At 35.6% G+C, this 144,179-nt stretch overlaps 10 protein-coding genes across 23 annotated transcripts in view; 5 read left to right on the top strand and 5 right to left on the bottom strand.

Annotated features, from left to right (window-relative positions):
- LOC109076873 (band 4.1-like protein 1) overlaps positions 1–31,205 on the bottom strand; it is a 60,032-nt gene extending 28,827 nt beyond the window's left edge. For 4 of the 7 annotated variants that reach the window (XM_042751094.1, XM_042751097.1, XM_042751100.1 and 1 more), the window contains exons 1-4: positions 30,868–31,204; positions 6,156–6,223; positions 5,829–5,993; positions 885–989 (exon numbers count right to left, since the gene is read on the bottom strand). In XM_042751094.1, coding sequence (XP_042607028.1) covers positions 885–989; positions 5,829–5,993; positions 6,156–6,206 — 321 coding nt within the window. In that variant the 5' untranslated portion in view covers positions 6,207–6,223; positions 30,868–31,204. Of the gene's footprint in view, positions 1–884; positions 990–5,828; positions 5,994–6,155; positions 6,224–30,867 lie in introns of all 7 variants that reach the window. The other 3 variants (XM_042751095.1, XM_042751099.1, XM_042751102.1) reach the window with 2 other exon arrangements.
- A 10,350-nt stretch (positions 31,206–41,555) lies between these two features.
- Positions 41,556–48,302, top strand: LOC122141928 (endothelin-1-like). Its single transcript, XM_042750771.1, has 3 exons — positions 41,556–41,712; positions 42,907–43,114; positions 48,017–48,302. Exons 1-3 carry the CDS (start codon positions 41,649–41,651, stop codon positions 48,294–48,296), a joined length of 552 nt encoding a protein of 183 aa, XP_042606705.1. The 5' UTR covers positions 41,556–41,648; the 3' UTR covers positions 48,297–48,302.
- A 9,969-nt stretch (positions 48,303–58,271) lies between these two features.
- Positions 58,272–63,459, top strand: LOC109076875 (probable tubulin polyglutamylase TTLL9). 2 transcript variants are annotated; one of them, XM_019092525.2, is made up of 14 exons: positions 58,272–58,641; positions 58,871–58,917; positions 59,448–59,540; positions 59,615–59,726; positions 59,817–60,002; positions 60,079–60,147; positions 60,258–60,348; positions 60,503–60,543; positions 61,146–61,233; positions 61,338–61,396; positions 61,489–61,685; positions 61,797–61,910; positions 62,004–62,125; positions 63,124–63,459. In XM_019092525.2, the coding sequence occupies exons 1-14, from the start codon at positions 58,627–58,629 to the stop codon at positions 63,192–63,194; spliced, it is 1,305 nt and encodes a 434-aa protein (XP_018948070.1). In that variant the 5' UTR covers positions 58,272–58,626; the 3' UTR covers positions 63,195–63,459. The 2 variants fall into 2 exon arrangements, with proteins under 2 accessions (XP_018948070.1, XP_018948069.1); XM_019092524.2 differs by having other exon boundaries at positions 58,273–58,641; positions 58,868–58,917.
- LOC109076880 (protein phosphatase 1 regulatory subunit 3D-like) lies at positions 62,004–71,027 on the top strand. 3 transcript variants are annotated; one of them, XM_042750413.1, is made up of 3 exons: positions 69,072–69,302; positions 69,603–69,612; positions 69,708–71,027. In XM_042750413.1, exon 3 carries the CDS (start codon positions 69,752–69,754, stop codon positions 70,535–70,537), a length of 786 nt encoding a protein of 261 aa, XP_042606347.1. In that variant the 5' UTR covers positions 69,072–69,302; positions 69,603–69,612; positions 69,708–69,751; the 3' UTR covers positions 70,538–71,027. The 3 variants fall into 3 exon arrangements, with proteins under 3 accessions (XP_042606346.1, XP_042606347.1, XP_042606345.1); XM_042750412.1 differs by lacking the exon at positions 69,072–69,302 and adding an exon at positions 62,004–62,125 and having other exon boundaries at positions 69,603–71,027; XM_042750411.1 differs by having other exon boundaries at positions 69,074–69,302; positions 69,603–71,027.
- On the bottom strand, positions 63,456–68,288 carry LOC109076874 (protein FAM217B-like). 2 transcript variants are annotated; one of them, XM_042750409.1, is made up of 5 exons: positions 68,093–68,288; positions 67,668–67,756; positions 67,481–67,586; positions 67,336–67,400; positions 63,456–66,094 (listed from the first exon to the last, which is right to left on the bottom strand). In XM_042750409.1, exons 1-5 carry the CDS (start codon positions 68,114–68,116, stop codon positions 64,753–64,755), a joined length of 1,626 nt encoding a protein of 541 aa, XP_042606343.1. In that variant the 5' UTR covers positions 68,117–68,288; the 3' UTR covers positions 63,456–64,752. The 2 variants fall into 2 exon arrangements, with proteins under 2 accessions (XP_042606343.1, XP_042606344.1); XM_042750410.1 differs by having other exon boundaries at positions 67,668–67,785; positions 68,093–68,286.
- A 630-nt stretch (positions 71,028–71,657) lies between the features above and the next one.
- Positions 71,658–95,749, top strand: LOC109076876 (synaptonemal complex protein 2-like). Of its 4 annotated transcripts, XM_042750784.1 has the most exons (47): positions 71,659–71,745; positions 71,847–71,874; positions 72,292–72,332; positions 72,468–72,608; positions 72,703–72,831; positions 72,919–73,023; positions 73,150–73,174; positions 73,258–73,343; positions 73,560–73,654; positions 73,807–73,841; positions 74,882–75,024; positions 75,130–75,182; positions 75,262–75,307; positions 75,410–75,514; positions 77,250–77,310; positions 78,771–78,919; positions 79,232–79,303; positions 79,428–79,559; positions 80,098–80,203; positions 80,466–80,632; positions 80,812–80,886; positions 81,092–81,152; positions 81,240–81,288; positions 81,422–81,525; positions 83,186–83,475; positions 86,929–87,041; positions 87,121–87,157; positions 87,464–87,537; positions 87,636–87,678; positions 87,778–87,815; positions 87,977–88,034; positions 88,145–88,307; positions 88,500–88,564; positions 88,857–89,030; positions 89,166–89,487; positions 89,698–89,927; positions 90,889–91,113; positions 91,207–91,261; positions 91,352–91,528; positions 91,995–92,132; positions 93,272–93,417; positions 93,567–93,661; positions 93,761–93,860; positions 93,975–94,033; positions 94,584–94,662; positions 94,791–94,847; positions 95,222–95,749. In XM_042750784.1, exons 3-47 carry the CDS (start codon positions 72,309–72,311, stop codon positions 95,291–95,293), a joined length of 4,773 nt encoding a protein of 1,590 aa, XP_042606718.1. In that variant the 5' UTR covers positions 71,659–71,745; positions 71,847–71,874; positions 72,292–72,308; the 3' UTR covers positions 95,294–95,749. The 4 variants fall into 4 exon arrangements, 3 of the variants coding, with proteins under 3 accessions (XP_042606717.1, XP_042606718.1, XP_042606719.1); XM_042750783.1 differs by having other exon boundaries at positions 71,658–71,874; XM_042750785.1 differs by having other exon boundaries at positions 71,669–71,874; positions 91,352–91,522.
- Positions 95,750–96,232: 483 nt separating this feature from the next.
- On the bottom strand, positions 96,233–128,113 carry LOC109108138 (phosphatase and actin regulator 3-like). Its single transcript, XM_042751488.1, has 12 exons — positions 127,782–128,113; positions 110,821–110,982; positions 108,389–108,544; positions 105,462–105,674; positions 105,158–105,377; positions 104,900–105,042; positions 104,505–104,658; positions 100,365–100,420; positions 99,294–99,355; positions 97,356–97,496; positions 97,049–97,125; positions 96,233–96,771 (listed from the first exon to the last, which is right to left on the bottom strand). Exons 1-12 carry the CDS (start codon positions 127,972–127,974, stop codon positions 96,756–96,758), a joined length of 1,593 nt encoding a protein of 530 aa, XP_042607422.1. The 5' UTR covers positions 127,975–128,113; the 3' UTR covers positions 96,233–96,755.
- Positions 128,114–129,255: 1,142 nt separating this feature from the next.
- LOC109108130 (GPI transamidase component PIG-T-like) lies at positions 129,256–136,423 on the top strand. Its single transcript, XM_019121311.2, has 12 exons — positions 129,256–129,688; positions 130,741–130,918; positions 131,043–131,170; positions 131,349–131,449; positions 131,534–131,620; positions 131,746–131,833; positions 132,167–132,264; positions 132,408–132,564; positions 132,709–132,909; positions 134,101–134,266; positions 134,450–134,533; positions 135,397–136,423. Exons 1-12 carry the CDS (start codon positions 129,307–129,309, stop codon positions 135,647–135,649), a joined length of 1,923 nt encoding a protein of 640 aa, XP_018976856.2. The 5' UTR covers positions 129,256–129,306; the 3' UTR covers positions 135,650–136,423.
- Positions 136,424–137,944: 1,521 nt separating this feature from the next.
- On the bottom strand, positions 137,945–139,887 carry LOC109110603 (perlwapin-like). Its single transcript, XM_042751489.1, has 3 exons — positions 139,523–139,887; positions 138,199–138,330; positions 137,945–138,039 (listed from the first exon to the last, which is right to left on the bottom strand). The coding sequence occupies exons 1-3, from the start codon at positions 139,617–139,619 to the stop codon at positions 137,945–137,947; spliced, it is 324 nt and encodes a 107-aa protein (XP_042607423.1). The 5' UTR covers positions 139,620–139,887.
- A 3,532-nt stretch (positions 139,888–143,419) lies between these two features.
- LOC109045562 (sorting nexin-21-like) overlaps positions 143,420–144,179 on the bottom strand; it is an 11,769-nt gene continuing 11,009 nt past the window's right edge. The window contains exon 4 of the mRNA XM_042750847.1: positions 143,420–144,179. This exon is cut by the window's right edge and continues 277 nt beyond it. Within this exon, the coding sequence (XP_042606781.1) occupies positions 143,692–144,179 (488 nt within the window). The 3' untranslated portion in view covers positions 143,420–143,691.

The raw sequence follows: 144,179 nt of genomic DNA, 5'->3' as shown, positions 1-144,179 counted from the left end.
AGTCTATGGGACAGTCACAAGCCTCCCGATTTTCATCCAAAATATCTTAAATTGTTTTCTGAAGACGAACAAATCTTTTACGGGTTTGGAACGACATGGGGGTAAGTGATTAATGACAAAATTTTCATTTTGGGGTGGAGTATCCCTTTAACACAAAAATGGCATTAAATAATGTATTGTGGGTATTTTCATTGACAAATGTAATTTTCGATTAATTAGATGAATTAATTACATTAAAAATTTTAATCGACTGACAGCCCTAGTTTTAACATGTCGCTAGCAAGTTTTAGCATGTTTTAACATGTTGCTTAGATGTTTCAGCACATTGCTAGCATGTTAACATTTTGCAAACATGAATCTACCATGTTTTAACATTTTGCTAACATGTTTTATTATGTTTAGCTGACATGAACATTACTAACATATTAGGTTGTTGACATGTTTTAACACATTGCTAATATGCGTTACAATTTTGCTGTTTTGAAATGTTTCTAGCATTATTTAACATAATGCAATGCTTAAACAAGTTGCTAGCATGTTTTAGCACTTTGCTAACATGTTTTTAGCATGTTTTGATACTTTTCTTAATAATTTTCTTGATGTTGCTAGCATTATTTAACATAGGCCTATTGCCACAATTTCCAGCATGTTTCTGACATAAGAAATACCAGTTTGCAATATCAAGCAGCATAGCAGCCTGTTTTTGTACAAGTAAAATAACTGGAAGCGAATGACACCAGAAGACTCGCACATTCAAGTTACACAAGGCTGGAATAATAAAAATAAAAAAGTCTCACCAATATGTGCTCTGTTAATTTAAAGCAATTATAGCAATTATATAAGAGAAATAGTACAATGGAATGACAAAACAGGTGAACTCTGACCTTTTGGCTCTCCGTGTCACTGAAGGTCAGGCCAAAGTAGTCCTTCTCCAAGAGGTTGAGATGTTCACAAACCAAATCCAGTAACACATGTCCTTTACAGAGTTTCTGTATAGATAGATGAACAAGTACAGAGAAAGAGCACAAGAGAAAAGAGATCGGTTTAGTGTTTGTCACTGCAGAAAATGCCACCCTTCGATTTTAATCCAAGTCAGATGTGTCTCTTATCCCTTCACTGGGACACAGTATCATTCCCTTGAGAATATGATGATACCTGGGTTTCCGTCATGTAATGCAAAGGTGTTTTTATGATTTTAAGACACGATTCAACATCATATTATCTGGCCAGGCTAACATTAACCAGTTAGAAGCTGATTAAATGCAATATTTGTAATGTTAAGGAGGCTCAAAAAGTCCCCAAATATGCTGTTAACAAGCATGATTTATGTTATAATGTAGTAAATCCATGTAGTTTCCATCCATTTGCTGGGTCAATGATATGGTGAACATTAGCATGTAAATCAAGTCAAATCAAATTTCCCCAAATCCGCATTGTTATGAAGCAGCTTTACAAGAAAATCATGATGTTGATGTTTATAATATCTTAATATCTTTGTGCCTTTCGAGCTCAGCAGATTAGAGCTGGACGATAATATAGTTTCTGTTTTTTCAAGAAATCAAGACTGAGATTTGATATAAAGTATATATCGCATAATGTGAGTGTACTTAGCGACAGTACAGCTTAAATTTTTGTAACAATAGAAACAATCAAGCAATTTAGATGTATATATATAACTTCTATATCCAACTTTATATAAAGAGCTGGGAGATAATATATAAAACAGTCTTAAAGATAAGAAATTGAAATAATGAAATCATCTGCCCTTTGTTACATTAAATGCTACAATGAACACTTACGTGCTGTTTCTAGAAAATCTCATTCTCATATTCTATATTCATATAATTTTCAGTCGTGGCTAAGCATCTGTGTGTCTTTCTGACCACACCCTGTCATTCTGCACAACAGAGTGGCATATGCAACATGCTTGAGACACTAGCTCTGGCTTTGCCTTTCTACAGAAACACTAAGCACTCGCTGCCCAGGGAGCCCGTTTCCCGCGGCGACATGGATACAGCACAGCTGTTTCCATGGCAACAGAAGTGGTAAGGTTTTATGTGTGTGAGACTGTGTGTGTGTCGCTTCCCTGGCCTCTCATTACTTAAGAGACTGTGTGTGTGTGTGTGTGTGTGTGTGTGTGTGTGTCGCTTCCCTGGCCTCTCATGACTGAAGCACAAGATTTTTTAAGAGGGAGAGAGAAAGAGAGAGTGGGTGTGCTACCATAAAAAGGCTTCTTAAGTTAGCCAGGGAGGCCCTCGATTACACCAGCACATTATATTTGTATGTAAAGGCAATTTCATAGTTTTTAGCTAACCTAATGCACTTCAAGGACTTAATTTTGATAGATCCCCGGGTGCAGAAATGTACTCCGAGTTCTGACTAACAATAGTACTGTCCTTGTTGCCATTTGTGATTTTAGGTTGTACAGTATGTTCACAACTTGCTTGTAATGAGAAGTGCTCTGCTGTGTTTATCTAGGGGATAGATTTTTAATATTGATGATGTGACATAAAATAATTAATGAAATGTTCACAGAGAGATCTCTTTTTGCCTTGTGATAAACTCAAGAATAAGCCATTGTTCCAGCGAAGACATCAGATTTTTAAAGGGACAGTTCACACATGCTCAACTCAACTTCCTTTCATCTGTGGAACAAAAAAGGAGATATTTAGCTACAGTTGTGCTCAAACTTATTCATAGTAAACATGAACAAAGAAGGATGTGGAAATAAGTCTGCATTGTTTATCCATTTGATATTTCATTCATTTTTTTTTTAAATCTAACATTTAATTGAAGTAAAAAAATAAAAAATAAAAAAGTGGAGGAAATTCACATTATGAAATAAATATGAGGAAACACAAAGGCCAAATTATCGTAATCATTCATCACAATAAGAAAAACCAAAGAATATATTTCTGAGCAAAAGATAGTTGAACTTTACAAATTAGAAAGTGGCTGTAAGAAAAGAGCTAGAGCAGTGAAAATTCCCATTTCCACCTTCAGGGCAATAATTAAAAATTTAAAATCAACAGAAAATGTTAGATTTTTATAAATCTTTTCAATAAAAGATCAAAAGGATAAATTAAACAAACAAATACCCAGATCCAACTATCACAACATTTACCAATTCATGAAACAGATTAATTTTCAGATCCTTCTTTGATCATATTTACCAAAGGTATGATCAATTTTGAGCACAACTATATTTGCATCAATTCAAAAACGTTTTTTTTTTTGTTCACTATACATTGAAAGTGAATGGGGACATGATAGAGGATAGACAATCTTTAAAAGGACAAAAAAGGCTGATGATTGTAGTAAATAAACTTCCTATCACAACTGTTACATTATATTAATATATTAAAGGGATAGTTTACCCAAAAATCTAATTCTGTCATTTTACTCACCCTCATGTTGTTCCAAACCTGTATGATTTTCTTTCTTGTGTGGAGTATAAAAGAATAGTGCCATTAACTTCTATTGTACATACAGAAAAAAACAAAGACATTTCTGAAATATCTTCCTTTATGTTCCACAGAAGAATGAAAGTCATACAGGATTAAAAATGTCATTCTTGAACTACACCTATACACACAAAACGGCATGTGTTGTAGCTTTCAAGTTGTTTTAATTAAGTAAAAATTCCTTCAGGTTTTTCATGAATAGTTCACAATGACTATGTTTTACAATTAAGTACAAATAAACAAAGTTAATAAGAAGAAAATAGCCTACAAACAACAAAAAAGCAGAAATTAAAACTAGGCAGAAAATCACAGCAGTAAAATAGTTTTTTAAGCCTAACTTTGTGTTGATTTTGATGGTTTATTATGGCTAGTTATTAAAGAAATTAACATGCAAACATGCACGTGAGTGTTCAAAAGCAGCTTCTTGTCATATTGTCACTATTTGTCCTTTGAAGTTTGATAAGTATAAATCTTTTTTATTATTATTATTATATGGAAAAGAGCAGCTTGGGCATTATACCTCCTTTTGTATTCTGTGGAGGAAATAAAGATTTAAAAAGCAAATTTTTTAAATCTGCGTGAACTTTAGCCAAGGTTGACAAACGCACAAGCCTGGCATACCCTCCTCTGAAAGGTGTTAGTATTATTTACTCCATGGGACCACTAATATGTCACCATTATAGATTTCCCATCCTCCTCCCCTTCAGCCAAACGTAGAAGACTGGAAGTATAGGCGGCCTTTGACCTTTAGATTGGACAGTCTGTCTCTCTCAGTAGGTGTTGCAGCATCAGTAATGGCAAAGGATGGGAGAAGCTACCAGAGAGCCACGAATAACACCCCAGAGAAGAGCCCTGTCTGAAAACACCCTGGAAATCCATCAGCCAGCAGACCCCTGGGGCACACAGGCAGACATGGCACTGATCTCAGAGCAGTATGTGGAGCTCCCTGGAGAGCTTCTAGTGTGGGAGTGCTTTTCACCTATCAATGAACACCCCCACCACATCAGCCCTCACTAGCATTCATATCCCATGTGCTGCAATTCCCAGAAGCACTGCGGCAGGCAACATGGAGCTGTGAAAATTCCAATGAGGGACTGAAATGTGAGGTTCAGGGATCAGAGGAACATCATTGGGATTTTTTGTTCGACACTATTCTAATATCTATGCATATTATTACTGTAAATCCAGCTGCTGGTTTGTATGTGTCAAACGTAATAGTTTAGTGTAGTCTTAATTTAGCACCATAAAATGCATTACATATTTGTTATTAAAGATAAAGTAAAAATACCCAACACCATTAATTAAAGTTTCGCACATATTCTCTTAAGTATGCGAGTGCTAAAACTGAGTTATTTCTATAAAAATTTGAGCGGATGAACTCAAAGAGGTGTCCCTGTGCAATTTTATGTTTAAAAATATTTTAGTAAATATAAACATATATATATTGTCATTTTGATGCAAATTAATTCTAATGATTAAATATGTTAAACTATATTAAGAAATTGTATTATGTCGAGTGGATTACTTCTAAATTATGCTTATCATTTCTTATGATTAAAAATAATTACACTTTTAAGAGAATACATCTCTGCAAATATATTACACCAAAAACAAAAAAAAAAAAAAAAGTAAAAATAAATAAATATTAATTACTCTAAAAAAATCTACCAAAAGGTATCAGAAAAATAATATAATTAATGTTTTTGAAAGAAATCTCTGGCTGCATTTATTTGGTCAAACGTACATAAAACCAGAAATATTGTTACAATTTAAAATGACTGTTTTCTATTTTAATATATTTTAACATTAAATATATCCCTGTGATGTAAAGCTGATTTTTCAGCATAATTACTTCAGTCTTCAGTGTCGCATGATCCTTCAGAAATCATTCTAATATGATGATTTTCTGCCAAAGAAACATTTCTTATTTTTGGAAATCATGATAAAAGTTTTTTTTCTTTCTTTTTTTCTTTTTCTTTTTTTGATAAAACAAGATATATTTTTTTTCAAATACACTCTCAGAAAAAAGGTACAAAGATGTACCTTTTAGCTTTTGTACCACAGATTGCCAATCCAGTGAAAAATGTATATTTTGTACCTTTTTTTTCTGAAATTGTAGAAATATTTTGTAACATTATATACAGTATTTCCTATATAATTTTTCAGCTACACTGTCTGGCTCTGCTGGAAAAATCTCAACTAATCTAGCTGTTTAAGCAGTCTGCAGGCATGTGGTTGACTTGACAAAGGAATACAGCACTACTGGAGAACAGAATGTGAAACCCTGAGAGCCCTCGAGGTCTGGGACCATGTTTCTACAGAACAACACAAATCAGTTTTAGCGCACGCCAGCAGCTACTGTACCTCCACCCCGGTCTCATAGGCAGATCCATCTAGCAGTGTGACTTTCACAGCTACTGTCTTTGGTCTTTTGGAGGATTTCTGCGGCGATCTAGACATCCTACTAGGTGTTTTCTCTGACGAATCATCCGTGTCTCTGTGTTCATCCGACATCTTTGAATCGTGATCCTGAATAGAAGTGATCAAAGTGTATAGTTTCAAAAAAAAAATGGTGAAGTGTTCAAAAGCAGTGCATGAAAGGATGTTTCATGAATGAATTTCAAATGATGGAAAGATAGTCAAACATATTGTAAGGCATAATATTTAATAAATGATAGATCCTAGGCTTACCGTGTAACCTCCGTCTGCTGTATTCTTTACGGCTGAACTTCTCTCTGACATAGCAATCACTTGTAGTCCTAAAGTAATAAAAAAGATTTGAACAAACTCATTAAACAGATTAAACTTTCCTCTTGCTTCACCATATTAATTTCACATTAACTTCTTTATAGGCCTAACAGGTCTAATGAACATATAAATGCTGTGTATTTGACTGCTGGCAACATATCGGAGCTACTTTTAAGTCTCTTAATTCACTTTGATAGCATTAAAGAGGTTTTTTATTCTTAAAGAATCTTTTACATTCCATAAAATATGCTACATGGGTTTGGAGCAACAAAAGGTAATTAAATTATTTTTAATTTAAATTTTTAGGTGAGCTGTCCCTTTAATATGATTCAATAGGTGAAGAACAAACAAACACTTCTGTTGGTTTATCTAATGAGCCGTGCTGCGATATGTTCATGAGATCTGTAGAGCAAACGTTTCATAATTAGTCACCAAATGGCCAGGACGGAGTCTGTTTGACTATTTCTTGAAGCTACTGAAGCTCCTGTGAAAGGACAGTGCAGGGAATGTGTTTATTGACATATGGTCATGAGAATCATCTAAAACATTACGTGTCTGCAGTATAATTAGCTAGTGATGATCTCATATTAATAAATTAACAATCTGTGTAAACAGATTCACTTTGAGTACAGTGAAAGCATTTTATTTATTGAATAAGCTATTTGTCTTTCTCCAAAATAGAAGTCTTTGTGATCTCTGTTAAATTAAGACAGATAGAAGACAGATGGATGTAGAAGCTGCACCTAAAAACAGTAAAACGCTTAAAACCTGCCTAAATATGCAATCCTTTTTTAGCAAATAAACTTCTCTGTGTTTAATGGTGTTTAGGTGTCGCAGCTTGACAGTTTGACTCCACTGTGAATATGCTAATCGCCTTCATTTCCATCTCATTCACTTGCACCACGCTGTGCTACTAAAAGCCCCAAACATCTCCCCCACAGAAATTCTCCAAATATCACTCGATATAAGCATCGCAGTTCAAACAAACAAACCTCCCCATTTGGCCATGCTCATTTTTATCGCTCGCTCTTTAAGTACTATCCGCAAATGTACCCGTGATTCAATCAGAAGACAAACAGCCAGTCCATTAAATGGCTAATCTATACATTTAACTCTGGTTGCTGACTTATCTCTTCTACCAATTAACCGGTTTTAACTGAAGCTCTGCATTTTGCCGTAATGGAGGACTTAATGCTTTAATTATTTCAGCTGAACTGTTACCGCCTTGAGGATTTGAGCTCTCTTGATGTACAGTATTTATTCATAGAATAGAGGACAAGAAATGATGGAGAAAAGATCAAGATCGTGAAACATCTCAAGTCAGATCTAAACAAACTGTCCATGTGAGCAAAACATACAAAACATAATTGATATTCAATGATAATAAATTCAAAAGATGATAACAAAACAACAAAACTACAATGTAAAAAAAAAAATTACTGTAAAAAATACGGTAGCAACATTTTGAGTTTTACGTTTTAACTTAAATTTAGTTGAATACCATAATTTCATTAACTAATATAATGTTAATATATCAACCTATTGAAGTACTGAAATCTGTTTTGTACCTTTGTAATACACTGATAATCACCAGATGCAGGTGGTGATGAGAAAGTCACATGATGAACCAAAGCCTATCACAAGCAGCTTTTAAACACTAACATATATAGAAAGTGCACAATGTCATTCACACAAATGCTAAAAACCATCACGGTAACACACATGAAACAACATTAGGTGTAACACACAACCCTAATATAAAGAAAGAAGAAACATAGTTATTTCAACAAAAAAAAAATGTAAAATTTGAAATGTATTGCAGTAATTACGGTCATTCACCGTATACAGTAGGGGAATTTACCATTAACCATATAACAGGTTTTTAGTGTAGTATTTTTACAGTCTTTTACCGTTAAATTCACGGCCATTTTTTACAGTGTAAGATACCGTTTAAAGAAATGTAAAGATGAAAACCCTGAAAGACTATATCTCTTTTAGATTTAATGCCAAACATTGATAAAATTCACTTTTATCATATTACACATTTAAAATTTACAGCGTTTTTTCACATCAAAATGGACCAAAAATATTGGCTATTTTAAAAATATTGGGACAAGCCTTTTGAAATGCTCCACCCACACTTCCTGTTTTAACAGCAAACATGGGTTAACGTATAACTGCACGCATCAAGCTATTTCAAATGGGCCAATACAGCTAATGTTACAATGAAATGAGCTTCACAAAATTAGTTTTAAAAAATATATATGAGCTTGTTTTGATAAAAATGGTAATTGCAATGTTTTATCTCATAATTCAGTTTTTTTTTTTCTTACATGGTGGGGGGTTCTGAATTGTGAGATAAGTTGCTTTTTTATATCGCAATTCAGTTTTTTTTTTTTTCAGAATGAGAAAAAAAGTTCAAATTGTGAGATATAAACTCAGAATTACAAGGAAAGAAGAAAGTCAGAAAAATAAGATATAAACTCTGAATTAGGAGTAAAAAGTCTGAATTATTAGATAAAAACATCACAATTATATTTACATTTATTTTTTTCTTCCGTGGCAGAAGCAAGCTATAGTTACATCTCATCTACTAAAAATGAGTAGAGCCGAATTAAATGGCAGCTACAGAAAGATATGAAGCACTAGAATAGTAACAGTCAGTTGCTTTTCCAGCTCCTTCTTTTTCAGTTAATGTGTGTTCAGATCAATATATTGATGAGGCCTTTTACTGGGCTAAGAAGGTCAGTTTATGGTCTAGAAATTAATTTATGTCTAGCCATTAAAGTTACCACAAATCAATGTTTGTATAAAAATAATTTAATGTTTTACTAAAATTATAATAATTATATTATAAAAGTATGACACATAATTTAAAAAATATATTAAAAAAACTATTTAAAAATGTATATAAGTGTATGTGTGTACACTGTTAGAAGTCTCAACACATAGAGGTTGAACCTTTGACATAAACTAAAGGCTCAGTAAAGCCTAAGGCTTAAAGAAACAAGCCTGTCTCTGCTGAAGACTCAGTCAACCCTGCAAACACTTTAATGTGTCCATAGCACAACATCCTGATGAAAACCACTAGAAATAATAATTAAACTAAATGAAATGGAGACTCATAGCTTAACATTATAATAGCATAATTCACCCAGAGCTAATGTAATGAAATGTGAGCCTTTTTTAAAAGTAGCTATGTAGTCCAAACACTCTGATTTCATTTCTGTTGCAGAAGACATATTAGAGGGACATCATCATTTCAAACTAAGAATTAAATTTACCAAATCTTGGATATAGGTTATTTGACTTGATGATCTGACTGAAATGTTATTTTTAATTTCTACACATCATCTCACCTCCACAATTGGAATTTCACAAAAGTTCAACACATTTTCCACTAAAAAAAAAATAAATAAAAAGTTCTGTGAAACAATTTTCGCTCAGAAGTTGCTAATAAATTTCACAAAAAAATTACAAGGAAATGGCACGGTACACATTGGATTGAATCAACTTTTAAAAAATCTCTTTTACAGTGTAATATGAATTTACCAGTCTCAGTTCTATTTGACACATTTTACCATGTTTAAATCTATTTATTACATTTTAAAAATGTCCAAAAATATATTTATTACTGGTACATATAAATGCTTTTTTTGACCAAAAGATGGCAGGCAGATTTGTTACACTTGCCCCGGGTCTCCGCTTGACTTATAATAATGAATAAAATGACTCTGATTCTGATTATGCATTCATTAAAAAGAAAAAGATAATGTATGCTCCTTCAGACATATGGGAAGCTTCAGAAGAAATACTAGACAGGTTTGAGGGGAGACAGGGGTGCAGTTCAGAGAACCAAGGAGTGAACACTTGCTTAAAAATGCCAACCAAATTATTGCTACCTAATAGGTGAGACTTTAATTCCTCTGTATAATTACATCTTCCTTGTAAACAGATGACGGATAATGTGGCATTAGTAACCATAGTGTTGAAAAGCCAAGATTAACATTCTACATCCAGATGCTTGCATTGGGATTTAACGCTGTTGAGTTTCGAACCACACGCATGCCAATTTGCACTACAACAAACATATCTGAGGAGATTAAAAAGACCAATAACTAAACACTTCAGAAGATGACACTGTGTGGATGTATATAAGTGCTAAAAAACTCCCAGTGAGAAATATTCAGGAAACTGCAGCTCTTGAAAAGAGCACAGGATGAATAGCAGAACATCTGGCCCACCGTCCCTTGTTCCTAACATTCAGAGAGCTACAGATCCTCCTCGGCTCAAATGCTACACAAACGCCGACACATCTTGACTGTAATGGGTCTCTTTTGAGTTCCTACTCCTGGGACAGTTCCGGGAAAAATCAACCTATTGTAAAGCGCCATCTGAGATCTTTAAATACTTCAGTTCAAAGAATATAACACAATTGTGATATGCAGCCTTTTTGATGATAGGGTTAGCATATTATACTGATTTGACTACCATTATTCTGAGATAAAGACGTACTTTATCAAGGGTATGACACTCGCGGTAGGTTCACACAAAGTTCAATAAAGAAATGCCAACTGTGCTTTTTTCCAAGTATGTGTTCTTTAACATCTCCCGGAAGTCAATTAACCTTAACCTTTTCCTAACTGTAACCTAGCTCTAGCATCAAAAGAAATAATAACGGTTCATAAGAATGTTATCTGAGTCTTAAAGAGACAGTTCACACAAAAATGTAAATCCTGTCATATTTTCGCTGATACAATGAAAGGTCAAAAACAGTTTCTTCAAAAGTTACACTGAAGAAATAAAGTCATAGATGTTTGGAACAACATGAGGATAAGTAAATGATGAAAAACCTATCAGCTTGGTGTGAACTATCCTTTAGCCCCAGACCAAGGCCTTCAGCAAGCTTTAGGAAGCCAGACTTCTGACTATCGTCTGTTTTAGGTGCAGCTAATTTTGGGCCAAGAACCGCCCACTCAGACAGGAATAGATTATCCGACTGAGACAAGAAAAAAACAATCACAGTTTGTTTTGTTTTAATGTGCGTGTTTAAGATTTCTTCGAAAATTGCCGATAACACATTAGCAGTCTGGTGTGGGAAAAACTTGTTAAAATAATTTCGCAGCAGTGTCCACACGTGACCAGCTATACACAAAATAAATTAGTTGAATTTGTAATCAGAATTAATAATATATACATCCAAAATTAAAAAAAAAAAAAGTAATTACTTTACAGATTACTTTGAATATACAATTCTACTCAGTTTACTTGCCACCTAAGAGCTTCAAGCTAAAACCTGTAGGTCACACTTTATTTTAAGGTCCAATTCTTGCTTTTCACAAACTATTAACTACGACTTTTGCCTCAATAAATTCTTAATTTGCTACTTATTAATAGTTAGTAAGGTAGTAGTTAAATTTAGGTATTGAGTAGGATTTGGGATGTAGAATATGGTCATGCAGAATATACAGTATGCTTTATTAGTACTAATAAACTAAAAACTTTAAAACTCATTCTATTTTAATAACAATCACAAAAGAATCAAATAAAGCACATTTTGTTACCTTTTTAAACTTGGAAGGGTTCAATTTAAGCAGATGATTTTACTATCGCTGTCATCTTCAGAGTGCATTTCCCCATTATATTCAGCATCTGGCTCATATTCCCGATTTCAAACATATTCTCAAAACTATAATTTTTAATGATTCAAAAACATTTTGCTCTCTATTCACGACGTCCACCATCAAATGACAGTGAATCTTATATTTCACTGCATACAGTAATTGCTCTGCATTAAAGCCATTCAAGCCAGTTCAATTTTTGCATATGATATTGTTTGTTTTATGCCTGTGATAATTACAGTACAAATGAAAATCACGTCACCATTGTGTTTCAAGCAGTGCCACTTTGAAGAAAAAGGTCCATTGCACATATTGAGTCATCAGACATTTAATTATTGTTGTGCAGGAATAATATACTTACACTATTACTGTACATAGCCTACCTCAGGTTGCTAGCGACCCTATACACCCTTAATAAACATTGAAAAATATTTCACTGACTATATATATTCACCATATATACCCTTATAATTCCAAGGCGACGAGATAAAATGCATTGCTTTGTCAGAGATCAGGCCTCTCAGTTAATTAAATAACATGCAGGAGATTTGTTTCTCTAATGTCATCTGCTTCACCCCCTGATCGTTATACATGAATGATTGTTCTGGTCAATACACACCTAATCAGCTGGCCGGGAGACATAATGAGGAATCCGACATGGGGCGGTTCTGCTCCTGTCTTTTTTTTTTTTCTTGTTTAGATGTTTCTCCTCAAGAAGTTTGCTCATATGCTTGTTAGAGTGTTAAAATTTGCACCATTAATGATGTTGTTTAGATCAATGGCATTTTAGATTTTTGTAAACTTAAAAAACAAGGTTTTTTAACAAGTGTTGCAAGACTGTACAGTAAATTATTTAGCCGATGGATCATCAGTGAATCACTTTGAAACTAATGGCAGTGGAATTTGTTTATGCTTAAAATATGCTTGCGTCATTTGTCTCATCTTTTGAATTATATCATCGTATGTGTCTAATTCACACAACTTTTGTGAATAATTTCAAATCTATATTACACTTTTTCCATCCAATTCACAAAATGTCAGAGCCAATCATAGCATATACAGTAACTCGTAAGCTGGGACATGTTGGAAAGTAGACTGATAAGCTACATTTATTTCTAATATGGAATTAAAAGCATAGTTCACCTAAAAAGAAAACTTCTGTCATCATTTATCTTACCCTCATGTCCTCCCAAACCCACATTACTTTCTTTAAACATGTGCTCTATTAAGGAATTCAATCTATCATACAAGACTTCAGTTTTTAAGCGGCTTGTCCTCCTGTCAGATGTGTTGTTTAATGCATTTCAGACTCGTTTTCATCAGCACACAGCTTGCATCATACAGTTGTACATTTTGAAAAAATGCAAAGTGAATCTTTGTTAAAATTCAGACTTGACTAAATTAGTGCCAGGCTGTGCATTCATGTCAAGCAGATGAAGCACAATAGAATGGAAGTGCAATAATTCTGACTAAAATATAACCTTTTGTTAAAATATACTGTATCCATAAGCAGAGGCATGTCAAATATCTTCACCAAAGAAGTTTTGTAGCTGGTTACAGTTGTAAAGTACTTTTTCAGTAAAGTGCAGTTTATTATACAATAAAAAATAGCTATTTTTTTCTTTTATCGAAAACATATTGAACCGTAACTTTAAAACCAAAGTTCATACAGAATCATTTTTGTGAAACCTCTATAATATACATATATATTTATTATACAGTTGCACCCTACATTTTTATTTTCATGGAAATAGAGCAGCGTTAACATTCTGCTAAACATCTCCTTTTGACATTTTGAGGAACTGTTATTTGTTCATTTCTCAATCATCATTTTATTGCATTGCATTAAAAAAGCTAAAGAGCTTTAATTATGAAAATACACATTTAAATGTCATCATTTATAAGATTTTATTGGGTGATATAGTGTTATATTATTACAACGATCTCACTGATTTACATTACAAGCTACTAGAATTACATCTTACTTTTTGGCCATATACAGGTCCTTCTCAAAAAATTAGCATATTGTGAAAAAGTTCATTATTTTCCATAATGTAATGATAAAAATTTAACTTTCATATATTTTAGATTCATTGCACACCAACTGAAATATTTCAGGTCTTTTATTGTTTTTAATACTGATGATTTTGGCATACAGCTCATGAAAACCCAAAATTCCTATCTCAAAAAATTAGCATATCATGAAAAGGTTCTCTAAACGAGCTATTAACCTAATCATCTGAATCAACTAATTAACTCTAAACACCTGCAAAAGATTCCTGAGGCTTTTAAAAACTGCTTCATTACTCAAAACCGCAATCATGGGTAAGACTGCCAACCTGACTGCTGTCCAGACGGCCATCATTGACACCCTCAAGCGAGAGGGTAAGACACAGAAAGAAATTTCTGAACGAATAGGCTGTTCCCAGAGTGCTGTATCAAGGCACCTCAGTGGGAAGTCTGTGGGAAGGAAAAAGTGTGGCAAAAAAACGCTGCATAACGAGAAGAGGTGACCGGACCCTGAGGAAGATTGTGGAGAAGGACCGAATCCAGACCTTGGGGGACCTGCGGAAGCAGTGGACTGAGTCTGGAGTAGAAACATCCAGAGCCACCGTGCACAGGCGTGTGCTTTTGAACCAGAAACAGCGGCAGAAGCGCCTGACCTGGGCTACAGAGAAGCAGCACTGGACTGTTGCTCAGTGATCCAAAGTACTTTTTTCGGATGAAAGCAAATTTTGCATGTCATTCGGAAATCAAGGTGCCAGAGTCTGGAGGAAGACCAGTGTCAAGTACTCACAGTCAGTGATGGTCTGGGGTGCCATGTCAGCTGCTGGTGTTGGTCCACTGTGTTTTATCAAGGGCAGGGTCAATGCAGCTAGCTATCAGGAGATTTTGGAGCACTTCATGCTTCCATCTGCTGAAAAGCTTTATGGAGATGAAGATTTCGTTTTTTCAGCACGACCTGGCACCTGCTCACAGTGCCAAAACCACTGGTAAATGGTTTACTGACCATGGTATTACTGTGCTCAATTGGCCTGCCAACTCTCCTGACCTGAACCCCATAGAGAATCTGTGGGATATTGTGAAGAGAAAGTTGAGAGACGCAAGACCCAACACTCTGGATGAGCTTAAGGCCGCTATCGAAGCATCCTGGGCCTCCATAACACCCTCAGCAGTGCCACAGGCTGATTGCCTCCATGCCACGCCGCATTGAAGCAGTCATTTCTGCAAAAGGATTCCCGACCAAGTATTGAGTGCATAACTGAACATAATTATTTGAAGGTTGACTTTTTTTGTATTAAAAACACTTTTCTTTTATTGGTCGGATGAAATATGATAATTTTTTAGGAATTTTGGGTTTTCATGAGCTGTATGCCAAAATCATCAGTATTAAAACAAATAAAAGACCTGAAATATTTCAGTTGGTGTGCAACGAATCTAAAATATATTAAAGTTTAATTTTTATCATTACATTATGGAAAATAATGAACTTTTTCACAATATGCTAATTTTTTGAGAAGGACCTGTACTGTAAAAATCAGCAACTGCATTAATTTGTAAGCTTCATATTCTCCTATATCATACAATATGAGGAATAAATGTATTGAAGACTTGAAATATAGTGCATAAGACATAAGGACTGCTTTGCACCCTACCTTTTCATTTTCATGGCATGGAAAAGAGCAGCGTTAACATTCTGCATTGTGTTCCACAGTAGAAAGCAGATTTGTAATAACATTTTATGGGATGAACCAAACATTTAAAACAAGTGATATTTTGAAAACATCAACTCTAAAATTAAAAGTTAAATAATTAATTGCCTGATGCTCTTAATGAACAGCAGTGATTAGATGCACACTTTGACCTTTGTGTAGTAGCTTTCATGTGAAGTGGTTCCTCCGACTAAAGCGCTCACCATGATCAAAACAGCATTTGACACAGACGATGATGGATAATTAAAATGCCCAAACAGAGATCAAGCAGCCTTATCGTGTTGCACTCGGAATTAAATCTGATCAGCAACTATAATGTTGTTTGTACATGTAACCATGTCTTTGTTTATAATCAAGTCAGAGGTCGAGTTTGATCAGGGATAATCCCAACTGCTCAGTGATGCTGTAGAAGATGACTTGGACTCTTATAATATCAGATAACTAGAGTGTGTGTGTTTTGTGTGTTTGCTCAGATGTAGTCAAAACTAAAAAAATGCTGCAAAATATCTATGCAGTGATCATGAGATAATTGAGAGCCGAAATTATGGAACAAGACTGCCTGAAGATGGCATTTTCTAGATTTCCCAGTTCTGCCATGATGCACATTGGGAGCGCAGTAGTGAGCTGGCACCGCCCCAGGCCATATGGACATATGGAGACGTGAACCTGATGTAACCAGTGACAAGCCGTACACTTTTATCAGTCGCATGGTGCTATTAGAACTGCAACCTTCATGTGCTGAAGCATAACAAACAACTCAGGAAAAGGAATTTGTTAAATAGTACATATATTTAGCAGACCTTTGTTGCATTTTCTGTGATGATTTAGAGGGGAAAATATGAAGAATTCTGTGGAAAGAACCGTAACCCTATAAAGCCTACTCTATCAGGCCCGAAAATGATCAATATGAACAAAATCTACTCCGACAACTTTTATTCCTTTTCACACAAAGAATGATTTACAGGTAGAGTTTTGATTTACAAAGGCAAATTTTCACACAATTGCTTGCAGAATATTATGTTATGACTTCAAAACCATTTTAACATCCTGCACGATTTGAAAACTGATACTTTTGAACGTTGTCGTCACTTACACAGCTTCATATGCATGAGTTTTCTGACTCAGTAGGTTTGCTCGTTAGCTTACGCGATACGGCATTCCACTTGAGAGATGAAGAGCTCCGGTATGAACCCCGTGAAACTACTGTTTGACAAAACAGCTCAAATCTGTAAAAGGATATTAAAACAGCACTGCTTTTTATATCACTTTTGCATTTGTTTACACTATCGGGTAGGTTTAGGGTTGGGTTTGGTGTAGGGGATATTTCCAAAACAAAAGAGCATTAACTTTTAGTGACACTCCTCAGATTTTTGAATTCTTAACAGCCGCAATACATACCTCAAGCAGTGTTATAAAAACACAGGAATACGTGCCTGTACCAACGTAATAAAAACGTGCCACGTATTAATCGTGTGTTTTAGCGCCACTCTCTGGGCATTTCACTTTGAAACTTACGTAAAATGTGCAGTAAAGTACATTATAACGGTGTTGCAGAAATGTATTTAGAGACACATGTTTCCAATGTGCCTGGGTTTGAACATATTGTTATTCAGTTTATGCCTCTGAATAAAACTAGGGTATTTTTTTGCTTCTCAAGTATATGCTTCATATTCTATACTAGGGTTAATATGGAAATGTGAATTGAACTTCACTCATATTGCTAGCTGAAAGCAAAATCTGAAATATTTATTAAACACACAAAGACCAAGGAATGTGTGGATTTCATAAATTATTTCATGAATGAAAGTTTTGGATTCTGCAGAAAAGGGTAGCTTTCTGATGGGTAAAGCAAAAAGGTGGACAGCATGGTAAATGCAGTTGCTATTGATAGCTGCGTTATTACGCTCAAGGACAACCAAATAATCCTAAAGCATGTATTGTATTCTATGTCAAAAAATTTTAAGGCAGACAGAGTTTAAAATTAATGTCCTGCTCTGATTTTCCATCTAACAATCCATAACAATCCCCCAGCTATACACTTTCATTTGTAAAGTGAAGTATATATACTGCCATCTGTATAGTCATGCCCTATACCCCTACACTAACACCACTCACAGTTTTTTAATAAAATGTAAAAATTTTGTTTTATTGACATACTGTTAGATAAGCACAGCTGCTACATCTCTTTAATAGGCTGACATGTTATCATAAGGTTGAAAATGGGGCAGGCAGGTTTTTAAGGGTGTTTTTTTTTTTTTTTTTTTTGCTCTCTTGCCAGTGTCAACTGGGAATACAAATGTCTTCTTCACCCAAAACATTTAAAATGTCAAAATGCTCACAAAATGATTGCAAAATGGCAAGCTAATTTCTCTGCATTGGCAATTATCTTTCTCTTCCAATTTCTGTAAGGCCAAATCGACATCTAAGTTCCAATTGTGTATTAACAGGATCATAAGGGGACAAAAGCTGGATCCAAACCTCTGCTTACTACGTCATCTTCTACCACATGCTACCACTGCTTACTGTGCTTCTATTATTTTTATCCTGTCACTTGCCATTTCACAATTAGCCTATCTCTTTATGTGCTAACTTGAAAAGTGTATTTAAAGCTAAAATTAAAAAAAAAATCTTATTTTTAACTAAGACACCATTCTTGTACATAACACTCATTAAAATCAAGCACTAAACCCTTTTTATAGCAGCCATTTGGAGTATAGTTCAGGATGCCAGCCTGCTTAGATAAATGCCCCCAAAGCCAGCAAAATGATGGGGAATAATTTCCTGCAAAATGACGGCCCTACTGTGCCATTTGTCATCGAGTATCTTCCCCTTCATTCTCTCCCTGCAGCCTTGCTGTTGGAAAATGGATCTACACTTGGCGACCAGTTCTCCGTAGCTCCAAGCACAATCACTCATCTGTAGTACAATCTGCTAAAGAAATCCATCATTTATGGCAGAATGCATGCTAGCAGAAGAAAGGCACAGGGCAGAGGCTCTAGTAACTCAAGACAAACATGTCAACAGTTCACACAAAATGATTTCAGGGAAATGACAAAATGTGCATGAGAAAAAAAAAGCAATGAGGGAAAGCCTCTCCATATTTTCTCATGCATGAAGACAGGAGCTATGGTCCATAACTTGGCAAGCTGTCTACTGCCTCCGTACACAGTATCCTAGGTTGCATCCAAACAACAATGGAAGCTCATTAGGGACTGATTCTGAATGTGTGTGTGTGTCAATGATTAATTTTAGTAAAGGAGAAACAACTGAGATGATGAAATACTTTAAAGCAGTGGTCCTCAACCTTTTTGACTTGTAGACCCCATATTTTCCAACACAAAAAAAATATTTCTTCTGGTATTTGTACAATGTTCTTTGTTTTGAAACTTTTTAGTGAAAAGAAACCAGGTGTGCTGATATACTAAATAAAATCTGATATGTTCTTCAATAAATTGAAATTGAAAACAGTAATTATTAAGGGGAGAGGAAGAAAAATAATTTCAGTCCACATTCTTGTATTTTTTTTTTACATCAGTTTTTTTTATGGTTCATACATAATATGGAAAAAAATAACATAATAAACAAGGATTAATTTTATTTCTTTTTTTTTTTTTTTTTTTTTTACTTTTTATTCAGAGGCCCAAAATGAGCAAAAAAATATACAATATGATACAGTTGCTGTACCTATACAGTTAACATTTTTCAAAAATTAAGTAAAAATATTTCTCAGTTTTGATCATATTGATAATTTAGAGGCATTAGAAATTATATATTGGGGTAAAGGCATTTTTACCCGAAAATGAAAAATCTACAAATACACTTTCATGTCATTCCAAACTTGTATGACTTTCATAGAATTCAAAAGAAGAAGATTAGTAGAATATCCTAGATGCTCTTACAATGAAAGTGAATGGTGACCAACTGTCCCAGTTCCCTCCCACCTTCATTTATTTTTTAGGTAACACATTATTTTAAGGTGTCCTTGTTACACGTAACATACTATTATAATAACAACAAATTACACATAATTACATGTAAGTAACCCTAAACCAAATCCTAATTCTAACCCTAACCATATAGTAAGTACATGCAGTTAATTAATATTACTCAATACTTAAATGTATAATTACGCTATAACAAGGACACCTTAAAATAAAGTGTAACCATTTTTTTATGTATCATCTTTTACAATGAAGAAAGTAATAACATTTTGGAACAACATGACTGTGAGTAAATGATAACTGACTTCCTTTTTGGGTGAATTACTCCTTTAATTTGCATAAATATTCATAGTATACATAGATTATTACTGATCATTTTCAGTATTGCATGAATTGTATTTATAATCATCATTTATCTCAAACTGTCCTATTCTCCAGCTTTGATTTTTTTTTTTTATATGAGCTTGTTGCATTACATTGCATTATCTCTACAAATGACAAATATGATACTATGGACAAGAGAAAGCAACATAATTATTTCGACTACATTTTGGATCAGACGTGCAATCTGGGTTATATGAAGCGATGGGAACACTTTTTGTAAGCAAAAAAAAAAAAAAAAAAAAAAAAAAAAAAAAAAAAAGGACTTTATTCAAAAATAACGACTTTATGCTGCGTATGCTCTTCTGTGTCATCCGCGCCACAAGGATGCGATGTTTTCTTTCAAATCAAAGCTAAATACACGTAGAAACAGCGCATCCTTGAGGCGCGGATGATACAGAAGAGCATACACAGCATACGGTGATATGAAGAGACACAGAGGAGACTGTTGACAAAGGAATTGTTGAATAAAGTCATTATTTTTGTTTTCTTCACTTCCAGAAAGTGTTTCCGTCGCTTCATATAACCCAGATTGCACGTCTGATGGCAGATGTAGAATTCTGATGACGACTTTCATACCTTTTATGGACCTTGACACTGTTATTTATTTGGCAGTCGATGGGACAGTCACAGGCCTCCAGGTTTTCATCCAAAATATCTTAAATTGTGTTCTGAAGACGAACAAAGCTTTTACAGGTTTGGAACGACATGGGGGTAAGTGATTAATGACAAAATTTTCATTTTGGGGTGGAGTATCCCTTTAAAATGTAGCCTACAGATTCAGCTCACTACATTTTGGAACAGAGCTACTGTGATGGCAAGACTTCTTTTTGAGGGAGCTGCGGTGCCCTTTCAGAAGGCACAAAGCCCCCGTTGTTCAACGCATGAAAGCACTCCACTGTAAAAAAAAAAAAAAAAAAACAACCGAACATCAGCTGAGTCTTATATCAAGTGAGAGACTTTATGAAAAAACTAACAGCTAAGTTTTGCAAGATCTACTTACCATCTTGGAACAAATCTGTTCAGACAGCACTGCCATAATAGTATAATGCATAGAGCAAACTTCAAATAAACAAATACAATAACATGGGTGCTCATGTGCAAGAAAAACATATCAACTCGAGATTCATTCGTAGCCCCAAGCCAATGAGTCCTCAAATGGTGGCATACAGAAGGAAGTGGTGACGTCACCGGTGCAATCAGTCTGCGAGAGCGGTGTGCAGGCAGAGAGGAGGAGCGTGACGAAGAAAGGCAAGCAGGTTTTCTTCAGGGCCATTAGTTAGCATGCATTTCATACACGGCCCCTCTCAAATTAATTGGAGCATTCATATTAATGCTGTTTACCTCCAATCCATCAATCTGTCCTGAGTGAAATTTGGCTGATGCAACAGAGCGGCGTTCAGTCCAGCACGGAAACGTCCTTGTCCTAAGAATGATACTTTTCTGTCCGCGGTTTAAAGCTAAAACCCATTCAAATCGACTTGGAGGATGTTGCCCGAGTTTCTGAAAGGCATCCTATGAAGCAACGGGAGTTAAATTGAAAGGCTGCCAAGCATGTACGGTTCTCAGTAAGAGTGTAAAACCTCAAACCAGAGAGGCCTTTTATTGCTCGGCTGCGATAAAAATGCAGTCCAGTAAAAGTGTGAACAAACATCTCTAGCCACAGGAGCATCACAGCAAGTTGAGGAAAGGCCATCCCTGAAAAATCCTGTGAAACAGCCTTTGTTGTGTTACAACATCTGCCTTTATCCATACCACTGACAAATACATTAAGGCAAGAAGGAAAGTGGACATTTTCTATTGGAGAATTCTGCAGGGGAAAAGTGAGGATCCACAGATGCAGACATCATCCTTTAAGAACGTGCCACCTCGCATCGCGGAGCAGTTCAAGGGCATGCAGATAACTGAATATTGAATTAGACATAGATTCTCTTTCAAGGACATGCCATAAATTTCTAATGAAATATGGCTCTTTATGGCACTCCCAAACAGATAAGGACACAAATAATTAGAAGGTGAGAATTCTGTCAAATAATTTAGCCAGATTACTAGCACTCTTGGGAGGAAATTGGTATTGCCATGTTAACGTATATTTATTATAATCTGCACCCAAAAGAAGCGGGAATATGATGCAGTGTGATTTTAATTTTGTCAGTCCTGACATTTTGCACTGTGTACTTGGCTGCTGGTCCTGTTAGTACATTGAAAAATAGAACTTTTATTTAAATTGTGAGTTATACAATGAAAGCAACCGAAGAACGCACACTTTATAATCGGTGAAGCTGTCAATCACTTCAGTTCAGGGTCTAAGTTTTGCACTGTTGCGAAAATTCTGACTAAATTCTGAACTCAAGGGCTAAAAAATACATGACTGTTAAAAATTAAACAGATTTTAAAACACTGGGCATTGGGGTGTAACAGTACATGTATTTGCACTGAAAATGTTCGGTACCGGTCTTTCGGTTCAGGACCCATGTGTACTGAACAAATACTGCATTGTTTTAACCACGGCACTAGTGTAACGTTATTGGAATCATTTTATATATTGTTACTTTAGATCAGAAACAAAGTGTCATCTTTCAAATTATGTTCATTTTTCATACATGTATAAATGTTGTTTTGAGGCTCTTTGAGGCACGACAGATCACTGTATAAATGCCTCAGTTTAACAGCAGCATGGAGCGCAAGTGAGCGTGCATCATCTCTTCTTCTTTACTACTAGTTTTAACGTGAAATAAACATGAATGAACATCTCATGCATCATGTTATTGCTCAATCTGTGTTTCAACCACGGAAAGACTTCAAATAGCTTGTAAACAAAATGTCAGGTAGCATTTCATTTACCTCAGGCAAGTCATCAGTGTCCACAGCTCATTAGGTCGCTAGAGAAATGAAGTCTAGAGAAGAACATTTCACAAAATATTAGACGGTATACTCATTATTTTACTCTACCTGTTTGTGATGTCTTAATTATTTAATGTATGTTTAAATAAATCTGTTACGAAACAAGTTATGACAGCCACCGTGTAAATCAATATATTTCAACAATAGAAATGTTATAATTTAGACATAAACTGCATTATGTGCAATTTACATGTTTGCATATAATTTATTTTTTTATTTTATTTTTTTGAGGTGATTGTTGATTATTATATTTAAAAATAAATAGTAATTAAATTTAAGTTTGGGCTCTGTTGTTAATTGTAACCTTATAGTACATAAACTGAGGTAGATTTTTATCCCAGACTGGACAGACCCATAGTCTTAAAGGGATAGTTCACCCAAAAATGAAAATTGTCATCATTTACTCAGACTCAAGTTGTTCCAAACCTGTATGAGTTTCTTTCTTCTGCTGAACACAAAATACATATTTTCAAGAATGTTGGTAACTGAACAGTTGATTGAAGGCATTGATTTCAATTCCAAATACAGTAGTTCAAGGTAACCACTGACGTCCATAGTATTTTTTCCACACTATGGATGTGTATGGCTACCGTCAACTGTTTGGTTACCAACACAGAATATCTATAGCAGGATCAGAATGTCTTCTTTTGTGTTTAACAGAAAAAAGAAACAAGTGAAGAGTGAATAAATGATGACAGAATTTAAATTTTCGGGTGAGCTATCCCCTGTGCCTATCATGTACTCAGACCAGCTCTGATTTTTGGCAAGTAGCATCGACTCCAGACTTTGTAAATTGTGTAGAGTGAGTGGATATTGGAGTCATGAGCTCAACAGACATGTTTGTGATTGGCTACATCGATCAATGCTGCAAAACCACCATTTAATGAAAAAATTGATGTTCCTCAGAGCTCAAACACGAATACAACTGAATCTGTATTTGATAGGCTTCTACCAAATTCTACCAGTCTCTCTTGGACAACATTTGAGTACCTCTGCTACAGGTTGAATCATTTTGTGCATTGTCTTCAATCCGATGTATTTAAATCGTGCTTCAGCGACCAAACTGTGTTTACTTCCTCCACAACCGTCACTGTCACAAAGCTCCTTTAAAACATGCACCATGACACAATGACAAACTCTCAGTCTGAGACACTGATTGTGGCCTGTTTTATGAACCCATCTCCAAAGACAGGAAAATGACAGCAAAAAGATATGCAACGTTGAGGTAAAGAGAAAAAAGGGGTGCTCTTTGTAAAGTTCTGTTGCCATGGTGATACAAACACGAACTGTCTATGGAGAAAACGGCCACCGAATAAAAAATTAAACGCGAGATCAGCCAGTGGGTATCCTCTTGATGACTGACATTAAAGGTTAATCAGCTGGGTCATTTTTTTTTAATTCTCGGAATAATCTAAAACGAGCTTCAGATATTAGCATTGCTAGTGACTTGATGAGCTTGTGACTCAACAAGGGAATCATCTAAGCCATGTAAACGTAAAGACCTAAACAACTGTGCGGCATTGAAGCTTTTTACCACAGAAGATGGTTAATTCTAATGGAGAGGAACTTGAAATAGACATGCGGGGATGAATTTCAAAGCACTTAATACATCTAACTCTGGAATTTTACATATAAGCCTATGATTTTCAAAGTAGGAAGGGTTTGAAGTAAATAAGCTGCATCTAGAAGGACGTCTGCTTCTTAGACAGAATAGAAATTGTACGATTTGTACAATGAAAAAGCTCATAGATTAGCCCTTGTCAGTCAATGCTAGGCACGATGGCAGAAAGCCTAGAGTAACGAAATCCTCATTTACTGATTAAACTAATTTCTTAAAATGGCAGTCAAAGTAGCCAACTCAGTTCTCAAATGATTGAGCCTTTCTTTTGGCCAGCCTCATTCACTTATCAATACATCCCTCCCACTTACCTCACCGATTCAGCAGTCTCAGCAATGGCTGCAATGTATTGCTAGACTGGGAGATCAAATAGACTTTGTAATGAGCGTATAGGCAGACAGACTCATTAGGATTATGCAAATTAGGGTTTGTTTTTTTCAAACGAACACACCTATCCACACTGACAGTGACACAGAGAGACAGATTCCTATCTCTGTCTGAAAAAAATCTGAATAACTATGTCTGTCTTGTTAAATTTGATTCTTTAACCACAATGATAATACACCAGAATGTTAGAGTTTAAATTTAATAAAGCCCCTAATTTCATCTGAACAAAATGTCAGAGGTGCTTGCAAAACTCGTCTGTGCAAAACTCACAGGCAGGCCAATGATATGCGAATGCTAATGTGTTCTGTGTGGTTAGGTTGCTGCTTACTGACTGAAGTCAAAAGAGCCAGCCACCAAGCAGTGTTATTTTAGTAGTATTTATATAATATTATAGTTATTTTAATATTTTGATTTAGCTTTCATTTTTATATTTAAATTTTCATTTTAATTTAAGCTTAGTAATTTTATCATGTGCTATTTATTTCAGTTCGTTGGTAAGGCAACATAGATGTAGATTTATTTCAATTAACAAAAATATATATAAAATAAAATGTAATTAAAAATGGATTTGTATTTGTTATTCTGAACACTTTTTACAAGCACCCTTGATGCATCTTTTTTTACTAATTTGTTCTAATATTTTGAATAAGCTTTCATTTTTCTATTTTCAGTTTTCAATTATCATAAATTCTTTCTTTTTAATTAGAAATCCATTTAGCTTTAATTACCATTTACTTTTAGTACTTCAATATTTTAGTAATTTTAGTATACTTAAAATTTAGACATTTAATTTTTTCATCTAGTTTTTTATTTATTTAATTTCAGAATTATTTTAATGAATGAAAACAATATTAAATAGAGTTAGTTTAACAATAACAAAACTGCACCAAGTCTTGATACTCTGTTTTCTAGATATTGCCAAGGATCCTATGGAAGACCATTTGTGCCAGAAAAACTAAAACGTAACAAAATCACACGATTTTTCTGTATTCATTTTACAAACAGGATGAGTTACACCCCAAAGTTTAATACTTATGGCTTAGAACAAAGTATGAGCAATCATAATAATGATTGTCTTAGCAAGAACCGCTAATTACAGTCGAGAAAAGGAACAGAGCAATACAACAAGAAGCAATGACCCTTTTTTGAGAGGTTTGTGATTCTATATTTCCATGCTAAAATATCATGATGGAAAGTATAAAAGGCTCTCCTAGGAAATAAACAAGAGGCAAAGCCAGATTCGATACTGAGGGAAGTAAAACTGCTTTTAGCTCCAAGGTATCAGTGTCTCCTGGAAGGCATCACCACCTACCCCTTCATTTTCCGCCTCTTGTACATTTAAAAGATGTCAGTGAATCCAATGAATGTGAAAGGGGGTCTTATGAAGCGGCAAAAGAAAACTGCGCTGACTCACAGCAATCAGACCGAGTCATGCTGTCACCCACAAGACCACAAAGCTTAACTGCCTTCTGAATAATTTACGTTCTTCTGTACGATCAGGGCAGAACTTCATACAACTGACTCATATACAGGCAAATAAGCTCCCGTGGGAGGCTGCTCTCCTTCTGTGAGCATCAAAACCTTCCCAACCCTGACTCTAAAGCACAGACACTGTCCTCTCAGACACACACAGCAAACGGGACACTGTTAAACATAAATGAAGAATGATCTGTTCTCTCTGAGCCCTGCGATGGGGGTGGAGAAAAAAGAGGGGGTCATTTTTTCAGTTTGTCAGCCCTGGAGGCCATAAAGAGCAGACAGAGCAGAGAGGATGGATCTTACTGGGTTAGGGCCTAGAGAGGAAAAAAGCCACGAAAAGAGGCTTATATTTAAGAAGAAGACGTTATGTCATAGTGCAACATCCTGTCTATTCAGATGCTTCCGTCTGGTCTGGTTTTGAGGGCAGCACAGATGGATCCCCACAATGCAGCTCAGTGTTATTTTAGATAACTGAAACCATAAAAAAAATTTCATAACTTGAAATAAAATAAACATTAACTGAAATATATATATATATATATATATATATATATATATAGATATATATATATATATATATATATATATATCAGTTAATGTTTATTATATATGTATAGATGTATAGATGTATAGATAGATAGATAGATAGACACAAAGTATTTCAAATATATCTTATATAAATTTTATTCTGAAATATTTTTTAATATATTTGTATTTGTAGATCATCAGATTACACAAAATTTTCCTTGAAAAGTGCCTGTTAAAAGGACACTCCATCAAAAAATTAAAATTATTTATGCATCCTCATGCTGTCCCAGATGTATATGACTGACCTTCCTTCTTCAGATAAACACGAATGGAGATTTTTAGAAAATTAATCCATCTCTTTTGAGTCCGTATAATGCAAGTGGATAAATCCCTCAAACTTGATGCTTCAAAAACTACACAAAACATACCCGATGGTTATCCACATGACCCCAATTGATGAATCACTGCATTTACTTCTGAAGAGAAATGTTAGGCATGGGTAAAAAAAACTACTAATATTTTTACATTTTCAAACTATAAACCATCGCTTCAAACCAACATTCATACATGGGTTCATAAGTTCACAGTTGACATAAACATTGATGTTCTGAAAGCCATATAATGCACATCTGGGATGGCTTGAGGATAAGTAAACAATGAGATAATTCAAGCTCAACCGATTTGTGTTTTTCAGGGCCGATACCAATTATTACAGATCAAGTAAACAGATAACCGATATTTTGAACCAATATGTATGTCTGGTGTAAAAAAATGAAATTGTTAAAGTTACAAATAACAAGGGCTCTGAGAAAAAAAAAAACTTTCTTTAAATGCTTTTAAATTATTTTATTGACAAATTGGTTTTGAAAATGAATGATAACCATAAAAATGCTTAATATCAGCACCGATAATGTGACTCCTAGAGAGAATTTTCACTTTGGCCCTGTCAAAAATGTGAATTTGAGGTCCTGCGATAGACCATTTGTGAAGTCCAGGAGACAGTAAAGTGTTCCATTTACCATTTTCTGATTCTCAACAGTTCTCACAAGCCTCTTTTATGCATATTTTTGCCGGGTCTAAGCTTATATGTATTTCATGTTGGACTGCTATACCCGACAGTTTATGCAGCATTACGTCACCAAAATGTGGGCTCAGAGATGGACTGCAATGGTTTAAGCTAGCATTTGGGACAGAGCCATTGACTGTCTGGCCACCAAGCCAACAAAGCAGCCATTGTACCTTCGTTTTCAGACTAAATGTTGTGTTTATTGAGAGTGCATGTTTGGCTGATTAACTCCAGTTTACCTGTGCAACACATTCGCCCTCGGTTGTGCTCATGGGGAAAAAAGGCTGTGAAAACAGAATCTTATTCTTACAGAACTGCCAAATGCAGCACAATACAATGCATGTCAGCATACTGTCATCAGGGGAACTCATGGGACATTAGGAACGCTGAGAGCATGATGGAGGCATGTGTAGGACGGGACGGTTGCAGTTTGCCATTAATAGCATGCTGTGCTCAATTAGTCCAAACAAAGTGCTACAGGAATAGCTTGCAGAATTTTTGTCACTTTGTATTTCTACAGCCTTGACATGAATTAAACAGTTGGTTTTCGGCTAATTAGCGGTGCCTGCTTTTACTATTGCTCTCTCCAATTTTTTATTTTTTTTAAAAAGACCTCAACATACCTCTAAGCCAAAGTATTACACTTTGGCGCATTACTCATCCACAGTTTCTGCTAAAAAATAATACCTCAAATCATGCGGCTTGTTGAGGAGGTGTGCTATTACTTATTTAACCCTTTCACACGTAAGTTTAAAATATTCAAGCTGAGCCCCAGGAGTGAGTTAGACTGTTATTTTACAATGTATCACCTTACTATTTCTATGACTACACTTCAAGCTTGTCACATGACACACCACAGCCACATTAGCACTGTATAACAAATGTGTTGGTTTTAATTCATTGTTCCTTTTAATTCAAAATATACACAAGCTTGCTGACTACACTGTTCTGTTTCTCAAATATGTGTAGACAGAATAGAGAAAACTTTATAGTTACCTACACAATGTGTTTCTGATGTGAAAAATACACATCATTAAATTGTTTAAACTATTTTCATAGACATCATTGCTAGTACTTATATGTATTTAAATGTCTTGAAAAAATGACATAAACATTATGTGGGTGAAAACACTGAACAGCTGTAATATATGACAAGGGATGAGCTCTCTCTGGACTCTCTTTGGTTCAGCGCCAAAGCGTGAAAGCAGATTGGAATATAGCAGATGGTCATGTGATATTCTAATAAAACCGGTGTGAAAGTACGCACAAGGGTTGAGTGATCAGACTTACTATTTTTGCCTGGTGGACAATAAAATCCCAATACCTTACATTAAAGGCAGCAACCATATACAGTACAGTGGCTAACAATATAGGATCATATGGGATGCCTGTAGCATTATAACGGCAGCTTTTATAGGGCCAACAGCACTCACATTTTCTTCAGAATATGCTAAAATGTATTAAAAATTAAAGGCAGTAAGAAGCATAATTAACAAAACTGTCCAAAACATGAATGATTGTTCAAAAAGGTTCAAAACGAAGGTGTTTTTCATCTGTTAATAACTCTAATCTGGACATAGAAAGGAACAATGTCAAAATTCACATGTGATAAATGATATGGCCATCCAGACCAATGCACTTCTGTGGTTTGGCAACAGATCCACTCATTACTTACAGGAAAGATAGGTTATTGTTCAACTAAATTTGTGTCCAGTGTTTTATGGTTTACTTAAATGTGTCCGACTTGGTTTTCAGTCATCCACTTTGATTAATAAACCAGGGCACTTTTTGACTTTTCCATGACCTTTCCAGTCATTTGTGATCACTGGATAAGAAAAATTACATAATGATTCAAATCAGAAATTACCAAGCAAGTTTGACTTTTAACAAAAGCAGTATTTAGTCTATGAAACATTTTACGTTTCTGGGTCTGGGAACATTTCAGTTACGTTGCTGTCTTTGCAGGTCAGAAAGCTCTCAGATTTCATCAAAAATATTTTAATTTATGTTCTAGATATGAACGAAGGTCTTACAGATTTGGAGCGACATGAGGGTAAGTAATTAATGACAAAAAAATTCCTTTTGATGGTTCAATTTGAATTTGAATTCAATTTGGTTTAAATTATTCACTGCGTTACAAAGCAGCTAGACTTTGTAATCCAATTGCTGGAGACCTTTGTATACCCATCTGAGCCTCTTCGGGCAAAACACAGCAGAAAAAATCTGGCATGAACCGCATGGATGCTGTAGTATAAACAAGCAAACAAATACATAACAAGTCCAGTTGTTTTCCGAAACGCGTTGGAAAATGGTCATTTTTCTCCCAGCTTGCTCCTTCAGCTCTATTATATCAAACTAACACGGCGCGCACTGGAGCATACGTACTCCCGCGCACTCCACAAGTCTCAACAGCTTTCAGTTAATTGGCTTCTCGAGCCACACGACGCGCGCGTGACTGCCCCCGGTGCCACACCCTCCTTTCATTAAACATCCTTGACACCTCACTTACATCTGAGTCACCATTAAGCAACATTTAAATTATAGTGAAGCTCCAGGTAACCTATTCACACAGCGAAAATAAATGTTATTCTGCACGTGATACCATAACACGGCCAACGGGTAAGAAACACAGCAACTGAAAGCTTGCATTATGCAATATATTAAACATAAATGGGTTAAATATCAGCGCTGTCCTCCACTATAAGTGAAATAGGTTAGTCTACCTGCACTGACACTACACGTAGGCTATTGTTCAGTATAACAACGGCATCCTTTAACTGTCCTCTCCACTAAACCCAGTTAAAAAATGGCCACATGACCAAAAGCGGTAGCAAACCCTTGTTAACAGACCGGCCTGCCGCACAAAATGCCAGGATAACGCAAGATTTCAGGCTCATCACAAGGACATAGGCTGAGCCCTCTCTGCAAGCGCTGAGAGGACACATTTAGCTTCTTTACAGTGCACACTTCACGGATAGTGAGCATACACGGGATGACATCGCAACAAAGAGACCTACCTGTCTCTCCAGGTTTGACGCGCGGATTTCCGTCCAAATGCCGAGCATTGAGGGCTTGCGATTGCCACCGCCCTGCTGCTTCTGCTCCCCGTCAAAGGATGGAGACTGTCCGAGAGAATGAATGAGCGGAGGGGGGAGAGCAGCTCTCTCGGGTGGATGGATGAGAGGAGAGCAGAGGAGAAGAAGAGGAGGAGGAGGAGAGGAGAGGAGCGTAGGGGGCGTATGCGCGCTGGAATACACCAAACTCCTTCCTCACCGCTGAGAGAGCATCGCTCAACTGAACACGCACAAATTTCATCATCACGGTTGCGCTTTATGTCCGTCCGTCCATATACACTAGCGTATTCCTGTTATTCCGTGAAGAACTGAAGAAACATAAATGTTAGAGCACACTGTATCCGTAGGCTATATATTGTGGGAGTTCGTGACTAACAATAAATATTATAAAAATACACCAGAATAGAATTTAATACTTTTTTGTCCCTACAGCCTACAGACAAATTTCTCCAATACAAGGTAAAAATGTTTTGTCAGGCAACTACAAATGTGCTTCATGTGGTAATACAGTATTTAAATGAGTTTTATATAAGTGCAAATATATTAACACGCTATTGGATGCAATATGGTGTCTATTTGTTTGTTTGTTTGTTTAATATACTTAAAGGTCTCTTAAGACATCATTACTAAAACTAAACAAATTTAGAAAAATTCAATTTGGGAGCATCATTGAAAAAAAAACGTAAAGTCCAGAAAAGGTATAACAAACAAACAAATTAATTAATTGAAATAAATAAATAAATAAATAAACCAAATAGTTTTGGTGACTATCGACTTTCTTTGTATGTCTTAAAACAAAACACGCTTTTCTCAAAATATCTTTTTATGTTCCACAGAACAAAGTTTCTTTCTTCCTTCATTTATTTGTCATTTTAGAACTAGTGTTGTGTTTTTAGTATAGATATTGTTTGTAAATGTATTTATTTTTTAATATTAGTTTTTTCTTGCATTTATTTTCTTATTTATAAAAGAAGATATTTTGAAGAATGTTGGTATCCAAACAGTTTTAGTTACCAATGACAAACACACTTTTCCTCAGAATATCTTATCTTATATTTCACAAAAGAAAGAAATCCATACAGGTCATGGAACAACATGAGGGCGAGTAAATTATGAAATAATTTTCAGTTCTGAAATTAAGTGAATTTGAAATAAGTTAGCCTCAAACTAATACTGCAATGAACCTAAAAATTAATAACTCAGAAACACACACACAAAAAAATACAACTATCATTTCCACAATCCATCATCCATGAAGCAAAAATGATGAGAAAGAGGACAACTTTAAACTTAGTTCAGCATGTTCAAACACTATGAATCCACGTCCTCCTCCAGAAATCCAAACATCTTATGGCATAGAAAGAATCCCAACCCCACGCAAACAGAAAAAAACCCAGTGTGCACAACCAGTTTACTGACAGACCTTCTGCCTACAGACAGCTGCTGATAGATATCCCTCACTTCTGAATTAAGAGAACAGTCTTAAATGCACTGCTGATGAAACTGAATGTAATCACAGAGTTATTAAATGTCAGTTCAATCACTATGGTGTTAAAGGGATAGTTCACCCAAAAATGAAAATTTGATGTTTATCTGCTTACCCCCAGGGCATCCAAGATGTAGGTGACTTTGTTTCTTCAGTAGAACACAAACGAAGATTTTTAACTCAAACCGTTGCAGTCTTTGAGTCATGTAATGTAAGTGGATGGGAATCACGGTTTTGAGAGTAAAAAAAAACATACAAAAATAAAACCAAATTAAACACATTTAATTCATTTTTTTACATTTAATACATTGATGTGTAAAGACACAAAACGATCTGTCTGTGCTAGAAACTGAACAGTATTTATATCGTTTTTTACCTCTGATTCATGCAATGTCCGAACTGTTCGAACTGTCCTGAGCGTGTTCTCAGCCTTGCTTTATGGTTGATCGCAGACTTATAAGTGCATTACCGCCACCTATCTCTCAAGTGGACCATTGACACTCCTAATTGAGATTGTAGATAGAGTATCAATGGTCCATTGTTTAGCGTAATGCACTTATAAGTTTGTGATGTGCCATAAAGCAAGAAGAAGAAGACGGGTCACGCACCTGCTATTGAGAACACGCTCGGGACAGTTCGTAGAGTTCGGACATTGCGTGAATCAGAGGTAAAAAACGATATAAATACTGTTCAGTTTCTTGCATAGACTGATTTTTTTTTGTGTGTGTGTGTGTCTTTACACATCAGTGTATCATCACAAGCCACAGGGTTTAATTTGGTTTTGTTCGTGTATGTATTTTGACTCTCAAAGCCGTGATTCCCATCCACTTACATTATATGACTGACAGACTGCAACAGTTTGAGTTAAAAATCTTCGTTTGTGTTCTACTGAAGAAACAAAGTCACCTACATCTTGGATGCCCTGGGGGTAAGCAGATATACATCAAATTTTCATTTTTGGGTGAACTATCCCTTTAAATGAAGGCCTGCTGCCTGCATTCTTATTTTTCATTCTTTTTAATAAAAGTTTAAAATCTGGTTGAGCTCTGAATTTATAACCTCATACGAATACATCTGAAATGTATGTTTCTATTCGTACAAATAATTGCAGTTATTTCTGGAGTATTATTGCATATTCAGCCCTATTAATCAGTGAGGTTGTTGCCTGATGGGAAATGTGCTGTGTAGCGGGAGTGCATTTGTAATTACAGCACAGGAAATGAATGTGCATGCTGAGGAAATTACAGCAGAGTGTTCAAATGACAGTCCTTATATACACAAGTGTGTGTATGGTCATGTGTAAGGCCATTAGTCTAAGGAAAGAGCAGATACTTTTGTTGTTTGTCAAGAAACACTGACGAAGAACTCTTCTCAAATGAAAAATCAAGAACTGAGAGTGGAATAATAAAAGCACCTTACATAATAAATGTGTTTGATAGAGCTGAGACTGTTGCTTTTAATATTTCAACCAGAGGATGGCAGCATTATTTTTTTCTGACCTTGGTTCATTCACAGGCTTTTGTGTTTTGTTCACAGTGGCCTGATATGAAATACGCTATACTCGAACAGAACATGTGGGAAAATCATTGTCGGCGATGAGGGCGATCTTTCGAGTAATTACCATCATTATGCGTATTTTACTGGAAAACAACACCCTTGTTTTCAGTCCTTTGTGGTTTGGAGAAAATGTCATGAAAAGTTCATTTGTCATGTTAGAGATAAAATCAGATAGTTGGGGAATAGAGATCGGGATTTGAGATGTTTGTCATATCATAACATTACTCAAAAGCCACCTAAAATGGTAAGCTGCAACCAAAATGTGAGCCACAGGTTTTGAGCACAGCAGGGAAATTTATGCTAAATGCAAATAATAAAATTCAACTAACCATGTGCATAAAATAAATGTGTTTAGCAGCCTTTAAAATGGAGGAGAAAAACCTTGCCATATATTTTATTGCTGATGTCAAAAGCATCCAATGGTATTTTGACACAAATTCATTCGACATTTTGTAGAAGCTATAGCCAAGTGAGGCAGATGGCAGCATGGACAGGTTGCGTGAAAGTATGCAAAGTTTAATAAAAAAAAAAAATAAAAAATGCAACACAGACATATTTAATATGGATTCACTTACAGGATAAATATGGTTTGTTTTAAATAACGAGAGCGTGAAACTATGAAAAACAATTCAAGACATTAAAAAAACTGTCACTGCTCCTTTTCAACCAGTGTCAGGATAATAATTTTGCATATTGTGGGGCCTATGGAGCTGATGTCAATATTAATACATTAAAATGTATTTCTGCATCAGTCGCCACTTGTTGTCCAATGTAAAATCTGTGGCTTGATGGAAAACCAGATCAATTGATTCAACACCTTTCCTGATACAACAAGATTGTTATCTGTATTGTGGAGGGTCACAGTAACTGATGAAGTGTTGGTTTAAGGATTGGATTGATGGAGAGAGGTGTGTCTCATGCAAAGATAAAACACCTCTTCAGTTCATCTTACTCATTGTACATATTGAAAGAAAGTAGGGGAATTTGTCAGAAATAACTTTTAAGGGAGGACAAATATAACAACCGGTCAAATGTGGACAGGACGGCGTCATTGAGTTGTTTTAGTATTGAGATTCTGTTTCATTTTCTCCACCTACACATTTATCTGAGGGAGAGGGTGCATTATTCTTGCTGTGTTAAAATGATATTGCAATTTTTCCTCTTGAGAATATCATGCTTTGGTGAGTGTGTAAAAAATTGATTTTCAGTGAATTTAAGAAAAAAGTATGGTGTGCGTGTTTTTTTATTTCTTTATTTAAATTAAATTAAATTAAATTAATACTGCAAGAAAACATCTTGCTTGACTTCATCTGACAAAACTGTAACAATTAATATTTATATTAAAGGAATAGCTAACCAAAAAATTTAAATATGCTTAAAATTCACTTATCCTCAGGCCATCCAAAATGTAGATGAGTTTTTTCTTTATTTGAACAGATTTGTAAAAATGTAGCATTACATCACCTGCTCACCAATGAATCCTCTGCAGAGAATGGGTGCCGTCAGAATGAGAGTCTAAACAGCTGATAAAAACATCACAATAATTCATAAGAAATTCACACCACTCCAGTCCATTAAACAAAGACTTCTGAAGCGAAAAGTTTCAAAATTTGAAAAAAAAAAACAAATGTAATTATTCTGCACGTGATTTAAAAATAATTTAAACTTAAAACTGTTTTTGTGTCAACTTGCATGCATCATCAACTGTTATGTTGTCATTAACTGCTGACAGCATAACATGAATATTATTCATCCCATTAATACTCATAAGACAAAAATATATATGAAATACAGACCTCAACACCTGGTACACAACAGGGGGAACAACCAGCAAGCTCAAAAAATAATTTTGAGGAACACATTCATCCATCACAAGACAACAAAGTGATATCAAAGTCGAAAACAATGTAAAGAAATCTGCAGGAACAAACTGCTGGTTCATTTGGCCAAAACAGAACTGGCCCCCCGACTGAGCCTGGTTTCTCCCAAGGTTTTTTTTTTCTCCATTCTGTCACCGATAGAGTTTTTGTTCCTTGCTGCTGTCACCTCTGGCTTGCTTAGTTGGGGACACTTCAATTCCAGCGATATCGTTGACTTGATTGCACAGATACTATTTAAAATGAACTGAACTGGATGATGACATCACTGAATTCAATGATTTGCATAACTGACACATTATTTTCCTAACTGAAAATGTGAGAACATCCAAATGTTTTCATGTCTACGTACATTTTCTAGTACATAAGTTTCTTGTGCACGTGCAAAATGTTTTTGTTTTTTATATATACAAATGTCACTTTAGGGGCTCCATAATATGGATTATAGCGCAGTCATTTAATAGATTTAATAGGCAGATAACCCCTCAGGTATGTGTTTTATTAATTCTGGACTTGGCAAGTTTTACATGAGCCAGTTTGGAAGTCTCAGGAATGTAGGATATGAAGGTCAGGGTCATCATGTAAGATCTGCAGTAGATAAATTTGATATATTCTGTATCTTCTCTGCATGTGTGCTGGTAGCCTGAGTAATCCCTGAGTATTTCAGTTTGAGAGTCATTCAGTTTAAATTCTATTTAAAGCTGTAATGATCAGACAGGAGTATTCAAATATCAAATCAGTGCATGGTGTGTTTAAGAGATAAAAATTATAATACTCTTTAAAATAGATTTTAAAAAACAACAACCACCCCACCACAAAAAAATAATTTCATAATGGATTATAAACCGTAAAATACTAAAAGCAAAATTAGAATGTCCAAAAGGCCCTGGTCTGTGAATCATCTGGGAATGAAGGCGTCCAAAATCAGTAATCAGGTCTCAATATTGTCTGCCTGTGCCTTGAATCTCACCATCCCGAGTGCTCTCCAGTGTCTTGGATTCAATTTCAAGTCTACATTAATGTATTTCTCTTTAATGAATTGAAGCAGGACTTGGTGCGCATCCCCCAGATGCCTGCTTTATTCAGGCTTAATATAACAAGAAAAGTGCTGCCATTTTTCCAAACACTCACCCTGAATGCTCACAGTATCTAAGGGGCTGTAGAACAATGCATTATGCAAACAAATAAGGGCATCTAGTTGTTAAAATTGCCACCAACAACTCAATGACTTTCAGACCTCTCACAGAAAAGGACCACATTAGAAGCACACAAAGCTTTTTCAACACAAAAATCCACTCCACAGAAACTTCTTTTGTAATGCCGCTATAAAAACTATAAAAAAGATTCTATTCACTGTACCTTCGGGTCACAGAGGCTTTTCATTTGGTCAGCTCTCTTGCACAGGTACTGTAGGTGGTTTGTTGTTTGATTTCATTCACATATTTTGATGGCTTCATCTCAGATCAGTCAGTTAGAATTCCTAGAGAACAATTCAGTAATGAAAGACAATATGGTTTTCGACAAAACTCCCTTTCCACACCTACTTTTTCACTTTCTAGGTGTTTTTTTTTTTTTTTTTTTTTTTGGTTCAGACAGAACACGGCCAACCTGTTACTTTTCAGATAGATAGATAGATAGATAGATACACTGTAGTGCTGTATGAGAAAGCCAAGAACATTTCACAAACATTTATACTTTCCCAATTACAAAATCTTGAGTTATACATGATTATGACAATCATGTAACAATAACACCAAAAAGAATAGAGAGCAATAATAGAGGATTCATATATAACAAAAACAATAAAATAGAGTTGGTGGTCATGGAAAAGTTTTTAATGTATTTTTGTTTTTTTTAAGTATTTTCCATCAGTTCGTTGGCCAAAAAGCTATCTCAGCGTGTAAAATTCTTATGAATATAAAATGATTTTTACATGTTTTTTTTTTTTTTTTTTTTTTTTTTTTTTTTTATGGTTCACATTACCTGCTGACATTGAAGCATTAAGCATTGCTATTGAACTTAATTAAGATCACTTTAATTCTTAGCGTTTTTAAAAAAATACATATTCTTCCAAAGTAGTTGTAAAAATAGCTCCTTTCAAAGCCCTGCAATAAATCAGCAAAGAGTTTTATGTCTAACATAGCTGAGTGATGATAAAACTGGACTATTAGGCCTTTCATATTTTCTGAATAGTGGCTGCATTTTAAACAATCTGGAGCTTAGGTCATTCTATTTGTTACATGAAAGAATGATGTTTATAGAGACTGTAGAGGATGATATACAATGAAGTTACTTGGCATTAATATTCTGTACCATCTGTGGAAACCTTAAATTTCATTTGGTCTAGAAAAAATTGTGAAAGCTAACTTAAAATATAGTCTGTTTAGGTCTTTTTTTAAGATGTCAGTTAGTGTCAAATTGTGCATTTCTACAGAATAGACTTTAGGGTGGTGCCAAATGTAATCGTTTGACTGTATGACAGGGATAGAACAACAATGTGTGTTGTTTAACAGCTGATGAAACTGCTTTCCAGAAAACTAGTTTTGAAAGTCATATTTTTGAATAATTATGTGATCTAGAACCTTTCTGCAGTGCATGCTATTGAAAATATATCCATATTATCCATATTACATCCCGATAACAACCTGAAATAAGATATATATTGCATTTTGTTAATTAAGAAGCAGTGCTGGATTTTCAGAATTCTGTGAGTTTCTTAAATTATTATTATTGAATAAAGACTCACATTCTTTCCTTTATAGGTTTGTTTGTTCTGAAATCATGGGAAATTTAGTTGAAAAATAGAAGAATTTGTGGAAATATTTTTGATGAAAATATCCAATATATTCATTGGAGATTAAGATTGTAGTTTTTCATGAGTGTCTCTCCAAAATAAATATATTTTATAATCTCCCTACACTTATGCTACAACTTCTGTACAATATTACATTTGTGAATGAGGTGTCAGGTTTTTGTGGAATTTAATATATAGAAAGGGCACTTTTACTAGCCTATATTCATTTCATGCCCTGCCATGGTAGAGTCAGGAAAGTTATTATACTAGAGACTTTTCACAGCTGGGTCTGGGCAATGCTTCAAATGTGTGTCGTTTTGCTTGGCTGTACAATCAAACTGTGTTTTCTTTGTGCATACACATGTTTGAATACTGATGTAACATATATGTTTTATTACTTTTTATCACTTAGTGGCTTTTGAGGTAGAGCTTCCTAAATACTCAAACCTCCAGGAAGAGCATGCATAAATGTCCCCAGGAGTTTGGCTCCAAAAATGTTTTTCATCATAATAACTCAGCGCTTATGAAAACGTTGTTTGTTGTTAGATAAGCACCTTTGGAAATTATATCCACAATGGATACAGCAATTTATCAAATGTCCAACATCAACTTTTAATGGGTACAACATGAAGTGGTTATATAATATAATATTTGACGTACATTTGATCTGAATTAATGCGTAGTCAGTCTATGGGTATTTTTGAATTACAATTGCTTTGCAATAATTGCACAATTACAGCAACTGATATGAAAAACTTTCCCACTGTCCACAAAAATGAGAGATGCTTGTGAGTGAATTGTTTCTGTTCTTTTTCCCCCAGGATAATTGGTGTAGAATTCCTCTTTCTCCACTGCAGTTAACCAGGGTGCTGGATGGGGAAACGTCCTGATGTTTGTGGGTTTGATTTAGGGTTAGGGACAGGCATGTCTCATGCCCAAATACAGCTTCTGCCAAGACCCTTATGAAATTCAGATAAGTCAATGTGTCATTTTGCATTAAAATAATAGCATGTCTATCTAATAGGCTATTTTATCAGTTGGGAATAGAACATTAGATACAACACAGAATGAAAAAAAAAACTATGTTGTATAACTCTGGGTATATTGTGAACCAAATATCACAGATGTGCTTTACATTTTAATGATGCGACCTAAATGACAAAAGTTTAGGTGATAAATAACGCCGCCAGACCCTGAAGAGATTTATAAAGGCTTTGAAATTCTCTGAGGGATACTGGCCATCAAACTTTACACTGAAGAGGAAATTGAGGTCACCAGGACACTGAGTTGGGAAGTCTAAATGTTTATTTGCTTTGAAGTGACTCCATATTACCTTATGGGTTAAACGAAAAAGGTTTTCACCCTTTAGCATCCTGCATAGAAGCTTCTGATTTGAAGTGTATGTAAGACCTTCAAATGCAATAAATGTAATATAAATAATAATATAAATGTAATAAAAGTATAATTGTGTATAAATAATTCTTGAAAATTTCCCCTAAAGAAAACACTTAAAGAATTAGGTTTGAACCATCTTAATAATTCACCCAAAAATGAAAATTTGCTCACCCTCAGGTCATCCGATTGGTAGTTGAGTTTGTCTCGGAACAGATTTGGACAAATTTAGCGTTATACATGCTCACCAATTAATCCTCTCTGCAGTAAATGGGTGCCGTCAGAATAAGAGTCAAAACAAATGATAAAAACATCCACTGGAGAAAGCAGTATTATGGATAGAGGACTCATATTTTAGCCGAAAGCAATGGTTTGAATAAAAAAAAAAAAAAAAAAAAAAAAAAAATCTCAATGATGGATTTCTTACAAACATCAGTTTACAAACAGCTTTTGCTTCACAAGATGTTAAATTATGGACTGGAGATGTGTGGATTACTGTATTTATTTATTTATTTTTTATTAGCTGTTTGGACTCTCATTCTGATGGCACCCATTCACTGCAGAGGATGCTAAATGCTAGTACTAAATTCATTCAGATCTGTTTCAAATGAAGAAACAAACACATCTACATCTTTGATGACCTGAGGGTAAGTAAATTTTCAGCTCGTTTTCATTTTGGGTGAACTATTCATTTAATATCATTTAATAATGGTGAATAACTACTACACTGAAACTGGTTTTATTCAAGTCAAAAATATTATTTGATGCCACTGAATCAGTTTATACCAACAAATGTATTGGTTTTCATAAAATCCAAACAATACAATAGGTTTTTATTCTTATGCCATCTAAATAATAAAAGCAACTAGATGCAGTGGCAAGTATTATTGTAAAGGAAAGTGAATTCTTGGAGGTCCACTTTTCTACCTTCTAAAACCTTATAAAATGCCTTATAGTGTCACATTATAACTAACATTGCCAGAAGGAAAAGGTCACTGTGCACACACAATCATTGCAATTTAAAAGTGAGGGTTGTTAAATGCCACAGTTGACTATTCTACAGTTTTATAAACTTGAGGTGTGCCTAAAACCATATGCTTGGATTTCAAAAGAGGCCAACCTTAATGTCTCCCAGCTATGAAGGTAAAATAATAAATAATGGACTAGGTAGGCTACATCAACAATTCCTCAACGTTCCAACAGAATTCCTGAAGTGGAACAAGACAATGGATTGTAAATAACGGTCTGTTTTAGAATCTATACACAAAAGATGGAACTATAAAGTGACGTGTCCAAACTCCTAAGTGCGTTACTTTTTTAATATCACGCTGACATGATCTGTCATGTTTCAGTCGCTCCTCTCAAACTACGCTCGTGCACGTGAGCGCGCGCTCACCAGTGGGTGGTGTCAGCACGCGCTATAAATATACATTTTGTCTGACCGTTAAAAAAAATCTCATTTTTCTTTAAACCAGAGCAAGAAGATGATGCTCAGAATTGGTTTGTGGACTGAAGTGGAATTGTTTTGGAAGACATTTTTAATTTAGAAATTTGGATACCGCGTCTGACAACTTCACATATAAACATTGGTCGCGCGCTCAATAAGGACTCTGATAAAATGGCAAAACTGTTTTCTGATGCTCTTTTGTTAATTGTGAGTTTGTTAAACATTTTCACCGTGGGTAAGTGCTCAAACTAGACTGAACCACACTTTTCTTGTGAGTTTTGTGAAGTGGGTTTATAGGAGCAATTAACTGTTTGTTATTTGTCCAGGTTTAAGTTATATTTAGCCTACGTATTTTATGGTCATTCCGTTTTTATAACTTTTATATTTTTTATAACTATGACCCATTAGCGAGTGTTACGTAGCTAATTGGTAGCCTAATGAAATCTCTGTAAAGAACATGGCCAGGTCAAAAGACAGAATAAATAATGGGTTTAATTTTTTATTTAATTTAAGGTTACTTTTTGCACTGTGACATTATTGCCATGAAAATTAAGCACATTTTCTTTAAATTTCTAATATTCCTCAATACTGTAATGCAATAATAATGGTAACACTTAAAATAAGGATAAAATCACAATCTTACCCCATGTTAATTTCGATATTTACTAATAAATTATTAAAAATGCAAAGCTGTATCTGTTATTATTATTTTTATTTAATGAACCAGATCTTAATTGAACTAAAATGATCAGTTGTATTTTAATTATACATTAGCAAAGATAAATAAATAGTGTAAAAAATGCATTGCTCATTGTTAATAACACTTATTGTATTGTTAATTAACGGAACCTTGATGATGATGATGATGATGATGATGATGACTATTATTATTATTATTATTATTATTATTAATAAAGTACAACCTTGGACAGTGACTGTCACCATGGAAATTATTTATTATAATAATTTTAAAATAATAAATAAGATAAAAGTGTTATTATTGTTATTGTTATTATTATTATTATTATTATTATTATTATTATTATTATACAAAAAGTGTTGTTGTTATTATTATAAAATATTATAATTAATAATAATAATAATAATAATAATAATAATAACAACAATATTTCTGTGCAGTGAAACAATAAAACTGTATTACATTATGTTGTCAGTTATGAGGATCTAATGAGAAACACCAGAGAGAATAATGGTACTTACACAAAAACAAAAGTCACAAAAATAATCATGGACCTAAAATAGGCTTCATTTACCTTACTTAATATATTATGGTTTAAGTTTTTTTTTTCTTTTTTTTTCTTTTTTACTTTTTTCCCTACATTTTTACTTTTCAATTCCAATGTAACTGAAGTGTACTTTGACATTAGCTATGCCCTTTTATAATAATGGATTATTGTTCAAATTGAAGGTGCATCATTATCCCGGACAGGAGACCTGCACTCATCTCTAGTCTTCTCTGATGATCCGAACAGTGTTTCGCATCAGCAGACAAAAGCAGAGCTCAATTCAGCATCACAGTCCCACACAAGAACCAAGCGCTGCACTTGCTACTCCTTCAAGGACAGGGAATGTGTTTATTACTGTCACCTGGGCATCATCTGGATCAACACCCCACAGTGAGTACATTCATTATTCCCAAGATCTCCTGCAACTGATGCTTGATTTGTCTACTGAAGAGACACTAAAAAGTGATGAGTATTTCACCAAATCTTATATATAAATGAATACTTTGATAATCAATTACTATTTTATTTTGGTCAATAGTTTGTTTTAAACAAATGCAAATTAAAATTAAAAGTAAAATGTATGCTAAAATGCCTAATAATAATAATAACAATAATAATCATTTTCACAATTTTTATATATTTACCACCCACAAACCAAGTGTTAACTGGTAAAAGGTAGAACTTTTTGCAGAAATGCACATTCTGAATGTGGTATTGTTGGTTTGGTTTCAAGAGGAGTGAACAAAATGAACCTTTGGGAAAGTATTGCATTCCATGCATGAGATCTGGGCAAGGATTATCAGTCATGCTGAAGAATCTATTTGGAATTTCTTGAGTTTCTTGTTCAGGCCTGTAGCTTGATGAATGTTCAAACCAGTGACCTTTAAATTCAGGACAGAAGCACTGAGAGGCACTTAAATGTAATTGAATATGGTTGCTCTGTCTATTTTTCTTTTTCATTCTATTAGACCAATATTGTTGTCCACTGAAGAGTCATAGAGTAGTTGTAGTTTAGCTTGGATTATTAAGGGGAATAAGTACAAAGCATGAATTAAGTACCACCTGTAAAATGATATATTTCATTATTAAGTTCCTAAAACATAAGTTTTGCTGAAAAAATATAATAGCCACATTTTTTAATATTAATATTTAGTACATTTAAGTAAATTACAGTAATTAGTAAATTACTTTAATGATATTAATACGGTTCATATTGATATTAATATATGTGATATTGATATATGTGTTTTTAGTGTCACTTTTGATCAATTTAATGCATCCTTGCTGAAAAAAAGTATTAATTTATTTAAATTTATTTCCAAAAAAAAAAAAAAAAAAATACTGAATCCCAACTGAATGTTAGTGTATAAGTTACAAAAGCTTTCTATTTCAGGTAAATGCTGTTCTTTTGAACTTTCTATTTATTATCCTGAAGAAAAACAAACTGAACACAACTGTTTTCAACACTGATAATAATAAGACGTTTCTCAAGCAGCAAATCAGCATATTATAATGATTCTGAAGGATCATGTGACACTGAAAACTGGAGTAATGATGCTGAAAATTCAGCTTTGATCACAGGAATAACTTTAAATATATTTCAATAGAAAACAGTTCTTTTAAATTATAATAGTTCACGGTATTACCGTTTTTGCTGTATTTTAAATCAAATCTTTTGTTCATCAGCCTTGATGAACAAAGAGACTTTAAAAAAAATTTTAATAAACCAAAACCTTTAAAATGCAGTATACTGCTTTTTGATGTATATATATACATCAATAACATTAAATAAAGTCATTGTTGAAATGTAATATATATATATATATATATATATATATATTTAGTGTCATTGACTTAATAGTGTCTGCTCTTTATATTGTACATAGAAGTCCAACTTAAGTTTCTGCAACACTTACCGTAAGTGTATTTTGACGTGACTGTGTTTCCATGGTGACGGTTACTGTCCATGGTGCTGATGCAATAGAAGCAGAGGATTCTCAAAAATTAGAGTTTTTTTTCACAGCCAACACAAACAGTATATGTACAATAAAAAATAAACCCGCTTTCAGTGCCATTTGGCTCGCTAGAGTAACTAAAAGGATTGAAGTGAGGTCATCTCCAACACACATTAGTACTCTCTATTCAGGTCCATTCCATAGCCAGCAAACGCATGACTAAAGGATATTTCTGAACATAGATATATTTCATTTAAATATATAGATACATTCAGTAGTACAATTATGACAACATGGAGCCATGAATGAGTTATTGCTATTAAGCCAAATACATGAGAGATCACCACAGGACTTTTAGTAGAGTGATTCAGATTGACGCTGAGCTATTTAAACTATGACTTACAATGTGTTGGGGCACATCACTCACCATTGATATTGACAGCCGACCCTTCAGGAATTCAGCTCGGACCCCTGGCTGCACACTGAAACCAAACGGTCAACATGAGAGCAAAAACTTGTGATGTGAGATGAGAGGCATGCGTTCAGAAAGAGAGCACTGAAGAGAGTGGCTGGAGATCAGAGAGAAGCTCATATAAATTGCATGGAAGATTTCCCAGATGAGACTGCAGAAAGATTTTTGGCTCTTGTTCCAACTCATCACTAGAGGCAGCCTCTTATGGTTTATCTCCAAGTGTCAATGCAATTTCGTCTTTGTTTTAAATATAACAGGTTTCTTTACTTTGAAGTTTCTTTTAGTGCTTGTACAATAATAAAAACATAGCATACTTTATAAAGTTTCTGGTGTTAAAGCGATTTTCCACCTGTATGACTTTCTTTCTTCTGAGGAACAAAAAATAAAATATTTTGAGAAATGTCTTACTGTTTTTTTTTGTTTGTTTGTTTTTTTTTGTTTTGTTCATACAGAAGAAAACAAACAACACCAACAACATTCAAAATAACATCTTCTTTTTTTTCAGCAGCAGAGAGAAAGTCATACAGGTTTGGAATGACATAAGAGTGAGCAAATGATGACAAAATTTACATTTTTGTGAGCTATTTAAAGTACACTAGCTTTCAAAAGTAAAGAAATAAATACTTTTATTCAGCAAGGATGCGTTAACTTGATCAAAAGTGACAGTAAAGTCATTTGGAATTTTATAAAATATTTATATTCCATATAAATATTGCTCTTTTGAACTTTATTCCAGAGAATCAGAAAATCCTGACAGTATTACAGCTTCTGCAGAAATATTAAGCAGCACAACTGTTTTCAACAAAATAAAAATAAATATTATTAAATATTATAATATGACATTTCTTGAGCAGCAAATCATCATATCAGAATGATTTCTGAAGGATCATGTGACACTGAAGACTGGAGCAATGATGCTGAATAAATTACATTTTAGAATATGTTAAAATAGAACACACTTATTTTAAATTGTAATAACATTTCACAATATTATTGTTTTTCTTTTGATCAAAGAAATGGTGAACATAAGAGACTTTTTCAAAAACATGAACAAATCTAACCACCCCAAACTTTTGAACAGTAGTGTTTGTTCTCCTGAAACTGGTTTGGTCAAAACACTATTTGTGTTTTTGCTATGTGTTTAAAACCCATTGAAATAGTTTTTGCAATTACTGTACGTCATAACAGATTGTTATATCTGACTGGACAGTGTTCATCTGTTTCTTCTGTCAGGGGATGAGTTCAGCCCAACATGTGCCTTATGTGGTGTGATTTAAATTTTAATAATCTGTTTGGCATGATTGTGAAAATCTGACTCATCTTTTATGGATTTGTTCTCTGTGATGCTGTTAAACACCATCAAAACTACATTTCACCATGATTTACCAGCCCACCTATTGTCTCAAAAGCAATTCCATGCCCTCTTCAGCTTCACTCCAACCAAATGAGACGGTTCTGAATATTTGTGCACAGGAGAAATATTATTCATAGGCAAACTCAAGTTGTCATGACAGCACATTTTTTTATTAAACACAAAATGTTCTTTTTAAGATAGTTTGTCTTGAAACCTGAAAGGAAACTACAGCACATTCCTTGTGCAACATACTAAACAGAAAGGCCACATACACATTGGAAAGTATTAGGAATGACAACCACATTTAATAAATCCCTTAATTTATTCCAGAGTCAGTCTTGGATTTGTCATGGTTGGCATGGTGATTTCCAAACAACGTTTTGAACTCTACTGACAGTGAAACATAGATGGCAACATGTTTAACAGATTTATTAGCTATATTTGACCAATTATTAATTATTATCCTTTTTATTTTCTCATTTCAGAACTAAATGGGCAAAGAAACATTTCAGTTTCATTTCTCTTTGGATGCAAAAGGTTCTTAAAGGAACAGTTCACCCACAAATGAGAAATCTGTCATTGTTTATTCAGCCTCATGTCATTCCAAACCTATATTTTGATTGATATTGGAAACACGAATTAAAATATTTTTGGTGAAACTGAAAATTCACTGAAAGTCAAGGTAACCAAAACTTTGAAGAACCAAAAAGTGTAAAGTTTTAAGGCATTGTAAAATTAAACTGTTTAATTTAAGTCTTACAATTATTTTCAAAACATTCTCACTCCCAACTTGTCACATATTGACGCTTGGTCAAGGACCCTTTGGAGTCACTTTTTGACGCACAAGGTACCCCTTTAGCGTCATTTTTCGACGTGCAGGGTCCTCCATTGCTTTAAATAAGAAACCCTTGGTGTCATTATGCCGACGCGAAAGGCACTGGGAATTTTATCATCATGATTAAATTATATATTGGGTAATAATATTGCCATTATTGCATATACTGTATGTTGGGGTGTGATTTTGCGATGTAAACAGTCGCAACAGTTTTATTTACATTACACTATTTACACATAGTGCCAGCCTTGGTTGTGAAACTTTTGCACTTACCACATTTGATGTGCTTTATGCATGTCTGTCTGTTTATATGTGAATAAAAGCCTAAATAAAACTGTTCAACATGTATTTAGCTACCGTTTCTCTTCACAAGACTTGGATGAAACTGCTGAAAATGGATATGGCTTTGTTCATATGGAATTGTTTTATGACGCCTTTATAACCTCTTTGGAACTTCTTAGTTTTAGTTACCTGGACTTTCAATAGAGAGACAGAAACCTCTCAGGTTTCATTATAAATAACTTGTGTTCCAGGTTTAACCAAAGTCTTATAGGTTTGGAATGACATGATAGTATGTAAATAATGACAGAATTTTCATTTTTGGGTGAACTATCCCTTTAAGGAATTCCTGATGTTTTTAAACTAAAACATAAGAGTCTGTGTGATCTGTCTGCAGGCGCACAGTTCCGTATGGCATGTCAAGTTACCGCAGCCCTCAGCGACTGAGACGCTCCAGTGGGACAGTAAGGATGGTACTTCATCGCTGCACATGTGCAGACCACAGTGATGCCCAGTGCTACAACTTCTGTGATGCAAGGTACACAAAACTAATTCATAAGCAAAATAATCTGTATTATTTATTGCATTTAACTGTATTATTTATTGCAATTAATTGTATTTATTTATTCATGGGAAAATATAATAGTAGTTTTTTTCTGTGTATTGATACATTCTGAAATTCTAAAAAAAAAAAAAAACTGTAGCTTGTTCTCAAAATCTATAACAACACGTGATAATATATTATATTTCTCTTTTTAAAAACAAAAAAAACACAAAATGCCCCATATAAAACACATATAGCGCTCACACCTGTAAAAAAACCACACAACACGTTGGGCCTCTGAGATCAGGACTGATGATCAGCATCAAACTGGGCACCTTTGGATTTTTACAGATTTGGAGCGAAACCTTCCCCACATTCCTCACCGTGTTATATTTCCTGGAACGACCTTGACTCATCTGGTCCACAGTAACAAGTGAATTCTTTAGAAAACTCTTTGCAGATTTCGGAAGCATATCTGGGACCCGCGTCCTTGCTTCAAGAGGTCATGTTCACTTGTTTCAGCTTGACTTTATGTCCAATACAAATATTCAGTGGACGTCCTTGAATTTGGGAGTCTTGCGGCATTGGAAATAGACCTGTAAAATAGACTCTGCATTATCTCCACTTTGTGGGCTGATTTTCAGAGAGCACACAGAGGGATTACTGGGTGAAGATGGAGATGAAGTCGGTCTTGAATTTTTACATGTACCGAGGCTCCTTTGCTTCGGCTGATAGCAGAAAATTAAACGTTGAACATTGTTATTGTGGATGAACTGTTAGGAACTCTAAGTCTCCTGAGAGAAAGATTGCCAGATTAACCGCCGCAATTTTCAACCTCCTGAAATTATCCTCTACATTTTTGCTCACTCCAGCAAAATGTATCCCCACTCAACAACAAGATATGACATTTTATATTCCTAAGATGGCTTTGAGTTCAAATGTTATTATTCATGCATAAAATAATGGATCCAGTGAGACCAATACTGAAAGCTGAATATTAAACTAAATGGTCTATTACTCTCCTCTTAATATATATATATATTAAACAATGACCTGAGAGTTTGACCTCCTGCAGAAGTTTGACCACCTTTGGATGCTTTATTTGCAATAATAATTTTTTTGTAGTCTGACTATTTATTTTTTCACTGGTATTATCTGTGTTTGTAAACACTTTCAGTTATTATATGGTCATTTTACAAAGTTATTAATGACAAGCTTGATTTATAGTAACTTTTAAACAGTTCTGTATCATCCAAGGCATATCCTAACCACTGTTTTAATTTCAAACTAACTGTAATTTGCTTTGGTTAGTTTTCTTTAAAAGTGCAATTCACCAAGATGGTAAGATGGGGTCATAATAAATGTTGGCTGCTTATGTAGCACAAATGAATTTTATTTTTATTTTTTTAATTTTTTTAATTAGTGATATAAGGCTAGAGAAAACAGGCTGTTGCCCGAAAAAGATAGGAAAGCTACAACAACCATAATGCACTAGGCACAATTAAACTATTTGTATACAAGGATACAAAAATTAGGATACACAATATGTAGTTTTCAAAAGTCGACACCCATAACGCATTTTAACGCAGACTAAAATATTACTTTAAATAAACTGTCACTTTTTTTAATCTGCCTTGTTACAAAACCTAATATTATTTTACTGTACATTAATTTTATAGTACATTGTATTTATAAACTGTATTACTGTGAGACATCCTCAAAATAATAGTGAATGTATCAGTGGTTCTCAACTGGTTTTCCCATAGTCATCAAGCCACGACCCACTTAATTTATAAAAATATATATATATTTCACAAAAATTAAAGGCATAGTTCATCCAAAAATGAAAATTCTGTCATTAATTACTCTCTCGCATGTTGTTCCAAACTTGTAAGACACAATTTAAGATATTTTTGATTAAATCTGAGAGCTCTCTGACCCTCCCATAGACAGCAAGGGAACTACCACAATCAAGGCACAGAAACGTACCAAGATGATCGACAAAGTAGTCCATGTGACATCAGTGGTTCAACTGTAATGTTACGAAGCTACGAGAATACTTTTTTTGTGCAAAGAAAACAAAAATACGACTTTATTCCACATTTTCGTCTCTACTGCATCACTTGAGGATGCGCATTGATGACAGTACCATATTGCAAGCGTGTGGTGGCTACGATTATAACTGAATACTGGCATGTAGATGTCTTCAGCCCACATTTGAACATGTGAAGTTTGGGGCAGATCGGACATTTAATGTTTAAGTTAGTGTAATACAAGAAATTTCCTGTTGCCAGCAGGTGGCGCTATGATTATAATTGGTCTTGAGACGTGTTCAGGCCTGGTGTGTGTGAAGTTTGGGGCAGATTGGGCATTATATGCATAAGTTACAACAACTTCCTGTTTGATGGAGTTAATAGCATGCTTTAACACTTAGCAAGTTTTGCTAGCATGTTTGAGCATCTTTCTAACATGTTTAGCACACAATGGCATATTATACTGTGTTGCTAATAGTGCATCACAGTGTTAAACATGTCACTTCCTATTGACAGTAGGTGGCGCTATAACTATAACTGAATCTTGGCATGTAGATGTGTTCGGGACAGGCAGATTGGAGTGACATCAACTTCCTGTTTCACTGCATTAATAGCATGCTTTAACACTTAGCTATGTGTTTCTAGCATGTTTTAGCATGTTTCTAGCATGTTGCAAGCCTATGTAACACTTGCTGATGCTTTTTAATATGTTGCTAGGAGTCCATGACAGTGTTAGCCATGCATGTGTTAGCACTATGACTATAACTGGATATGAGCATGGGTATGTGTGACTCTTATCAAACATGCAAAGTTTGGGGCAGATTGGACATTGCTTGCCTGAGTTACAGCAACTTCCTGTTTCATGGCGAAACATCAAATTTGTCAGGCTGCCAGGGACATGCACCTTGACGAAAACTCAGGATCATCGCAATTTTACGCCACAAAGATCTTATGATGTCCCTCACCAAATTTGAAGATGATCCGATTAAAACAACAGCACAAAAACCGTCAAAGTATGAGGCCTGGAAATGGCAAAAACTGCACAAAAATCGCACAGGAAATTCAAAATAACGTACTTCCTGTTGGGTTTTGGATTTTGTACCAAGATAATTTTTTGTAGGTAATGGTGTGTTACATGTGTGTACCGATCTTCGTATATGTATGTAAAACGGAGCTCGGGGCGCACGCCATTGAAATTTTACAGGTGGCGCTATCGAGCCATTTTGCCACACCCACTTCTGAAACCCATTTCAAATGTAAATTTAGCCAGTTCTGATGCGTGTGCAAAGTTTCATGAATTTTGGAGAATGTTTAGACCCTCAAAAATGCGATTCACTTTGGAGAAGAAGCCTGTATGTTTGGTTTATTTTCACATACCATCTGTTGAATTTAACAGGTTGTGTACAGTGTTTGATGATCATTCATACTATATATATATCATGTATTATATATGCTATTTTTTATTTAAATAAATATTTATTTTTATTTAATGCTGTTTCAGCACTGGGCTTGTTCAGATTTCTTTTGACAACTGGTAATTTCACCTGCAACTCTTTAGTGTTTTTCTTTTGCCAGTTTTTAATCATTTTTGTTCATAGCTTAACTATTAGTCTTTCTGATCTAAAACTTTCTCAGCATGTCCCCTTGCTTTTCTTGAAACTTGAGGTTTTGGTTTAGTTAGTAGAACTGTTTTGCGATATGCATAAAATTCTTAGCACAAACATCATATCAGAGCCACACAGTGTGTCAGTTATGGAAAGATGTTTTTACAACACCCTACAAAAACCAAAATGTTTCAACAGCTATAACTGTTAGAGATGCTGGATGAAATATAGTTTTGCCTGTGAAATTGTAATTATAGCGAAGAATGTGCTGATGGTGTTCTGTTTTTCAATGACATTCCATTCATGAACACAAACATCTGATTTTGTGAGGTGTGGTATATAGTAGGGTCGTGCATAACATTTCATCTCTTTCTGAATATTGTCAGTCCTTTATAAGTTAAAGGGGGGTTAAGTCTGGTTTAAATAAAAATATTGACAGCATATGTGACATGCAAGTCCTTCATTGTAAAGTAATGTGCTTTCAATAAAAGTTTACAGCTAAACAATGCTTAAACAACTTTAAACTTTATTAATTCAGCTGTGGGTTTTATTGAAATTTGCTGTCATATAGTCTGTTTTCTATTGTAGTTTATTTTAAAATGTCTTTTATTCTTTTGATGTCAAAGCTGAATTTTCAGCATCATTGCTCCAGTCTCCAGTCTCACATGATCCTTCAGAAATCAGTCTAATATGCTGAATGGTTATGTTTAAAATAGATTTGCTGCTTCATGTTTTTGTGGAAACTTGTTTTGTTAAACTTTTGAACAGTTTAGATATGTCCTGTATGCAGAAGCTTCTAGAAGAAAGGCAGTCCTATAATTTTGTAACATGTCTTGCAACTTAATTCGTTTTCAAATGGCGTAAAGCTGGTCTACAGTATATCACACTAACACACCTGTTCTGCATTTAAGTTTCTGAAATACTGGTTCTTAGATCAAGAACCACAAAGTGGATCCAATTCTAATAGCATAACTAAGGAAACACCTGTAGTCTTTGGCATATTTATCAACTATGTTCATTTCTATTGTAATGTTTATATTGTATATATTATATTGATTATTTCAACAGAGCTCAATCACAGTCCTCTTGCAGTTGCTGTCCCAGCATGCCTCTTGTTTTCATCCATGCACCGGTGCACAAGTGGAGCGTTTTAAAAACAAGGGCAAGGTAATTGCTTTTAGGCATAAAGGGAATTTTTGATCCCCTTGTGGCAATCTTTCACAGACAATTAAGCATGTTGCCGTGATGATCGCCAGCCTCTGAGCGGGAGCTATCAAATTCATTCCAGAAGCAGCTGACTGGAGCAGTTTTACAACAAGTCACCGGTCCTCAGATGCGTGCTGCAAGCTCTCCTATGATAGATAATCTTTGTTTAATAAGACATTCTTAGACAAGTAAACACAATATACGATGGTGAGGTGTTCTAGAAAGACAGATTATAGATCCATAATCTCTATGTACTGCAGTGTTAATGGTGTTTACTATGAAAGTGCTGTTGACTGTGAAATTCTGAAATGTGACTAATGAATTACTGCTCCTGATCAAACATCGCTGTGTATTGCAGTCAAAATAAAACAATGCTTGCAACCAATTTACTTCAGCAAAAAGGTACAAGGTGCTGAGGTACAGAAGTCAAAAGGTGCATGTACATTATTGACCCCTAAATGGTTTCTATTAGTAACTTAATATTTATAAGTACCTTTATAAGTACATATTAGTACCTAAAGTTTTGTACTTTTTTTCCCTGGAAGTGCAGTAGACACATTTCTGTGTGAAACAGGATATTTAAATATTTAATCATTTGGATTGTGAAAATTGGCTGTTACATACCACAGTGGAGTTATTAAAGTTATTGAAGTAAATACATTTTAATAAAGGTTAAGAAAACAACTTCTTTTGAATACAATTCTCTAATGAATTGTTCAGTTATTATTTTAAGCAGAGTTGTGCATCATTCAGAACTGAATAAAAAATTCCTGAACATGAATTGAAGTAGATAAAAATGCAAAACTGCCTTATGCACAAATGTAAGATATGACATATTTTGCTCTCTATCAAGAATGATATTGTCATATATGTTACCTTTAAGACGATAATTTTCACATGTGTACAAGTAGATATAGGTTACATATATAAAATGCCCATAGTAAAATGTACTTTAAATTGTGCATATGTTAATATTTTTTATATGGTATTATATGTACTGTAGCAACCATATATGTCAACAATAAATAATTAATTTATATATGCAACTTTACTAAAATATGTTTATGTTTTGTAGTAGATTTTAAATACATGTCAATCTGTTTATCTTTACTTAATATCAACATCTGGGTTTTAGGATAGATTAACATGTGCATGACAAATATGTCTGAAAATGTATTATACATACATAAACATACATATTTATATGGGTTAGATGTGTTAATATATGAAATTGTTTCAATTTCTAATAGGTTTCATATAGGTTTTTCCTTAATATGGCAAATTGCACAGAAAATTTAAATTAATTAGAAAATGATTTGAAGGAAATTTATATAGCTAATCTTTAAGTAAAAGGCAAACTTTGAATATGGGCTTGAACAAGATAAAGTTACAGGCATTACAGACAGAGAAAATGATAGATTGGAGTTTGTGGTCGGTAATATTTTTTATGTTTTTAAAAGAATGCTCACCAGGGAACCATTTACTTTTACATCAAAAACATGTTATTGTGAAATATTATTACAATTAAACATTTTAGTTTAATAAAAAAGTTCATAAAACTACAGCTTGCTCTAATAACTTTTGGTATGTGATATGTAACAGCCACTTCTCACATTCAATCGATTCCTGATGGATAAAATCAAGCCCCTTTGGACATTTCCCCACCTTTGAATAAACTGTTTCACACAAAAATGTCACATACTGCACTCTCAGAAAAATTAAAGGGCAGAACCCTTTCAAAAGGCACTAATAGGTAGGCTATATACTAATATTAAATGTAATGTATTCCTGTGATGCAAAGCTGAATTTTCAGCATCATTACTCCAGTCTTCAGTGTCACATGATCCTTCAGAAATCACTCTGATATGCTGATTTACTGCTCAAGAAACATTTCATAATATTATCAATGTTGAAAACTACAGAGCCCCACACATGAAATACAGTGATATATATATATATATATATATATATATATATATATATCTATATATATTGTATATCATATATATATATATATGATTTATTTAAATCTATTACATTTGTGGCCATGATTTACTCATTCATTCCCCCATTTTAGATTTATTTAAATCTATTACCTATTATGAACATGAATTTGTTCCCACAACATGTTTATTCGTGGCCATGATTTATTAATTTTTTTTCTGCCTGTTTTAGTAAACTGTAGCTACATATTCGTTCCCTCATTTTATTTAACTAAAACAAGGAGCAAATTAGTAAATCATGGCCATAAATTAAGAAATCGTATGAATGTGTTCTTAATTTGTGGTCACAGTTTAAAAAATTATAAAAAATCTTACTGACCCAAAGTGTTGAACATTAGTAAATGCAGTTGTGAGATGTGGAAACTCAATTCAAATACACACTCATGAATTTAAAGTGAGCCAGTTGTTCAATTATGAAATTTGCCCAACCATGGTATTAAAAAAGCCAAGAACCCAACATAAATATCTGTTTTCATTTTTTGGTCAGATTGGTCCCTGTTTTGGAAATCAACTGAGCATCTGTTAACTCTTAAATGTTAAAGGGAAACTTCACCCCAAAATGAAAATTTTGTCATTAATCACTTACCCCCATGTCGTTCCAAACCCGTAAAAGCTCAGTTCGTCTTCGGAACACAATTTAAGATATTTTGGATGAAAACCTGGAGGCTTGTGACTGTCCCATAGACTGCCAAATAAATAACAGTGTCAAGGTAAATAAAAGGTATGAAAGTTGTCGTCAGAATACTCCATCTGCCATCAGACGTGCAATCTGTGTTATATGAAGTGACGAGAACACTTTATGTAAGCGAAGAAAACAAAAATAACGACTTTATTCAATAATTCCTTTGTCAACGGTCTCCTCTGTGTTTCTGCATATCACCCTATGCTGTGTATGCTCTTTTGTGTCATCCGTGCCACAAGGATGCGCTGTTTCTACATGTATTTAGCTTTGATTTGAAATAAAACAGCACATCCTTGTGGCACGGGTGACACAAAAGAGCATACTGTGATATGCAGAGACACAGAGGAGACCGTTGACAAAGGAATTATCGAATAAAGTCATTATTTTCGTTTTACTTGGCAGTCTATGGGACAGTCACAGGCCTCCCGGTTTTCATCCAAAATATAATAAAAAAATATATAAAAAAATAAGAAAATTATAAAATATTGAAAAATGTAAAAAGTAAATAACTATATAAAATAATAACAAAAAACAAAAAACAAAATCTAAAATACTCAAATTGACAGTCGAGTCGTATTTGTGATGCCTTTATTGACTATATGATTGATCTTATTAAAGGTCAGCTGCGCATTATTAAAATGAAAGAATAGTTTATATACTTCATAAAATTCATGTTCAACTTTCACACTCGTATAAGGCCTGTTGAAAGGTTCTGCTTATCAGTTCATTGGTATTAGTTGGCAAGTGTTCAGATGGCTGTCTCAAGGAGAGAGTCTGGCTCCAAACGTAAAGATGTCCCTTCCAACCACAAAGGAGAGAGTCAAATTGCATTAAGTTTGGTTAGAGGGTTTTGGCCACACATACCAGAGCCTGGAGCCACATCCTAGCATTTGATAACACTGCAGTAGTAATGGAAAAATCAGTCACAGCCTTTCATGGGAGCATTCGGAGGTTGATTCAATATCCCCAAGCTGAAAATTGTTTCTTTCTGAACTCCAAAAGACATGCAGGTTGTTTTTCTCACATTTTCCCTGACCAGAGCACCAAAACCACAACCTCAAACCTGGACAGGACAGCATGAGAAGTTCATCCCTGCTGGGATCTTACCCTGTTTTGGGCTGAGCTGTCAGGATAAAAACTGCACGCCATATCCTGGCCATAACTCTGCCGTCCCACTCAGAGACAATTACCCTCCACGCCAACATTCCTCTTCCAATCCAACAATGCTTGCAAAGCTCTGTGCTGAGGACTCTGGACCACCGCCACAGAACATGATGCTTTGTGTGTTTGCTTCACATATCTCCCAAGGAGAGATGAAGGAGGAAAAGCGTACCAGCCCGGCAGTGGCCATGGTCGGATTCGTACAGGTAATCCTTTCTCTATGTGGTTAAGGATTCTGCTGAGCCACAGTGAAGTACATGACATCCCCTGAGCTTTACTTTGCTTTGAAGAAATGGCAGATTGGTTTTTATAGACAATTGTCCATCTGGAGAAAGAGTGTATTGATGTAAGGTTTTATGAGCCGAGAGGTTGAATCAGTTGAACAGCTGCAGTACATTATCAGCCTGCTGTGGTCAACATGCCCTGCCTTAGAGATACGTCAACTCGCTTATCAATCACACACGCACTCACATCGATGCTCCATAAGGTCAAGCAGTGTTTGATCGAAAACTGCAAAAACAGATCATGGGACTTGAGGAGAAATTCTTAATAATTACACATTTGGTAAATGTTATCACACGTTTTCATATAATCCAGTTCTATTTTATAAGAGTTATCATACATTTAAATTGAAAAGACAAGAACTAAAGGGAAAACGGGAGCTTTCTTTTGTTTGTTATCTTGAGGATAAAGATACCAGGGTTATTATAGTTATATTATAGTAATATTATATATTACATATTTATAAGTAATGACAAAGACACAACATAATTACTAAAATTAAACTAAAATGAAAATGCAAATTACAATCTAGTCTAATTCAAAATGAATAGTATCTCAGTTATATTAAAATAACATTGAAAGATTTAACACCTTTTTATGTAAAAAATGTGATTATGTGTCACCAGCATGACACATAATCACATGGTAGCCTGTATGAATCTCTGTTGAATTATCATTTCAATAAAAATATTGACGATTTAGGATCTTGTGCAGGGATCGAGGCCCACAACGAGGCCTCAGCGATTTTCAAGTTGTATGAAAGACGGTTTAAAACTATTTAAATTAAGTTATATTTACTATTTTAATATATAAATATTAAAAAAATGATCAGTTAAATCTGTTATAGAAAAACTGAGGGCTTTTGAGTAAAAAAAGATTGATAACAAGATGATTTAACCGCTGCCTTCATTCTTCTTGACATGTTTATATGTGTCAGATATGAGAAAACATGCTGGTTAAAAAGCGAGTGTTGTAAGATTAGGTTGGTTTGGGCACATATATTTTTTTTGTGTGTAATAAGCTTCATGCTTCTGTGCAGCAAGTGAAGATGCACCTTCTGTTTCCTTGGGGATCATTTTATTTAAATTATGCTGCCACCTAGTGTGCATGCATGATGTTTACGCCAGGGAGCTCTAAATAACAAGCATTTCCGCCATCTGCGTCTATGTATTGTTCTTTTATAGTCAATGAATTAACATGAAATAATAATAATAATAATAAATCATCGGTATATTATACGTGGTACCTGAGAGCAGATTAATTTATTTAGGAATTGAAACATGCGGTTGATAAGAAAAAAGTAAAGATTAATTTAAAAATATATATATTTAACATGCTAAACAATATATACTCGGAAATTAATAATAATTCTCTCAACACGTCACTACGAAATGCAGCGCAGCGATTGGTCCGCTCTGTGGTTGCTATGACAGCATATAGACTACAGTTCTAGTCTCACGCTGCTACTCTTCCAGCTGGTTAGTTTCTGATTATGTCTAAGAATAAGGTAAGAGGGTGACTTTTAAAACAAACCTATTTACATGATAATATGTGCTATATAATATGTGCGAATTACATGATAATATGTGCTATATTTGAAAACTAAGGTTGACTGCTGATATAAATAACTATTTAGGCCACTTAAGGAGCCATTGCTGCACAGTCTTAAATTAGCTTTGCGACACAAAGTTACTTTAGCTTTCCGGTTTGCTGTAACAAACTTACCTTCACAGCAGACAGCTGGACATAAAGGGGCCTGCGGCTCACAGAAGAAGAAGGAAGGGTACGTCTGTTAGTGATTGTTTAATACATTCATCCTACAATTTGGGGTCTGTAAAATTTTATTTTAGCAGTATCACTATTATTCAGCTATGACGTTTATAAAGACGTTTATAATGTTACAAAAAAATATTTTTTATTTCAAATAAATTGTCCCACGGTTTCCAGAAATGGTTTAACGTTTTTGAAGGATCATGTGACATTGAAGACTGGTGGAATCGTGCTGAAAATTCAGCTTTCATAAATAAATATTTTACAATAAATCAGGAAACAGATATTTTTAAATGTTTTCTTGTATTTTGATTAAATAAGTGCCGACTTTGTAAGCATTAGAGATCTATTTCAAATGTATTAAAAAATCTTATAGACCCCAAACTTGAATGGTGTAGATGCTTGAAGTAACTGCATTTTTAAAATCATTTTACAGTTTCTCAGAAGTTTAATCTTTAAACTGTTGTCTTTCTATATGTATGTATGTCTATATAAAGGATAAAAGGTAGTTTAATAATCCAGTGTGGTTCATTTTCATCTCAGCGAGGGAAGGAGCTGTATACGGTACAGATGTGGCCTGACCAACACTATTCAGGACGTCCTAAACCAGAGACCAGGCTGGGTAGAGGTGAAAGAGTAAGTGCTGTGCTTCTCCGTTGTGTGTCCCTGAGTTTCATGCTTGCATCATGTATTCATGTCTCTCTATGCAGTGATGGCGAATGGGACTTAAACTGGTGTGATGTTGGGTGGCTGAGAGAGAACTTTGATCACTCGTACATGGAGGAACATGTGCGTATATGTCACTTCCGCAACCACTACGAGGTCTGTATTATACAGTTTATGCAGATCATTATAGATTAAGAGCGAATGAATGTGTACAGAAATCAGGCATGAGTTGTTTGTATTTTTCAGCTGACCCGTAAGAACCTGATGGTAAAAAACCTGAAGAGATATAGAAAAACTTTAGAGCGGGAGGCTGGGCGTTTAGAGGCGTCCAAATGTGACTTTTTCCCCTGTACGTTTGTGCTGCCCAGTGAGTATCACATCTTTGTAGAAGAGTTTAAGAGAAGCCCAGGGAGCACCTGGATCATGAAGCCTGTGAGTGTTTATAGCAGTGCACTGTGTACAGTACTGCCAACAGGTCATCCATTATTACAATTCTTTCCGAACACAGGTGGCACGATCACAGGGGAAAGGAATTTTTCTGTTTCGAAAACTCAAAGATATCATAGATTGGAGGAAGGTAATACACATTTGACACACTGACTGTAAGTCAGGAATGTAAGTTCTGCGATTATTTACTATCATCGTCCCAAGTTTAATGTTGTGCACTGATGCTGTTGTTGGTTTTAGGATGGGTCCCGCTCTGAAGAACAGAAAGATGAGGCTCAAGTAGAGAGCTATGTCGCTCAGCGCTACATTGAGAATCCTTACCTCATAGCTGGTATGTACCTATAATACAGTATATAATACATATAATAAAACATATAATAGCTTCAGTACTTATTTGATTTAGCTCCACCTTTATTATTATTACTGAACGTATCACATGTTTTATATATGTGTATGTGTATGTAACATGTTATATCTATCACCAGGGAGAAAATTTGACTTGAGAGTCTATGTTCTTGTCACATCAGTATGTGAGCTATTTTTTTAATGTTATTTTTTTTTCAGGAATATCCAATGCTGTTTTTCATTGTTAAAGTACTTTCTCCAGCTGCAGTAGGACACTTAAAAAAAGCCATTAATTTAGCAATTTCACAGAAATTATGGTGCATTTACACCATGTCAGAATTAGTGCAATTATGAGACTTCAACTTCAAAATGAAAATGGCATCAGCAGTATAAAGCAGTTATTTTGTAATATTTCTGTTGAATAATTCCTATAGTTGACTATGTTGTTAATGCTATAATAGTACAAGAAAATAAATGCAAGTCATATGGTAGTTTAATGTGGCTTACACAGAACCGAATAGCTATCTTATGTCCCTTTAAATAAACGTAATTTAATTAATAATGCATTTTCATAACAACTGTTGTATTGTGGTTTTGTCTATTGATTACTGAAATTAGAGATTTATTTTGCATTAATAGTGGTGCTACACACAGTATTACACACAGCGTTTTTGTTGTTGTAGTTGTTTTACACTTTACATCACTGTTGCATTTTCATGTTTTGAATGTTGTATTTTTAAAACTGTGCAGGCCACACAAAAAGCATATTTTTGTTTTTCGCAGTATATTGCATTGAAGGCCTGGCTGTATCGTGATGGTTTTGCTCGATTTTCCAACACCAGGTTCTCTCTTAGCAGCATAGATGATCAGTGTATCCTTTGCATACATTCTGAAATACACACACCCCCAATTTTATATTACGCCCCAAAGTAAAGGAATTCACTTGTTTGTCCCCTTTAACCTTCAAATACACAGACGTTCATCTCACTAATGTTGCAGTGCAAAAAACATCTCCTGATTATGATCCCGAGAAGGTATGTTGGAAGTAACTGGACATACTGTACTATTATGTTCATGAAGATATATTTTATTAAAAAGCAGTAATCTATCTTTCGCTGTCTCTCAGGGTTGTAAGTGGCAGATGCAGCAGCTACGGCAGTACCTGACTGCTAAGCATGGTTTCGAGACAGTGCAGACTCTATTTAAAGAAATTGACAACATATTTATTCGCAGCCTGCTTAGTGTTCAGAAGACCATCATCAATGACAAACACTGTTTTGAGTTGTATGGATATGACATACTACTGGACCAGGATTTAAAGCCGTGAGAGTGCTTTATTTTTGATTGCTTAGTTTGACAGGATGCTCATCCGAACTGAATGAATGTGGGAATTGCATGGCTTGAAAAATGACAGCACAGTTTGCCGTTATGCAGGTGGCTAATTGAAGTGAACGCTTCACCCTCCCTCACAGCCAGCAGTCAGGAGGACTATGACCTAAAATACAGACTGCTGGAGGACACCCTGCACATTGTAGACATGGAAGGCCGGTACGATTTGACAAAATAGTATAAAATTGCATGAAAGAGTGTGGAGGATTGTGTATGTTGACATTGTTGTCCAAAACATGCTTTTCCATTTAGTCTGACAGGCAAGGAGAAGAGGGTTGGCGTTTTTGACCTAATGTGGAATGATGGACCTGTCCACATGGATGTCGGACTAGAGGCCCTGGGAAGTTCTTGCCTCGTGGCAAATACACATCTCGGTCAGTGTCTTACATTGCCTCAATGGAGATCTTGGCCTGCAGTACACTCAGTGAACCTGTTTCTGTGATTAGTTGAGCTTAGTAGTTTTTGTACACTCTTGGGCATTTTTTGAATGTCACACAGTTGAACAAAAAATATATTAATTCACAGTGCATGCATAATACTTAAAAAAAAATAGGTACCAAATAGGGCTATAAATAGTCTAGGTTACCCAAAAATGAAATTCCTGTCATCAAAACTTCCAAAAGCTGTATGATCCTAACATATTTGGAGCAATTTAGTATTACATCACTTGCTCACCAATGGATCCTCAGTGGTAAATGGGTGCCGTCAGAATGAGAGTCCAAACAGCTGATAAAAACATCACAATAATCCACAAGTAAACCACACCACTCCAGTCCATCAGTTAATTTCTTGTGTAGTGAACCGCCTTTTGTTAAAAAAAAAAAAAAAAAAAAAATTCATTGATAAGACGTTTTAATATTAAACCGTCACTTCCTGATTCAGATGAGACAACTTTTTCATTGGAGAAAGCAGTTTTATGGATAGAGGACTTGTATTTAAAAGTTTTACACCCCTTCATGATGCATTTGTTTGTTACAAACATCAGCTTTTTGCTTTACAAAATGCTAATTGACGGACTGGATTCATGTTGTGGATTATTGTGATGTTTTTATCAGCTGTTTGGACTGTTTGGACATTCTGACGGCACCCATTCACTGCAGAGCATCCATTGGTGAACAAGTGATGTAATGCTACATTGCTCCAAATATGTTATGATCATACAGCTTTTGGATTTTTATTTTTATTTTTAGGTGAACTATTCCTCGAAGTAAATATACAAATTAAAATGTATAAATAAATAAATAAATAAATAAAATGTATTTTGTAATAATAATGTAACACCTATTTGTGCAAAGTGTCACATTGAATATTATAGCAGCATTTACGATCGTCTCCAAATACAAATGGTTTTTGTTTGCTTTGTATTACACAGGCTGTGTGAATGATCGCCAGAAACAGCTTCAACAGCTTTTAAAGCCTTTCCCAGGACAGAAAAGGACATGACAACATTCAAATGACATCAAATTAGTGTGACAAACTATTCATGACAATCACACAAATACCCACAATGGTGATAATATGCACCTAAGGATTCAGATGATTGTAAATAGGAGCATTTAAATACCCAGAAGGCATGGCAAAGTCACTGAACATTTTCATTCACAACCTGAAAATTACACTGTCTGTGCTTGTTCTGGTTTAATGAGAATATAATGACGGTAGCAATTTCCACATTAAAATAAATACCGTAGACAGAGGCTTTGATGATGTAATGAAAACTCTTTATTTTGTATCTCATAAAAATAGCTGCATTCAACTCTACCAAAAACACCCAGCAAAATAAAAGCACAATCTGACAACGATAGGACAAAAGTAGATTTTTGTGTGTTTTTTGCCTGATAAGGGAACTTGACACAGTACATAACATTCAAGATGAAATGGTGCTACATACAGTACATCAAGTATGGAAATGTGGTACCACGTACTGTATGGCCTCAACCTGTATCAACTTTCAAGTCATATTCAAGTGCCTTGACAATGCATTACAGTACATACAAAACTACAAAACCACTACCATCGTTGTTCCTGTAAAAATAAACAAAACATGCTATATTTAGAGACATGAAGTACAATGTAATCACCTGATAGGTTCTCAATAAGTAAACAAACATAGATAACCTTGACCATAATATCTTAACAGTTTACAGCTCAGGGCCTTCTCCAGCAACACACCACAAAACCAACATAAGCAACCCTAACAATTCACAATTCAAATACATCTAACTCACTGAAAACCTAAGTAATGGGTTCCAAAACATTCAAAGATAAAACATTCTATTTTAACTTAATACATGTCAACTCATTGGTTTAATAAATAACAAGAAATTAAGTCCTTGTAAATGGCACTTTACAAAAATACACAGTCATTACAAAACATTCATTATTCATCTCAAAAAATATACATTCTTTGACCGTTAGTGCTTACTAGACAAAGCCGTACACTGACATTCTCAGCCATACCTCCCTCAAATAAGAGATATGTACATGCACTCTAGATTTAAGTACATTTATTTCATTTCATAGAGGATTTGTGCGTACAGTATGTAAAGATAACCTGCTTTTGTGTACTTACGGATAAAATAAATCTTATTCAAGAAATGCACTTTAAAGTTCTACTGAAACAATGACGATGAAAAGGCATGATTTCTAATGAGAAGGATAAGTTTTTTTAAAATGCTGCCACATTTGCTGTTATCCGGCAAATTTTCATGGACAAAATCCAAGCTTTTTTTCGGAATCCATCCTTATTCTGTGCACATTTCTAGTTGGTCCGTGTTGACCGACAGAAAGCTAAACGTGACTTCTGTGTGAGTTCTTAACACTAAATAATGAACCTATTTTTCCCCTCGAAATTTTGCCAATGTGACGGCACTTATATCCTTTTCACAAACAACTACAGTTAACTGCAAGGATAATATTATGTTTTAATTAGCTCTTCTTTACTGTATGCAAAATGGAAACGTTTTTGAGGCAACTGAAAATTGCGTGAAAGGTGCACTTACTACTTGGCATATTGAGGATTTTTCACTTTGCCAGTAGTCTTGGTAGCTGTCGTCACTTTTGCATCCTTGCCATTGGTGACGGTTCTTTTAGTGCCAGATCTTAATCGTACTTCACCCGTTTCGGCTCTCGGGCCATCCTTAACCATTTTTTTCCCAGGACCACCACCGTCACGTTTCATACCGACAGGATCCCGCCTCTCAACCCCTCCACATTTCGCTCCAGGTGGATCTTTCTGTTTGTCCGCCTCGTTTGACCTTGCAGTCTTTCCTTTCCTGACCGAAGAATGGGATTTGCCATTTGTGTTTAGTTCTTGGGACGCCCTGCGCACATTTCCCGCAGCCTGAATGTGCTTCTGGTGAGCCTTTGCTGCTTGAGGACTGACCGGTTGCTGGTTTTTCGAAGTCGTGCGGTTTTCGGCAGTGGAAGCCCGGCTTTCGCTACTGCTCCTCTTTTGGGTGTTGGCAGGGGGAGCTTTGCGCTCTAGCAGGGGGCTGAGGCGGGAATGCCGCTGGTAGGCGTACGGAGAGCAGGTGCCATTGCAGAGCGGATAGCGGATGTGGCAGTGAGGACAGACAGGACGAGAAAGCTGGGTGGATGATGGGCTGGCCACTGAAGAGAAGAAGGCCCGTTCACCCTGCCGAAAGCTTTTCGGGGAGCTGAGGCGTGTCGGAGGAGCAGTATGAGGCCTAGGCTGGTTGCCGTTCGCTAGGACACTGGCAGCGTGACCTCTTGTTCGGATGATGGGAACGACGTGCCGTCCGCTCTCATCCTGTATGGTTTGGATCTGGTGCCACTCAAGTTGAAGGAGGCGCTCTAAATACTTCTCTAGCTCCCCTACGGGTTTCGGCCGGGGAGCCCGCTTACCCTCAGTGTTGAGGAAGATGGTGAGCTGCCTAAGGCTCCAGGTATTGAATGGAGGAGGCAGGAAGTCTGGGTAGCTGTACCGGACTTCATCGTTCTCCACCGTCCTGGGTCCAGGTATGTGAGGATGCAGGTCCATGGAGTTGAAGACCTCGGCTCGGAGGTTGAGCTGAGGAGGAGTGCAAGGGGAAGGCAGCACAGGGAGCCGCTCGGAGTCGGACAGGTCACTGGCACTGTCCGTGTCATCCTCCTTGTGCTCCAGCAGGCGAAGTGAGTCCAGGTCTGGGACTTGTTTCTGCAGGGTGAACTGCTGCAGCACTGGCTGAGGAGTCAAGGGCAGCGATAGAGCACGACGGTTCTTCTCCAAGACCACATGGCTCTGTAGCATCTCTCTACAGCACTGAGGCTCCAGCTGGATTTTCTGCCTCTCCTGTCCACGTTCGGGACGTGGAGGCCTCAGGTCTGATTCGCCCTGTGTGCTGCAGCAATAGTTCAAGTGAGATATTTGATCAATATACAGTAGCCAACATTTGAAATGGATGAAAAAAGTTCATCAAAGTTTTCCTAAGACAAGAATGCATTTTGGTTTTAGGTTAACATTGATGAAAGGTTTTGATCCACTTCAAATGTTGACTAGTGTATTTATTAGGGCTGGGTTGACAACACTTTTGATTACTTTGACTTTCATGGACCGATATCATTCTTAAATTACAAGATCAATTCTGCTGATGAATGAACAAAACATCACTAAAGTTTTTTTGTAGCATGTCTCCCATCCAGTAATTGTAGTAATTACAATTTGATCACAGAGCTTGAAGAGTAAAATGACAATATTTTAGCAATCATGCTGTGTGTTTTCTATCAGGCATTAAGAATCAAATGATGCCACATTCACAAATGAATCACTTGTTTTAGATCTAACTAGTGAAATGGGTTTCCATAAAGGTCTGGAATTGTTTGTGATGCAGTCTGGTTCATTTGGACAGTTCACGTACACACTGATCTGTTTCCGGTGGTTCCTCACATTGACACAGTAACAGATTACTTTATAAGACAGAAGAGAGTGCTAGGTAAGACAACAAGACAAAAAGAGTGCTGGACGAGGTGGATATTTACCTACAATCCATTTCAGGAAACAAAACTCAAAAAGTGATGAAGCAGATCTTTATAATGAATGCAGCCTGTAAATGAATCTACTGCAATTGAATTTCTAATCAGATGTTCACAACAGTATGAAAAACGAGTATTTTTCCAAAGGTAATGGTGAAAGAAAAGCTAGCAGAATGAGCATCATAAGGTATGTTGTACATAACAGAGTGAAGCATATATAGTTCTAAATATATGCATTGTATTACATATTCATTAAATTGTTTCTATTAGTGATGTCTTAATGCATGTTAGGTTGAGTTAGGACTGTCACCATTTATATGTCATCAGTGAAGGAGTAGAAGCATTATTTAAAAAAAAAAAAGAAAAACTCCTAATATATAACAAAATTAATCAATATCAAATTGAATCAAATCAAGACCTTGTGAATCTGAATTGTAAAATCAATACCCAGCTCTAATTTATATCACTTTGGCCAACTGCAAAATCAGTATTCAATTGTAAAATATAACCATTCAGTAGTGAATTATATCCATTTGTTTTATTTTGTTCTTTTATTCTTATTATTTATGGTTATTTATATATTAAATTCCATATGTTCAGAAATACTCACCCACGCGACTTGCAAGTGCCACCAGTCGGACTCTTAGCTTTCTTTGGTTTAATGCCATTTTGGACCTGGGAAAGATCATGAAAACATATTCAAACTGCTGCCGACACAGGATGCTTGATGCATCTTATTGTTGCATGTAACTTACAACTTCAGCTTTGGGCAGAGGATCCTTCTCTTGCCCTGGACGCAAGGGCACTGTTTTTTTAAGAGGTTTCTTATTCTGGATCACGTTTCCTCCTCGCTTATTATTGCTGCAAATAAAGCACATGTTCTTAGTGACAAATCTGTGTTATCCTTATGTGATTTTAAATAACTGGTATATTCAGATATACCTGGCAACAATCCCAGTGTTTTCTGAATTTTTCACTCTAACCTTCTCCTTGCCTGACACCTTCCTCAGTGTCGCAGACGCAGTTTGTTCCTGCAGGATGGGTCCCATCGCATTAAACACTATGAAGTGTACAGACGCAGTTTTGAAGCTCTCAGCTGTGCCCCAGAATGTCCCATTTGTGAGCGCGCACACGCACCGAGCGACTGAAGAGCACCATTGCAGAAACGCAGCGAAATATCAGCGTCACAGTTTATATATTTTACAGTTTGCCAAGAATTGGAGCAATCCGTCGAAGAAACTATCTTTAACGTTAACTTTTAAAGAGAGCGATAATCAACTTTGCGTCTTGGTTATGAAACCCCCATCAGCATGCAATGAGCGAAACGCTTTGAAGAGCATCACTACAGCAGCTCCAGACTTGTTTACCTGCTGCTGTGTATGTTCGAGCATCGTTGTCGTCGTGATCCTGCGACTGGCATGATGGGAACTGAAGTTCCTAAGTGCAGCGAACAGGAGAAACGCGTTAATTTCACCGCTGCTCGTGAAGAAAAACACGCGTATGTGTATGCATCAGGGGCTGATACTGGGGTTGTGTAAGTTCGCGAAATCACAGTTTTATTAAAATTGACCAGCGGGGTTGCCAGATAGAAGAAGTGCAATCAACCAATCCTAATAAAAATAAGATAAAAAAATTAATACAAAAAAATATAATAAAAACATAAAAAACAGTATTTAATAGTCTATTATAATCAGAATAAGCTGCAATTAGTAATATTGTGAAATATTATTACAATTTAAATAATAGTATTTTATTTATTTTTTTGGTATCCTTTAAAATCCTATTTATTCCTGTGATGGTAAAATTTAGCATGATTCCAGTCTTTAGTGTCAGCCGGTTTTTCCACAAATCATTCTCATATGTCTAATATTATTTTAAATTGTAATAATATTTCACAATATTACTGTTTTACATGTATTTAATCAGATAAATGCAGACTTGGTGAGCATAAGAGATTTTTCAAAAAGATTAAAAAATCGTAGTTATTCCAAACGTTGACTGGTAGTGTATATAAAAACTACCCTATAATAGATTTTGATTTATTAGATTCTCTAATGCCACTTTGTAGTGTAAAATAAATTAATTAGATATTGTATACAATTGCTAGTAATATTTTATTAGTGCAGAGATGAGTGTGTATTTTGTAAAACATTTGCAACTGCTTTTTATCACATAATTAGTTATTAGTAATTAGCTTTACTTGCATTTTTACAACCCTGTGTTTTAAGCGGGTTCTATCGGGTAATCAAAAGTTCTACACCCACACATTTGCTGTCTTGATGCCCACTTAAAACTATTTTTAATAGGAGGACATGGCAACCTCACACCAACCGCATTTCCGAGCACAGCTGACTCAGTAGCCACGCCCCCTCTGTGTGACATCACACTCCTGCCAGCTCTGCGTGCGCACTGTGCGCAGTTTGCTTGAAATGCATCGTATGTGTGTTGTATCACGTACTATACTTCACCTTTGCACGGAGTTCTTGTCGCGCTTCTCATTATGAAATGCAGGGTTCATAAAAACAGCATCGGAGGGTCGTCAGATGCGTCTTTAACTTAACAAGCCGGACTTTTCTGGTGAGACAATGCAAATGCCAATTTCAACTACTAACAAACATTTTCATACACAATTTCACACATTGAAAAACAAAAAATTTAAATTACAATACTCCACATTAAAATCCTTCAAATTTAAAATCCTTCAAAACTAAATTGCATTACTTTTGTTAATCCAGCTGAGATTGAAGCAGCTAGTGAGTTTGCATGCTTCCACAGCTGTACAGTAGTAGCTGATATTGCTGGCTAGGACTTCCTAGAATATTTAATACTGTAAAATACTTATAAATATCAATAACATAGAATGTTTTTCTTTTTCAGGTCACACAAGGTAACTCTTTCTAATAAACATGGCCTGGTCTTTGGGATGTTGCCATAAAGACACACCCCTCGAAGAGATGAACGCTGACCTATTTTTTACCACAGGATCAGATGGCTCAAAAGAAAGCTCCACACCGATTTTGCAAGACATGTCCCGCTCAAAAACGGACAGCGGAAAGAGGCCGGTTAAAATCCGTCCGCCGAGCCCAAAAACCGCTCCAAGGCAAACAGCAGGCCGCAGCCTGTCATGTGAACCACCAACCAAATCCATCATCCAGAGGCGCACACAGTCCCTTCCATCTCCATCAGAGAGAAGGAGGCTTAGTCGCCGAGCCAGCGTCCGCTTTGTGGACTCTTTAGGGTTGGACCTGGAAAATGTCAAGGTTTTCAAAAGTGGAGAGGACCCATTTGTCCCAGAGCATGTTCTCTTCCGACTCTTAATGAATGCAGAGTTAGCCTCAAGTAAGGGGCTGGAGATTTCCCTGCCGTATTTGAAACCGATGTTCTCGGTCCAGCCTGGGGACTGTTCAAACTTCACCGAGCGTCTGTGCTGCCAACAAGTATGTCTGGAGCGGGTTTTGTGCTACGAGCCTGGCATTATAGGGATTGTTCAAGTTGTAAACTTGGCATTTGAGAAGGAAGTGAGTGTTCGCTACTCTTTTACAAACTGGAAGAGCTGCTCAGAAACCAAGGCTTACTGGGTTGCAAGCAAATTCATTTCAAACGGGCCCTGCTGTGACACCTTTCGATTTCATCTCCCGGTCCCTCCATATATCCTTCACCCTGGAGCAGTGCTGGAGTTTGCCATTTGTTATAAAGTAATGGGCATGCAGTTTTGGGATAACAATGCTGGGCAGAATTACAAGTTAACCTGTCAGAGTTATAACCTGCCTGTGCCGAAGGAATGTGAAAACAGCATGATACACTTTATCTGAGGACACAGATTTGTAGATTAAAGCACTGTTTCACTTTATATTTTGCTTGCTGCAACCACCAGCATTTTCACTGTGTGATATACATTGCTGACCTTCTGAAAGTCTTGCCGTAGTGTATTTCATTTGAAGCCATGCGGAATATGAGATTTTTAACTTTAAGATTGTGACAAATGGATTGTGCCACTGTCTGAGAGTATTACTGTACGTTGGCTTGATAATGTAATATAGATTTAAAAAGTGCCTTTACTGTATTTTTTATATATCAGGTTTGCACTTATACTTGCATTGCATGAGGATGTTATTGTCACTATGTGGTATGTTTTCATAATAGTTGTGGATACTGTAAACACAGATGTTGATAGAGTAAATAAGGATGTGTAATGCCACTTGTTTTGAAGAACTGATTAAAAAAAACTATTCAGCAATTCTTTACTGCATCACATTGTCCTTCTCAGAAAACCTTCAAAATAAAGCCGTATGTAGGCACAAACTGCTGTTTATGAAGTGATGCAGGGGTGATGTATTTTTGTAGGACAGAACTCAGAAATTAATATGCATTTTAGCACTTCTGATTCCATCATCCCGAAGTCTGTTGGTTTCTAGAAACTCGAACTGGCATGGAAAAAGAAAAAAAAAAAAAAAATGCTTGATAGCAGCTGTTTTGTCAAAATAACCAGACTGATGCAATCTATACTGGCTTGAACTACAAAAATGTCATCACTACAGCAGAATCTTGAATATTCTGCTTTACAATTTTTACAGTGTTTTTATTTTAAGTTTAGTTTGTAGTGCCATATTCAGGTTATAACAACAGTTATTTACATTTATATTTACAATAAAGATACTGAAAGTCATTTACATGTCTTGTTTGTTTTAATAAATGTATGTTTATTAAAACCAATGCTATTTCATTTCGCTGGAATTCATAAATAATTTAAATATTTTCAGTACGTTTTATTTGTAAGATTTGTGCCATTCTGCTTTTAAAATGTATGATTATTATTATTATTATTACTACAGTAATCATAGTACACTCGGTGAGTTTTGAATCGAGAAGCAGATTGAACTGAAAAGATCTGACTTGTCCGCCTGAGCGTCCATTTTTGCGTCTGCGCGTGCGCGTCACTTTTTCCCGCGTTATCGAAACACAACGTTACAGTACAACCGTCAAAAGCGAAGTAATCGCTCTTTAACAAACTATTTTGAGTGTAAGTTGACCATTTCCGTCTCGGTTACTGTGCCTTTACGATCTACGTTAACTTCACATTGTTTGTTAATAATAAAAGCTATGTAAATTTTCCTCCTGAAGCCCGCTGAAGCGTCAGTCATAATCTGAGGTAAGATCTGCACATCCAGCAGACAGCCCAAGATAGCCACGATTTAATCTAATTATTACATTAAATATGATCGCTAACAGCATTCATTTTCACGGTTATGTCTATTATTTTGCTGTTTTGCGATAGTATTTTCGCTGCCTGTGCTGTCGTTTAGACCGTTATTAACTAACGGTAACGTAGCGTTATAAGTTAACGCTACAAATCGGCTCACAGCACAATTCACTTAATAGATGGCACATAAACGAAGCCAGACTACATAGTTTTTGATTATTTGGTTAATTCAATTCTGAGAAACACGAGGACTGACATTTAAAGGTGGCTGAGTCCTCATATTTCCTGGAATTGTGTTTTCTTTGAATGATCTGCATCTGAGATTCATATTTATGAGTTATTTAATGTCTTCAACATTTAAAACAGGTCATCGTCTGTGCATCATGGCACCTTTGCAGGACCATCAGGTGAGAATTAAACCCTAAAGAGCTGTTTAATTCATGCTTTTATTTCTGGGGGAAATGCTTTTGTCTTCTGTAATTATATGAGATGCTTTTTTATTCATTAGGACCACAAAGTTCACTTTATATTGTATTGCTTAGGTGGAGAAACTGGTGGATGAGGCTTTGAAACACAATAATTTTCAGGACCTGGAAAAAATCTTACAAAATGAAAACAAGGAAGGAACCACTATAAAATGTTCCAGACAATTCATGACCAAGCTGGATAAGCTTTTCATCAGGGTTAGTTATATGTTTAACATCGCCTTCGTGACTTAACTGTATGAACTTCTTCACTGGATTTATATGTACTGTTGTTGTTTATATGTTCTTGCAGGAAATGGATCTTGGAAATGTGGACAATGCTTGTCTGGTGCTTACCGTTTTGCACAAATATGGCGAGATGCTGGTGTTTCCAGGCGGTGGAGGGATATCTGTGATGGTTACCCAGGGTTTTGTTAAGAAGATAAGTTTGTAATCTGTGTTTCTGTTCTCTCTCTGTCTGTTTTGGTGAAGAAGAAGAATGTTTTCATTGCTTAAAATGTATGTTTACATGGTGCAGTGGTTCGAGAAGGCCAGAAAGCTGTGGGTGGAGGCAGGGTCATCAAGAAATGAGACTATGATAAAGCTGGCTGAGGACTTCTTTGATGCACTGATGGTTTGTTACGGCACATTTTGGGGGGTAAAAGGAAATGCAACAATCATTAGCTATGTTTTCTTGTAAACACCTCAACACACTGTATTATAGTATTCTGATTTGTGAAATGTCATTTCACTTTTGCAGGTTGTTCATGAAAGTTGTAAAGAAGGTGAGTTTTGTCCCAGATTTAAAAAGACAAAGGAGAAGTTGAACAGTGCTCTGCATTCAGTTCAAATCTGTGTTTCCCCACAGGTACATATGAAGTTACTGAAGCTCTGCTTAGTCACATTGGCAAACTGGCCTCTGATGCACAAATAAACATCATGATTCAGAAAGAGGTAGGAGATTCATTGCATTTCTTAATGGAAAGCCTTCCTAGGTTCAGTCACCGCTGATATGCTGAGAAGTAATCATTTCAGCCATATTGAAAACTCATTCTACGCCTCCAGTCATGACCTGTCACTCGAGCTGTGCTTACCCAGACGTTTCCAGAAATAGAAGACTGAATTACAAGAGGGGATGTATGAAGGATTATTATTTACTCTTATTGACAGGCAGCAAGGAAGCTCAATGCTATTCTGGAAAAGATTCCCATAGAGCTGAAAAAGAAAAAGAAGATCTTGTCAACTCAAGAGGCTTCATCTATGATGTATGTTGAATAATAATGCATTATCAGTCTCCTGAGTCTTAAGAACTTAAGCATATATTTAAAAGTTCCTCTCTTGCTCCTTATTCTGGAAAGTAGCTGTAGGAGTGTGAGTATGTGTATTTTAAATCTGTAGTGTGTTGTGTTTTTATCAGGAATGCAGTGGCCAGTCAAATCCTCAGAGGTGGAGGTTAGTGTCAAGATCCATTGTAATGAATATACGTAGTTTAGAACTTGCGATCATAAAAATATTTAAAAGAATTACGAATGCTTTGATCATTACAAAACTAGGGCCCTATGATTTCTGCAATGCAGAAAACGTGGACGGAATCGCGGAATCCAGTCATAAAAACGGAATTTAGAGTTTAACACGGAATGTCACGGAATTTGTCAAATTTTCACTAATGAATCAAAAGTAGGTCATTACACGCAAATCAAATCGCGATATGGACTAATATCTGTAAATATTAAGCTATAAAAGTCAGTTTAAATATGAATCCTGCATGTTCTGCGTGACTCTGTTAATGAATGGCGCAGAAGCGCGGCTTCATTTATTACACACATATGGAAGCATGCGTGACACTTGCAGTGATTTCAGTGTCTGCTGTCTCACTAAATGAGGACGTAAACACATGAACTACATCTCCAGAACTACGCTGAGAGTGACTTCATGAGCATTTGACTGTTTGATTTGAGTAAAACTAGCATCATATCACATACACAGAACTGTAAATGTATTCACAGCAACCCGTCAAAATAAAAGTCTGGTTTAATTTAAAGACAAGTATTTGCCAGAAATGTATTACTATTGTTCAGTAGAATGTACATAGCCTACTAGTACTACTACTAAAAAGAAACAAACAATTTAAGGAATAATCACACAACATTTCTTTCATGTTTTAATTTTAATAGTAAATCCCCTTTGTTTACCAAAAAAATAAAACATTTCATAGGGCCCTAAACATAATTAATTAACTTAATAAATTGATGTGAAAATGGATAAGTTTCATGATTTTAATTAATTAGACATGCCTTATATTAAATAATATTTAATCTAGCCATTAAAAAGGAGTTAAGAAAAATTAAAATGGAAAAAAATGAATTTTGAAAAAATTAAATAAAACAAAATTTTGGAAAAAAATAAAACTGATTTCATAGGGCCCTACAAAACTCATTTTAGACTGCACTCATACTGTGACTGATTGTAGCTACATATCTGTTGTGGTTCAGATTATGATTTGCAGGTGTCTTTAATGGAGGCCCTCTGCAGAATGGCTTCCCCAGCTCAGAGGAATCAACTAGCTGACTCCTGGTTCACAATGACCTTTGTCTCCTCTGCATTCAAGAAGATCAAGGATTCTGAGTTTGAGACTGTAAATATGGCCTCACTCATTTTAAACTGAATTTCCTTGCTCACATAGGATTTTAAAGTATGTCTTGTGTCTGTGTGTGTGTATGTGTGTGTGTGTGTGTGACAGGACTGTAGAAAGTTTCTAAATATGGTCAATGGCATGCAAGGAGATGGAAGAAGGTACTTAATATATTTTGACAGCTTTCGCTTTTTTTATAGATTGTATAACATATCTTGGTTTCTTCTTCTCATCTTACAGCGTGTACTCCTACCCTTGCCTAGAGGCATTTTTGGACAAACATGAGGTTAGTTTTCACATTTATAAGGGTGAGTGTGGGAATATATACACTCTGTTATTTTGTGCAGTTTTGAACAACATGTATATTTCTGTTTTGTTATATTTATAGCTGCTCATGCCAGAGGACAAGAATCTGGAAGCTTTCTGGATTGACTTCAATCTGGGAAGTCAAAGTATCTCTTTTTACTTCTGTGTGGCTAATAAGAAGGCCCAGGTAATGACATTATAGTCTCTCACAGTGGCCACATCTTACATTAGCTCTAGGGAAATAATAATAATATATAACAGGGTTTTCCAAATGGGGATTTGCATTGCCCTGGGGATTTGTGAGTTGATAAAAAGCTAATAATTATATCAAATGTAAAAATAAAATAAAATAAATAAATGGCGCTGCATGATAATCACAGTATGATCTGCTATATTCGGCGTCTCAAACAAGCTCAGGTCATGATAAATACAGCAAATAATGTGCATTTGGCAATCCAACATGCAATAACTTTCATTTACATTTTTGTGTAATTCATACCTGCAAACTAGTCGTTTTTGGGTGAAATTCATCATTTTGGATCAAAATATGTCATTGGGGGGTCGGGGTAGATAGAGAGAGAGAGAAATTGACTTAAAGCAGCACCGCACAGACCGATCATTGTATGATATCAAAGCACCGCGAGAGCTAGAGAGCAGATGGCCCCACATGCTTTCGAATCACTCTCGCTGTACTTTGATGTTATACGCCGATCGGTCGGTGCGCTGCTGCTTCAAATTGAATACACCTCATCTCACGATCCGGTCCGTTTTGATGGCACACTTATTGCTCACATCCGAATGTAAACATGTCGTCAGCATGGAAGTTCTTCATTTTGAGTGAAGCAGACACAAAGTTCGCAATTTGTTACACAATATTGACTGTTTTTGCTCAAGTTAGCTGACAAAGTTTCAATCAAAGCCACAGCAGAACTGTTTTGTGTCTCCGAGCAACACAGCGGTGTAATTTTAATGTAATTTTGTGGTGTAAATGCATTTATGGCACCTCAGCTTCATCAAACAGTCTGTGTAAATACATCTTATGTCACTTCAGATGCAGTGAAAACATGGAGTTTGTTGATAGTATGCGCACTCCAATGTGAACACTAAAATTTGCAAAAATAAATTACTCCACTGCTCACAAAGAGAGAGTTGCACTGTCCAAAAGGTTTGTGGTATAAATGTTCTTTTTTACTTGAAGCAGATGTTGTCTTTTCCCTTTATTTTGTTGTCAGAGTGCACCAGAATGCTTTATTTACATGCTAAATTCTCAAAAATGTTCTTCTGGAAGGGGATGCCACCAGACCCTCTGCAAGGTTTATAGTCCGCACTATGTCATCTTTTTGACCTCTTGTGAGTTTGCAGGTACGATAATTGCATAAAATTTTCATGCCAGAGGTTTACAGCATTTCAACAGTATAATATAAAAATAAAAGCTTGAGGATTTTTAATTTTTAAAGCTCAAGGATTTGAACATTTAAAAGTGAAGAATTTAAGACATAAATATTAATATTGTAAATTGTAGGTTAATATAATTATGATAAAATACTATTTTTTTTATTTTACAGTACAATTGTAGTTTACAATAATATGTTTTGTTTATATAACACAATAATAATTATTATTAATACTCAATTTGGGTTCCTAATATGCCTGGATCTTGAATATGAACTGAGGTATTATCTTTTTACTTGAATATCATGTGACCAACCAACATCAGAGAACCGTGAGTATGTGAATGTTTTGTTGAATTATTGTAATATTGGCTTAAAAAGAAGAGTTTCGGCTGACAAAAACATTTAGGAATCCCTGGTTTATAATTAAGCACAAAATTGTGTTTTAACTTACGGGGCTTTTTAATCACATTTGACAGTTTTCTGGAAGAAATGAATAGGAATATGAATGTTATATGTCTCTCCTTTCAGGATGGCCAGTGGAGCACTCTGTGTATAGTTGAAAATGAGGTTCAGAGTTACACAGTAGAAGGTAACACAATCAACACTGTCCCCTTTAAGCAGGTCACAGTGTTTCCCCTGCCATTGTATTAGGGGGGCGCACCGCCAGATCACAACAGAAGTAATTTAAAGTTACCTTTCCTATAGAACAAGTCTATACCGTCCATCCGTAAACAAACAAAATAGCCTTATGTTATTTATCTTATTTACACGACAGCATTTCATTTCTGTCTCTACATGGTCGTGCGTTTACAATTGTCCTCTGCTCTCTACCGCGGGCGCACACAGGTGAGCACACTCCCACTCCCACTTAGTATTTGTAAATATTAAGCCACAAAAAGACTATTTAAATATGAATTCTGCTTATCTCTGTGTTTATGAATGGTTCAGACGCACAGTTTTGTGTACCACTCATACTGAAGCATGCGTGACGATTCCAGTGATATTTACATCTGCCGTCTCTCTAAATGAGGACATATATACAAACAACATCTCCAGAACTGCTCTGAGAGTCACTTCATGAGTATTTGACCATTTCATTTCAGTAAAACAATCCTCATTTCATATATCCTCATATCAGAAATTTAATGTTGTTCACGACAATCCGTCAAAATAAATGTTTGGTTTAACTTGTCTTGAAGACATTGTGGCAGAAATACATTACTATTGTTTAGTAGAATATACGTACTACTAAAATCATTAAAACTTAATTTTTAAGGAGTAATCATACAATATTTCTTCAATATTTTAATTGTAATATTAAGTAATAAATGAAATAATAAAATTACAAAAATTAATTAGTTTAATTTTCATTAATTAAAAGATAAATTAAATTGATGCTTTATGCCTTAATTTGATAAACAGAAAAATGTAAATACACAACACAGAATTTATGAGGAAAAAAGTTCATAAGGCTATTGTAAAAATAAGTGAAACTTGTTTTTATGCTTTCAAATAATTACACCTATGCTAAAATACAGAATTTGATAACAATAAAACATAAGTTTGGAAAAAAAAATAACATTTCATAGGGCCTTAAATATGAAAATTGTGTTAAACTTTTAATAAAGGGATGTTAAATTGTTTAAATGTCATGATTTTAATTAATAATGCATGCTTTTTGATTAATACAATTTAATTTAATCATTTAAAAGGAGTCCAGAAAAATTAAAACGGAAAGAAATGGAATTTGGATAAAAATAAAATGGAATTTGGGGAAAATAGTTGTTCAGTTGTTACATTGACTGCTGTCTTTAAAAGAAACACATGAACACTTTGATTCCTTTAAGTGTTTGTGTTGGTGTCCGTCTGGCCCCAACCGAACATCCACCCCCTACACAAAGCCACTTATCAAGGGGAAACACTGGGTCATCTGAAGCTGTTCTCAAAACCCCCCAAAAAACAATAGTTTTGGATCCATATTAAACTTTCTGAGATCAGGATTTGTTCTAAGCTGTGTATAAAAACACATATCTATATTTGAATTCACAGAGGAGAGTGGCAAGAAGGTTCTTCATCTGGTTCTGACTGAGCCAGCCTGCTGCGACAACTTAGATGGCTCTAGAGTCACCATCAAATTCAGCTCATCTCTAGACATCCTGCGAGCCACTGAGAGTGTTTTTGGGCAGGCTAAGAACAGGGTGAGGGAAGTGGCTGATGTTACTTTAATAAAGAGTATAACATATCATTCCTGTTATACACGGTATTGTTTTTATAGCTTTACATCAGAGTGATCAGTTCTAAACTATGAATGGTTTGATAAGATGACATGTTGATTAAATGCGTGTTTTAATGTGGTCATTAGGATCTCATCATTTGTTTAATAGAGGCTGTATTATTAAATCTGATAATAGGAATGAACCACTTACATTAAATATCTAATCACGTGTTTTATGCAGCTGTAACACAGCAAACCAGCAGTGATGTTTTCAATCCCTCTTGCTGTATTTCAGACTTCTTTTAGGAAGTCCTCTATTGTGAAAACACCTGTTCACGTCAACCTAAGTTCACAGGAAAGTTCACAGGTGAGTCAGGCTCAAAGAATACCTCCAAACATGTCAATCACTTCTTCCTAAGGTGAACTGTGACATTGCAGTGTGTCGTTCTCTCATAAGGTGTGGGGTTTAACTGTCTGTGTTGAACTAACAGGTTTTTGTCCCTGAAAGTCAAGTGTCCCCCTCTCTGCGTGTAGAGGGAAAAGGGTCATCATCAGTCAAACGTAGCATTCCCTGCCAGCCTCCCACACATCCAACACCAAACACAAACAATGTGCCCCTACAGGTAAGACAGGAGGCTCACAACATAAACATTGTAATTGTTCATTCATTTTAGGATACCTGTAGAGCTTTTACAAAGCATAATGTTTTGTGAGAGCTTCGAATTGACCACAGATCTGATGCCATTTTATTGGCAAAGCTGAATATTTTTCCCTTTCAAGCCATTTGTGAAACACCTGTTTGTCAGATTTTATTTGAAAAACTAGTCTTTTTCCTCTGTTAACACCAGCTGCCTGATGAAAATATCTGTTATGTAATTGCCTTCATCAGGGCTTAATTATAATCATGATTGTTTATTGCACTGTGCATTCAGGCGTGTTATTAAATTAGATGACCTGTATAATTAACTTTGGTGAACTGTTGTCCTCATTTACCCTGTTGAAGTGACGAGTTTGTATTTCCTCATTTTTAACAACTGGAATATGGTGACACTGACTCACCTCTGTTACTGCTGCTGTCATTACAGCTTTATGTGCACATGCTAATGGCATCATAGTGGCCAGAAGTCTCTTGCTCTGAAAGTGCAAATCTCTTTTTCTCAGATGGTAACCCCTATAAAGATGAAGGTGTCTGAGTCTAGCACGTACATTTCTGGCAGTGTGGGGAGTAAACAGGGGAGCTGTTCCTCCATCTGTGTGCTTCCTGCAGGTAGGTCCATTAAGCTGTTTATGACTAATCAGTAAAGAATCCATTCTTGTAGAATATCAGAGATAGCTCTGTAGTTTTCCACTGCAAGAGTGTAAGCAATCTCAGCTCTGTTGTTGATTACCACACAATAATCTTGAATTGCCCCCCAGTTTGTTATAAGGTTTGTTGTAAAGATTATCTCTTGCTTGTGGTGAAATGCCATCTGTAGATTTTTATGTCATTTTTATGAGCAATATAAAGTTTTGTAACTACTTTTTTGTAGTGTCAAAGCTAATGGTGAAACCAGCTCTTCAGATGATGAGCTCTTCAGAGAGGAGGAAGGAGATTGAACTTAGAGAACTCATGATGTCTAAAACATCTTCCAGTGTGCGTTCTCTTAGTATTCAGTGCGAGAAGAACCAAAAGAAGGCCCATGCAATTCAAGCACAGGTATAACCTCTGTAGAAAGTGTCACTTCAAATTCAAGTTTATACTGATAAAAACAAATGGAGAATAGGGTTTATGAAACACTGGTACATTAATGAAGCAATATACTGATTAGTCTTTACTGATTTGTGTTGAACAGCTTAATGGAATTTAATCTCAGTGAATTCTGTTTGTCTTGTTAGTCGACCCCTGCTGCTCATAATGAAGAACAACAGAAAATCCAGGGCATGAAGGCTAAAGAAAAGAAGTACCACAAGGTGCTCTTAATTCATATATATTAGTTAAGTTATATATATTAAAATATATATATATATATATATATATATATATATATATATATTAGTTAAGTTATATTTATTAAACTATATAAGACATATTCGTTTATTTTGTTTTCTGTTTTTGCTACCTTCTTTTTTCTCTTATTGGCTTATCTTACCCTATAAAAAAATATATTTTTTGCAGCACATTCCTATAGACAAAGTAGTACAGATGGTGCAAGCTGACCATGAAGAGGACACTTTTGGTATTATATGAAGCATACTAAGAAAAATTCCATTGCAATTTTAACATTTGAATGCTTTTAACTTTATTTTGTTTCTTTGTGTAAAAGATAACAGCATAGTCCCAGACTCCCAACCTGTGAGAAAGGGAAGCTCATTGTGAGTGTATTATTATTAGCATTTTGATTAACATTTCCTAATTGTTTGACATTACGTCTATTTTAGAGAGGACTCTGTCTGCTCACAATATAATGTATGCTTGGATGTCTATCTTCTACATTTTACTGATCAGTTCACCTGCTATCTGGAGCTTGAACTCTAGTAAAAGGAGAATCTCTGTATCTGGATCACTGCTGGCTCTGCAAAAAGATTGCTCTAAAAACTGCACTATATCAGGTGAGTTAACAGATATGTAATGCAGGGCTCCAGACTGCGACCAAATGCATTTGTTTCTGCCGGTGCGACTAATTTTTGTGAGTGTTGTCCAACTCATAAGTGCTGCCATTTTGTTGCATTTGAGAAACATCAAATGGCAAACGAAACGAAAGCGAAACTAAACTGCACTACGTTACAGCTGCGCAGCGCTGACAGTTTATCAGCTCGGACCGTGACGCCAACAAACTTGTCTGAGCTCAGAACAGCTTTACTCGGGAGCAAAGTTGATTTCGCGACACTGTTACTGCACAGATGCAACAGTGCTTCGAGATCCAGTGGGAAGCATTTGAATTCGCCACACAATGACAAGGTTTCTGCGAGATCTAGTGAGAATCATTTAAATTCTGCACAGAATTCTCTGTTATAAACAGCGCTGACATACGTCAGGAAACCAGAAGTGGTAACACTAACTGTAACCATGCTGTTGTGGTAGAAATAGTCTAATGCATTACATCATTCATTTCAGTGTTTGTACAACCTTTTGAGAGAGCAATTCAAGTAGTTTTCAGTGACTTTCAAGCATTTCACACAACTATTTCCAGCACATTAAATATCTAAAATGATCCAGTTTGAATGTCATTTTAAATGGGATGAACAAAATATACTTTGTGGTAAACAAACACTTTTGTAAAATAAAAATAAAAAATACATCAAAACACAATTATAACCAGTAGACAGCAGCAGAGTACTTATTTGTCAGAATATTACACTTTCTTTGTGTATGAAGTAAGAAAAGTCACAGTGCCTTGAAAAACAAACTTTCCTTCAATTTGCTACTAAATTAAACATAATCCCTGAAGTCAGTCAGTTCCATATAATAAAAGAATATTGGTACATTTAATAAGAGTGGAATACATACATTTTCTATATAAATTTTTTATTTTGCACCAGTAAATTTTGTGTGTATTAACTTAAGCTTAGTGCTTTACTGTCGAATCTGTTTAAACAAAAAACAAAAGAGAAATAAACAAGAAATGAACATGTAATATTATTAGTAACTTTACTTATTATTGCAATACAATAGTAATTTTATGATAAAATGATCTATATTTTAATACTCCCACACACCACCCCCAGCGCTACCAAATCTGCTCCTGGTGCCACTATCTGTAGAACTTAGTGGCGCTGGTGCCACTGCTCTCAAATGTTAGTCTGGAGCCCTGTAAGGTATGTTTTATTAGCAAAGAATAAACTACAATACATGACTCTTCAATACATAATTGTGATTGGTCAATCCCGGCATTCTGTAGTAAGATATTTTTGTATTATTATGACCTCTATACTATAATTGACTGTTTGAACCAATTTCCTACATAGCTGTGCTAGTTTCAGGTCTCTTATCACTGTGCAGTCTCACATAGTAAAATATAATAATTTACTCTCATCATATTACTCCCCCACTGGTTATATAAGGCAAGTGTAATCCAGTCCATGAAAGAATGACTGTGTATGTTTTTTGGATCCTGAATCAGTCTATATATTTACTCACTGAATCTGTCAGATTGTTTACTTAATTTCCCTGCTTCAAATCTTGAATTTAGTAAACACCGTTCCTGATATTTTGTCACTATATGAATCAGGTGGCTTTGTGTAACCTTGCATTCTGTGTAATCATCTCCAGATGGTAGTTCTCATCCCCCTCCTCAGCGTCTGTCCCCAGCACAGTGTGCATCCAGAGCCCTGACCCAGAAGCAGCTGCACACCCAGCTCACTCAGAGATTGGAGGAGGTGGTGAGGGAGCAGCAGGGTACAGACGGCCGTACAGCCCAGAGAGGCTCATCACTGGAGCCCAGAACTGCAGGTCAAGAAAAGGAGAATATGGAGAAGTCAGTGAAGTCCATGCCTGCTAGACCTGCACAGGAGAGAAGGAAGAGTAGTGAAGTTCATGCCGACACATCAGACCAGGACAATGTGAGACTCTTTTAGTTGGAATAGATGTCTTTATGTTGTAAAGAGCAAATATTATTATGCTGCGTTCACACCAAACGCGAATAGAGTGTCTGGCGCAAATGATTTCAATGTTAAGTCGCGTTAACCAATCAGGAGCCTGCTCAGGAGTCACTCATTCAACATGGAGGAATGACTGACATTGTTAGTAAGCAGTCAACCGGAGCTATATGACAAAAGTTCATATTTCTATAGAGACAGGAATAAAAAGGACCTATATATATAAAACATATTAATAGATTAATTGAATAAAGGCCAAAGATAAGATTTACCCCAAACAATTATATTTTATCTTGAACCACTGAAGAGACATCAGAGCCAGCGGCAAATGTCAGAAGGTCTAGCCGAGGTGAGGCTGCTCTCTGCGGATACATGATCACTGAGCTCCCGCTGATCGCATGGAGCTCATCTCCGAAATCGGCGAAACACATTTTTAAATAGACGCTGTCTTTATAAATAAACCGCATATTTGAGTTTAAAACAACTACATTCTCACCTGAAATTCTTTTAAAACTACATTTCACGGCAAGATAACAGTAATATTTTGAAAATTATCCGAATAAAAATGGTGGTTGAAAATGCTGCGTCAACTCAGCTGGAAGCCCCCCCATGACGCAAATTCGCATCTGTTGTGAAGTTAATTTCACGCGCGAATGAAGCGAATGATCTCAAAATGTTCAAGCGCCAAACTATACGCGGTAGACGCGAATTTGACGCACACAGCATAAGTGTTTGCTAGGGATGGGCAATATCTTATCATTTGCGATATACCAATAAAAATTGTCCCACCATAAGAATTAGTCTTCCCACCATAATAACGATAAAGTCTAGTTGTTGACATATTTCTGTGTGCGACTGTGTGAAGTGATGTGAAGAAAGGCGGATGTGAAATTAAGCAGCTCCTTCTACAGTCTGGAACAGGTTTGGATAATGCTATACAGTGCGACAAAAATCGGTCTGAGCCTTGAGTAAATGTACTACAGTAGAACGTGTACACTACAGTTTTACATGTGTATGAGTCGTTTACAAACCTGTTGTCCAACAAAGATATTATTCATTGACGTGCTTTTTCATAACATAGTTAAGTGTTTGAAATAACTTATTTTTGAGATCAGATGTGCTTTCGTATCACAGAATAAGGCAGAAATCATACTATTTTATAGCATTATATATACAGTGATAAAGGCTATGTCGATTACCACTGCATTATAAATATACTTTATCCTTATAAAAATACCCAAGATTGCTTGAAGAACACAGACCATATATTTTGTGCAATCATATGTTTATTGTCTTCAGGTTTCCTCAGTCAAGATTTCTCTATCTGCGTTTTATTTAGCTACAGCGATCACTGGATACCTCTGTCCATATCATAGACTGTATAAAAACAGGTCCATATTAGTGATTTCCTGGAGCATTACTTCTACTATGCATATGTGGAGTTTCTGCTCAGTATGAAATAAACAGTTGTGTGTACTGCTCACAACATCCAATTTTGGGTAAAAATAGGAAAGATAATACTTTTCTCTAAAAAACAGGATTATCATCATTGATATCGTTATCGCAATAAATATCAGAAATTATTGTGACACATTTTTAAGCCCATATCGCCCATCCCTAGTGTTTGCTAAAGCAGCTGTTACTATTTCTTGAATTTGGAGTCGATTTGTTCTAGGCACATTGAGATGTGGCACTTAAAGAAGTTTTAAAAAAATTACTGAAAATTCTCTCACCCCTTTGTCATCCAAGATGTCCATGTCTTTCCTTCTTCAGTCATAAAGAAATTATGTTTTTTTTTTTGAGTAAAACATTTCAGGAATCTTTTCCATATAGTGGACCTCTATGGTGCCCGCGAGCTTGAACCTCCAAATTTCAGTTTAAATGCAGCTTCAAAGGGCTCTAAACGATCCAAGCCAATGAAGAAGGGTCTTATCTAGCGAAACAAATGGTTATTTTCTAAAGAAATAATAAAAAAATAACAATTTCTATACTCTTTAACCTCAAATGCTTGTCTTGTCTAGCTCTGCGTGAACTCTGTGCACTTCGGTTCAAGACAGTTAGGGTCTCCCATTTCATTTTCTCCTCAAAATAGTTCTACATCGCTGTTTTACCTTTTTTTGTAAAGGGCGATTTGACCTTCTTTGCACGTTCACTTGTAAACACTGAGTCGGTACTTCTGCAGTGATGTAGGACCATTTTGAAATTGGAGAAGAAAATGAGATGGGAGTTTTTCAACACACAATAACAGTTTCGAACGGGACTGTACAGAGTACGCATGCGCATCGCAGAGCTAGACGAGATGAGCATTTGAGGTTAAAAGTCTTCTTTTGTTCCACAGATGTTTTCCTCTTTTATTTTTTATCCGCCATCTCGATCTTTCTGTCATTGCTCGGCTCGGCTAATGTCCATCCTGTTCACTGAGCGCTCTTTCTCTCTTTTCACGGCCCTTATTGCTGATTGGCTACAAGTTTGATTTGGTACTTAGCTGACACAGTTTTCTAAAGTGTTTTTGAAAAAATACATACCCCACCTTTAAGAGTATGTGGGTGATGCAGGTTTGGATCAGACCTGTCATGCCTTGTGAAGAAGAAGTGTACTTAATTGCGCTTGTAGTGTACTTCAAATCTTAAAAGTGGATTTTAAAAAAATAATACAATATTAATGAAATTAATGGCTTTAATGCACTTAAGAACACTTAAAAAGTACATTTTGTAAAAATATCAAATTAAAAATGTTACATTTTAAATTGTTTTTTTAATAATCTTGTGCCATGCTATAAAAAACTTACTGCATACTAAACACTGCATACTAACATACTAAATACTAAAACTAACATACTAACATACTAAATCACATGTAAAGTGCTTGATTATAATTTTGACCGTTGTGCTATTTGATATAACATTTAAATTAATATATTTAAAATTGACTATTTTAAATTTACTGCAACTTCATGCTTGTCAGTTCAATATACAGTAAACCAGAACCATATTTCGAAGACAATAGAAGTAATTATGAATTACATATAAAGATGTATTCAATTCCTGCTATATTTCCTATATTTAAATTTTTAAATTATTGTAATTATAAATAATGGGCAATTAAGTGTCATAAAACATTACATTCAGTTCACACTTTTATAGTATTTTAAACATATTTAGATATATCCTATATTTAGATATTTATCCTTTTAAAGTGTATTTTATATTTATTTTTTTACGGTTATACAGTAATACTTATAAACACTCAAGTATGTGAAAGTGTACTTCTTTTTCACCAGGGATGTTCCAGTCCCATTCCTTTCTCCCCATGATTTTCTGTCCTCTCTCTACTGTCCTGTTAATTAATGGCCTATAAATAAAAAAAAAACAAAGCAAGGTTTATTATATTAAACTGTGTTTGTTGTTATTGTTCTGGATGGCACATGCTGCAGATGGTGTGGTGAAAATGATATCCAGTCATTATAAGAGAACTGAAAAAGTAGCGTCCCATGAACCTGGAGGCCTGTGTAATATCGGGTCTAAAAACAGGTGACACACTGACCTTTCATTCATGCCCTGCCTTTTCCACTGTCCTCACATTGAATAACACTCTTACCTTCACTTTCAGATATCTGCTCAATAAGAGCTGCTGTCCATCCTCCACTGTAAGTCATTTAGAAAGAAAACAGTATGTGTAATGTTAAATCAATACATCTACCCTGTTGAAAAAACAGCATATGCTGGTTAGGGATGTTTTGAAGCATGGCAGCTGGTTATAAGCTGATCCTGAGCAGGATCTAGTTGCTTAAGGCCAGCACAAGACCAACAAAGGACCAGCTTAAACCAGCTCAAACCAGCTGCCATGCTTTAAAACATACCTTACCAGCATATGCTGTTTTTTTTTTTTCATCAGGGTAGTTACAAATGTGATGCAAACTTACAATTTTTTTCCCTTACACATTGTGTTACAGGATAAAACTGCTGCCAAGAGTTCAAGTTTGTACAAAACACAAGACAAAGCCAAGAAGGAGTTCCAGCTGCTTGAGTATTGCATTCTACTGACTTCAATCCCTTAAACTCGGGATATTTAGTTTGAAAATATATTTTATAAATCACTGAATTTATTGTGTTTGGTCTCCTCAGGGATGTTTATGCATTTACAGAAGACAAGGCAAAAATTAGTGTGGTAAGGACACCAGTAGCTCTGAATGGAAACATCATAACATTTATAATATTTAAAAACATGATAATAAACTTCATTAGTTCTTAATTTTGTCCTCTTTAGAGAAAGAAATCCTCTGACACATCCAGAGTGGAAAGCAGGTAACTCTGTTAATTTATAAGAACAGCCCCCTCTAGTGTTGAACAATACAATAATACTCAGTTAGAATCTCTCCAAAGAAATCCTGCATTTGTGAACATGTGACTGCTTGTTAATACATTATGTACTTTATTGCATATTCATATTACGTGTTTTCTTTTAGTCCACCAAGTAATCCTCAGACTCTCTCCAAGTCTGCTAAAAGACGTCGGCCTACAAAGGTTTCACATTTCATTAATTATTTGGGGATGGTCATTAATGCATTTGCTTATTTAACATACGCCTATCACAAAAAAATCCACTTTTTATACTTGGTTGTGTTACAATCTAGGCTGCCGAGGCAAATGAGAAGAAAAAGCTGTTCAGTGATACGGACACAGACAACACGACAGAGATTAGCTGGTTACACTCAGCCAACAGGAAACCCAAGCCCAAAGTGGCAGACTACAGCAGGCAGCCGGTTAAACCCATCTTTCCACCAGCTGACACTGCATGTATGCTACACCAGTCTCTTACATCTCCAACTGTTGTTTTGAACACTTATTTGTCATCTGCAGAGGTTAACTCTACAGTGAAGATGGGTGGCATCTATTTAACAACTACACACAAACTTTATCAACTACTTTCCCTCTCTCTTTTTCACATCTTTCTGTATGTTAATCTCTTACACTTTTATTTTGCTTCAGTTAAATCACCATATACACCTTTGCCTTCGCCAAAACCAGTGAAAGAACAAATCAAGCCAAAGCGGGTAAGAACAAGTGCCATATTCTACAATTTGTAGCTTTTTTTGTCATGTTTATAATGTTATTTGGTGTTAATTGGTAAATATTGGTTGGTTATGTGGTAACGTGTTCATGGTTATAACATCATAAACAGAATCTTTTCCAAATTGACCATTTGCAGCTTAGTTTGGTTAGGGTGGACTGAGGAGAATATTAGAGTGGGTCTGCACTGTAATTTCAACCCAGTTTTACTACACTTTTTTTATAGTCATATTTATAGTAATTATTCACTTTTCTATTGAATTGGGTGAATAATAGAAGAGACAGAAGAAAATGGCGGAACAGGAGGATAAAAGGCAGCCAAGCGTCAATGAAAAGAAAGCCACAGGACGACCTCAAAGAGCTGCAGCCTTGACCAGAACCTACAGAGAGGCGTCTGACTCAGACAACCTGTCCAGTCTGTCAGAGAGCGAAAAAGCACCACCCCCTAAGGCATGTGGTTTTCAGCACAGTCAGTTCACAGGGATCTTCAGTAGTTGTAAATGCCTCGATTTAAGATCTTCAGGGTCTAGACAGACTAATAATAATGGCCCTGGTAAGCTTTATGTCTTTGTCTTTTCTGAATAGAAAAAAGCAGTTGGGCGAGCAGCAACGCTTCAGCAGACTGTCCCAGCTCGAGCCACAGAACAAGGAGAAAAGAGAGAGAAAACCTCTGTAGACATAGCCAAACTACAAAATGAGAAGGACGTACAGAAAAAGGCAGATAAAGTCTTTGCAAAGATTCTGGGAGGTCAGAGGAATGATAAAGGCAAGAAGATGTGTAGTCCAGAGCATCTTATAGTGAAGAAGACGTCATCTGCTCAGGGGTCAGTCAGAAGACAGAAGGAATCTTGGGCTGCAAGACTATCTTCCACATTCGCCTCGCCTCCCTCCGTTGAGAAGATGAGATGTAAGAGTTAATGTGCCTTAAATTAGTTATTTGTATTTGTATAAATGTATGTCTGTTAATTAAAATGTTTATTTGCTAAATTTATATGCATTAATAATTGTGTTAATTACTGGCTCTGAATCACACTGAAATTGATTGAATGCACAGCCTGGTATAAAAAAAACATCTTGTCTAACTGCTGTGTAAATTCAATTTTATTTTTCTCTGTAGCAGGCGAAAAACTAACAACCAACTTGAGATCCAATGCTACACCGCTCCGTTCTCTGTCCATCTCTCCGATCGAAGCCGACTCTTCTCCGCTACAGCCTCTCGGTTCTCTCAAAGCCTTCTCTCTCTGTAAAACCCCGGGGAATAAAGCTGCTGTGAAGCTGCCATCTCACACCATAACACCTGTTTCCACAACCTCAAGAGGCTCTAAGCGGATTCTGCCTGCTGCACAGGTAAACAGGAAACATGGTGCATGTTTTCAAAGTAAGATGATCAAGTACGAATGGGCGACATTACAGCTCTCAATGCTCATTTCATTGTTAGTTCCAATCATAAACTTGTCTCAAAAAATATTTGGCATTTGGTATCTGCAAAACAAATGATGCTAAATAAAGAGCTAACTTAATATTTCTATGGCAAAATAATTTTGATTTTGATGTTCACTACTGTTCAAAGTTTGGGATTAGCTTTTAATACTTTTATTCAGCAAGTATGCATAAAAAGTGATCAAAAGTGACAGTAAATACATTTATAATAAAAAAAAAATGTCTGTTTCAAAAAAATGCTGCTCTTTTGAGCTTTGTGTGTATTAAAGAGTCTTGAAAAAAAATATCACACATTCCTGATTTCAACTGTTTTCAACATTAATAATAATAATAATAAATGTTTCTTGAGCAGCATATCACTATATTAGAATGATTTCTGAAGGATCGTGTGACTGGAGTAATGATGCTGAAAATTCAGACACACCAATAATTGTAATAATATTTCACAATATTACTGATATTTATAGATTTTTACTCATTTTTTGATTAAATGAATGCAGCATTTGAAAGCATAAGAAACTTCTTTCAAAAGCCTCAAACTTTTGAACAGTGTATAAAGCCATTAATTTATATTTTTTGTAACCTTAACATTTATTTTTATGAAATGTTTTTTAAGTGTGCTTGTGTCATTCTTCTGTCTTTATTTAAAAGGAATGCCACTTGGGTTGATATTTTACAGTGTAATACAATTACATTAATACATTTTAAGTGTGGCTTAAATTTCCAGATGTTTTTTGGGGCCACTATAGGTACGAATACAAGTGTGACTTGATTGTGTTATTCAGTCTTTATTTTAACATAAACATGTTGTATTTGTCGTTACCTCTCTGATCTAAAGATTAATACGTTTATGTAATGCCTAACTCAGGTTGAGCTGAGTCCAGTCCACTCATTACTGACCCCTACTCAACCCCAGGAGAAATCCACCCAGCCCTCCCCACGCATCCCTCCACACCTCCAGGAGGAGCTGAAAGGTGTCATGGACAAAACCAGCCCAACATCGTTTGAAAGGAGGTCTGTCATTTCTGTGACAATGAGCCAATCTTCTCACTTATCTGTGAGCAACATGGCCTTGATGTGCACTGAGCTAGAGGTACAGCTTTAACAGTTTATTTCTGAGCACAGTTACACTTTTCATAGTACTTCATTTCAGTAACACACCACTTCAATCTTGTACGACTTAAAGAAAACACCAGCAAGCCAGAAAGGAAGTAAGGTTGAGAGACTAGAATTTAAGTCAGGTGAAGAGATTTTTCAATTATGTTGTGTTTTTTTATTTTATTTGTTAGTATAAAAAAATAAGATTCTTTTTTGTACTAATTGCCAATCAGGTCCAACGGCCATCCACAAGCATCTCACCCTGAGCCACTCCGCTAGTCTTTCAGAGAGAGAGGAGGACAGTGAGGAGGACAAAGAGAATAAGGCTCCTTCTCCCTCACAGCTAGCTCTGAAAATGAAGCCTAGAAAGCTGTTTGTGCCTACTAATAAATCCTTCACTCCTAGTAAGGGTATTTATCACCTTATAAGAAAGATTATGCATCATCCTAACTGGGCATGGTGTGGCAAGTTACCAGCATAAAGTTTTTTTTCCTTGTGGTAATACCAGCCAATCAGAACATATTTAATGTTTAATATACAGTCATGAAAAGCTAGATTGAGGACCAATAATATTTCACTGTGGGCGAAGCAACCAAGCATGATGCAGAAAAAATAGAAACCAAACAACCTCGTTAACTACAGAAACTTTGATTAACTCAAAGAATTTTAATGTGATTTATCATTTAATGCTTTATAACATGACACAATCAGAGTAGGTCTCTATATATAGATAGCACATTACTGAATATTTAGATTTTGCAGACAGTTTTACCGAATGTGCATCTCAGTTTCTCGGACACAGATTAATCCCAGTCCTGGTTCAGCAGACACTGTTATTTTTGATTCTGTGAGTGATGTTGTGTTGCTGTGCCTCAGGCCCCATTACTAAACCGCTGGTGAAGGATCAGAGCAGCTCAGAGGAAGAAGAGGAGGACATAGTCACAGAGAACAGAAGACGAAAGAGAAGTTACCAGAGAGGCCTGAATAAAAGGGCCAAGCAAACAACAATATCCAGTAATACGAAAAAGTGTTTCTGGGCACAAAACAAGGCTAAGAATTTGCTATTGATGTCATTTAAATGTTTCGGTGTCATTGAAGCTTGTTAATGCTTCTGAAAGAAGTCTCTTATCCTTACTAATTTGATCATAAACATTATTTTTTCATTCTGATATGCTGATTTGGTGCTCAAGAACATTTCTTATTATCAGTGTTGAAAACAGTTGTGCTGCCTAACATTTTTGTGAAAACCTTATATATATATATATATATATATATATATAATAAAAAATAATAATAATATATGTATATATATATTATATATATATATTTTTTTACATTTAACATTAAACATTGTCACTTCTTATCAGTTTAAAGGGATAGTTCACCCAAAAATGAAAATTCTGTCATTAATTACTTGCCTTCAAACGTGCCAAACCTGTAAGACCTTCATTCATCCTCAGAACACAAATCAAGATATTTTGATGAAATCTGAGAGCTTTCTTACCCTGCATAGACAGCAACACAACTGAAACGTTAGAGGCCCAGAAAGGTAGTAAAGACATTGTTAAAATAGTCCATGTGACATCAGTGGTTCAACCGCAAACCAAATGCGCACATTTGCGTTGTAGATCTCTTGTGAATGGCGGTGGAGACTGACATGGAAGAGAAGAAACTGTTAAAATAGTTATTTTTGTTTTCTTTGCGCACAAAATGTATTTTCATAGCTTCATATAATTACAGCTGAACCACTGATGTCACATGGACTATTTTAACAATGTATTTACTACCTTTCTGGGCCTCTAACGTTTCAGTTGTGTTGCTGTCTATGCAGGGTAAGAAAGCTCTCAGATTTCATCAAAAATATTTAAATGTATGTTCTAAAGATGAATTAAGGTCTTATGGGTTTGGAACGACATGAAGGTGAGTATTTTTGTGTGAACTAACCCTTTAATGCATTCTTGCTGAATAAAAGTATTTCTTACAAAAAAATCCCACTGACCCCAAATTTTTGAATGGTTGTGTAAATATAAAGCATGGAATAATTCAGACGCTTGGTTGTACTGTACCTCTAAGTTCACTCACTGTACAGGTGTGTGTGATTTTTAAAGTGCTGATGAGTGACTCATGGGTATGTCTATGTGTGTTCCCTCCAGCTGAGGAAGTGGAGACGCTGTCATCTTGTACAAGGTCCAGCTGCAGGCATGCCAGTGTGGAGGCAGACATAGACCTGACCCAGCCTGCTCAGCAGGTGGGCCTTATCTGCCATCAGTTCAGCTCAGAGCTTAAGAGGAAGATCAAGGTGCTTGTCATTTCACTTTTCTCCCTAAACCAGCTCATGCCAGCTCTTGAGGATTCCCATCCTTGCATGCAAAACCCGCTGCACATCCTGAAGTTTTTAGTTGAGTGTGTATTAGCATTTTCTAATAACTTGTCTTGTGCATTTGTCAGAAACGTTGCAGGACAATGGATATTTACACCGGGCAGGCTTTGAAGACCTTAGGGCAGCACATGTCATCTGTCAGCGTCCAAGTGCACCAGTACAGGTCAGACATGACCCTTGACCCTAAAGAGGTCAGAATTTCTGCCTGGTAACACGTCTGATATTTACCTCTACCGCTTTCTTTATCTTGCCTAATATATAGTACTCAGAGGCTGGAGAAAGTTAAACAAGTCCTGTTGAGCGAAATAGCAGACCTGGAGCAAGATGACATAGTTTTGAGAAGCATGGAAGAGGAATTGACGGTACCGAGTGTTCTGATTTGCCAAGTGTCTATAATTGCAAACGCACTTTGGCAAGTAAATGTTTCAAATATCTATATGTGAATGGCCTTTGATTCAATCACACTATATGTACAGACTTACTGGGAGAAGCAGACCTTGGCCTTCCACACTTACCAAGAGAAAGGAACCAAGAGGTGAGAATAACAGCTTCATGAGATGAATGCCATAGATTTCCCAGCCCTAATGTAAATGGAACTAATCTTCCCTTCATAGCTGTTCTGTTCACTTAATATGTAATCATGTCTACAAGACTTGTTTATAATAAACAGGATTTTCCATGCATTCGTTGCAGCAGGGGAAAAACAGCAAGAATTATGTAATGCTGATTATTTGTTCTCTCTGTAATGCTATTATGCCAAGAATCTTGTGATTTCTTTAAAAAAGGGCAGCTCAAAGACAAGATTTTAGACAGGTTCATTTTTAGTGCACTAAGGGTTGCATAATAAATAAAACATCAGTGTAAATTGAACATTTAGTGTTTACATGCACACAGCACATTTTTTGCAAGAAAGCTACCTAGCAGGGTTTGCATGCATTGTAAGACATGTTTCAAAGAATTTGTCTATTTCTCTAGATTCAAGCAAAATGACTGATTTGAATAGTTCCCTCTGTATTTGCTGTTTGTACACTGGATTTGTCATTTAAGTGCTTGTCTTGCTCGTTCTTGTTGTTTTTTTGTCTCAGATTACATCAGTTGAAAAGCACCATTCAGACTGACGTGTGTGATAGTCTAGAGTATGAGAAACAAGTCTTCTCTGTGGAGGTGAGGAACTGAACCTTTGTTGAGTGGAATCCATCATGGTTCAGTAGTTATACTCAACAGTTCAAGCCATTTTAACCTTTGATTGTCTAGAATAAATTTTTTATTTTATTTTTTTGCTTTTGTTGCAGATGTCTTTGATGAAGAAGAGCATGACGTCAGTTCAGGAGCGTTTCTTCAAAGAAATAGTGAGAGCCCAAACAGAACTGATATTTTATACTTGTTATCGTGATATCTTGGGGGAAGTCGTGGCCTAATGGTTAGAGCGTTTGACTCCTAACCCTAAGGTTGTGGGTTCGAGTCTCGAGTCCCACGACTGAGGTGCCCTTGAGCAAGGCACCGAACCCCCAACTGCTCACCGGGTGCCGCAGAATAAATGGCTGCCCACTGCTCCGGGTGTGTGTTCATGGTGTGTGTGTGTTCACTGTTGTGTGTGAACACTAATCACGCATTAACTGCAAACCACCAATTCTCAACATCACCCACAATACCTGTATTCATATCATCCAAATTACACTTTCATATCACACAGGATTGAATTAAATTTTTTTTGTCTTTGTAGCACGAGGAAGAGTTGACGAGTGTGCGAAGAGGACTGCAATCCTTGTTCTTCCCTGATGCATCGAGGTTCTGACCTGAGGGGAAAAAATCTACCGTTTGAAAATTTATTTAAACTATTCCTAAAACCTGTTTGTATGCTTAGATATCATTACTGTTGTGTTCTTTTAAAATAGCATTACTCGAAAGGTTGAATATTTGTACTTTATGCCATTTATTCTGGTCTCCTTGAAACAATGGTTGGCTGTACGTAGTTTTAGCGCACATATTTGCTTGTGGTTTTTAATATAAATAATGAATAGTTGTAAAAAGCAAATAAGTAATTGTTATAGGTGAGAACAAATGCATTTATTTCTAACATCCCACCTTATAAAAATCAACTTTAGATGCATGTGCGTGGAAATTAAAAAGGGATACTACATTCTATAAAAATGTTTTTTGCATTTACACTAGCAAGGGCCAGAATTAGTTAACCACATGGGTTCAATTGATGGGAGATGTTGAAAAATAAAGACAGAAAAAATTACTAAAAGGGTTCTTTTTTTATCATTTTTACTTGCAGTTTGAAGGCTCTCAAAGATTAAGTTCAGATTGAGTGACTTGATGCATTTTTGTTAATTATTGTCCTCTGTAAATGGAACAAGCAAAATACTGTAGATGGGAGGAGGAAACTCACGATTTACTTCTGGTTTCATGGCTGAGATAGTGAGACAGATGTCCTGCAGTGTTCTCTATTAATACACACACACTATTATTCAAAAAAAAAACTTTTCAACATTGATAATAAATCTTTCTTGAGCGGCAAATGATTTCTGAAGGATCATGTGACACTGAAGACTGGAGGAATGATGCTGAAAATTCAGATTTATTTCACAATATTACTGATTTTACTTGATTTTTGATAAACTAAATGCAACCTTAGTGAGCATAAGAGACTTTTCAAAAATAAAGCCCTACACTTTTGAACTGTAGTGTGTGTGTATATAACCAAACTTAAAAAACAACAACACAGAAGTATTTCCAAAATTGTATTTTAAAGACAAGTAGTGCTTACAAAGTTTTTTTTTTTTCAAGTGATGACATGAACAACCCTGTTCAAACGGACTTTTGTACAGTAAATATGAAATTCATTTATAGCAGGCTTATTAACCCTCAAGTATTTTTTTTTTCTTTTCTTTACTTATTTTTTTCAGAGTGGAGCTGGTTACATGTACACAAACATTTACCCAGAACTGAATCGTCTTTTCTTAGCAGTCACTGAAATGCAGTCCAGTCATAAAAACATCAAACAGTCCTCTGCCGCTCCACTCTGTCAGCCTCAGGTTAAATGTATCTGCAGATGTTCTTCAGGTTTCTCCTGTGGCCGCCCGCGGTGGAGACGCAGCCTCCGGCGCTAACCGCACCCAAACACCACTCGGCCCCAGGGTGCTGGAAGAATAAGGGAAGCCCATGGACGAAGCCACGGCTCTGAAAGAGACACCGCCAGGATTTTAACGAACGCCGCTTTCAGCATTTTCTTCACAGAAGAAAACCCCCTCTTAGGGCCTGTGAAACCTGATCAAGAGGAGAGAAATCAACAAAGGTGCCTTTCGCAATCACAACCACCATATGATTGGATGACACTGTTGCATCAATCAGTTATTTTTAGTAAGATCATACATGAGAGCTCTAATGGCCACTAATGTCATGATTATGTTGAAAGGAACATGTTATCCAAAACCACTTGTGTCAAGGTGACACGTTCATGATTTTTATACGCAAATGCATTTGTGTCCATCATTTTTGATTTTGTGGATCTAAAAATGGCTCAGGCACATACTCGCATACTGACCTCGTTAGATGTTTGCTCGAAACATGGACCTCCATCTCGGTGCTTTTGAACTCGTTTAGCTCTTTACGGATGGCCGCCTGTGGAATCGCAAATAAAAGCCACTTAAACGCATCCTCAAGTGACATGTGCACTCCATAATGAGTCGAGTTGCTTTTTAGTTGCTTCACAAATATAGTGGGTTTAGAAACCTTGAGAGAACCACTGAGAATAAAGGAAAGCCAATTTGCCTCTGTGTGCTGTTACTGAATGAAAGACTGACCACAGATGTAGTGTAAAGATTTGCTGAGGTCAGCTCTTGGTCTCGTACCTTGTCAGCTGCAGACAGTCTTGTCCAGGGTTTGTCAGCTCTCCTGTCGTAGTCCTGGGCTTTGGCCACCTCCACGTAGTCACTGAAGCGGATCAGAATCTTTCTTTCTCTGAGTTCATCCACTGTCGGCCTCTGGTTGAGCTGTGAGAGGAACAAAATGATGCTGTTTGTGGGGCTGCAAAGGTTCTCAGATACAGGTCTAATGTTGCAAGTAATTCATTTTTGGACTAGAATAGGACTAGAGTCACTATTGACCAATGAAATGGACTGTTTCTTCTGGTGACAAGACGATCCTTAACATGCTTTTTTATCATCATACTCAATTTCATTCTTTATTTCATTTTATGTTCATATTGCTCTTTATATCACACTGTTATTTTGAGGTAAACTGCTGATTTTTTTTTTTCTTTTTTAACAATAATGTAGGCAAGCCATAATGATTCAAGGTAAGTGTATTAATCGAAAGTAAATAGCATGAAATTAATTATGTTATAAAATAATAATAATAATAATGTTATACAACTTTATATATATATATGTGTATATATATATATATATATACACACATATATGTGTGTGTGTGTGTGTGTGTGTGTGTGTGTATATATATATATATACATGTGTGTGTGTGTGTGTGTGTGTGTGTATGTATATATATATATATATATGTGTGTGTGTGTGTGTGTGTGTGTGTGTGTGTGTATATATATATATATATATGTGTGTGTGTGTGTGTGTGTGTGTATATATATATATATATATATATATAAAATTATAAAAATAACTCCAAAATATAATTATTTTTATTGTTGTCATTGTTATCGTTGTTCTATTGTTTTATTATTGTTATTGTTGTTTTTCGCATCATCATTAACAAAAAACAGCAACAATGTGTAATTTAAAGCACACACTGAAAAAATGTGCCAAAAAACTATATTATTCCAAAAACATAATAATAAATCATTCAATTTTATTATTTAGATGTTCATTTTACTTTACATGTTGCACCTCTGTTTTGAGGTAAATTTCTGATTTTTTTTTTCTTCACAAAAAAATAATAATAATGTAGACAAACCATAGTCATTCATGCTGTGTATTAATCAAATGTAATTAATTAGTAATTAACTGCATACTGAAAATACGCCAATAAAACTATATGACTAAAATATAATAATAATTGTTATTATTGTTGCTGTTTTATTGTTGTTAATGTTGTTGCTGTTATTATCATCATCAACTACGAATAATAACAACAGTTTAATTTTTTCTGCAATTAATTGCACATTGGGGGAAAGAGCAATAAATAAATAAATAAATACAATATGACTCCAAATATCATAATAATGATGAATATTTAATACATTCAGTTTCCTTCTTTAGATGCATATATCCTTTAGGCCTTTTTCCCCCCTATATGTCACACCCCCATTTTAAGATAAATTGCTTTTTATGTTACCATAAAATAATGTATGCAAGTCATAATGATAAATTCTAGGTGTATTAAAAATAATTCAATAATGTGATTTATTGTACACTGGGGTAAAAAGAGCCAAAAAACTATGACTCCAAAATGTATTATTTTTGGTCATTACAGACATGCTGTTAAATATCCCAAGCATTGAGGTCCTGCTTTGTTCCTGGCATGTCAGTGATATTCAATAGTGTACTTTAACAGAGGTCCCCTCAGTCTGATGCAGCTCATTCTGAACATTATTATTCCACACAAATTTCTTTACCCTTCTGAAAACGTCTTTATTCAGCTCTAGGTGGTGTTTTATAATGTCTTTTTGTGAGTAGTAATGTTAGCAGCAGCAGCAGTCAAAAGTGTCATTTTACAGACCAACAGCTTCCTTATAAACAGTGACCAGCATTTATTCCCAGAAATTAGAAAAATGAAGCATGCTGCAAGTGAAATGAACCTGAAGAGAGCTTGTTTACCTTTCTGTTCAGTCTCTGTTTGATCTCTCTTCTTTCCTCCTGCTCCGTCTGATCGTTCCTCTCTGAAAGAGCCAAAGAGAGACTCGGTGAGGGTGATCAGTCACAGAGCTGCTTGAGCAGTGCCTCATATACTCGATGATAGTCTGTAGTGATTTTGTGTGAAATAACTGATCACATTTCCACCTTAACAGCCACCAAAAACTTTTAATTAATAAAACACTTAATTTAAGTGCCGATTAAAGATATGATAAAAAAAACTTTTTTTTTCTCACTGAGTAAATTATTTTGTGTTCTATTTATTATTATTATGATTATGTATATTCATATATATAGATTATAACATTTTTAATTATATCAATATTATTAATAAAACATTTCATTTAAAACATTTAATTTCACTTAAGATTTAAAGTATATATGTATAATTTATATTATAAGATTACTTTATATACACATACATAATATTATGTTTATTTATTTACAAATATAAATGTAATTACAATGAAGTAGCAATAGTGATATTATTACTGTGCAATATCATAAACAATATTCAAAATTACATAATATTTCAATTGTTATAAATAATACACATATTTATATATAAAGATATTAATTATTTACCAAATATAAAAATCAATACAATGAAGTAGCAATTAAGTGCTGATTTAATTATTAAATGCTACTTTAAAATATGATATTTAAAATTAGCATTTATTATTATTTTTTATAAATGTGTTTAAAAATAATATATTTTATAAACATTATAAAAAATAATATATTTTTTAAAAATAGAATATTTTATATATATTTGTATTATATATTTTACTATTATTATTATTGATGTACATATAATACAATAATAATAAAATATATCTATTTAACAAATACAATTATTATTACAATGAAGTAGCAATAGTGATATTATTACTGTGCAATACTATAAACAATATTCATTAATAACAGAATGTTTATTATTATTACTCACAAACAACAATTGTTGATACATACATACATTCATTATTTACATTTCTGTGGATGTGGGTCATTTTTATCGCGTAGCCTGATACTCACGTTTCAAAATATTCCTGCTCTCCAGCTCTTCGACGGCCGGCCGTTGACTGAGTCTCCTGCGGAGAAAGATGAGAACAATGTTTTGAACCATGCTGTCCCGCGCTGAAGTGAGATCCAGAGGGGACGCTCAAAGTCTCTCCGTCCTTTGTGTTCAGCCTGACAGCTATTACTCCGCATCTGGATGCAAAACGAGCACCTTCGCTAAATAAACACCAGCTATTAAGACGCGGCGCTGATGAGACTCAAATGAGTGAAAGTGCGCTCGGTGCAGATGAGCTCGTGCTGCTTGCCTTGTTGTGTTTTTTTGAACAGACAGGCGCGCGCTGAGTGAGCGCTGCTCCACGCGCTCTTTGTCATGCGCTCTGTCTCTCGTCTTTGTAGTAGCGCACTAATTAGGTTGAGTCTTTTTATTGTTTGAGAATCACTTATTTGAATATAATATGATGACAAATACCATTTAGAAATTGTAGATCTAAGAAACTAGGTCACTCCTATGCAGTAGCCTGTCTTAATATATTCTATTAAATATTAAACTCACTTTTTATAAGCAGAAATCCTTTAGTGAGATTTAGTCGATAACATTTCACACTTACATGAACATGGGGTATATTTAATAATAATAATAATAAGATAGATAGGTACTTTAGTTTGAGTTGATGTTGCCATGTGATACACATTCAATTCTGACAATTCAATTTAAATTTAAATGATTAAAAACATTTTTATGTAATATTCCAGGTGTTTGTTTTTTCCCTTTCTCTAACCAAAATGATTCACTGGGAATATTGTTTTAATTGGCAATCAATTTACACTTTATTTTCCCTGTCGCTAATCTTATTTTTTTAGCCTCTTAATCTTTTTAATATCCCTAATTAAAAGCCAGTCTTCCAGGAAGAGACTTAATTTAAATCAAAAGCAAAAACAATAAAAATATAATAATTTAAAAATAAAAAGATATTTTATTTTTCATTACATAACTTAAATTCAAAGTTATTTATTGAAAATGATAATTATTTTATTTATTACAAATTATAATTGCAACTATTGCTTTGTCTCACTAAAACAGTATTCTGTTTGATATAAAATATGATATAATATCAATGATCTTTACTTAATATCTTAATGATTTTTAGCATAAAAGAAAAATCTATCATTTTGACCCATACAATATATTGTTGGCTACAAATATACCTGTGCTACTAATGACTGGTTTTGTGGTCCAGGGTCACATATATAGCTGGCATGACTCAGCTATATTATGATTTGCATTAGACTGTAAAAATTGCATGTCGACTCATGGAAAATTACTGTACGACTTCTTTCAAATGCACTATTTATTAGAAATACTTTGCTATGCAAAGCTATATATTGAGATCTGATTAATTATAAGGCATTTAACAACATTATTTTGCATTCCAGCCATTGCAACACTGCTGTCGCTCATATAAGCTGAGTAAGACGGGATTCCAGCAGATGTGGCGGCGTTAATATTTCATGAACTGAAATGGAGAACTACTCCCAAAGCCCCTTTGGAAGCTGCCTGGATATTATTGACCTGTATCACGAGTTGCCTAGCAACAGTAGCTTCCCCGTGAATACTGAAACAAAGAAATCTACCCGAGCAATGCTGGAAGCTCGTGCCATTGGTCTGCATTATGCACCGGTCATTAATCAGACCCGTTTAATTAACGGATGGATGGCAGTGCACTTTATCCAAACATCTTTCCATCAATAAGGAGAAGCTGCTATGAGTGCTACAGTAAAGTACGGCCGTATTTGGTATTCACTATGGCATGCAGGGTGGAGGTAGAGATGGAGGAGGGGAACATGCACTAGCATCCATTATTCACCAGTCTGAGCTCTAAAAATAGCTCCAGCCGTGTCTTTCTTCGGTGGTGGAGTAGAGCACGGCAAGCCAAAGATAGGAAGGTCATGACATGCTGCTGCAGCAAAGTGTCACTGTGTGTTTAGCTCAGACTTCAACTTGTGCTGCAGGTGCACTGACCGTCACACTTCACCGCTGGCCTAGATCAAGTGGACGGCACCCATTTACGCTGACTATCACAGTCTTAATACTGTACATGTTTCTGGGATTATTGTGAACTATTTATCAGCGCGTGTTAATCATAAGAACAGAAAATATCTTTATAAGACAATACATCAAGATGCTCTAATAACACGCTCTACATTTGAAACAACTGTCCTTCTCGGCTGACCTGACGTGACCTGATCCTTCGCATTTAGACAGATGTACAAGACTGTGTAACGGCTTCAGAAAGGGAAAGAACTACTTAAAATTTAAGTGATTTGGAAATGATAACATTTTATGTCAAAAATTAATTTCCCTCATGAAGAAAATGAATGGAAATTTTTATAACAATTATAAGCACTATTAGCACTGTATTAAGCAACCCCCCCCCCCCCACAATAGTCTATGACTTATCAAGCATCCAGAACTCTTTCACATTTTAAAGTCATTTATTCAGAGTGCATCATATGTGTTGCTGTGCCTGAAGTTAATCTAATGTAAACACCTGTGTCAGCACTGCTTTCTCCTCAAATCCTAATCTGAATCACATCTTTGTTACAAATAACTTATGGTTCTCACATTACATAACTAAGGATGGCCACTTACCATCGTTGCTCATAATATTTAAGCACCTCGTGTCTGTCACTGTGGCCTGAGCAAAGCTCTCTTATAGCCTGAATTAACCTAGACATAATCAGCATTTCTTCTAAAAGGGCTGTTCTCAAAGGTGACAAATACCACAGCTGATTACATAAGACTTATCCTGACAAGATCTGTAATTACACGAGGCTCTGCTGGCCTTCCTCCGCTGTTTTTCCTCTTACACCTAGTTGTAAAGATCAGACACTACATTGCTTCTATCAGAAGGCTGAAGTAGTAGATGTCACAGTTTATGTTTGCTGCGGATCTAACGGCTGAGATTTTGAAATGCCATACTGAAAATGTAAATATGCATTAAAACACAAAGCAAAACACAACAAAACCAAAAAAAAAAACAAAACAAAAAAGCAACACAAAACAACACAGCAACAACAAAACAAAGCAAAATAAGCCAAAAAACACAAAGCAAACGAACAATGCAAAGCAAAACCAAACAAAAACACCACATATCAAAGCAGAATAAACCACAAAACAATTCAAACATTGCAAAGCAAAACCAAACAGCAAAGCAAAACAAAACACAAAACAAATTCAAAGCTAAACTAAACAACAACTCAGCAAAACCAAAGAGCAAACAATATAATACAACAAAGCAAAACAAACAATGCAAAGGAAAACCAAACTACAAGAAACAAGCAAACACAGCAAAGCAAAATGAAATAAAAAAACTAATAAAAAGAAAACGAAAAACACAACACATCCAACCAAAGCAAAACAAAATACAACAAAACTAAACAAAAAACAATGCTACGAAATTATAGCAAAACACAATACAACCAAGCACAGCAAAACAAAATACAACAGTTTAACAAAAAACACAAAGCAAAAATAAAAGAAAGTTGAAGCAATAAACTGTGCAAAACAACACAGCAAAGCAAAACAAAACCATATTAGTGTATATTTAATAAATAAAGTTTCTCTGCCACAAATATGAGCAGTGCACCACATACTGAACTGAACTTCTGAAGTCAAAGGCAGGTGATGTAATCAAATATAATCGAATGAAATCTGTAGTGGACTTATTCACTCAGATGAACTCCAATCCTCAATCAACCGTAATCCCAGTTTCTCCTATGTACCTTACATCAGATTACAAGCCAATGTACACATACTAACACTTCCTTTGCATGAAATCTGTTTTCATAATCTGTTTCACAAGTTCACCTGTTCACAAAATCCTTGTGTGATATAGGTAAACAGATTTGCTGTCTGTAACTGAGGATATTAAGCACATGAATCAGCTCAAGCGCTAAGCTTCCCTGTGTAATTAATGGATAAAATTTAGTAGCTAAATGAATATTAGAATTAAGGCTGACAGTTGATTAAAACAGATTTGTTTCGGTCTCCTGAAGATGACATTTTTATGTATTTCCAAAAAGGTCCTGAAGAGGGCAGTGTAATATTTTATAAACTTACATATACAGTACAGTCAACATGTATTTATGACTTACTTGGCAAGCTTCATTTCAATCTGTTGACGGATCTCCTGTCTCTCCTGGTCGCTCCGTGCAGGAAAAATGTTCCTGTCCTCCAGCTCCTGTTTGCTGGGACGATTCCGAAGCTTCACAGACAGCAGCTCCTTCCTCATCCTCCTTGGCAATGTACCTGCACACGTTTGTCATATAACTCGTAATTTACTGACAGAACAACCTAAAGTACTTCAGATTTCCAGACAGAATGACCAATGATAGATTTCTCTTGCTACTTTTATTATGCAACATGAAAAAACACAATGATACAATGACAATATCATGGCAAACATACAAATTCTAGCTGATCTTCTAGCTAGAATAAATAATTGCATTATCTAATGACACCTTAGGTGTAAAAAATGCAGTAAACCCACCGGAAATGACAGACTCGTTCCAGCTGTCAATGTCGTAAATAATTCCTGAAGCATCAGTAAAGCAGTTGTCCTGTCGAACATTTTCCTTGTTTTCCTCGGCTTCCTTTCTGCTCTCACCATCTCCACTTGGCTCTCGTTCAATGCTAAAGAAAGAAAAGGAATGAGACACGCTGTAATGTGATACATTAGTAATAACGTTACAGAAAATACTTCTTAAATTTTGAAACTGAGCAATAAAAATAGGTCTGACACCCTCACCTGTCCTGTCTGAGCTTTGTTGCCAGTGCTCGGTGCAGTTCTTCTATTATACAGCTAGGGGGCAAAGGCGGGTGTATGCTACCTATATGTGGTGACCCCACGGGATTAGTAAAAGGCCCTCTTAAAACCACAGGACTGGGGCCCTCAGGGACTCTAGGCAGTTCTTTTTGGAGAAAAGATTTTGAATGAGGCACTGATGCGATGACGATTTTACCTGGGTCTGCGGAAACCAGAAAATGCATTCATATACTGCAATATTATCTAATAATTTAATCTGAGTTTCATTATGTGACAAAGAGCATACCTTCCTCCATGCTTAGATGAGAAGCAAGACTGCCGTGGCCGCTTGGAGGAGACTGTTCCTGCAGTTCATCATCCTCATCTTCCTCTCTGTCTTCTTCATCTTCCTCAACATCTTCATTCTCATTTTCAGAGAGAACCGCCTCCTCGTCCTCCTCCTCTTCCTCATTTGAATTTGGCTCTTCCGTTGACTCATTGTCCTGTACAGAATCTACCACTGATAGGAAACAAAAAATCTGTTTAAATGATTAGCAACGGAATTCAAGGATCAGTAATGCTGTTTAGTTTTAAAGGATTATATTTGCAAAAAATAATGAATGTTTTCAGACAGTTAGGCCTGCCCCAAACTCAAATGTATTTAATAAATAACGTTGTTGTTGCTTTGTTTTTTATTATGCCTTATATGCTCAGCATGGCTGCATTTATTTGATCAAAAACAATGTACACTTTAAAACAACTGTTTTCTATTTGAATATGTTTTAAAAATGTAATTTATTCCAGTAATGGCAAAGCTGAATTTTCAGCATCATTACTCCAGACTTCAGTGTCACTTGATCCTTCAGAAATCATTATAAATATTCAATTCACCATTCAATTGTTAATAACTGTTCTTATTATCAATGCTAAAAAAAAAAAAAAAAACATTTTTGCTGCTTAAAATTATTGTGGAAACTATGATTGTTGAATATGAATAAACAGTTAAAAAGAACAGCATTCATGTTGTTTTGTAACATTATAAATGTTTTTACTGACACTTTTGATCAATTTAATTTGTCCATGTTGAACACAAGTGTTATTTTTTATTTATTAACTTTTTGAAATACTTTAAGTACACAAACCTTTGAATGGTAGAGCATCATGGCTTCCAAAAAAATTATAAAACAGAAATAAATGTTTTTAACACTGATAATAAGAAATGTTTCTTGAGCAGCAAATCAGCATATTAGAATGATTTCAACATGGCTGCTGAAAATTGAGCTTTGCCATCAAAAAATAAATTACTCGAATATACTCGAATGACAGTTATTTTAAATCTTTGCAATAATATTATACAATATTACTGTTTTTTTTTACTGATTTTTGATCAAATGAATACAGCTTTGCTAAACATAAGGGACTTTAATTTTAAAAAGATAAAAAAATTCCTTATAGTGTGTGACCAATAGTGTGTGTGTATATATATATATATATATACAAACCCGATTCTATATATATATATATATATATATACAGTACATATACAAACCCGATTCCAAAAAAGTTGGGACACTGTACAAATTGTGAGTAAAAAAGTAATGGAACAATTTACAAATCTCATAAACTTATATTTTATTCACAATAAAATATAGATAACATAACAAATGTTGAAAGTGAGACATTTTGCAATGTCATGCCAAATATTGGCTCATTTTGGATTTCATGAGAGCTACACATTCCAAAAAAGTTGGGACAGGTAGCAATAAGAGGCCGGAAAAGTTAAATATACATATAAGGAACAACTGGAGGACTAATTTGCAACTCAGAAGTCAAGATGGGCAGAGGATCACCAATTCCCACAATGCTGCGGCGAACAATAGTGGAGCAATATCAGAAAGGAGTTTCTCAGAGAAAAATTGCAAAGAGTTTGAAGTTATCATCATCTACAATGCATAATATCATCCAAAGATTCAGAGAATCTGGAACAATCTCTGTGCGTAAGGGTCAAGGCCAGAAAACCATACTGGATGCCTGTGATCTTCGGGCCCTTAGACGGCACTGCATCACATACAGGAATGCTGCTGTAATGGAAATCACAACATGGGCTAAGGCAATACTTCTAGAAAACATAGTCGCTGAACACAATCCACCGTGCCATTCGCCGTTGCCGGCTAAAACTCTATAGGTCAAAAAAGAAGCCATATTTAAACATGATCCAGAAGCGCAGGGGTTTTCTCTGGGCCAAGGCTCATTTAAAATGGACTGTGGCAAAGTGGAAAACTGTTCTGTGGTCAGACGAATCAAAATTTGAAGTTCTTTTTGGAAAACTGGGACACCATGTCATCCGGACTAAAGAGGACAAGGACAACCCGAGTTGTTATCAGCACTCAGTGCAGAAGCCTGCATCTCTGATGGTATGGGGTTGCATGAGTGCGTGCAGCATGGGCAGCTTACACATCTGGAAAGGCACCATCAATGCTGAAAGGTATATCCAAGTTCTAGAACAACATATGCTCCCATCCAGATGTCGTCTCTTTCAGGGAAGACCTTGCATTTTCCAACATGACAATGCCAGACCACATACTCCATCAATTACAACATCATGGCTGCGTAGAAGAAGGATCTGGCTACTGAAATGGCCAGCCTGCAGTCCAGATCATTCACCCGTAGAAAACATTTGGCGCATCATAAAGAGGAAGATGCGACAAAGAAGACCTAAGACAGTTGAGCAACTAGAAGCCTGTATTAGACAAGAATGGGAGACCATTCCTATTCCTAAACTTGAGCAACTTGTCTCCTCAGTCCCCAGACATTTGCAGACTGTTATTAAAAACAAGAGGGGATTCCACACAGTGGTAAACATGGACTTATCCCATATTTTTTGAGATGTGTTGATGCCATGAAATTTTTCCCTTAAAATGATACATTTTCTCAGTTTAAACATTTGATATGTCATCTATGTTGTATTCTGAATAAAATATTGAAATTTGAAACTTCCACATCATTGCATTTTGTTTTTTTTCACAATTTGTACAGTGTCCCAACTTTTTTGAAATCGGGTTTGTATATATATATATATATATATATATATATATATATATATATATATATATATATATATATATATATATGTATATATATATAATTCTATATATATATACATATATATATATAATTAAAAAATTATATTATTATTAATTATATATATATATATAATTAAAAAAAAGCACTCACCCGTAGGGAGATTGTCTTGCTCTGAGCTGAGGTACTCCATGCTACTGATGCTGAGAATGGGCCCCTGAGAGCCAGGCAGCCGGATCTCAGTATCGGAGATGCCCTGGATGGGAGAGCTGGGGTCTGGAGAGTGAAGTCCACAGGCCAAGGCCACATCTGCACACAGAGGAACAATGCATTAGATTGATCTAATCATAAACATTCATCATCATAAGTTATGCAACATATATGTACGCACGACAGGTTTCCTTCACACACACTCACGTAGCTCCATCTGTGCCATCTTCTGGCTGACATGATGTGGGTAGGTGTTTGTGACTTGGTCATTTGGGGATGTTATTTGAGATCTCCACAGGGGTGCTAAACTGAACAGCTATACATTCTGCCGATTGTAAACCTCTGGCTATTGGTTTCTGGTTGTTAACTCCAAATGATCTCTAATAAAATGCCAAGGGTTCATGTATGGCTGCTGTTGGCTGAAGCGTTATGCAGATGGACAAATGCCCTTTCAGAGTTTAGAGCCATGTTAAAGTTTACACAGGCCTAAATATAAGATTTATGTATTTGAATTGCATGTACTATAACATTTCCATCCATTTGGATTACATAGTTTTAACACAAACTAATAAAGGTGACTCGTGTATATCGGTCATACATAAATATTTTTGAGTGTAGTTGCAACTTTACTATAAATTAAATAGTCCAATAACAGATCTAGAAACACCTGCCATTTTTCCCAATTGAACAAAATGCCAAAGATGCTTTATTAAATACGACAAAAATGGATGTTGATTAATACATTTGCATTTTGGATTGGTGGATTTGAACCTGGGTGCCCATAAATGTTAAATAAGAAATCTAACATTAGACTCTAACATCTTACTCTGAGTGTTTACTCATCCACATGTCATTCCAAAACTATGACTTTCTGTGTGACAAAAGAAAATATTCTAAAAAATGTTCCTAAATGAGAGTCAGTGGGATCTGGAACAATACTGGACCCCATTGCCTTTCATTGTATGGACAAAAAACAGTTCTTCAGAATATCATGTTTTATGTTCCAGAGGAGAAACGCAGTCATACAGTACAGGTTTGGAATGACATGAGGGTGCGTAAGGCCCATTCACAATAATAAAGAGAACTATATTAGCGTCCACAGCAGCGGACGATATTGTCTGTGCATATTCTGTGCACACTCGTCTGCCGCTTTATATTCTTAAACCCGTTATAGCAGGATTGATTCTGACTGAGTGTCAATGTTATGTTTTTCTCATTCATCAGCTGTTATAGCTGTGGTGTGGACTCTGCTATTCTTTAATACTGAGAACTATTTTTTGATCTATATCTTTATAGTTATCTTTATAGTTATCGTCCTTGAATTTTTGGGTGAACTATCACTTTGAAAGAAGAATAAAGTAGTGAAAAGCCATTGGTTTACCTCTCTAAAAATGGTGACACCTCTGCTGTTTGTCGTTACAGGATTGACTTTGCCCGCTCATTCCCAATCTTAACACCATCAGATGTTTAGCTAGCAATCCTCCCTCATCCTCTGCATGCATCTACTATCATCTGTGTATCAATTCCTCCACTAACCTCGACTGAATGATGATGATATTGTCTCATTATGTAACTAAACTGTTTCTAAAGCTGCCTGCTATCAGTACACTCATTTCACACTTGATTAACAGATCTCTTGCCTCTGGCACTGTTCCATTAGAACTAAAAATTGCTGCTGACACCCTAAGTCTCAGGAAACTTTGTCTAGGTCCCTCTGTGTTAAATAATTATAGACCTATCAAAAACCTTTTGCTGAACAGAGCTGTTGCCTCTCAGCTACCACACCAAGTGTCTTACACTCTGTACAAGCCTTACCAGGCAGAATATTGTCCTTTATATACAGTAGCAGGGACAGCTCTCTGCAGGGCCATAATTGACCTCCTCCTTTCTGCTGAATCAGGAGTGCTTAATATTCAACTCCTTCTGGACTTCAAGTCTTTATTGGATTCTGTCATTTAGATGTTGGCATCACTGACACTGGAAACTCTCCTGTGGTATGGTTCTTCAATGACAAACAGAAGTTTCTCCATTCTCTAGCACTCCTGTTATCTGCGGTGTCCCCCAGGGTTCTGTTTTAGGTCCTCTTTCTTATAAATTAATGTCTTTATAGATATTGGTTAAGTCCTAGTTAAGGTTGCACTGATATTAAAATTCTGACCAATATTGATAAGCCGATAATTATTTTCATGTTATGTCCAATAAGCAATAAATAGTTGATATTAAAATTCAATACTTTAAGTCTAAATAAATTCAAATGAAAAACCTAGAAACTAAAATAAGTTATTTTAAACAGCACAAATTAACATTTACATTACTCAACCTTCAAAAAAAGATTAAATTAAAATAAAAGGGCAACAAAGACCAGCTTGTCTTACCTGTAGAGCTCTGTTTCAACTTCTCATTTTTCTTTTTCCTCCATTTCCATGGCCTGAAAATACGCCCCAGCGTGGCCAGCTTGCTGTGGCGCCGGATGGGAGGGGTGTGGACTGCACTCACCAAACAGCTGGAGCGGAGCACCTTCTGCTGCTCCATCACATCTGTAACACACAAGACAGACAGGAACAGTCAGCATCTAGCATTGACATCCATTGGTGCGACAGATGATACTGATTTCGAACATCTATACAGAGACTCAGGGTAGGTCCATGAGATGGCAACTTGCTGCTTAATTTAGAAAAGCACCTAATCTGATTGGGGCCATGTTTCAGTGGATTTATTAGTCTAAAGCCCATTCTGCTCATTTAAAACTAAAGAGCAGATTATAAAATAGATGGTGACACACTATTCTACCTATGGAGAAAGTGAGATGAACTTTAAAGACCACACTGAATCAAATGTTTGTTTTGTTTTTTTTTCAGCTTTAGAAGTACTTTAAATACTTGTTAAAACTTTAGAAGAATTTTACATTATTGGTAACACTGTGTAGGGACCAATACTCCGTGCCTATTATTAACACATTGGCTGTTTATTAGAATTATAAAGCACATATTCTGCATGACCATATTGTCATCCCTAATCCTACCCAATACCTAAACCTAACAACGACCTTACTAATTATTAATAAGCAGCAAATGGTTAGAATTGGACCTTAAAATAAAGAGTGACCATTTTATTTTATATTTAGGGTACATTATGGGTTCATTGAATGCAGAAACAACTGTTGTGTGTTGTCACAGGATCAACTCCGGATTTCTGAATTTCCTATTCATTTCAGAAGCACTTTAAATACTTAAGAAATATTTTTTTTGTTTTTATTTTATTTTGACACTTACTGCTGTCTGTCATCACAGGATCAAGTCTGGGTTGCAGATTTTCAGATTGGGTTGCTGATTTATTTTTTTATTTTTTCCATTCTCAGAAATGTACTGTATATTATTATTATTATTATTATTATTATTATTATTATTATTATTATTATTATTATTATTATTATTATTATTATTATTTATTTCATTTCATTTTCTGGGTACATTGTGGGCAGTGTATTACATGCAGGTTGGTCATATTTTATTACAACATTAGGAAAACTTATTATATATGTAATTATAAAGCTTGACATCATTAACATAGTTTTAAATAGTGACATACTGTCATGATACTATAAATTATATATATTCATAAACATTTCATATTTGAATAACGATGGGATGAACTAATGATATGGTTAATCATAAACATTCATATTTGTATAAGAATGGGATGAACTAACCGGGCCCACTCATCGTTTTTAATCATACGCTAGATTTAATTAGATCGCATGGAATCGATCATACTGACATAGATATCGTACCTCAAAGTGATGATGTTACTGACCATTTCCTTGTATCGTGCATTCTGCGTATTGATGATAATAACTATATAGCTTCGCATTATCGTCCATGCAGAACTATTGTTCCAGCCACCAAAGACAGATTCACAAATAACCTGCCTGACCTATCTCAACTGCTCTGTGTACCCATAAATACACATGAACTAGACAAAATGACTGGCAACATGGGCACTATCTTCTCTAATACATTAGAAGCTGTTGCCCCCATCAAATTGAAAAAGGTTTAGAGAAAAACGTACTGTGCCATGGTACAACAGTAATACCCACGCTCTCAAGAAAGAAACTCGTAGTCTTGAGCGCAAATGGAGAAAAAAACTAACTTGGAAGTTTTTAGAATTGCGTGGAAAAAAAACAGTATGTCTAGCTATAGACAGGCTCTAAAAACTGCCAGGGCCGAGCATATCCACAAACTCATAGAAAACAACCAATTTTATTTAGCACAGTGGCTAGATTAACAAATAACCAGACGCCACCCGATCTAAATATTCCCTCACAGTTAAATAGTAATGACTTTATGAATTTCTTCACTGATAAAATAGATAACATCAGAAATACAATAACAAATGTAGATTCTACAGCATCTAATACTTTAGTTTTATCCATCGCACCCAAAGATAAACTGCAGTGCTTTACAACTATAGAACAGGAAGAGCTAAATAAACTTATCACTGCATCTAAACCAACAACATGTTTATTAGATCCTGTACCCACTAAATTACTGAAAGAGTTGTTACCTGTAGCAGAAAAAACTCTTCTCAATATTATTAACTCGTCGTTATCTTTAGGTCACGTCCCAAAACCATTCAAGCTGGCTGTTATTAAGCCTCTTATTAAAAAAACACAACTAATTCCTAGTGAACTGGCAAATTACAGACCCATTTCAAATCTTCCATTTATGTCTAAAATTTTAGAAAAAGTTGTGTCTGCTCAATTGTGCTCCTTCCTGCAAAAAAATTATCTCAATGAAGAAGGCAGGGTTTCAGGCCCCATCATAGCACAGAGACTGCACTTGTTAAAATTACAAATGACTTGCTTCTTGCATCAGACCAAGGCTGCATCTCATTGCTAGTTTTACTTGATCTTAGTGCTGCGTTCGACACCATAGATCACGACATACTCATAGATAGATTACAAAACTATACAGGTATCCAAGGGCAGGCTTTAAGATGGTTTAGATCCTACCTGTCCGATCGCTACCACTTTGTTTATTTAAATGGGGAGCCATCTCATTTATCACCAGTAAAATATGGAGTGCCACAAGGATCTGTCCTAGGTCCTCTGCTATTTTCAATATACATGTTGCCCCTTGGTAATATCATTAGAAAATACAGGATTAGTTTCCACTGTTATGCTGATGATACTCAACTATATATCTCAACAAGACCAGGTGAAACTTCAAAACTATCTAAGCTAACAGAGTGTGTTAAAAAATGTAAAAGATTGGATGACCAAAAATTTTCTCCTATTAAATTCAGATAAGACAGAGATATTACTTATTGGACCAGAAAACATTACACAGAATCTCGTAGATTACAATTTGCAATTAGACGGATGTACTGTTGCTTCCTCTACTGTCAAAAATCTGGGTGTTATATTAGACAGTAACTTGTCTCTTGAAAATCATATTTCCCATGTTACAAAAACAGCATTCTTCCATCTTAGAAACATTGCCAAGCTACGAAACATGTTACCTGTTTCTGATGCAGAAAAGCTAGTTCATGCGTTCATGACCTCTAGACTGGACTATTGTAATGCACTGCTAGGGGGTTGTCCTGCATCCTCAATAAACAAGCTACAGATAGTCCAAAATGCAGTGGCTAGAGTCCTTACCAGGTCAAGAATATATGATCATATTACCCCAATTTTACAGTCTCTGCACTGGCTACCTATTAAGTTCTGTATCAGTTACAAAATATTATTACTTACTTATAAGGCCCTTAATGGTTTAGCTCCTGCGTACCTAACTAGTCTTCTACCACGCTACAACCCATCACGCTCCCTAAGGTCACAAAACACTGGACTTTTGATAGTACCTAGGATAGCAAAGTCCACTAAAGGAGGAAGAGCTTTTTCGCATTTGGCTCCCAAACTCTGGAATAGCCTTCCTGATAATGTTCGGGGTTCAGACACACTTCCTCTGTTTAAATCTAGATTAAAAACACACCTCTTTGGCCAAGCATTCAAATAATGCATCTCATAATTTTGGACTGCAGTTATATCTGATCAAATGCGCATTATAATTCTTTAGCTTGGGTTAAAGTAATTAATTTTACTCGGCTGGAACAGCAGCTACGCTAATTATGTCTCTATTTGTTTCTCTGTTTTGCCACGGGATTTACATCCCGTGGTAACTAGGATTTACACAAGCTCCAGTCTGGATCCAGAACACCTGAGGAGATGATGCCAACCCCTCAGAGGACCTCAGATGATGCTAACCCAGAGACAACATACAGAACTACCACATTTTGCTATAAGTCTGATTGCATAATTGCTGTTAATAGTGTTAATCGTCTGTTTGTTTACGTCTTTTTTTGATTTTTCTGAACATTTCTGCCGTATGCACATAAACTGACAGTCATCACTGATAAGCTACTACTAAATATTGTAGAAACGTAATTTTCTGTAAAGTTGCTTTGCAATGATTTGTATCATAAAAAGCGCTTTAAAAAAAATAGAACTAATGATATGGTTAAGTAGTTTTTCTGTTTTGTTTTATGGTATTAGTTCATGTCTGTAAGCTATGAGGCTATTTATATGCTTGTGTACAGATTTAAAATTTGCGGTCTGGCTCATCAGTGAAAATAGACCGGAAATGGCATAATTTCCAACTCAAATTAAGGCAATTACAAAAGCATGTACCTCTCAGAACCTTTCTATTATTTTTCTACACAAATTTCCTATTATAGTCTTTCAGTTTTGAACTGAAGCAGATGTTATCACAAATACATCTGCCTACATGACCACACACAACCATGCAGCTGAAAATAAGTCAGCAGTGGTTTATCGTGAAAGAACAATTGCATATTTTAGCATACAAAGCCCCTACAACACCCACAGCAGCATCATATCCTTCAGCAGGCTAGACCTAATCCTTTTAAATATTCACATGCAGGAAAAGCTCCATTCATAGAGCAAATGAGTCAATGCTCTGCAAAACACTCTGTTACTGAAATAGTGTAGTGTGGGCAGGGGCATCGAGAGAGTGCCGTCACAAACCCAGAGGCGCCACACCGTGCCGCATCCACAGAGGTCTTCTGATCGTTAACCATACAAGAAAAGAAGCAGGTCAATTGACTGAGCGTCTCTAGCCAAGTAACCTAGCGGTATATGGAATCCAGGTCAAGCCTAAAAACTGTGCGGTGCAGCGAGTCAGCAAAGCCAGGGTCAGTAAAGCCTAGCTGTTACTATGGTTACTGCTCCTCCAGATGCAGCGGCAGCAGAGCAAAGCCCCCTCAGAGGCAGAATCCAAGCACCGTATGAGGGGCTGCCACTGTCTTACGAAAGGGAGGATGGGGAAACAGGCAGGGGAGGGGGGAACGGGGGTCTGTTGCCATACGGAAGCGCTTGCAGAAGACCTCAAGCAGCCAATCAGGGCCCGGCCTTTCATAACATATAATATCAAGCACACTAGCCCTTTCTTCAATGCAGGGAGGTGTGTTACAAGGGGCCGGTGTCGCACTGGACAATCTGCTAAAATGGAAAATTAATGTAATGTATAATGTAATATTAGAAGCTAATATTAACATATCGGTGGGTGCAGTAACAGCGGATGTAGATTGATTACACCATGCAAGTTATTAATTGAGCAAGAGAGTAGTAAATATAATCCAGTACATCTGACAATATTTTGAATGAATATCTGTACTGTTATTCATGAAGTAAGTGACAGAAGAGCAAAGCACAGCGTTTTATGAACAGAGAGCCAGTCAGCACATAGGCCTGCATGCTGGCTGTGTGCCACAGATGCCCACGTTACCAATATCTCAAAAACACCTGCCAAATTCCTACCAAAACTGCTGATATAAGACTCCCGTTAACCAAATGGACATATATATATTGCATACAGGGTGTATTAATACTGTAAGCATTATAATACAATACAGGATAGACAGTACAAAACAATACAGAGCAGAACACACCCACTTTTATTGTAACAGTAATCTTGACACAGTGCTGTGTGTATATATATATATATATATATATATATATATATATATATATATATATAAACATAAAATAACTTAAACTTGTTTTATTTTAGTTAGTGGATAAGGCAACATTTCTCATTTTCATTTAGAACTACAATTAAAAAACTAAAACTAATAAATAAAAACTAAATGGACATATTTTGGGGGGAACAACTATTCAAAATGACAAAACACACACAAACAAATTATAGTGAAAATATATTTAAAAAAATTTTTTAAGACTTTAGTGTTGAAGCAGTCTTAGATCCAGACTCTATCATGCTCTACCAAGAACGCATCCCTCCATGAAAGATGATAATACAAAAAATTAATAAATAAAAGGGAGATCATGTTAAGTAATCCTGCCTGGTTTGATTTAGGCTGCTTTAGAAGTTCATATTCTTTTTATCAAAGGCGTTTATCTCTGTCACAGCTCATTACAAAACAGTTCAAACATGGTTTTAAAGAGGTGAATATCTGTTTGATTAACAAACCCAGACAACAAAGAAACACTACAACCCCCTTTTAACACTGCAGACTGGCAAATACTGTGTATATCCTTGTCAGCAAATCTACACTGCTTTGATCTGCGGCCCCCTTTACACCTGACATTAATATGTGCTTACGATAAACTTGTTTGATTCCTATTCATTTTCACTGTAAAATAAGTATAATGGACTACACAAAAAGCATTTTGAACATCTCAAGCATGTTTTATAATACCCAAAAATCAAACAGTTCAACCCTTACGCATGTTATCATGTCTGTCAGAAACTATTAGGCTGGTTGTCGGTTGGAATATTATAACTAAAAACATCAACATAACACACTTATGGGCATCAGTCACTTCACTGATTACTAATAAATGAATAATTATTACATTACAATTCATCTGTTTTTAAATCCACATCATTTGAACATCACAGCATCACTGTCTGTCAAAAAGTAACATGCACAATACACGGTAGTATGAGATGCATTACTTGGAAAATCCACATTACCGTATGTTTCGACTACGACATAGCTTTCTGAGAAGAGCGCGGAAATGGCAGACAGAGCAGCTTGAACATGCTGTCTGTCAAAGACAAGAACATACATAAAACGCAATGCACATGAGTATAAATTTGTTCTTCACTCGTTGAAATTGACCGTTTTGACTTGTATTGGAGATGCTGACCATATAAACAGGCAGCGGGCAAAACCCATTTGTCTGCAGTAGATAGATACTAAGAGCTTGTTGTGGTATTGTATGTCACCCCAGAGATGAAAGTGAGAGATTGAGAATATTATTCAATTCATCAGTGACTGCAGACTAAAGATGCAATCATAGCAGACACGTGATCGTGAGCCTCATCGTAAGTGGTTAAATTGTAAGTTAAATTGTTAATATAAAAAGTTGATTAAAAAAAAAAAAAAATGTATTCAGATATTTGGGTATAAAATTAAATATTGCAAATATTGGATTCTCCTCTGTGTATTCTCTAGAAAAAAAGAATATTACATTAGAAATAAAGAAGAATTCAAAATTATTGCATAGGCCAACACAGGTAGATCAACTTTGAGAAAAGAGGAAGCGGTAAACGAGGCACATTTCAGTTGGTCCTGCTTTTAACAGATCAAAGAGAAAGAAAGATATCATTTATAATAGTTCAGTGAGTTGGTCAGAGAGAGGCACTGGGTAAAATAATATGCTTTTGATCAACCAAACAGACCAATAAAAACATTTAAGACTAATGCATACTCACAAAGAATCCAACATTATAAAAGATGTTGTGTACATTAAATGACAGGCACATAACCAGACACATATTAGTCTATATTATCAATATGAAAATACAAGAAATCATAAGAGCAGGTAGTTAAGTGTAAGAAATGAACAGTTCCTGTCCTCCAACAAAAGAAACCCCATAGTTTACCCCCCGGCTCAACAACTGTGCAGCCATCTGTCAGAAGACAACTGCCTGCGGTATAGCCTCCTCAAGATGCTATAAGTGGAGCAGACAACAAGTCTCTGACGCGGCTTAAAGGGACTTGAGACAGCTCCAAGCTTTGGCCAGTGTTACTTAGGAAAAGCAACAGTAGCTTCTGACATCAAGCAGGCCGCTCTATTCTCTGTGACATCTAGGGCTTGACACTGACTTACAAGACCAAGCTGTGATGATGCAGTCTCTGTGTTGAGACAAGTCATAGAAGAGAAAGAAAAAACACTGAGCGGTAGAATCTGAAAACACCAAACAATGCGCGCTGGGTTTGATGCAATGGACATTGTCCTCTGAACAGGAATCAGGTGTGTGGACTTTCATTTTTTCATTTTCCCACAGTAAGATAAAGCTGAAGTTGTTAAATTTGCTCATTTCAAGGCCTCACGGTCAAATGCTCAAAGAAGGCAAACAAGGAAAAAGACCATTTCATGTTTTTAAGAGCCTCCAAAGTTCACTCAAAAATGAAAATTCTGTCATCACTTACTAACCCTCGCGTCGTTCCAGAACATTTAAACTTTTTAACCATTTAATCAAGCTCAAAGGGGTCTACGACAACATTGGACCCCATATATCAAGATTAGAAATAAAGTCCTGTGGGTTTGGAATGACATGAGAGCAAATAAATAATGGCAGAAATGTACTTTAACTGGCCTATCCTAACCAGCCAAATCTTTACTTACTCTGATTCTCACTACTAAGCAGAAGAAGTGATATAACTGTTCCTCAAGATTCATTTATTCAGCTTAATTTACTTCCTCAACTGACTGACAGTCTCATTCAGACCAGCATTTAACTGGATATCAGTCTGTATGTAGTACTTGTAATAAAGCAAGAGAATGAATATGATTATGAATATGTACCCTTTAAATGTTCTTTTATTTTTTCCCACAATTTCTAAAGAAGTCAATAGTGATTTAATTTCTTGGTCATGATTTATGTGTCACAGTGATAGGTCAAGTTCAGGTCACCTTGGCTTACATCAATGAATTACTTGGAAACTCCATAAGCTGCGAGAAAGCCTTTACCACATCAGACAGCTTAATGTTTTGAGAAATTCCATTTATATTCATAATCCATTTATATGCATATAATGACCTTTGGTGCCCACCATCATGATAAGCTTATCAAGAAAATCATTCATCTGTTAAATTCAGTCTTTCCAGATAATTTTCCACTACATTCAGGTATGCATCTGGATAAAATATTGTGTAAAGTTACTATTCACAAAGTGGCTTTACATAATAAATATATGCGGAGCATTCTCCTTAAAAACTGCAGTGCATCAAAGAGCTTATATTTAAGCTTTTTTAAAGGGAAAGTTCACCCCAAAATGAAAATTCTTTCAGTAATTACTCACTCTCATGTAGTTCCAAACCCATAAGACCTTCGTTCATCTTCGGTACACAAATTAAGATATTTTGATGAAATCCGAGAGCTCTGTGACCCTCCATAGACTGCAATGCAACTGACGCGTTCAAGGCCCAGAAAGGTAGTAAAGACATCGTTAAAATAGTCCATGTGACATCAGTGGTTCAACTGTAAATTTATGAAGATACAAGAATACTATTTATGCACAGTACTTTTACTGCAACGCAAGTCGAAGACTGACCCAGAAGAGAAGAAATTGTTGAATATAGTTGTAATTTCTGTTTTCTTTGCGCACAGAAATTATTCTCATAGCTTCATAATATTAAAATTGAACCACTGATGTCACATGGATGATTTTAACAATGTCTTTACTACATTTCTGGGCCTTGAATGCAGGGTCAGAAAGCTCTCAGAATTCATCAAAAATATCTTAATTTGTGTTCTGAAGACGAACGAAGGTCTTTTGGGTTTGGAACGGCATGAGGGTTAGAAATCAATGACAGAATTTTAATTTTTGGGTGAACTATCCCTTTAAATCTTTTAATTCTCTTTTCTTGTTGCCCATTAGTAACTAAAATCAGGTTGTTTGTGTCTCATACCAAACATAATTCTATTTATAAACATAATGTATGAAGACACTGCCAGACTCTGCAGAGCAAATACAAATAACACTCAGATTCACTTGATTCATGTATTACAACAAAAACCTTTGCATCTTGGTGACTCACTATCTTAATATTAGCACAGAATGGATTCAAACGGCAACTAAAGACATTAAGGGCACAGAAGCCACAAGAGAGAAGCAAGGGCTCTCTGTGCTAGATGGTCATTGTTGAGAGTGTATTATCTGCCACAGCTGCAGTGCCTCTGTGAGTGCAGTATTTGTGGCAGTAATCTGTCCCGGGTCGCTCTCTATGGTGCTGAAGCCCTGCTTACCCTGCCATTCAGAACCAGCCTGCCATCGGCCCACATTACCCACAGTGCACATCTAGCTCCAGCAGCGCACATAACTTTCAATGTAAAAGGTGTAAGACAGTCATATATGCAGAAAATGATTGCATACGTCAAGCTAATCACAGAATGACACACTGATAACCACATCACAAACACGTCTTGAAAAGCACTTCTGACTCTGACGTGGGCGTGTGATGGTTCAGAATAGAAATATGCCTTAATGTTCGCTGTGAGTATTGCCAAATGTGTATATTTGCTCTTTAAAGATCCTCATTGACTCTCTGGTGAGTCACTTGAAGTCATTTTCATCCTTCTGTATCTCTTCATTGTTTTTTTTTTGTTCCCACCTCCCCTCCCCCGTTTCCCCTTCGCTCACACCCACTCAGTCTCTCCCTTTCTCTTTCTCTATCCTTCCCCTGACTCCATCCTCTTGCCTTTAAACTGCATTACAGTCATGGTTTCACTTACTGTTCAACACAAACAGACTGAATTTCATTGAATCACGAACAGCACAATAAACTCAGGTTCAGCTGAGCTACGCCATCCATCCAAGGCAGCTCCGCTCCAGCTTATGAATGAGAAATGAGCTTCTGAAATATTTTAGATGGTTCAGGTATGCCGAGAGTGAGACCTGCTATTTCCAACTGCATTGCATTCAATATTAACTACATTTCCTCGCTCAATGGCTCAGCAAAAGCAGAGAGCCAAGATACTCGGATCTGTTGACTGTGCAGAACTGTGATTACAGTTTGAATCCATATTAGTCACTCTTTTCATTCAAAATTTTAGAGTTGGTAAGATTCTTTAATGTTTTTGGTGGATAGAGTAGGAAAAATGTAAAAACAGAAATATTGTAAAATTTTATTACAATTTAAAATGATTGATTTCTATCTGTTTTTATCTATTTTTTTCTGTTTGAAAGAACAACATTTATTTGAAATAGAAATTTTTTGTAACATTCTTGCTCAACAAAAGTATTAGTTTCTTAAAGAAAAAAAATATGATGCAAAACTTTTAAACACTGTTGAACTCATCATAAAATTCTTCTGAGACTAATTAATCTGAGCTATGCCATCCATTATTATATTTTAATATTCTTACGTCAATATTTTTTTTTTTTTTTATTCATCTATTGTTTTAGGAGAACATCTGAGACAAAATTGATACTTCTTCCTGAGCTATGATTTTTTAAATAGTTTTGTAGTTGTAATTTTACAGTTTTAGTTTTCATTTATTTATTGACAAATTTGAGACAAACTTGATACTTGCATGCTATATAACTGTCTCCTGTGCTTTGAAATTTTTTATTTATTGGCATTTTACATTTTATTTAGTATTTGTGTTGTTACTATTGTTTTATTTGAGACATTTGAGACAAAATAGATGCTTAAATGGAATATGAATGTTAAGACTCCTGAGCTATTCTTTTATAGTAGACTAACTATAGAGTCATTTTTTCATACTCTTGTTATAATTATGCTCTGGGGTATCTGCCTGTTTCCATCATCCTGGAAAAAGTTTATACTCGTGAGAGTCAATCAGTGAAGCTAATTTCTAATTTGAGAGCTGCAGTAATCAAACTGTTTTCTACAAACTCAGTTCTGAATCCTCCCTTTCTCTTTCACTGTCACACATACAACCTCAAAAATATGAAACTTTTTGCTTCAGATATATACACAACTGAAAAGACTGCCTGTCATACACCTTATCTGCTCTGTGTGGTATCTGGGGAGGTCACTGAGCTTGTTGTTGTGTTCAGTTTTCACGCCTGAGGAGAGCTGGGAGCGGCTGAACTGTGCTTGACAAGGTCAGGTCTTGTCTCCTCTTGTACACTATGCAGTGCATATACCTTAGTCTGCATTAAGGAAAGACAATCCCAAGCTGGAACGACACCTAAGGATTTTTAAAGGCAGAAGCCACTGACGCATGAATGAGAGAAATATAGCCACAATGTTGTTATTACTTATTATCATCTTTGCTAAGGTTAGAACCACTGTTGTTTATTCTTAGGGTTAGGGATTTGAGCACACCCTACACAAGTCCTGATCTTAACACATTTCAGCAACTGACACCTCATTATGTGGTTTGTTGTGGAAAGGTGTGATATTATTTTTCACATACTTGCACTGAAAGTGGCACCCAAACCAAGAGATCATAAAGCGGGTGGCTTTTTGGTTTCCAGCAAGCCACAATCCAGAACACCCTAGCAACACCTTCCACATAAAAAAAAAAAAAAAAAAAAAAAAAAAAAATGGGGGGCAAAATTAGCTTCTCAAAATCCTTAATTTAGAGACCAAACTTGCATTCAAAGCAATGGGACTTTGACTCCCTCAAGTGTTTAAAAGGAGAGAAAAGTTCAGATATGAGGCCCATTCAAGTGACAAAAATCATATTTTATATTTTAATTATATTTAATAATATGTAATCTCATTATATATATATATAATTTATTTATTTATTTATTTTTTCATAATACCTGAAGTTATCAATATTTTTAACATTATTTTACTGGATATGCACCTTAATATTTTGAATGAATGCAATCACTGATAATATTATTATAAACTGCAAAACAAAATGATGTTTTTGCATTTTGCATTGCAATGCAATTATAAGAAGAATCCATGATAAATTGTTAAATGGTAAAAATATTAAAGAATAATTTTAAAGACTTAAAGGGTCACTGATTACACACTGTACTGATTCAGTGCAAGTGTGCAAGATATTGTCTAACATAATACTGTACTTTCAGTATTTACAGTTAACTGTACTCTTAGCATCACTAACACAAACTGTATAAGAACATCATGATTTTGGCAAAAATGCCGCAAATATTATTGCATTGTTGCTGTTATAAATATTGTTGCATTGTTGGTGTTATAAATATTGTTGCAAGCTGCAGTGAATTCATTCATTATGAAAAACCGTCCTGTAAAATCCTGGTGGAATAGTTTGTTAGCAAATTTGTAAAAATGTACTTGAGGGAAGACAAAACAAACGTCCTGACAAAATTCATAATCACATTAGATGTATTTCTGTGCTGATCTACAGCATGATTCTGCCTATTAAGAAATAGTGCACTGACAAGATATAACATCACACAATATCAATGTCTTGTGTGGATACCACATAAGAAAAATACATACAAGCAGTCATGATCAAGATCTGTCAGCTAGGCTAAACTCCGAGCTTGTTCTACGTTTCATCCAATATTCACCAGAACTTCATACTGAGGGCTCTTACTCTTAAAAGACATCTGCTCATATCAACAATGACAGCAGCACAAATGAAAGTAGCTTTAGTGAGATACTGATACTGACTTTCAAGCCACTGCAAAACCAAACACAGGAGAATTCCACCATCTTCTTAAGAACACAGTCAGTCTAAAACAATGCTGTTTTACGCAAATCAAAAGAACCAAAGAAGTGAAAGATGCATGAAAAGAAATATCAAGGACTTTCTGGGCCAGACCTTTTCATCAGCGCTCGCAGATGCCAGCATGAGGGAAGCTGATGAGTCATAGCCCCCCTCACAACACCGGCCTTTGCACCAACCCCTTATGTGCTATTTACAAGAAACTTTCAAATATGGTTACATATAGCCGCGATTTTGAAAGTGAGCATAATTATTAAGGATGATTTTCATAACACAATATTCAGTACATATTGGCTTGTGCACAGGACATAAACAAAAACTGAAAAAGATCTAAGAAGTTAAGATGCATATATATGACCCTGGACCACGAAACCAGTTTTAAGTGTCAATTTATCAAAAAGCTGAATAAATAGGCTTTCCATTGATGCATGGTTTGTTATGATAGGACAATATTTAACTGAGATACACCTATTTGAATTTCTGGAATCTGAGAGTGCAAAAAAAATCAAAATACTGATTAAATCACCTTTAAAGTTGTTCAAATGAATTCTTAACAATGCATATTACTAATCAAAAATTAAGTTTTGACATATTTACAGTAGGAAATGTACAAAATATCTTCATGGAACACAATATCTACACAAAATACCAAAAATATTTTTCACAAAAAAAAAAAATATAATAATTACCACACATACAGTGTTTTTTGGCTATTGCTAGAAAAATACCCCATCTACTTTAAAACTTCACATATAGTCAAAGTCCACAAATATTTAAACTCTTTATAAATTTTCTCTAATAAAAAAAAATCTTCAATACACCAAAATTACAAATTAAAAAAATTCACAAAGTACAAAAATGCTCAATTTTCATCTCATTTTTCTGGGGCACGGGGTTCACCAAACTGTGAAGATACTTTTAATGTGTAAAGAGGTGTGAAGTGAGCAGGGCATGTGGTGCATCAGATAATCTTGGTTTTTAAGACTCTTTTAATGAACTGATAATCTTTTCTGTCTCTGTCTTCCTGTTCAACCTTTGAAGCATTTTTTTTTTTTTTTTACTATTGGTCAGAGTTTAAAAGGTTAACGCACCTCTGAGATCTACTATCAATCACCTGCCCAAGATTAATCTATAAATTTATCAAAAGCCCAAAAAAAACCTACAAACAAAATTAAAGGCCTAAAAATACCTGCACTCAACAGTGAGCAGTCTCTTGTAAAATGGTGCTGCTCCCACACTGTCAGAGTGGAATGAAATACCTGCGGATGTCATGTTACAGCTGATTTTTTCATCACTAAAAAGAGAAAAGGTTAACATGACTCTTGGCCTCATTGATTGCTAGCACAGCCATGATGAAATAGTGGTCCCTACAGAATATACCAATAAAGCTAAAGGTGACACCGCGGGGGATTCAAAGAAGTCATCTTTATCGCAATAGATTGAATAAGATCAACTATTTCTCTTGCCTGTCATTTTTAATTTTTATACAATTGTCTGTGTTCTGCCAACTATTTCTCTTATTCTTTCCCAAGACAGCTTGCTCGGTCACTTATACACTGGACCTCACGTTCAAAGCAAAGCGCTCCTGGTAACAGAAGATAAATCTCATTAAAGCATCTGCAGGTTATATTTCACAATAAATTCAAAATATATATACAGTTTTAGGACTATTATAATAAATATTTAATTTTTAATGCCAATTAACGACATAATTTGCCTAAAAATATTGCAACACATTTGGACATTTCACTTTGTCATTGTCATGATATATTCTTAGTGTGTGTGTGTGTGTGTGTGTGTGTACACAATATATCAAGACAATTACAAAGTACACATATTTTTTAATTACAAAAGTGAAATCATGCCCCTCAACATGGATATGATGTTTTTCAAGAGGTAAAAAAACTATATAAATACTGTTGGTTTTTCACCAAATGTGTGTTGCAATATTGTGTATGTAATGTATATACTATATATTATATAGTGTATTTATGTGTCTGTGTGTATATAATATATTCTTACACACACACGCACACACACACACAGTAATAATAAAGTAATTATTAATAAATGTTTATATTAATTGTATCATATACAGAATATATTTGTATATAAAATATAAAGATATAAATTAGTAGTTACATTTACAGTGAGATAGTTTCATTTGATTCCGAGGTGGCTTTTTACATATGTTAGTCAGGGATCTGAAATGATCATATTTCATAATATATATCATCATGATATCTTCGAATAGTCTATATATCTGACTATATATATATATAAGGTATATAAAAGACGGGGAAACTGTCCATATAACTACAAAGCCATATTTGAAAGTAATAGCTGAGCACATTTCACCCAAAAGTGCAGTTCTCATTAAATGTAACACATACAGACTTTTTTTTAAATTCACAGGAAATGCTGCTCTTCAGTTCCTGTTTTTACAGTACATGTTTCAGAGAATTGTATTTTGTCCATTATTTTAATGTCCACATATTAATAATATATTAAATGTTCAGCATGATTCAAGCAAAATTATAGTAAAACATAAATCAAACATTAAATTAAAAATGTAAATAATATATAGATCAGTATATTAAATAATATATTAAATGTTCAGCATGATTCAAGCAAAAGCAATTACTGATGCATTCATAGCTAAATAATATATAATTATTTTTCACAGTACTGAGAACTGATGTGCTTCCCTGTTTCGGAAATAAAGTAACAATGCAAAAAAAAAAAAAAAAAAAAAGAAGAAGAAGAAGAAGAAAAAAGAAGAAGAAGAAGAAAAAAGAGGGAATACTAAAATTGGGCTTATTTTTCAATCTCTTTCTGGTTTCTTATTATAGCACAGTCTTGTGTGTTTCCTCTGAATTTGGGGTGTAACATGACCCGGACATTCTTGACAGGCTCCACGAGATTCGCCCGTTCTATAATGACAATGAATACAAACCATTTCAGACCTCAGCACACACTCCAAATCACAGACTCCGTGAGATGTGCTTTTTGTCCACCATCCAGAAAAGCTGGCGCCTGTACAGCATCTAGAACCATCACTACATCAGCTTCTGGAGGGGACACCGCTGACCCGCTCTGTTGAACAGGCAGGAGCAGTGAATGCGCAGTCTCAGTGCGGAACGAAGGCTCAGACACACCAGCCAGTGTTGCCAAAGCAGCAAAAAATGCATCTCATTTCACCAGCTCCTCAACAGCAAACCAGTGTTAAACGATCACAGAGATGCACAAGGAAAGATGTGCACACGAGACAAAAGACAACGAGGATCCTCCCTCAGTGAAAAATAGGATCTAAATCTTTTTGTCTGCTCATTTTGAACGGTAGCATAAGCCACAGTTGGCACATAATTTCTAGACTGTCTGCTGCGCTGTTTTCTGTTATATCTACCATAACGCAGATCCATAGGGAAATATTACTGTGGTGTCCAGATGCATTTCATCTGGATACAGACAGAGCATCAGATGCGGCGTAATTTGATGGATCTCAATCGTGAAGCGCACAACACTGAAATGAAAGTGAGGCTATTAATGCAGATTATGAAGCCACTTTCACCTCCATCGCGCGTGGAAATGAAAAGCGCGTATTCTACTGACATCTCCAGACAATAAATGCTTCGTCTTACCTGCGCTGTGCGAGAGATCAATGCCAGACTCGCTGAGGATGTTCGGGTCACTTTGAGATCTGCCTCTGTGCAGGAGACATTTGTCTATTCCGTCCGATGAAGCCATGAGGAGAGCTCTGAATAAAATACTGAAATCCCTTTCAGAGGCAGTCAAACCCGACGCTGAGGCGGATGCGTCGCGTTCTAGGAGCATCCAGCGTCAGGCATGCTGAATTAAAACCCTTTACAGTGATTGTGTGAGTGTGTGTGTGTGTGTGTGCATGAGGGAGCGAGACCGAGTGTGTCTGTCATGAGGGCTGGGGGATTTGTGTGTGTGTACGCGCGCGCGCAGATGCCACCTTTATCCACTTCACAGTGACCCACTGACAAGCGCGCATCCGCTCTGAATCACAGGATGCTGGCGGATGACGTGTTTACACTGCCTTCTGAGATGAATTCATCAGTTTGGGATTTTTACAGTATCCGTGTTCCGCTTGAGACGAATCTGTGTCTTTGAAAGGAATGAGTCTTTTGAAAAAGTGAAGCGTCATATTTAGCTCAGACGCGAAATTTTGACCAGTTTTAAAGACACGAAATTGGTCACGCGCCTCAAAACAAGAGACTTAAAGCTAAATAGCATGAGAACATAGGCTAGGTTTTGATTGAAGCCTGTGACGTTTCATGTTTCGGATCTCACATTTCGAGATTCGGATCCGGTCGGATTTGATAGCCTAGTATTGAATGAGATTGGACATTGAATGAGATGAGGGAAAGAGTGCAGAAGAATATAAGTGATGACCATACATAGGCTAATACATGAAAATAATAAATTAAGCTATTTTTGGTGAGTGAGTGTGAGTGACTGAATGATTCAAGAGACTCACCCGTTTACACCAGATATATTTATTAAATAAATAAAATATAAAAATAAAAAACAATAACTGGGTCAGACGATGTCGTGTTGGCTAGTTACTGTGAAATTAAGCAGCTTTCTGATTGCCTAATTAGGTTACTTGTTCTTAATTCTTATTAATAGCTCATTTATTATCCATAACACACACACACACACACACACACACACACACACTTGAATTACAAACTAGGTTTAACTCTGCAGAATAGGTTACTGAATAAATATGAATCGTTTAAAGAATCACTGGAACTTGTAGTTTCCAAAAGCGTGTAGAAACTAATGTAGCTTTAGCAGCGTTCTTCTAAGAATTAATAATAATAATAACTTGTATTATTATTTACTAAATGATTATTTATAACATCAGAACCCTTGTAATAACTAATACCATTAATCAGTCCGATGGGAATTAGCTTTTATGAACTTATTCTGAATAAAGTGAATCTAGAATTTGTTGTCTAACATAAATGCTCATAATTGTATTTTATTTACCATTTATTGTTTATTCTGCTGCGCTTACAAATTTTTAGACTCTCGTCTCTCATTGGTCATATTTCTACATGCCCTTCTCTGATTGGTCAATGCTGTCAACGACATCCAGGAAGTGTGTGCAGCAAGGGAAGCTGTGGCAAAAAAATGGCAGCGCACAGGTGCGGTTTGTCTCTAGTTTTCATTTTGATTTTCTCTAGTTTAGCATGCCACAGTAGTTGTGAATCGCTTGAAAAAGCAAACGAGGATACAGAAGAGAAGCAGAGCGTTTCAGACACGCCCCGAGAGGTGAATAGCGACGGCAGTATCGCCGCGGAGGATCTGAATGAAAGGCGAGGGCGGTCGACTGATGCAGAGCTGGACAGAAGAGACGGCACGAGAACCAGCGAGGCTTTAACACCAGCAGCAGCAGCGAGAGATGAGTTTCAGGAGGAGCTGGTCATCCGGCCCCTGCACTCCGGAGACATTTATGCCAGCTTCCAGTTCCGCACACTGTGGGACACTGACTTCCTGCAAGAGGGGCAGAAGGGTGAGCTGTCATTACTGTGGAAGTGTCCCATCACACACAGAATGTGTCTCTGTGCAGTAGCAGTCTAATGGACTCCTTTACTCATTCTTTGTTCCCCCGTTAAATAATAACAATGGTAAACGTCGTCAGAATTATGAAATTCAGTGTAGCCCACAACTTTGCACACTTCATAATGTGATCATGGGATGCGTTTTAAACTGTATAAAGGAGTTCACATGTGTGCTGGACAATTATTAGCTGCATTTCCTTCACTGTCTGGTCTTAATTTATCAATTTAAAATAAATGAATGATTAGAAATCACGTTTAGACATTAAAAACTAGTTTCAAGCATTTAAACATAAGCCTTCAGATCAAAAAGTTACGGATTACAAAAAGCATACTGTAAATTCAGCCAAATGTAGTGCCTTGAAACTAATACAAGTAAGTATTGTGTGGTGTGTATGAAAACAATTAATAGACTTGGCTTACAAAATTAATTTTATGCACAAAGTCTAATTGTTTTATTCATACTTTACCATACTTCATTTTATTTGCTAGGTCTATTCTATTTTCATATTTGAAAAACTACACCATACTCAATTTTATTGACAGTCTAATTAATTTTACTCATCACGTGTAACTCCATGTAGTCAAAACTAATCAACTAAAGTTTAATGTAGAGTTTTATGGTGATAAAATGAATAGACTTAAATAATAAAATTAAATATGGTATAGAATTTAAAACATGAATAAAATGAATAGGCATAATTAATAAAATGAAATGTGGTGTAGTATTTAAAATATTAATAAAATTAATAGATTTAATTAAAATAATTATGTGTTATTATAGTGTTTAAGTATAAAATGAATGGACTTGGTGATTATATTAAAATATGGTACAGTATTTAAATTCTGAATAAAATGAATAGACTTAGTTAATAAAATAGATTATGGTTTAGTGTATGAAAAATGAATAGTTTGCTTGAAGAGCTGATCCTTGCCCAGCAATGTTTACCGAGTATCACCTCTAGTCCTAACATTTGTTTTCAAGATTTGTCTTTTTTGCTCACAGTTTCTCATTACCGGCTGTTCCCCAAATCCCTCGGTCAAGTGCTGTCCAAGTTTTCAGTGCGGGAGCTGCACATCTCCTTCACCCAGGGCTTCTGGAGGACCATGCAGTGGGGGCAGCCCTTCATCCCCTCTCCTCCTGGAGCAGAGCTGTGGGTGTGGTTCCACGACACCGTGAGCGAGTGAGTACCTATGTGTGCTTAAATCAACTGAAGAATCCCTGATTTATAAGTGCATTTGTTTCATTCTGCAAAAATGTAACTCCATAATGAACTAACAGTCCCCTGACTTTTGTTCAATTCTCAGTGTGGATGGAAACTGGAAGGAACTTACCAACGTCCTCTCTGGGATCTTCTGTGCATCTCTGAACTTCATTGACCTGACCAACACCGTACAGCCCAGTGCTTCTTTTAAACCGCTGGGACTGGGAAACGGTGAATTATAAAGCAGCGTTCACACTGACAGTGATTTGCAGTCATGAAGCAACTGAAGCCTATTCATTCTTGCCAACCTGCACTGATTCAAATGAAAAAAATGCATGTTAATGATCTTAATGTAAACGATTCAGCCATGCATGTTTCATTTTTATTTGATTTGTCTCTCTCCCCACAGCTACAGATCACCGTTTTTTACGTTATGCGACACTACCACGTGAAATCGTCTGCACTGAGAACCTCACACCCTGGAAGAAGCTTCTCCCTTGTGGTTCTAAGGTTCAAGAGCATTGCTTGTGATTTTAATAACTGGTTATTCTGAAGAAGCCATTCATTCATGCATTTGCTTTTTCTTTTCTCCAGGCGGGTCTGGCAGTTCTCCTGAAGTCAGAGAAGCTGTTTCACAGCAGTTTCCATTCCCAGGCTGTTCACATCAGACCCGTCTGTCAGGTAAGCTTTCTTTAACAAAACAAATAGATTTGAAAAAATTCAGAAATGATATTCTGGCTCAGGTTGTACATTGTCTGGAAAATCCCTTGCTTCCTGATGACCCTCCAGATTTTCTCTTTTTCTAGGATGAACAATGCACAAGTAAAGCGTGGGAGCTGAGACAAACTCTAAATGTTGTGTTTGATCTCTACACTGCAGGCCAAGGCAAAAAGGGTGAGTAATAAATGAACCCTTGATGTTAGAAGACTTTCTCCTTTCTTATTTCACTGTGCCAAATAGCCTTTCGTAGTTTGATTTACCTCAAGTGTGGAAAAACTGTGATGCTTTTGAAACATTGCTCACTATGAGAAACCTGAATATTTTAAAAATCAATGGAAAAATGTGACATCTAAATTTAAAAGAAAAATCAAAAAGAGCATAAAAATGGCCTTGACTTTGCAAAAATCCTTGATGCACCTTCATTTTGCAGTTCAGTGTGACAGAAACTTGAAACAATACAATGCTCAGTCCATCTGTGTGTTAATTGCTACCTTCATCTTTTCACAGAATGGTCTTTGTTCAAGATGTTTTCTCGAACTTTGACAGAGGCTTGTCCTCTTGCTACCTCTAGTAAAGTCTACGTGGACATCACGGACAACCCTGAGGTGAAACCTAAACAACAAAATGCTTTCTTTTCAATGCTTTAATGTTTAGAAAGCTAAGTAGAAAAATTGCATTTTATAGTTTTCCACTGTATGTATGATGGCTGTTTCCAGACAGTTTGAGTTTTGTGCTGTTTGTCCAACAGGGGGAGCTGTTTGAGTTGAGTCCTGCAACTCCTCTGCTCAGCCAAGCTGTGGTGCTGGGGGATCGCAGGACATATTCAGTATATGACCTGAGCAGAGCTGAGACGTTTGGCCAGTTACGTTCACTCAATCTCCTTCTGCGCTGGAAAGGAGACGGTAGTATGAATGCATTTGATAGATCTTTGTATCGATGAACTATTTATGTTATTGTTACAAAGTGAGAATCTGTATTTTGGAACATTCTCATTTTTTATAATAGATCATGTCGACTTGATTCTGTGGTTCTTTCATCTTGTGCTTTAGGTGAGATGCTGCGTCCTCTGCTGCATGCAGAGCGCTACGTGGCTGGTTTTGGGCTGCAGACAGGGGAAATCCACACTGTCATCTATAATAACCACCCATATCGGGCTTTTCCTGTGCTGCTGATGGATTCAGTGCCCTGGTACCTGCAACTGTACATTCACACCCTGACAGTCACCAGCAAGTCCCGTGATAACAAGCCCAGTGAGTAGACACACAACCACAGTAGTATCTGTGCAAAAAATATAATATACTCCAACTTTGTGTGCTTTGCATATAATAATCACTTGTTTGAATTCTTCAATTAAGGCCTCTTTTGACTTTCAGTACATGAATCATGAAAAATGCTATATTTACTATAATGTAAATTTACTTAAAATGATTAAATATTTCTTATGTTCAAATGTCCATGCTGCCGTTCTGGCCTTTTCATTTTTCATTGGCATCTTAAGATTCATTCATGCATTCATGTATTCATTCATTTGTTTATGTGTTGGGAAAAAAATAATATTAGTTTTTTAAAATGCTTGGTCTGATGCACAGATCTGTATCTGTCAGTGGTCTGATGTAATGACAGTATTATTTGCTTATTACCGACATTATTAGACTATTACTGTACATTACCTTTCAAAAGTTTGGGGTCTCTAGATTTATTTAAAAAAAAATATTTTTTGAACATCTTTGAATGCATGTGTCTTATGCTCACCAAGGGTGCATTTAATAAATCAGAAATACAGTAAAACAGTAGTATTGTGAAATATGATTACAGTTCAATTAAAATATATTAAAATGTTGATTATGGCTATTTGGTGCTTGATATTTTTGTGGAAAGCATGACACATTTTTTGTTGATCCCTTTATGAATCGAAAGTTCAAAAGAAGAGGATTTATTTGATATAGACATTTTTTGTAACATTATAAATGGCTTTACTATCATTTTCTTTAGTTGAATGCATCCTTGTTGAATAAAGGTTACTTTATTCTTACTGATATATCAGTATTGAATATATTTACAATGATTTGTATACTGAAATACCAAATGTATTAAGCATATATATATATATATATATATATATATATATATATATATATATATATATATATATATATATATATATATATATATATATATATACTTTTTTTTTTTTACTATTTTTAATGGTTAATTAAAAATGTAGAGGAGATGTTAAAACATCTGGGTAGGGAACAAGCCCAAAATAAAGAATTCTTGGCAAATGTTTCAACACTCTTCAAAATGAGGAAGTATACATTTAAAAGTCACAGTAAACAGTAAGTTTAGAGCATTTACAAACTTTTGCTTTGTGGACAGAACAAGACCCAGGCTTGTGAACACAGAGAATACAGCTTTTATAGACCTTGTGTCTTCTCCTGTAGGTTACATTCACTACCAGCCTGCTAAAGACCGCCATCGTCCTCATCTACTGGAGATGCTGATTCAGTTACCCCCTCACTCTATGACCGAGGTCACTGTACAGTTTGAGAGGGCCCTGCTCAAATGGACTGAGTACACACCTGATCCTAACCACGGCTTCTACGTTGGGTAAGATGCTTGCTTATAAAGTATTTCGAAAGCTCTTACCTGTCCAGAACACCTCCAGCTTCTTTTGAAAGATAAGATTTTGTCTTTTTTTGCGATCCTTGACTAAATATAATTGTTGTACAGATTTTATCCGGTGTGCCACTTCCTGTATCTGATTAATGTATTATGAATATGTTATTGCAGTTCATCTGTGGTCAGCGCCCTTGTGCCAAGTATGGTTGCAATGAACACCAACTTCACACAAGACCAACCGTTGTTTAGCAGTTTGTAAGTATGAATCGGCCTTAGTTTTTCCCCCAAAAAATGAAAATATGCTGAAAATACACTCACCCTCAGGCCATTCTAGATGTAGATGTTTTTGTTTCTTCATCAGAAACTTATAAAATGCATCATTACATACACAAATGGATGCTCTGTAGTGAATGGGTGCCGTCAGAATGAGAGTCCAAACTGCTGATAAAAACATCACAATAATCCACAAGTAAACAACACCACTCCAGTCCATCAATTAATATGTTATGAAATGAAAATCTGCGTGTTTGTAAGAAACAAATCCAACATTAAGGCATTTTACTGCTTTCTGCATTGATGTGTATGAATAAGAAGAGAAATATGCACAGATCATGCACCATTTACAAGCAGAAACAGTTCTGAACAAATATGTGGGTGGATTTTGCTGCGAGAGGACAACATAATTTATTTTATTTTTTTTACTGGATGAAGCATTATTATAGATTATGGATTCGTATTTTGTCCAGAAGCAACATTTTGAGGTTTAAAACATCTTGATGGATTTGTTTCTTACAAATATGCAGCTTTTTGCTTCACTAGATATTTTATTGATAAACTGCAGCGTGTGGATTACTTGTGGATTATTGTGATGTTTTTATCAGTTGTTTAGACTCTCATTCTGACGGCACCCATTCACTGCAGACCATCCATTGGTGAGCAAGTGATGTAATGATAAATTTCTCCAAATCTGTTCTGATCAAGAAACAAACTCATCTACATCTTGTAGGGTGAATAAATATTTAGCAGATTTCCATTTTTGTGTGAACTATTCCTTAAACAGCAAGAAAGTGTACCTTATTTGTTTTCTTTCTTCATAACGTTTCACCTTTAATGTCCAGTGTCCCAGTCAAAGAAGAATCAAGCTACTTTGTGCGAGTGTACACCGAACCACTGCTGGTAAATCTACCCACACCTGACTTCAGCATGCCCTACAACGTCATCTGCCTCACCTGCACGGTGGTCGCGGTGGGCTACGGCTCCTTTTACAACTTGCTGACCCGCACCTTCCAGGTGGATGAACCGAGCCTGCCGCTGGCGAAGCGATTGGCCAACCTCATCCGTCGCATAAGGGGAGTGCCACTGCTGACCTAAACTGCCGAGGGCTGGTATGACACCTGAAATGTCCATATTAGGCAGCGGAGAGCATCATGATGCTTAATCGGCAGTTGCTGGAGTTTTACGATGCTTTTCAGCCCTGGAAAGACTCAATGCCAAGTGACTGTTCTGAACTTCTGTTGAACAAATGAGCTGCCAAGATGGATTAGCCTCCTTTACATGTTTTGTTTTGTTTGGGTTTTGTTTCTTGAGTCACATAAGCAAAGATTAGCCATCTTTTTATGTTTTGTTTTGCTTTGTTTGTTTGTTTTCTGAGTCACATAAGCAAAGATTAGCCACTTTTGTTTTTGTTTCGTTTTGTTTTGTTTTGTGAATCACATAAGCAAAGACATTTTTGCAATGTTGTTTTGGAAAATGATAGCTTGCTGTCACGTGAACATTTCTTAAAAGAACTGCATGGTTCAGACATCTGGGAGCGATCTTTGTAGAAGAGTGATGTTAAGTCGTCTCAGTTTACTCCACCCTTTTGAAAGCGTGACCAGGCCTCATAGAAACACAGACACTACAATCCAGCTACTGAAAATTGATGTCTAAGAATGTGGCAAATATTTTCCATGTTCTGTAATGCACTGATATTTAAATATGTGCTGTTTTGAAGTATTGGACTTTTTTTTTAGTGTTTTGTTTTTATTCTGTGCTTTTGCCTGTGGGCTGACCACATAATGACCTCCAGATTGGGTGTTATTGAGTTCAAATTTTGAAGATCTTAACACTGGTTAACTTTCCCATAATAAACTCACTAGAAATCCATAACGTGTTAAGAACAGTCTGAATCTTCAGTGCAACATTTTTTGTCCGTGCCTCAAGGGGTTTCATGGAAGAATGTAATTATTTTTTTTTTTTTTTTGGAGGGTTTAGGAAACTATTTAGCATCCCATTCAGCTGTGCCATTCTGTTTGAATTACTGTATGTGAAAGAGCCTCTGCATTGAGAGTAATATTGTGAAATTTTACTACAATTAACAATAACTGTTTTCTCTTTTAATATATGTCAAAATGTAATTTATTTCTGTGATGCAAAGCTGAATTTTCATCAGCCTTTTTTCAATTCTTCAGTGTCACATGATCCTTCAGAAATCAAAACGTTTGAACGTTTCAAAAAAACAAAATTTATTATATCTAAAATGTATAGACCTTTTGATCAAATTAACATGTCCTTGCTGATTAAAAGTATTTTTTTTTAATCCTACTAACCCCTAACTTTTTAATTGTAGTGTATATTTAAAAAAATACTGAATAATCAAATGTTGCGTTTCTTACACAAAAGCTGCAGACTTTGCTCTGTTTCCCTTCCAGACAGAATTCACAGTCTGTTCACATTCCAGGACGCTGATGCACGCTAACCTCGATTCAGCTCACATTTTCATCATCTTTGCACTTTCTTCTCTCTTTACATGATTAAATCGCCAAAAGTGCAGTGTTACTCTCTGACTGTTTCATTTCTGGTAATTTAGTACTTAAGTTCAAGGCTTTTCCATCACTGTCATGTTTTTGCTGACAAACGTTTTGACCCTTTTGCTGCCAAGCTCCTGGAGAGGATGGAAACAGAGGTCTCTTTCATTACAAGACGTTTTGCACGAGTTTGGGTCTCGGGGAGGGGAACTTGTACATTCCTAAGGACTGATGCCAATGAGCTGTTAAGTGAGAAAAGAACATCCAAACGAACACTGGCATACCAAAAATACCAACTCTTCAATGAAGCAGTTTTCTTTGTTATTTTGTGGCCAAAAAACTCAACCACTGATAGAAGGTTTACTGAAACTATGAGGTTTATTAGGTGGTTATAAACAGGGGAAACAGTTCCTATGAATAAAGCATTAAACGGTACAAAAAAAACTCAAGTATGTATGATTATGCAAAATCAATCTTCCATTGGCTCTTTCTCCCTAAGGTTAAATCAGCACGGTTCACTGCATGCATGACCGCAGGTGGTTCGGCAACATTTCTGTTCAGCAGGACACTGGCCATCATGGTAACAGTATTCTGCACACATTGGAGTCCCCTTGGGTAGAGCACATCGACCAGGCTTCACTGCATGGACACAGACATACTCAGATACACTGCACAAAACACTCAAAGCAACATCATTTTACTTACAGAGTGAATTGTACTATAGGTATTATTTCATGTAAATTCGTTTTGTAAAGCCACCCTGTGCCTGGAACAGTACTATATTACATTTAAAACACAAAAACTGAAAGACAACGTAATATAATATAATATTCATACCCATACATGTACACATCCATTCATGCACAAATCCACTCATCCATCATACCTCATCGTTCGGACAGTCACTGTCATTGACACAGAACTCGGCACACATTCCTGCTCCAAATTTCCTGCGTGGACACACTCCTGGCTTTGCTGTTATACAGACACATGACAGAGACACCACACCACCGCATGCTGAGTGCATTACTGTATAAAGTTATTTTAGATGTTGCGACTAAAATAAAGACCAATGGACAATGTTTCAGTATTTCTATGAAATGAAATAGTAGTGTTCTTTGGTGTGTTTCTTACTGAAAGCAGGCGGCACACACACAGCCCCGCAGTCAAAGACACAGCATTTGTGTCCTCCAGAGCAGTCTTTATCAGAAACACATCCCCGACTGGACGGCACGACCGTCAGCTTCGCCGGACAGTGACCCTTCACTACAGAAGAGCAGCATTACAGGATCTGAGAGTTTGACTCAGCATCTGTTAGTCAGTGGGTTTCCAGTACATGTCTCAAACTTTAGTGATATTCATACATGTATCTGCTTTAAATTAAAGTCAGATTCATGCCTAAACTGTGTCGCTTTCAAATACAAATTGCTGTAACAACCTACACTGTCAAAAATGGTTTTAAGAAGTTATAAATAAAACCGTAGTGCAGTATGTTTCACAAGAACATACCATTTCAGTCTTTCTACAGTCTCAGAAAAAAAGGTACAACTTGGGGGGTACCTTTTCAATCAAAAGGCACACCTTTGTACCTAAACAGTCCATAATGGTACCTTAAAGGTACATATTAGTACCTAAAGTGTACATATTAGTACCTAAAAGGTACAAAAGTGTACCTTTTGAAAAGGTACTGCCCCAGTGACAGCTTTTGTACCTTTTTTTCTGATTTGAAAATTTCACTTTTAATTCAATGTGTTTTCTTTGTAATTATTTGTGAAATTCGCTAACAATTTAAAACTCTTTAAGTGAAAATAGTTTCACCACCAATTTTATTCTCAGTGTTACACTTTGTGTTGTAATAGTGTAGTAAAGCTAATAGAAAACATGGACATCGGTTAACATTTTGTTCAGTGATTTACTGTTGTAACCCAACCGTGTTCATGCAAAAGAATTGTTATCCTCATGACTATTTCATCTGAAGCATTTCGATTCAAAACAACAAACAAGATCAAAATATATTCATATAAAAATACAAAGAGTAATAAAATATAGCCGCTATCTGTTGTTATAAAATAAAACACTTACTGAAAAAAATGCAAAACATGAACATGCAAATGTGAAAGTTAATCAACTTAGTCATAATTCAAATAAATATTAGTGTGTTCATCGGTAGTTGATGCAATGTTGAAACACTGAAGTTATTTCTGTAAATCCAGTGGTTGAACCACGTGACTAACGACTGGTCTCTTTGTGAATATCCACAAAACTGGAAGACTTTTATAAGCAGTAAGCTAAAAGATGAGTTAGAATGAGGAGAGGTCAGTAAATTATGAATAAATTGTTACTGTGTGAATAATATGTAATCGTGTCATCTCTATATATAAAAAAAGTAACTGTAGTCTGATTACTAGGATTTCAAAAAGTAATTTAGTGTAATTAGAGGAATCATGGATCTTCTCACCTGTGCAGTTCGGTCCTGAAGCCGCGTCTGTCGTGCTCAAGCATCCAGACAGACACAATAAAAGCACAATCCCCACGCAGCACACTCGAGCCGTCATCCTCTCGAGCCGCGGTCACACAGTGAACTGCTGCTGGAGGAGTCAGAGAGTCAGGAGGAGCGGAGAGCTCGAGATCCTTGCGCGCGAACGAAAACACACAAACAAAACACTTCTAGGTCTGGAAAAAGAGAACAGTACATACTAGTGCTTCAAGTTGTTTTTGTTTGCGTTTTTAAAACGATGTTTTAAATAGTGTGCATACACGCCCTACGGTTCGTCAAATATTACCAAAAAAGTTGTCCAAAGAAATTATACTTTTCTCCATACTAGAAGGTTTTGACTGCGGGCCGCAGCCAATCAGAACACTTGAAGCCCGCTCTCAACCAATAGCGTGAGTTGGGGGCGGGACGATCTGTTCTGGCAAACAATAAAACGTGGGCACTGGGCACCTAGGTGCATTTAAAGTCCAAGGTAGTGTATGTAAGCTTTATATATGTTAGCATCTCGGTGGTGGTTGCTTAGCTGGCAGATGCAACCACAAAATACTCAGAACAATGGCATTTTTACTTAACGCTCAGTTCCAGAAATGTGTGTATTTTTTAATCACTTGATCTGTAATTGCCGCTTGACTGTCTGCGGTAGAGCCAAACATGTTTGCAAAAAGTTACATTGTTTTTTTCACAATAGACTGGGGAACAAATGTTGTAGAAAGCTTTTCACTCATGCATGAACATTTGAAATAGAATTAAACACGAAAATCTGAAATAGAAACACTGAAGTTATTTACACTGCAAGTTCGAATAAAGACATTTTATTTGCCACATAATAGTTTTTGATTATGAACAACACAATCATACCAGACTTTTAAGCCTTTTTAATGGCAGTGTGTGAGCTGATCTCTTACACACTGAAAAATGATCCCCGAAGTAAACTCAATGGAAACCCCTTCATTTCTACACGGAAGCAGTTGCACAGCACAGCCTTTTCTTTTCCCCAAGGATTTTTGACATTTCCTCTGCGGATGAGGCCCAAAGAAATACATTTAGCAGCTGTCATGCATGTAATAGAGTCCTTTGTATAGACTGCATGCATCGCTTTGGAACTGTTTGTGCATTGACACATTAATGTGCATTTAGTGGAATGCTATACAGTTTAATGTGACCACTAGATGGCAGATGACAGGTGCTTAAAATGAGCTGTAGGTGTTTGTGTTGTCAGTGCTGTGTAGTGCTTTAAAAGAAAACCACATTCGTGTGCTCTCAGAGAACAGTATGTGTAAGGGGCCCCCAAAACTGAATTTTGTTATTAATACATTTACAAAAAACAAGATAAAAGGCCATAGATTTAAGATATGAGAAATGGGGCCAGTTGCATAAAGTCACCTATGACTTAAAAACTAGTCTAACCAAACAGTAGTTAGCCAAGAGGTATTTAAATTAAACCTGTTGTTTTATGTAACTGACTTGTACAAGTTATGACCAGTCTTAAAGAAAAAAAAAAAAAAAAGTAATGACTAACTGTCTAAGTAGTGTATGCAATTGTCCCCTGGAGGCTAAGACTGTCTTTAAACATGGGTTAAATATGATTCGAAAAGACAGATAGAACAAAATCACTAAATAATTTACTAAAATAAATAAATAAATAAATACTAAAATTCACAGTCTACTATCTCACCCAAACTTACTGAGGAACCTGCAAAAGGAGAGGAGAATATAACACAAACGATACTTTTCCAACAACAAGAGCAGTGCGAATTCAATACATCTGAGTGCGATGCAAAACTGACCTACTGTAAATTCAACTCGAACAATTTCAGTGCATAAAAACATTTGAAATACAGAATATGAATAAAAACCTGGAAGCATTTAGTTATTGCAAAGGCTTTTTAGTTTGCCAAAATGCACCTTCAAAATGACCAAATTTGAGAAAACTTGTTTTGTGAAGAGTATATTACTTTATTGATTCAACTATACCCAAAAACAATAAATAAATACATAAATAAATATATTCAAGTTAAAATTTAGTAGGTAACAGAGGGGAAAATCTGTTTGACCAGTATACAAAAGTATTGAAAATTGTGTGCAAGGGACAACAATTTGTAAGATTACATAAAAAAAGAATGGGCTCAGATATTAAAACTAAAATTTTTGAGCATATTCATTCAATAAAAAGGCTCTGTCTGATATATAAAGGCATCAATCATATTATTAAAAAAAAAAAAAAAAAAGTCCTAAAAAAAGCAAGGTTTAGTGTTATTTGCACTGCTTAAACTGTTTGTGACCTGAAGTTTTAAAAGCACTCTGAGCTCAGTAACAAAACACAAAGGTTAAAATTGTAGTTCACAGCACCAAAACGCTGTTGTAGCAGTATCTGACCATTTCATTCATAATTTACACCGAAAGAGGAAATTCCCTTTACTTTAATAATTCCTACTGCATTCTTCACCAAAAAGGCAAATCAGTCCAATGCAGCTGAATGTAAACAGCAGAAATGAGAGTAGACAGCCTCACTTAATTCTTTCCAATGTCCACTCTATATAACGTGTGCTGGAGGTGCTTAAATGAAGGTTGATAGTTTGTGTAGCTCAAGGCTATTAAATATAAGACACAAAACAACCGGGCTGCAACTCATTACAGCTGAAAATGAGGAATTAAGTAGTTCAAAAGTTCTGTGTGTCACACCAAAACACAGTTCCCAGGTGCGGATTTTACAGGATACAAAAATAAAGGGTACAATTTACAATTTCAATTTGTGAACACCAGTTAAAGCATTAAAGCTATAATAAACTAATATATATATATATATATATATATATATATATATATATATATATATATATATATATATATATATATATATATCATTCAGAATTTATTAATGTAGGTGAATATTCATTTATAAATTACTTTATTGTTGACTTTATTATTAACTAATGCTAATTTAACTTTAACTACTGTTCATTTAAACTTGAAAAATGTTTTAGCATATGTATAGAAATTAAACTCCACCTAAATGATTGAATTCTGTAAAGTATTATTAGTTTATAATACCGAATGCATTAAAGGAATAGTTCAACCAAAAATGAAAATTTGCTGAACATTTTTTCACCATTAGGCCATCCGAAATTTAGATGAGTTTGTTTGTTCATCAGAACAGATTTGGAGAAATGCAATATTATGTAGCAGTGAATGGGTGCCGTCAGAATGAGAGTCCAAACAGCTGATAAAAACATCACAATAATTCATAAGTAATCCACACAACTCCAGTCCATCAATTAACAACTTGCAAAGAGAAAAGAGTCACGTTTATATTACACCAGTCCATCACTAAAATGTTTTTAATGTCAAACCAGCTAAAATTCGAGTTTCATAATATTACTTTCTCCAGTGAAAAAGTCGTCTCATCTCATCTGAGAGAAATATGCAGAGATCAAACACCATTTAGAAGTAAAAACAACAAAAATATATATTATTGATTATATTTTAACTGGAAGCAATGTTTTAAACTTAAAATGCCATAATCTAAATGAAGCATTATTATTGTGTGTACTGTGTATATTTATTATGTATATATAAATACACACACATGCATGTATATATTTTAGAAAAATATGTAACGTTTATATATTAAACATACATATATATATACATATATATATATATATATATATATATAAATAATTTGTTTCTTACAAACATGTATCTTTTCACTTCACACAACATTATCTGATGGATTTGAGTCATGTGGATTACTTGTGGATTATTGTGATGTTTTTATCAGCTGTTTGGACTCACATTCTGACGGCACCCATTCACTGCAGAGCATTCACTGGTCATAAATTGTTTTTTTTTTTTATTTTAAGCATGTTGTCATTTTTGGTCAACTATTCCTTTAAGTAATTATTCAAATTGAATCATATAGTTAAGACTGGCCAAATAAAGAATAAGTCTATAATAAATGGTATTGAAATGTGCCCATGAAATGTATGTGTATTTTAAAGTGATGTTTTGCATTGTACAAGTTAGCATTAATTCCACAGGTTTCCTTAGTAAACTATCATACATATTGCTATCAGAATTGTCCCTCATAACGTCTAATTCTCATATTAAAAATAAATTATAATCCTGAATGCTTACGGGACATCTTCACTTTTGCTCTTAGCCCTGACCAGCCCCTCGCTGTCCTCGATGCTCTCTTTAATTAGACACTCCTTTAGGTTGGGCTGATTCCCGATATCAATCCCCTGCTCCTGGATCTCCTGCAGAAGAGCTTCCCAGCGCCTCTTGTCCTTCGAGACCTTCCAGGACAGCCTGACGTTGGATTGGAGGAGTGGGATGAGCAGAGGGTGCAACTGGTGCTGCTGCAAAGCCTCCTGGGAAGGCGCTAGGTCCTGCAGGGCTCGGTCGCAGTGTTCCTGAGCCTCACTGAGCTGGCCTAGTTCTTGAAAGCAGGTGACCAAGGAGGAGAGTGTGAAGAACCAATGAACCCTCTGGAGCTGGTTGAGCTGCAGGAGCTGATGGCATCCTAATTTCTCCTGGAGTCGCAGAGCATTGAGAAGAGAGCCTAGGGCGTCCTGGTACCGGCCCACTCGCATCAGCATCTGGCCCGCGCGCAGATCAC

This window comes from Cyprinus carpio, chromosome B23, assembly GCF_018340385.1.
Source record: "Cyprinus carpio isolate SPL01 chromosome B23, ASM1834038v1, whole genome shotgun sequence".
NCBI classification, from domain to species: Eukaryota; Metazoa; Chordata; class Actinopteri; order Cypriniformes; family Cyprinidae; genus Cyprinus; species Cyprinus carpio.
Note: the sequence above shows the minus strand (reverse complement) of the source record. Positions and strands in the feature narration are given on the sequence as shown.

Excerpts from the sequence above, each read along its gene's own strand:
- LOC122141928 (XM_042750771.1), top strand. The coding sequence starts at position 41,649 with ATGGCAAAACTGTTTTCTGATGCTCTTTTGTTAATTGTGAGTTTGTTA. Across the intron at positions 41,713-42,906 it reads GTTAAACATTTTCACCGTGG|GTGCATCATTATCCCGGACA; the intron begins GTAAGTGCTCAA and ends TTCAAATTGAAG. Across the intron at positions 43,115-48,016 it reads ATCTGGATCAACACCCCACA|GCGCACAGTTCCGTATGGCA; the intron begins GTGAGTACATTC and ends ATCTGTCTGCAG.
- LOC109076875 (XM_019092524.2), top strand. Across the intron at positions 59,727-59,816 it reads ACTTCCGCAACCACTACGAG|CTGACCCGTAAGAACCTGAT; the intron begins GTCTGTATTATA and ends TGTATTTTTCAG. Across the intron at positions 61,686-61,796 it reads CTGGACCAGGATTTAAAGCC|GTGGCTAATTGAAGTGAACG; the intron begins GTGAGAGTGCTT and ends GCCGTTATGCAG.
- LOC109076874 (XM_042750409.1), bottom strand. The coding sequence starts at position 68,116 with ATGCTCGAACATACACAGCAGCAG. Across the intron at positions 67,757-68,092 it reads TCGAACATACACAGCAGCAG|GAACAAACTGCGTCTGCGAC; the intron begins GTAAACAAGTCT and ends CCCATCCTGCAG. Across the intron at positions 67,401-67,480 it reads CTCTGCCCAAAGCTGAAGTT|GTCCAAAATGGCATTAAACC; the intron begins GTAAGTTACATG and ends GATCTTTCCCAG.
- LOC109076880 (XM_042750412.1), top strand. The coding sequence starts at position 69,632 with ATGGCCTGGTCTTTGGGATGTTGCCATAAAGACACACCCCTCGAAGAG.
- LOC109076876 (XM_042750783.1), top strand. The coding sequence starts at position 72,309 with ATGGCACCTTTGCAGGACCATCAG. Across the intron at positions 88,565-88,856 it reads AACAAATCAAGCCAAAGCGG|AAGAGACAGAAGAAAATGGC; the intron begins GTAAGAACAAGT and ends GGTGAATAATAG. Across the intron at positions 92,133-93,271 it reads CAAGCAAACAACAATATCCA|CTGAGGAAGTGGAGACGCTG; the intron begins GTAATACGAAAA and ends TGTTCCCTCCAG.
- LOC109108138 (XM_042751488.1), bottom strand. The coding sequence starts at position 127,974 with ATGCTCCTAGAACGCGACGCATCCGCCTCAGCGTCGGGTTTGACTGCC. Across the intron at positions 104,659-104,899 it reads GAACGAGTCTGTCATTTCCG|GTACATTGCCAAGGAGGATG; the intron begins GTGGGTTTACTG and ends AAACGTGTGCAG. Across the intron at positions 100,421-104,504 it reads ATTGAAATGAAGCTTGCCAA|GAGACTCAGTCAACGGCCGG; the intron begins GTAAGTCATAAA and ends CTTTCTCCGCAG.
- LOC109108130 (XM_019121311.2), top strand. The coding sequence starts at position 129,307 with ATGGCAGCGCACAGGTGCGGTTTGTCTCTAGTTTTCATTTTGATTTTC. Across the intron at positions 131,834-132,166 it reads TGCAGGCCAAGGCAAAAAGG|AATGGTCTTTGTTCAAGATG; the intron begins GTGAGTAATAAA and ends ATCTTTTCACAG. Across the intron at positions 132,265-132,407 it reads ACATCACGGACAACCCTGAG|GGGGAGCTGTTTGAGTTGAG; the intron begins GTGAAACCTAAA and ends TTTGTCCAACAG.
- LOC109110603 (XM_042751489.1), bottom strand. The coding sequence starts at position 139,619 with ATGACGGCTCGAGTGTGCTGCGTGGGGATTGTGCTTTTATTGTGTCTG. Across the intron at positions 138,331-139,522 it reads TTCAGGACCGAACTGCACAG|TGAAGGGTCACTGTCCGGCG; the intron begins GTGAGAAGATCC and ends GCTCTTCTGTAG. Across the intron at positions 138,040-138,198 it reads GTGTGTGCCGCCTGCTTTCA|CAAAGCCAGGAGTGTGTCCA; the intron begins GTAAGAAACACA and ends TCTGTATAACAG.